This window comes from Patiria miniata, unplaced genomic scaffold, assembly GCF_015706575.1.
Source record: "Patiria miniata isolate m_02_andy unplaced genomic scaffold, ASM1570657v1 HiC_scaffold_6, whole genome shotgun sequence".
NCBI lineage: Eukaryota > Metazoa > Echinodermata > Asteroidea > Valvatida > Asterinidae > Patiria > Patiria miniata.
Window position 1 is genome coordinate 1587930 of NW_024037073.1, and position 112367 is coordinate 1700296.

A 112367-nucleotide genomic window follows, 5' to 3' on the forward strand; every position below is an offset into this window, starting at 1 on the left:
ATTCTTATCATTTTTATTCATTGTGCAACTACCAGCATTCAAATTTTAAGAATTGACCTTTAATTAGAATAAAATTTTAAAATGTTTAACCAGCTTTTTAAATCTTTCACTATAAAAATGGTTAACATGGGCATTTGTGAAAGAGTGCCAATCATTTCTGGTGACTGTGGGGAGCCTTATACTTTGTGTGGGTTAGGTCAATTTAGTCAATTCATTCTTATAATTCCCGAATCGATGGTTGAGTAATTCCTATCATAAGAGCTGGAATACAGGCGAGTGGCCTGTAAAGATGAGAGATCCACAAGGCGCCTGGGTAGGCGAATAAATAACCTTCCAAATCACAGATCTGGTGTCAGGTCCCCATCCTTCCCCAGTCCCCCTTTAGGGGGGTCAGTCCGCTTGGGAGGTGTGAGGGTGTTCTTTTGGTGGTGTGCAAGTTCAGGCCTGGTGGTAGACTTCCGCCAAAACAGAACTGCAATCCCGACCGTAGAGGCTAGGCCGTTGGCCAATATTTGCTTCAAAAGCAAATGTACAAATGACAAAATGTATTCTATGTTTAAGTGCATACACAAATCGGTTTTTGTTTTGCAAGTTTTGTTCATGCATAAATATCACTGATGTATTGTTGAAACGGCATCATTGTATGGAAATGCTGAGTTCCTACCGATTCTCATTGTACAAGGTAACGGATCTGTAACTCAAATGACCACTGACAAAAGAAATTGGAGAAAGACCATTGAGACTGAAAATTATTATTTTATCTTCAACTTTAGAGTTTTTATTGCCAGCATTATCTTTATACGTGTTATCATAGTTTCCTCCAAGCTAAACTGCTACTACAAATCCTTTCAATTCGAAATATTGCCATATTAACACTGTCAATCTACATCTTTCAATACATTATACTACATGTATTCAAACTAAGTTGGATGAACGTTTTACAGTGGAAAGTCGCTATACCAAACATTCATCTATACTGAACACCGAATAGAAGGGAAATGCCACCCGTTGCTGTAGGTAGTATTAAGCACAAAAACTGTGTAATTACACGACTCAATAGTCGGAACGTGTTCAAAGTCTATTCATAAGATGGAATTTTGCGTCGGGGTGATGTAAATCAAATTAGCTTTTGCCCTTCACCGACGTGTAAACACTGTATACTCGGTGCGTTACCTCACGAGTGAAAGTTGGGGGAAAAAAACGTCCTTCAGTAACTACCAGGGCATGCAGGGTGAAGTTCTGAAGGGCGCTATTTATGGAGAAGAGAGTACCGGAGCATCGGCAGCTTAAAATCGCTATACCGAATGATCGCTATTACAAACAATTTCTGTGGATCCCGCGATGTTCGTTACAGCGGCGTTCTACTGTACCACTTTTATCTGAGTTCATCAGGAAAGATTCTTGCTGCCAAGTTATAAATATAAATAAGAAAAACAAGTTTCACAAAATAAATACTTTTTGGTAAACAGCTTCCATATTTTTGGTATTTTGACTGAAAACATGCAATTGAAAATATAGATAAAGAAAGGAGAGCTTATGTTATAATGAATTTCAACATGCAATAAAAAGTTATAAATAAACAAAATAAAGAGTGGTTTGGACCCTTCAGAAAAAAAAATCTGTATACAGCATCAACCATTTTGGAAACTTTAGTATGCAAATTGGATTTGTTTAAACCATTATTTTCTAGATATTGTAGGCCTATACAACCTTTATAGCACAAGATCTATGAGTTTAGTCAAATTTGCAATAAATCTATGAATGTGAACTTATAAAGGCAGAATACTTAGGTCATCAAAATAGACCAGCACAATTGGCGTACACGTACCAAAGGACGGATCCGTTAAGCCTTGCCAAATGCACATGTGTGCAACATGTGGACCTGTTCAATGCAACACTGTATGTTCCAACCATGCTCTCATGTACATGTGCACACATGTAAGACTTTTGTTAAACATTTTTCTGCACATAATGGTTTTGAATGATTAAAACGTAATGGAGCAGGGCTGAACAGATCTCTCCACTGTACAGGGTAAGGTCAAAAGAAACGAAACCCAAATGTCAGGACCATTGTTTTAGTGAAGTTCTGCATGTAGCACTTTCAAAATCTAGAATATAAAACCCCAATTCATAAGCTTGCTTTTAGTACAAGAATCATTCACATCACTCATGTACTTTTCAAGTTACAGGATTTTAAACACAACCGCCGTTTTAAGGTTCTGTCCATGGATCCCAAAAAGTTCAGTGTTCTTTCAAGCAAAACGAAAACAAATCACATATGGATGTGTGTGAATTGTTTTCGTTTTACTGAAAGAACGCACACCTTTTTAGTGATCCGTGGACAGAACTTTAAAATGGCAGTTGTGTTTAAAACCCCGTAACTTGAAAAGTACATGAGTGATGTGAATGATTCTTGTAATAAAAGAAAGCTTATGAATTGGGCTTTCATATTCTAGATTTTGAAAGTGCTACATGCAGAACTTCACTTAAACAATGGTCCCCGCATTTGGGTTTCGTTTTTTTACTCACCCTGTATTGACCAACAACTGTGTCAAAGAGTCAGCATGTCTCTTTAGAATGCCCACAATTTTCTTTTAACAGGCACATATTTGAAACAGAAATACCAACTGAGACCGCAAGTACTCTGTGTATAGATCATTAGCATTGCAGCTATATGTATCTTTCAGGTGCGTAGTTTGTAAAACAGCAGAGAGACCTCTTACACATTCATTGTGAAGGAATGAAATAATAGTAACACCTCACAGGTGGAAGTTGAATGCAAACAGCCTTTTACAAAAATTAAACTGGTTCAAACTTGGCCCACCCAACAAGATGGATCTCTCAAGCAAATGCCACCTCAAAATACAACAATGACGAACTTGAGGGAATATCATTCATATTTATAGTCCACTGATCACAGCCAAGGTTTTGAATGATCCAAATCTGACCACAAGTCTGCGTTTTTCTTCTCCATGTTCAATCAGATCTGCTTGCATCCGCTTGCCCGTCTCACTTCTTGAACTTGCCCTGTTTGCCGCTGGAAAAGTAGAAGTCAATCCCTCTGGTTTGCTGTCTCTGTCCTGGTCCCTTGCCACTCTTTCCCCTTTCCTGAAAAATGAAAACAAGTATTTTACGTTAATGCATTTTAATACTTTCTGGGTAAAGAAATCAAAGGTTCCTCAAGTGCACAGGTCACTGTAGCTTTGAAGCCTGAAGAAATGTGTAGGGAGAAGACAGTGGGGAAATGTTTGGTGTTTTTGAGGTGAGAGAAAAAACCCAAAATGATGGAAGATGCATGAAATTAGGGAGGGACTGAAGGAGTAATCCACATGTGGACCTGGGTTGGGTTTGAATCCAGGTAACAGGTGCAAAGCAAATAAGTAGCACCAGTCTTACTAAGGGCGGCCTCTGGTCAACCTGCGATTTGCTTGCATTGTGACGGAATCATTGGTATCAAGCAAAAAAAGTCATCCTCAGGTCACAAAACTGAGCCATTGTGTGATTCTCGTGGAACAAGTGTGATCTTGACGCAATTTCCTGGCACTACCGACCCGTTTGGCGATAGTAGGTGCATCATACATGAAGGCTAGCTATTTTTATGATGAAGCAACAATTAGTAAAAAATGTTTACATGTTTGGCTCGTAACTATGTGAGAGGTGTAGTAACTCAACAAACCATACAACTCACCTGAGGTCGCATGTGCTTGTTCCACTCGGGTGCCTTGACGACAGGCAGTGGGTAGCTGTGGCCTAGTCTGACATTAGCCTGAATGAGCATGGAGCTGCTGAGAATCCAGGGGGTGTGTACAGCACCTCCCTTAATGCCTTGCAATTCAGGTACCCATAGCCTCACATAGTCACCCTGCAGAAAAAGAATGGCAAAGTGAGTAGCTTGAATGAGCATGCAGCTGCTAGTAGTCCAGGGGTGTGTAAAGCACCTCCCTTGATACCTTGTAGGTCAGGTACCCATAGTCACTCCATGGAAAGAGAATGGAAAAGTGAGTAGCTTAAATGAGATTGGAGCTGCTGAGAGTCCAGGGGGCGTGAACAACACCTCCCTTAATGCCTTGTAGTTCAGGTACCCATAGCCTCACATAGTCACCCTGCAGAAAAAGAATGGCAAAGTGAGAAGCTGAACATGAAGCTGCTAGTAGTCCAGGGGGTGTGTACAGCACCTCCCTTGATACCTTGTAGTTCAGGTACCAGTAGTCACCCCATGGAAAAAGAATGGAAAGGTGAGTAGCTTAAATGAGATTGGAGTTGCTGAGAGTCCAGGGGGTGTGTACAGCACCTCTCTTAATGCCTTGTTATTCGTGTACCCATAGCCTCGCATAGTCTCCCCCACCACCACCACGGAATCAGAAGGTGAAGTGAGTGGTGATAATCAATAAATGAAGAGTCGTTGGGATACCAACCTGTGCATCATAGTCCAGTCCTTGTTTGATCATGTTGAACTTCCGGTCCTGTCTTGGATCGTTGCCAACTCCAGCGCAGTATAGCCAGTTGCCATAGTTACTGCACACATCATGATCAATCTGCCAACACCAACAAAAAAATGTCCCATAACGCGGTGCAGGCCTACCCAGTATGTGTTCACACATACACACACTGAAGTGGAATGCGTGTTAATATAACACTTGTTGCACTCAGGGCATGACGTTGCATCATGGAATTCAGGGCTGGGTTATGGCAGTGTGTGTTGTGGATATCAACTTAAGTCCGACTTGAGTCAAGTCTATTCTGAATGTCTCGCTCCTAATTAATAAGCTGAATCGAAAAAAATTGATAACTTGGTTTGGCCTAATATTTTTATTCAGTGTCTCATTGGAAAGTTCATATCCTTTGTAATGCTAACAAATGATCAATTCAATTAAAAATGTATTTTAAGAAGCATGGGGACCCTCTTTTACAAGTTCAACGTCTACTTACCAGCAGATGCTCAAACCACTCAGCTCCCAGCCTCCAATCCAGCTTGAGATCTTTGGTCAGGAAGCTAGCTACGTTCTGTCGTCCTCGGTTGGACATGAACCCAGTAGCGGCTAACTCTCTCATATTAGCATCGACAAAGGGGACCCCGGTCCGCCCTTCCCTCCAGGCATCAAAGAGGGCTTTATTCTCACGCCACTCTCTGTGGTTACCAAGGAGACCTGAGCAGACAAATTAATGGCCATGTTGGGGTCAGTTGGTATCATCTTTCATACATATTTATTAGCCCACGAACCTCTCTCATTGGCCAACTTTCGAACACATAATGAAATTGAAAATATATCCTTTCTGGCACCTCTATCACAATCTTTCAAACTTACAGACTTTGACTCAATCACAAGTCAATCCAATGTAATCCATAACAAGACAATCGCAAAACAACCACACGTTTAGTAGTCACAAGTCAATCACAAGTGAACCTCAGGTCAATCATAAGTCAATCACAAGTCAATCACAAGTCAATCATAAGTCAATCACAAGTCCGTCACAAGCAAAATTGCAAGTCGAGTTACAAGTCAAGTTTCGTAGGTTCCTGGACTACCAGCAAAGCTAATGCTGTATCCAGCTAATCACTTAGTCATAGCGTGTCATCATACGATTTCAAAGTATCATGTGACCATCCAATTACCCTGTGATTGGCCACCATTGCAGTAGGCAAGCGTTTGGTGAGCAACCACATCGTGCATTGTAAACTAGACAGTAGGGCTTATTTTCACTTCATTTTGCCGACTAAATGTTGATTCCGCATATTTCTCAGTTTTTGCCATCATCACAGCTTTGAAGTCTTGCCTACTACCTACTGTGTGTGGCGCTATATGATCTTTGCCTACTACAATGGCGATGCTGACTTTCTGGTACCTGTATGTAGGCCGGGTCACGTCGGTTAGTGAGGGAGCCATATACAATTTGGAAATAAAACATTGGGCTCCTATCAGGTCTGGTTAATTTGGGATACTGGAAGAGGGGTGGGGTGGGTGGTCAGAAATTAAAATATTACATGTTCTCACCGCTAAGGTAGAATAATCTGTCTCCGAACTTGAGGGCAACAAACTTGAAGTAATCCCTCCACAAAAGCTCAAACACGACCCTAAAAAAATAAAATAAAAAGAACCTAACGTCAACTGTATATGAATCCATGCAACTATATTGCTCACAGACTTACATCAAAGGAAAAAAAATTATTGCTAATTGTAAGTATGTAAACAGGTGACAACTTCCTTTGATTTTTTTTATTATGAAATTGAACCAAGATTCAGGAATACAAAGGGGTTTGAGAAAAATGCAAAGTATGGAGCAAAACAGAAGAGAGGGGCAATATAAACTCTAATCCAGAATAAAATTTGATTTTGACTATCCAAAAAGTTGATAAAGATCAGTTAAGTGTCTATTAAAGCCTCTTTGTTTTGGAAAGAAAAGTCTAAAATGTGCATGTACGTGCCCATTTATATGTGGCCTGACATTCTACAAACCATTCACAAACCATCGTTAGAATTATTTCATCCTAAAATGAGTCACTCAACATGCTGATTTACATACCAGTAAGTTGACTGGTTGGCTCTTCTTTCTTTCTCGTATTTCCGGATTTCTTCGTAGATTTTCCGCGGTGACAAACATCCTAGAGCTAACCTGTAAATTACAAACGGCAGTTGAATATTTCACACAACCACAAGAGGTATGCCAAAACCAAAACAAACCACAGTCTAAAATGTTTTGCTTTGTTTGCTTTTTGGGGTTTTTTTTTTTGGGGGGGGGGGGGCAGGGGATATTGGGGTACTCTTTGGGGGGGGGGGTTGGGGGGGGGGGGGTTTGAGGGGTCTGGGGGCTATTATGTGCCGTATATTCCAAATATTTAAATATTCAATCATCAAGGGAACTGAAAAGCTATTACTTTTTGATTCAAATATTTGACAACTGTGAGAGAGGTCTTGGGAGACGATGAAAAATGTTTCACTTGTGTCCTTTATTGTATGTCAATTGCCAACTTTTGATGACCAATTTATCGCACGATTTAAGAGCTTCCATGCGGAACATGATCTCAACTTTCAACCATACTGCTATCAACCATCATATATCTATCATATATATCAACCATACTGCTATCTGTTCTTATATTATAATAAGCCCTTTGTCAATTTTCGACAAAGGCCCAAGCACATGCGCATGCAGATACCAATAATGGCCAGTTTAGGCTAGAGCATGTTTGCCTGATCAATTCATTTCCAAAGTAACAATAATCGAATACTAAAGTATTTGAAAATGCACCACCCTAGTACTCCACTTGCTGCCAAACGCAGATGTTGTTAAGAGTAATTTGTGGTTTTGGGCACAATGAGATCAAAATAAGTTATGAATCAGATCCCTACGTGAAAAAAAGTTTTGTTTGGCCAAAAAGACAAATCAAGGTACACGAGTCCCTGTATATTCAAGGTGGACAGACCCCAATTATGTCAGCAGAAAAGTGCAGATATTCTTGCCAAAAAAAATAATAAATAGATAAATTTACAAATCATAATTAGGAAAATCATTTCCATCCTCAGAGAGTTTAATGCCTTCATTTGGCTTTGTATAAAAAGACGCATAGCGCCCTCAACTGATGTTGCACAAAGCCAATAACATATCTTACCAGGAGGAAAACTTAGTGGAGTAATCTGCCCCGATGAGGCCATTGCGTGTCTCCTTATACGATGAAACATAGTCCTATTCAAATAAGAAAAATAAAGATTAACAAAAGTATTGAACTTACCTGTCAAGTATGATTTAAGTTTATTGGTAGATGCTCTGTTTTAATAGATCTTGACATTGTCTCGTAAGTTCAAATGAACCTAAATTTTCCACAATGTTTTTGCCGAGGACAAATAGTCTGAAATTTGTAGAATAGTTTCAAGAATTGTGACCTGCCAATGAATGGGCACTTAAGTACAAATGTCAAACTTTTCGTCCCGAACAAAGAGATGATTTCAGATATTTTTGGGAGTTCATGATTAAAGAAAATGAAGAAATCTGACTCTATAAAGTTGTTCTTAAACTGGATGCTGTTTTCAAATTGTGGCAAAATTACCGTGAAAGACAATTTTTTTTAATGAAGGTGACTTGTTCTCAATTTTAATCGAGTCCTTTTGAAAGTAATTCAACCCTGGCATTTGCCAATTTAAGTGACGAAATTCTTAAATCTTCTTTCACCAAATGATTTACATATTATAAAGCTCTGATTGGACTCACATAATCCCAGAAATAATGCTGTATTCTTGCTAAGGCTTGCTTCTCCCCTCCGCTGTAAGGAAACGCAGTCCGTTCATCCCTCGCAGGATCTGTTAGTCAGACAAAAAAAAGAGAAAAAAGCAATCTGATCTAAATATATACACATCTTAAACAAATTACCACTTTTAAGGTTGTCCAAATGCTTTATATTCTCACAACAGCTTACTTTTCACTTCATGCACATTTAGGTGCCTTATGCATGCGCATACTGGTTTGCGCACATATAGCGCCAAGTATGCACAACTTGTTTTATTCCGAATGTACACAAAGCCATAGTGTCTTCGTGTGAGCATCAGGCGTCATCAGCAACGCGTTCCAATGTCTCTCCCAGTGGTCTCCCCCAACTCTCCCCTTCTTACCGTTGAGGGGGTACTTCTCCACAGAGCCCATACTCAGGAATTCAAATTTTTTGGGTAAGAATAGGTATGTTTTGACAAAAAAAATGTATGCTGAAAATATCCAGGTATTTTAAAATAGCAATCAGACCTGACAGTAAGTCTCAAGCCCGGTTCACACTTCATGCGAAAGCAAATGCGAAACGAAGTTGACATCATGAAACATTCGCTGCGAAATTCATCCAAGTCGAAATGTGTTCAACTTTTACGAATTCGCAGCACAAATACTTGCCATGACGTCAAAAATTCACGTTCGCTTTCGCTTGTGCGCCGAGTATGAACAGTGTGAATACTCAACCATTTTTTTTTTTCAGCTGAATATGTACAAAACTTTATATGGTCTTTATATGTGACAGGGACAATAATTACCGCACAGTGGCATTAGTATATTTGTTTATTTTACATCCGTATTTGCTAAAAAATATTGTATCGAAAGCATTGATGTTTGTAACATTGGAAACTTTCTTATCTTTAGTTTGATGTTTTTTAATGATACTAGTGAAAGTCTTTACAAAGGACTTATCCTTTGTTGAGACAAACATCTTCTTGCACATACCTTTCATTCCCATCTCCTCCACACTAGGGGCGTGGCCAGGATCTATCCCTGGTGGGAGGGGCTTCAGCTTACTGGGCATGGGCAGAGTGGGGCGCACATCTGACCGGTTCTCCGTCTTCTTGCGGAACTCGGTGAACACATTCGGCAAACTACAACGAGAGAAAAGACATTTGACATGACTTGGTTTCAATTTCGAATTAGACCACAGGAAAATTGAATGATTTTGTAAAGTTTCAATCTTAATGCAGTAAATTCCCCTTAAAAAGTGTAGTACAGTAGAACATCGATGTAACGCACAACGGAATACTGAACATTCGGCTATACCGAACGTCACCCTGTAGCTTCTGAATTTTATGTACAATTATACCAAATTTTTTCTAAATTCTATTAGTATCCCACCTCCAGACTACATTTAATAATTATGATGAAAAGCCAACTTTCTATTTATTAACCCTTACTCTCTGAGGGTAGTTTACTGCATGTCAGTTGGTTATGCCAATGCCCTCCAGCTGCAGTTATTTGGCAGATAACAAGTCTTAGCAGTGAAGGCTCCAATTGGCAGGAGTTGGAGGCCCTGGAGGGTGCCTGATACTGACCAGCTGGGGGCACTCACTTTGTTATCAGAGGACTCTCATTGTTCTCTGTGGCATGTATTGGAGTGCCTGTCCAGTTACCCTTGAAATGACATGGCAGATATTGGAGGGCCATGCAAAAAACATAGGAGATTTTCTTGAGGCACATATTGGCATGCGTTGGAGGGTCAAGTAGGGTAAGGGTTAATGATCAAATGTGTGTAACAGAGCAATATGAACATGATGGCACTTCACGACATGTGAAGCTGAATCCATCCTTTAATGTTACTCACAGGAAGTTACAAAGAGCGCAACCACTAGAACAATGCAAAAATATCTTTAACGTGCGTCTGATTTTTTGTTTCCTTTTAGATGGCACACTGCGATATACATTGAAGGTTGAATGCTGTTACAAAAAAGAATCTGCTAACTGAGCCAGTTTTTCACACTGATACAGAAAACCAGTGACCTGAATAAAAATCTCTGCATTTTTGAAAAATAATTCCTGTTTTTATTTATAAACCCCTTGAACTAAATTGATTTGAAAGAACTCAAGTTCAGGTATCATGCTGCCAATTGTTACTTTTCAAGAAGTAGTGGCAATGAAATGACGACTAAACAGCAACTTACTCTCTTATTCTGAAGGGAATATCATCTTTGTGGTAGAGCGTTGAACCCCAGAATTTGTGGACGGGAACCTGACAGGACTTCTCGATGGCAGCCTCTACGTCCAATTCTTCCCTTGTGGCCTAGAAGAGTAAAGAAAATGTTTCAGAGAAACTGAATTAGCCCTGACCGTCCATGGTACTTTGTCTAGCAACCCTGCCAAATGCATCGACATGCAACACTTGTCAGAGTAAGAAGCCTGCCCAGTGTAACATTACTCAACAGGGCAATTAACCTATCGCTGTAGAATCGCGTCAACGCAGCTTGTGAAACATTGTCCAATTACATGATATGTAAATGGATGTGGAATGCGCAACATCTGTGACAAACAAAACTTAACGTACCAAATTCCGCTGTAGTCTTTTAACAGAAATTTCAAATAGCTGCCTTTTTTTAGTGTCCAAGGGACTATTGGAGAAAGGCACTATGAACTCAAAAAAGGCTGAAATCTTTGTTTGGGTTCAATAAAAAGTGCAAAAACAAGGTCTGAAAATCTCCGACAAAAAGATTTTAAGCATAGCTATTGAATCTACCTCTTGTTGTAATGCTACAGCTTTCACATTCTCCTGGCCAAGTTGACGTATCAAGTCTTGAATGACGGTCTCTGGTTTGCCTCTACTGATGACAAGATTGCTATTTGGGAAGACATACAATTCAAAAAAAGTTTGTAAGTTTTTTTCACCTGGATGTACTGAGCAATATTTTCAAGATTTGTATTTGCTTGGCAGTCTCATGACATTAATTCACTGTTAAAGTTCCCATGGCTAGTAATGCAAGATATTTGTTAAGTGTTTTTCCTTCACGTTGCCTCTCTCTGGATTTCTAGATCCCAAATCTCGCTTCCCTTTTACCTCAAATCCTTGGCAATTCATACCAAGTGTGAGCATTGTCTCTGTCACTATATCTTTTTAGTTTATAACCAAAACATTATGTGGTTCCTGGCCTTGTGTTCAGGAATACTTGTACAAAAAAATACTATTGGCAATTTCAGCATCACGAACATCACTAATCAGAGCTCAGTGAAGAAACCTAAAAACATATTTTTCATTAGTTAAGTTTTCAAATCTTACAATCCATCATCAAGGAGAAAACAAACTAGCAGTTTTGGATTTATTTCCATTACACCTACATTCCTTTTTCATTGGAACCCATCTTGGAGGCACAGGGATATGCATTTAGTTCAGTGTTACAAGAATTTAAAATAACAAAACAGCCCTCTCTAAGGCCAAAAAAAAAGTCTCCGGTTTCTGGTATGGAGCTTGCCCAAAAAGTGGTGCGGCGACGCAGCTTTTTTTTTTTTTTTACCTGTCTTTTTGCTTCAAATGTCGGCTGATTACTGCAAATTGTGCCCGACTAAACTTAGTGCAAATATATGGGAGTCCGGAGAGGCCACATAAAGCTTATTCTCGATCATAACCCCATCTAAAAACACGTTAAAATTGTGCAGCAGCAGGATTCCAGTCACACCATTGAGTTTGGCGGTTTTGAGACATCATCTTTTATTGAAAAAAAAACTTTTTCATTTTGCCAACGCACTTGGCTACGGCGACGCGCGCGCATACCAGAAACCGGAGACTTTTTTTTTTTGGCCTAAGATGCCTGCTATGCAAAGAATCTATAAGCTGGAACAGAGTTAGCCAAATCTCACCTGCCAACTTGACGAAGAGTTTCTTTCAGATCTCGAAGGCTTTCTAGCAAGAACTTGAGTCGATGGGGACCAGTCTTTGGGAAAGAGAAGTGCCACGTGCCATGGTAGTGACGGGGATCTAGACAATACAGTGGAAGGATGTAGTCTGCATTCTGATGGGCCCAGTGGAGAACCTAGGTTAGGAAAACAGATCATTAGGGGAGAAGAAGGGTCAGGGAGTTCAACTATTTCAGCAGAATGTTGGTCAACAACAAATCTACCATACGTTTTGAAGTACAAATCTATGTGACTCCCTTTTACCATTCGAAATGCACTTGTGTTTACAAACGTGATTCAGTCTACTCATTATCATAATCCATGCATTGCGCACACGCGCTCGGTAACGGAATCGCACTCGGGATACGGGGACTATCAAATTTACCAGGAATGTACACTGGGAATGAAGACCACATCGCGTCGTTCAAACATTAACACGAGTCGGAAATTTATCGTGTTCACGATCGCGAGGGGAGCTCGCGCTCTCGAAATTGAACGGGAAATTTCACTTTTCATCCGGATCGTAAGTAAACTTCAGTACAACCATCTTAATCATCGATGTCTACTTGTACCTCAGGTGGCGTATCTACATGATCTAGTAATTTGGAGGCCGTTTTGAGGGTGAAATCTGATGTTTTTGGGGGGCAATGTTGGGTTTTGGGTCAAGGACAAAATTGTGTTGCTCAGCATATACAGATTAGCTTGGACCCTACTATCGCCAGACCATGTCCGAATGTTATAAAAGGAGATCAGTTGGGTCCAAGTTACTCGGAGTAACATGTAGTAATGATGTACATACATGTAGGCCTATGCGGAAAATGTTGCAACCTGAACCTGACGCCGATTTGTTGGAGAGACAAGAAAACTTTAATCTTGGCACTTGGGTAGCTGGAGTTACCCAGCCCTGAGTTTTATCATTGGGTTGTCTATTAGGGCTGGAGCAAATTTTTCTCAAAACTTGTAGTATTTGCAAAAAAAATTTGAAAAATGTTCAATTTTGTCCCCATTACACACTAATTGCAACTGCAACTCACCCCAAACTTGCCTGGAATAACCATTACACAGGTCCTTGAAGTAAAAAACGATCCACGATGAAGATTCAGCCTCCAATTGCAGTGAAAACAGGAGGAATAACCGCTAACTTGACAACCTTGCTGGATTGGCCAGGACCGGTATTGGTTTGTGCACAAAAAAAATTGTGTACAATGAATGGCGGTCGATTACCATGCACGTACAGCTCGCTGGTACTAGGCGTTTTTGCGGTCGGTGCATGACGTGACGCGGAAGCGTAATACCCGATGACTGTTTCATGCATTAATAAGAGGTTCACTCGCATCACAGTGCGGTACTGGAACGGCAACCGTCGAGTTGGCCGGCTATCGTGCATTCATAGTGCAGTGTTACTGCCGTTCCAGTACCGCACTGTGATGCGAGTGAACCTCTTATTAATGCATGAAACAGTCATCGGGTATTACGCTTCGCGTCACGTCATGCACCGACCGCAAAAACGCCTAGTACCAGCGAGCTGTACGTGCATGGTAATCGACCGCCATTCATTGTACACAATTTTTTTTGTGCACAAACCAATAGCGGTCCTGGCCAATCCAGCAAGGTTGTCAAGTTAGCGGTTATTCCTCCTGTTTTCACTGCAATTGGAGGCTGAATCTTCATCGTGGATCGTTTTTTACTTCAAGGACCTGTGTAATGGTTATTCCAGGCAAGTTTGGGGTGAGTTGCAGTTGCAATTAGTGTGTAATGGGGACAAAATTGAACATTTTTCAAATTTTTTTTGCAAATACTACAAGTTTTGAGAAAAATTTGCTCCAGCCCTAATAGACAACCCAATGATAAAACTCAGGGCTGGGTAACTCCAGCTAGCACTTGGGCCTAATTTTTCTCAGACTCAGTCCCAGATTCTTGTCTTATCATCATTTTTCATTGAGATGATATATGAAGAAAAAGTGGTGTCAGGTTGAAACAATTTTTCAAAAAAAATCAGGCTAGTACATTCTGCCCCAAGCGCCCCAGCCATATCCCCGCGTCATGGAAATTTCCAGGGTAGCTGTGGAAAATGTTGGGAACTGCAGCCATCCCCAATTTCCGATCGCGCGCGCATAACTTAAGCCCAAGAATTGCTATTTCTTCAGAAACGTTGGAGTATAAATGTCACTTCTCACCTCATTGTCGTGATACCGCAGGTCGTTTCTCAGAAGACAAATTACAGTCCTGTATTTAGTCGCCATTTCTTCGAAAGAAATACCACACTAGTGCTCGACCCCTCGACTCACACAAGTTTGTTCAGCTGGAGTATGCAAAGTGATTACGTACGTGACATTCGCTCGATTCACCTTGCGCTCATCTCCATCGTACGATGTTTTGAGTTCAGAGGTTGGAAGTGCACCGCGCCGCTAGGTACTAGACCAATCCTCAAACAATATAATTGGAGAATTGGAACCAGTCTATAGCTCTTTTTTTTTACACTCACGTGTACGTGTTTTACCGTCCAGTGCATATGCAGTGGGGAAAGGGGGAGTTACGTAATGGTTGATGAAACTTAAGTTGATCTGCTTTTCTTAGTTTAGATCGTAACCCGGGGTCGGCTTCAACGTACTCTCCCAAAAAGTACATTTTCTTTAGTTTAGATTGCTTGTAGTATTAAAAGTAATGTTATCAGTTACCTCATTATTATTAATGAGAAATTATTGAACGATTGCTAATACTAGACACACGCACCCACGTCCACGTTCAAAAAATGATGTTGCCGAAGCTCAAAATAGAAGCAAAACTTTTGTTTGTTAAAAAATTTGAAATAGAATATACAATTTGAAGTTGATTTTTACGGGGGGGGGGGGAGTTCGTGAAAAGGGCACTTGCACGTCCGTGCTGAAATTAGAGGGGGATGGGGGGCGGGGCATGTACCGTCTTTTAATTGGGGTGCTGTTCAAAACTGCATGGCGATTATGCACACTATTATGATCGCTATCTGACACTAAACAGGGCGGCAAGATTTCCACGAAATTACACAAAGGGCACCGGCGTCCAAGCCCACTGGTGTTTTTACAAAAAAAGGGCAATTGTTCAAAAAAAAGGGCACTTGTTTATAAAAAAAAAGGCACTAAAATAAAAAGGGCACTCTGCACATATGGGGGGGGGACGCCGATGGAAAAAGGGTACTGTAATTGAATGGAAAAGGGCAGTCTGTACAGAATATTGAGGGAGGGAAATACCCCCTTACCCCCCCCCCCCCCCCCCCCCCACACACACACACACCCACCCCCACACCCACCAAATACCAACAGTTGTTTAACTTTGCTATTACCATTGCAACATAACGTTATTCACTTTTTGAATGCGACATCGAACACAAAACAATCAATTGGCCCACGTTTTGTTATGGAACGATTTCTTTACAATTTAGGAATTCTTTTCAGCCTGACAATAATTCAGTTAACTGGTTCCGGCCAGTCATGTCGGCCTATATATACATCATCATCGTAGGGCGGGACGCGTAATTTTTTTTCCTAGGAGGGTTAAAGGCAATGTCATGAATAATTCAGTTTTTCCTTTGATTCATTGCAAGACTTAGGTTCTCGTTCTATTTTCCCATTAATTTAAAATTATCTCAGTGATAAATTTGGAGAAGAAAAATAGCTGATGAAAATGAGCAGCGACGACGTGGATTCGAACCAGGGATCTTTGTATCCATAGCTCATCTCGCTATCCACTAGGCTACTGTGTGGTAGCTAGACGACAACCGTTCTTTAAAATGCTTTAATGTATTTTAACTAGTTGAGTAACTAACAACAATGCTGTTGATGTCATTGTCCGTTCTCATGGATAAACATGAATTATTCATGACATTGCCCCTAACCCTCCTAGGAATAAAAAATTACGCGGGCAGCGTTATAGGCGCGAATAAATAGTGGATTTTTTTGTGTGCACTTTGGAGAAACCGAATCCGGGAAGCCTATAAGCGTTGCAGACACCCAACATAAAATGTAAATAGAAATTAACTAATTAAAAATCGTTCTTGATAAATCGAGGCATAAGGTTGTAACGCCCTCTGATCTAGGCTATAATCCCCAAAATTTGACAGCATGGTTTTAATTTAAATTAAAAATGACCAAAAACTGTTTCCTTTAACCATACAATTTGAAGTATATTTTAATATTGTCGCACAAAACAAAATATTTTGATTGTATACATCCCTGTCCCATTCCTGGCCCGTTACCATATGGACAGGATTGCAATATTTTATGTTTAAAATCTGGATGGATGAGGGGTAATCTGGTACAATTTCTACAAGGTATGCAACAAATATTGTTTATTAAGCGCTTAAGCAAATGCCATACGCTATGTAAAACCAACTCATTTTTGGGCTGAGGGTGGGTCGGTAGCGACGTCCCTCGAGACCAAAATAATTAGGGGACATGTGGCATGCCTACCCCTCCTCCCAAACCCCAAACATGCCAACACCCCCCCCCCCCACCCCCCTTACCCTGCAAAAAAATATGAATAAAGGAATAGCCGTCACAATCGTTATACCACTGATTTCGAATTGCGCCCTCAAGAAGAGCATGGCCAGGCACCAAGTAAAACGCGTTTGTTTATGGTGTAAATCGAGGACACAAGTCATGTGCGACATCGGTGAATCGAGGACAGAAACCAAATCGAGGACGACCTCGATTAGAAAACGGGTACAGAACCAATGACAGGTGTTGCACAAAAGTTAGTGTACAAAAGGGAAAAGGGAAGAGGAACAAAAGAAAATCCTCGATTTACACCATAAACAAACGTGCTAGAATTAAGTGTGTCTGTGTATTTCTCCCGTCCCGTCAAAATAATGAAGTCTATAGACTTTTTTTGTTTTCAAAACGCGATATATCCATAATGAACAAAAGTGAAAAAAAGTCCACGTTTATAAAACTTTTCAGAGTAAGAACAGTACGACAGCTGTTTCTCAACTTCACTTTTCGCTTCATTTATTTATTAACTGGTGTTTAATAACATAAAAACTGTCGAAACATGACTTCAGGCAGAATTCAAAAAGGTTACAAAAGGGGTTTATAGTCAAGGGGTTTATAGTCAGCTTTAATGTGCAAAACATAAACGTGACCAACATACTAAAACTGTCTGTACTGTCTCTTTGTTCGTTTAGTCAATTATTGTTAATTTCGTGTGTTGATCCAGTGTTTCCTTTACATTCTAATGATTTTTTTTTCATATATGCCTATAATGCCTTCACGTTTTCGTATTTTGTGCAACCCACAATCATTCCCCGTGTCTGTCGTCTGTCTTACAACGGAGCTATGGAGGACGGTATCCACGATGTGGAGATATTGAAATATAAGTCATCACGGGATGACAACATCTAAAATGTAAGATGTCGACATATCCCGGGATAATATAACATGGGATGACGACATCCTGAAAGTAGGAGGCGACATATCCTGAGATAATTTTGCACGTGATGACGACATACAAAATATGATGATCGACATCATGAAAAGTGAATCATTGACATTGGGTCAACATCGTAAAAATTGGAAATCGACATCTCAGAATCTCAGAAGGGTGACCAGACATCGCGCTATATATGCATCATTGTTTAGACTTCCTACGTTTAGGATGCGTCATCAATAAAAGATTGTCCAAGACTGAATATAATGTATGCATGATAAATTATTATGATAGTGAAGTTGACGGAAAAAACTTTCATCGTCACAAGAGGGCGTCATAACAGTCTGACTTAAGCTTTCGCTACTCGAATTCGAAGATGGCCACCTTTGACGAAGACAGTGCAGCGTAGCATTCTTAAATACTTCCACTCCGAGCTGGATCTTGAGCCTCATCTGGACCAGAAAGCCGCTGAAAGGGAAAGACCCTGCCACAGTCTTGGATCAGGTACGTGAATAGCACTCGAAAAGCCCTTTTAACGACACAACAATAGGCTTGTTTCGGAGCCCATACTTTCCCTTTCTTTGGTGTTTAGTCGACCGTGTAAATCATAATCGACCCGTGTGTGTGCTGTGTACGGTGCTCAATGGCCACGCACGCGACCTTTCTAATTTGATTCACGTTCGCGAAGAATGGGCTACGCGTCTGTATGTACTGTATCTACTAGGCCCGTAATTTGCTCGCAGGAAGGAGCCATTAACGAAAGAATAATGAATTAAAGATAAAGAGTATGGTGTTGTCCCGCCAGTTATAAGCGTGATAATGAGGCATTCATAAAACAGAGTGCCACAAAAAAACCTACCAAACCAATTCAACCGACCTTGGCAACATCATTAATAATAATTCATTTGAAAATATTTTGAAGTGACTAGGGAGGCTTTATCATTATTTAAGGCATTTAATCCATCATCCATGCTATCCTTAAAAAAAATGCATTAAAGAAATTACTTACAACTAATAAAGAACACCATATTTTTACTACTAATAAGTAATTTAGGCCAAGTGAAATTTGTATATTTTTTGCTTCAGAAATTTGGGTAGGCCTATGGTATGGGGCTTTTTTCATTTGTTAAATTAGTAATTTTTTTTTAAAATTCTTTCTTCGACTGAGTTTTCAGAAGACTTTATATTACGTTTCAAGTTAAGATTGACGAATGGCTGTTTTGACATTGCATCATGATCTTGATAAATGTTGACATTTTACAAAGGTATGTTATCATTTTTGAAGTTGCTTTTGTGTAAAATAATTTTTTTTTTTTTATAAAATAATGAAATTTTAGGCTAATAATAGAATCATGGGGATGCAGATTTTGAATGCAAATTTATGAATTTCATTCTTATGGCATTAGGCTTGGACATTGCTCCACACTCGACGAACTCAATTTGGTCTTTTATTTGAGTCTGTGGACTAAAGGAGTTTTTAAAATTTAACTTAATTTATATCAATTTTTTTGGGGGGTGGGAGTGGTAAGTAATGTTAAATGATTAGCATTCTAGTAGTAGCAATGCAATTTGAAAGTGTCTATTCTAAACCAAGAACATAAGGGGTAGAATTAATTTGTGCTCTGTATTCATGGAAATGTAAGGGGAAAGATACATTGATTAATGTGAAGTAGTTCACATTTTCATCAATAAATGTCATTTCTCAAACTTTAGTAGTTCTACTGATTATTGTTTATATTTTTCCCCACAAACCATTTGTCACACCCTGATAATGGTAATTGGTTGCCTCACAGAAACACCATGGCAAAAACATCACTCACTGGTGAGGATGAATAATTTAACACCATATACAAAAATCAACACATTGGATCTGGATGTGCTCTGTGATCAGACATGGGTCATATGGCAGCTGCCTAAGGCACCTTTACATGCTTTCGGCTCCACCACGTTTTCGCTGTATTCTTCGCAATTCAGCTTCTCAGCTGCGAGTATGGCTAATTAGACCCCCAAATTATTATTATTATTACACCAAAATACAAAACAGTTTTGACCTTTACGTTTTTGGGTGCTATTTTTGTGCAAGCATATACTGTACTTGGTGCTATTTGTGGTTCCCTTTCCTGTTTTGTCATTCAATTCGGAGGCTTTTTTTTAATACTAATTACATACTTTTCCTCCGTTTACTTTAAATTTTCAAAAAAATATGCACAGATAATATTGCATTCTCCCACCAAACTTACGTTGTTGGTCTCTAATTTTGCCAAAATTTGTATTAATTTTTTTCCATTTCTTTACCAAGGGTATCCATGCCCAAACAGTTTAAACTGGTTTCCATTGGGGCCCTGTATACATTACAAATGAAATACAATACAATACAATATAAATAAACAAATACAATTCATTCCAAATATAATATAGCAAAATACAAGCACATAGAATTAATGTTTGAGAATTGAACAATTATAAATATAAAAAAAATATCGCTGAACAGGCTTTACTAGGAAAAGTGAACACAAAAATGTGTACATGCATTTGTGAAATCTATTCTATTTTGCATACAGTATGCTACATGTAGCTTCAAAAATTAAAAAAGGGAAAAATAAAGGAAGAAATGTCACTGTTTCAGTTACTTTCTTTTTTTCCTCAGAGACCGTAAGTTCCAGTAATTTGTCAGGGTTTCTGACATTTTTGCTGTGCAATTTGTTTGAAGGACCCGATTGATCAAATTAAAACTAACCAAATGTAAACATATTCAAAGCTTAACTATTGAAAGAGGAAAACACTAAGTACATTGGAAAACTGTTTGCAATCAGCCTCAGCATCTGTTTGACTATGGAGTTCCCCAAAGTCATTAAGAAAACCAGTTGGACATAGTTACAGCTTATCTGCAAATAACAAAACAAAGAGTGACTTACTAGACTCCAGTTGCTCATTTACAAAAAAAGTCCCGATGTGTATTTTATTTTGGGCTTAGCAAAAGAAAATCAAATTAGTGCTAAAGGGATTAACTTTCTCACATGGCTTATACTTGGTTTATGTCAATATGTAGTAGTGAGTAGAAAAATCAATGAGGTGAAAGCATTTTCGCTCACATTCTTTTTCAAGTTGGGGGTTGAATCTTCAAATGTCAAAACATTTCTGTTTGAGGTATAAGATGCTACCTTCCAGACGTGGACTAGCTCTGTCAAATATGTTGCGTAGTGTTATGCTCAACGGGTAAGTGTTTATAACTGTCATGGCAAAATCAAGGAATTATCCCAACGGCATTTTCTGTTGCATCTTGTTTATCTGAACAAAGAAAATGCAGGCTTAGGATTCAGCAGGTTTCATGCTTTTGCTGTTGTTGGATTCTGTAGGATGCACTAGGCATTGCCATTATTTGATTTTTTTGGATTAGGCAGGCTTCAGGCTTGGCTGTTGTGATTGTTTGATTTTGGCGACTTCACTCTTTCAGTTACTTGATTCTGTTGGACTTGGCGAGCTTCACTCTGCTTTTGTTGGAATCTTTTGGATTCAGCATTCCTCACACTCTGTTGGAAGATTCTTTTGAATTCAGCAGGCTCCACACTTAAAGATGATGGATTCTGTGGGATTCAGCAGGCTGCACATTTTGCTGTTATTGGATTCTGTTTGATTTAGCAGGCTTCAACCTTTACTTTTGTTGTTATTTGATTCTGTTGGATTCATCAGGGTACACAATGTGACAAAAGTAGAAAAGCAAAAACGTTTGGCCGTCTTTGTAAAATAATCCTCTCATATTACTTTTTACCCCCCCCCCCCCAAATGATACATGTACATTAAGTCAATAATAAACTCTCCAGTACTTAATCATGCCTTTAAGGAAGCAAGTTCATGCTTTGACAAAATTACATGTATTTGTTTCGGACATGATGACTTTAAGTTGATAACCCCCCCCCCCCAAAAAAAGCATCAAATTTCATTCCCAATGGGTATCAAATAACCTATGCTAACAAGCAGTGAAGCACATGGCCATTCATTCTTACGAACCCCCAATCCTTTCCCGCAAAATGAACGTACATGTATCTCGAAATGAAGTATTGACCCGCCAAATAGTAGCGCTAGATTGTGCCACCTGCTTCATTAATCACAAAGTATTGACCGGTTGTCTTTGCAGTTTCATTAACTCAGCTGTCGGCAAGACGATTGCTGGTCGTTGTCTAGACCCGTCTCATATAGCATTGATTTTTGCTGTGTCTACATTGCATTAGCTTCCTATACTCTTTATTCACCAGTCGATTTATCACAGGTTTGATTCTGATAAGCCGGTGTACAGGTTTTACTGTAAGCATGAGTTATTTTTCATTGGCGCATCTAATTTGTGTCAGTAATTAGATGGGAGATTCAGCAACCTTGGCCCTTGCATTTCTAATTAACTTTTTTTGCATCTACATGTACTTGTACAAGTAAAAAAAAAACTGTCGAATGCAAATATTTGGTAGACCTGTGAGGTACAGGTATCAACAATGATTTTAAAAAATATCGCTTGAACAACATGTAACACAAGGTTGATATAATCAGTGATTTTGCTGGTTGATGACATCTGCAGGTGAGAAGGTGGTGTGCTGCATCAAGTTATTGATGTAGGTTCATGGACAAATGGAGTACATTTGTAGTGTGAATAGTCCCCTAATGTGTAAAAGTGTGGCCCTCATTGCAAAAACAAAAATATTGTACAATAAGCTGTTCCTTTCTTTAAAGGGAAAATACAACATTTGCAAACATCAAAAAATAAAACTACCAAATCATTTTGAAATACCTTGCTGGACTGTTAGTGAATGACAGTGTAAAGCATCCTGTAAAATCATGGCACCTGGTATACTGTCATTTTCAAGAAAAGTGGTATTTTTGTATCAATTTCCAACGCTGGTCGGCCGACCAGCGTTGGAAAAAACTGGCTTTTTTCAAATACTGGCCCCAATTGACCATCGCACTTGTTTGCAATCGATTACACACCTATGAACGGATACAAGCCAGCTAGACTGGTTCCCTGACCTTACAATTCCCCAATGTATGTAAACTGCTCTGTTTCTTCTTATATGGAGTCAGGGAACCAGACTACAGGAAAATGATTGTTTTTCTTGGTTTTTATAGCATTTTCGAACCCAAAACCTCAAAAAAGTCAGTGTAATTGTATTTGCTACATATTTCCAACCCCCCAATTCCATCCATTTCTGAAAATTACAGCAAAAGCAAATGATGTATATTCCCTTTAAAGGCAGGATCATTTGCATATTTGTACTTTATTTCATGAAATGGACCGATTTAAGTCCTGTTACAGACATCGTTCCACTCAGTAACTGTTCAATGTTTTGTGTCCATTGGTGCTGGAAAAAATGCTGTGTATTTGCAACCGTCAAAGTGCAGCTCACGAAATCTGTCGCGCAAACTTCAAAGAACGACAGATTTGGGAGTGCCTAAGTGCCGGCTCGGTCATGGGAAAGTAATATGTGTACATAGCGGTACATATACCTAATGTACCCGAGTGACGAGACTGGATGAGCGTACCCATGAAGTCAGCAACTGGCTCACCGCAGTTTAACGGTTGTAGTATTTGAGAAACTGTTTTTCGCATTGATGGTTAGGTCCTTACCATCGTTAGTACTGACACAAAATTTCTCTTTGCTTGAGAATGACAGCATACCAGGCTCAAAGATTTCACAGGATGTTTTATACTGTTATTTACGTACAACCAAGTGGGCTATTTCATAATATTTTGGCAGTTTCATTTTTAATGTTTTAGTGTTTACAAATGATCCCATTTGCCTTTAACGTACATCAGTATGTTTTGGTATCATTTAGGGTCAGGAGTCAGGACACCGTTTGTATACTTATCAGAGTTGTGATGGGTTTAGCAGTTTTATCATACAGGTCTTACAGCATTTGAGACACATATTTTTGTAAACACAACGAATCCTGTTGTTATTTTAGAGTGTTTCACTCGTTTCATCTGTTGGTGAGAGATACAGTGAGATTGGGCAATTTCTATTGGTGCTAAGGATTGTATTGTATTGTTTTATTTTCCATTTGTCACAAATTAATATAATGCTAATGCAACAGTTCATTTACTACAACAATAACTAAACTTAATAGAATGCTAACTACATGTACAACACTTTGATCAATTAAACATAAATGGTGACTAAGGCCAAAAAAAAAGTCTCCGGTTTCTGGTATGGAGCTTGCCCAAAAAGGGGTGCGGCGACGCGGCTTTTTTTTTTTTTTTTACCTGATTTTTTTGCTTCAAATGTCGGCTGATGACTGCAAATGGTCCTCGACTAAACTTAGTGCAAATATATGGGAGTCCAGAGAGGCCACATAAAGCTTATTCTCGACCATAACCCAATCTAAAAACACGTTAAAATTGTGCAGCAGCAGGATTCCAGTCAAACCAGTGAGTTTGGCGGTTTTGAGACATCATCTTTCATTGAAAAAAAACTTTTTCATTTTGCCGACGCGCATGGCTACGGCGACGCGCGCGCATACCAGAAACCGGAGACTTTTTTTTTTTTGGCCTAAGGTGCTAAGGATGCATACATTTGTCAAACCATTGGTTTGGAAGTTCAACATGTCAAACAAACTTGATAGCACTTTTTTTAAATTTTCAATTTGTATGTTTTGTTCCGATCAAAACACTCCTTTTGTTCTTTTTGGGCGTCTTCAGCCCTCAAAAAAAAAAACCGGGATTTTATTTTGGTCACAAACAGAACCACCTTACCAGGAGACTGATATCCGGTCCATACATTATTAATACTGATTCAGGGGCAGGAACCAACCTCTACCCTGTAAGAATGGAATTATTGTCGGTCACGCAAGCAATTCAAAATTTGTAAAGTTAACTAAACATGGGCCAATATTTTTTGGCTGATGTCTCATTCAAAATCGAACAACGTTTGTATCGATTTCTTTTCAGGATGACACTCAAAAAGAGCATTGGGAATGCATCTTTAATACTGTTTTGCCAAACATTTTTCGTATATTGTTGATCGCCAGATGTACGTTGTAAGAATTAGTCCGCAAATTCAAAAACTGACTGAGTTCGCTTCTCTGTGTAAATAAATCTACGTCTGGTTCTGGCAAATGTTTATGAATGTCATGAACCCCTAATGGCTATTTTGTTATGAAATGTTTAAGAAAGTCCCTTTTTTGTAGGAAGTAGGAAGTAAGGATGTGAATTTTTTTTCATGTACAGAGAAAGTCTTTTGCAGAACAACAAGCTTTTGAGGAAGTAAAAATGTGTAATTGTTTTTACTGAATCAAAGATTTTCATGTTGCCATCACAGTGGAATAATCCATTTCATTACTAATATTTGTGAGCTTCAGTGAATGAACTGTCAGCCTTAAAGTCATCCATATCAATGTTTGAAATCTGATTTAACATCGTGCAGATTTCAAATGTTTTATGCTCAAGATACTCTCCTTGTTGTCCGGACTCGACTAGCCGGTTATAGGCCTAGAGACAGACCTTTTTCTAGCATTGCCCCTAACCTATGGACCTCACTTCCCGATTATCTCAGACAAGAACACTACATTACACACTTTAAGTGGCAACTCAAAACACATTTTACTTACTGGCCTTACCTCCCCAAAATTTATTTTCCTCTTCCATGTAGACCAGCGCCTTTGATAAAATGCGCCTTTTATTAGTTTTAACTGCTGTTTATTATTAATTTATTTATTAAGATATTTCATACATTTTTCGGTTCATATTGTCGCGTTCCAAATTTAGTCACGTGTTACAACCTTAGGTGTTCTAGAAGTGCTACTGGACAGTCTTTCACTCCGAAATTGTCTGCAACACTTCATACCTCGTTACTCAAGTGGCTTCATACTCATAATGCCGATCAAGGGTTACGGTTAATGGTGCCCAAGTGTCGTGCAAACATCCAAATGAGTGTGTGTGTAGAGTCGCCTGCACACGACAAATTATAACGGATCTTAGATACGCACACGTGCCACACTCATTAAGTCACACATTCACTCAGGTGGCTCGTTTCTTGTTCCTTTTTAGCCAATCTGCAAATTGGATACCAGCCCCTGACAGTTCAGGCACGCTTTGAGGAAACGTTTTGCAAACAGTGTCCAAGATTAACTCAAGCCAACTCAAAAATTTGATCTGACATTTATTCTAAGATGTGCTGATTATGTTGTACAATATATTACGCGCACCATTGCCATGAACCAAAGTATTAGGTACCTGTTCACCTTTTTGTCGGAAACGACACCATTTTGAACAACTTACAACGAGCAACATGGAATAATTCTTAGTAGTTTTGTGACAAACTGAAAGAATTTTTTTCTTAATTCTTAAATTTACAGTGAGCTAAAATATAAAAACAATTCATGTACCGGGTACAATTGCAAACTAATTTTAATTGTACATTTTTTTCAAGCTTATACGTTGTATAATGCATTCAGGAGACACCAAATAAATGGCATACCAGTATTAACCACAATTTTTTGCTTTGCACGCTTAGTGCAGTTTTTGACAGAGCCTTGTACCATACGTGTATCACGTGTATCACGGGTAAGAATAATAAACATCCAGCTCATCCAAACAGCCGAATCATATGAACCCGAAGCTGAACAAGTACTGCACAAAATTGCTGTGTAGAGCAGATGATAAGATACACTGACCCGTAGGCCATGATCTGCGCATATTCCTATCCAGTCATGTCACACAAGAATGCATGGATTTCTGAGTGACTTATAAATAAAACATGCTGATAAAATGTGAAATGTGTCCTGTCACAAGGAAATGAGCACTGAGAAGTTGGACATTGCCAATGTGCAGTACAGTGGGGCAAAGCCAAAATTTGAAGGGGTGGTCAATTTGTGTTGTTTTCAAGTCCTGTTCTACCTTTATAAGTCCTGTTCTACCTTTCCCCTTTTTTGGTTCTATCAAACATCTTTAAAACCTACTTTCATCCTGTTTAATTAGTTGACTGTTCAGTCACTGTCATACAACAGTGACATTTAAATGTCATTTTGGCAAAAGAAACAACAACATAGTTTTTTAACATCTTCAATTTTGTTGGTGGTCTATATTTCCGTAACTGAACTCAAAACCTCCAAATGTTATATATCATTAGACATGTTAGAAAGCTCTTGTTCTGCAGAATCTGGAAATAAAAACATCTCCATTCTTAAAATGTCTGACTTAATGCTCATTTTGTGGTGATGGATCACAAATCCTGTGAAATTGATTAATATTTTGTTTAAGAGATTAACAACAAAGTTATCTGCCAAAGATTCTTTTTAAGGTCAAAATTATATTTCCCGTCCAAATGATGCATCTTAAAGTAACCAGATTGAAACTCTGACAGGCAGTATGGTCCTGTTATTACATGTATCTTAAAATAATTGATAGCTTTTTGGCAGTTACTGAGTCAGTTACGTTAATTTCAGATAATGACCAACAGTATATCACAGGACTCGTTAGGCCCCAAAAAATAATACTTCTGCTTCCGGTTACCCAACCGACCCTATTTTTAGGCTGCGACCCTAAAAATGTTATCGGCAATTCCAGAAAAAAAAAATAATAATAATGATTGAATAAATAAAAATAAAAGCTTGTTGTCTTTTCTGTCTTCACAAAATACCTCTCAACGACCCATTTGCGTCAAAAAATGCTTGTATTTATTTGTTTTCTTACTTATATTCGCTACTTTTTTCAAAAGAAACCAAATTCGCTTTGCGATCTGTCATCATACCTCGCAATTCGATGTCACGGTGACTATAATCACGTGCGTAAACCTTGCTCAATGCAGTGATGACTGGTTCCCGCCCCGCCGCCAGGGGCCAATTTAGAAGACATGATGAAAGTGCGGTAACCAGTCTGTCATGGCTATGCGATTGCTAGCGCTAGCATGGCTATGCATGAGGCACGTGCACTGTCAGTGTCAACTGGTCGGATTCGACATCGTAAAAATGCCAAGAAAACACCGATGGAGAAAAAACATTTTTGCAAGTTAATTCACAGAATTGATCTATCTTGTCTGGGTATGTATTTGCCGTGTTCAAGAGTTCATTTTGAGATCGCACTACTCGTATTTGGAGTGATACATGCAGCGTGTTTCCCGAAATTTTCGACTGTAAAACGAGGTCTGTCGACCGCGGACCACACATGCACAGTGCATCACACACTTTGGAGTTGTGGCCAGCTTCCCGTCTTGACTAGCGTTGTGCATATGATGTGAACGGCCTCAATTTTCCATTATTTTTTTATGAATTATCGAACGTAAATATATGACAATAATTAAGGTAGGTTTTATTCACTTCATTTTGTGTATAGCTTTCGTAGTGCAATGGAAATAGTTCAGGCTAAAACCTCGCATATAATTGAATACCCCATTCAATCTGCATAAAAAAATTGGCAAAAAAATTTTGTTTTTTCGACCGACCGACCCTATTTTTGAAAGGCATGTAATCGGAAGCAGAACTATTTTTTTTTTGGCCTTAGCATCATCACCGCAGAGGTATTTTTGATGGTGATTTTCTTCAGTCTTAGTCATATCAGAAAAAAGTCACTTTTGTTCCTGCGTCAAAAAAACCCCAAGAAGTAGGGAAAAAAAGGAATTATTTATGAATCGCTTGAAAGCCCGCCGCAATTTTTCATTCCTAATTAACATTTTTTCCCCCAACACAATGATTCATCAATATTTCACATTTGTCCAATGAATGATTAAGATGTGTTCAAGGACCGTTATCATTAAATGCATTCAGTAAAAAATCTGACTACTTGTACATTGTTTAATGCTTGTTAACCTCAAACCAGAAAATTGATACAATTTTCAAAATTCACAGTTTCAAATGAATTCTTGCTTCTTGCTTCTTAAAGGGAAGATACAACATTTGCAAACATAAAAAAAGGAAATGATCAAATTCTCACGGAATACCTTACTGGATTGTCAGTGATGACAGTCTAAAGCATCCTGTATAATCATGGCTCCTGGTGTGCTGACATTTTCAAGAAAAATTATATTTTTCCAATGCTGGTTGGCCGACCAGCATTGGAAAAAAACTTCTTTTTTTTCAAAAACTGCTCCGTATTTTTCATATTTAGTTATTCCGCATTTCTTTGTAATTGATTACACACCTGTGAAGGGGTGCAAGCCTACTAGACTGATTCTCTGACCTTACAATTCCCAAAAGTCTATAAATTGCTCCGTTTCGTCTTAAGTGGGGTCAGGGAACCAGACTACAAGAACATGATTGGTTTTCTTGGTTTTTCCCAGCATCTACCGGTACCAGCCCAAAATGTGAAACAAGTCTTTGTACAATGTAACAATATTTGCTATGGTATAACATACCGGTACTAATCCTCCAAATCCATTTATTTCTGAAAATTGCAGCAAAAGCAAATGTTGTACATTCCCTTTAAGCAAACCCTACATGAAATGTATGTTACTTCTATCATGGAGGAAGGAATACAGAATTTTGGAATTGAAGCAAATTTTGTATGAAATTGCTTGCTTCTAACTTCAAACTCAAAGCATAACGTACTTGTATTTTAATTATTTTTTATACAAAATTCTGAGGCAAAATTTTAAAATTATTTGGTATTCCTGAGCCAATTTAGTTGAAATTCTTTGCATGACACAAATGGCACCATCTGGAATGGATACTTTCATATACATTGTACAATATCTACAGTATCAGTAAGTGATTTAGGGAATGGAATTTAATCAGCAGTACATCACCGATGCAGTCCCTTTGGACCGTTTGTCATCATTCAAGAAATTCCGTCGTCAATTCCTTTTTTTAAAGGTTTGCTTTTTACTGTTCAGTTAGTGTAATTCTACATGTGAAAAAAGTATGTGTTTTTAACCAGTTCGTGCCAGATGACGTGTGTACACGCAAAGGTTTTGCGGTATTCGGAATGGATGATGGATAAACATACAGGGAGCGAGGCCAGAAATATCTGTCAGCGACCCGCTCGCAGCGAGCGAGGCCGGAAATATGAGTGTGCTGCCCGAGGGTGATGGCTTCAACCCGCCTGGCTTGAGGTCGAGTGAAAATTAACCCCCCCGCCTCATTCCGTTCTTGTCAAAATATTCCCAGCGCGAACTGGTTAATTGAGTTACAAATGTTGCCTTAGATTTTACTATGGGAATTTTCCATTTTGCCTTTGAAGTTGACACTAAAATATTGAATGATCTTTTTTTTACTTGAATTTATTATCAAATTCCAATGTGTTCTGTTTAATATTTCTTTTCTGCACTTTATACTGGAAACTGATACAAAACTTAAACATGCAAATCGAAGTACACAAACGCAGAATGCTGGATACGTATAATAATAAATAATGGAATATGATAAAATATATTATTGCTTAATCGCATCAAAAAATGATGTGGCTATGTGGGTGAACTGAGTCTCGTAATTTTTACAGTGTACATGTACATTCAGCGGTATTCATTTCATTTTCACACTTGAAACCAGAAAGCATGCAGCACACCATGTTATTCTGAATTATTTTTTACTTTGTGTCCATTCGGTAAAAGGACATCTTGAGTATCATGTCAGTTTATTTTTGATTACAGGGAAAAAGTTATTGCAAGGTGCAAAGTTTGATTAATGAACATTAAAGGCGGGAATTTTTCAGAAGGCATTAGAACCTTTTTTTTAGTCAATCATCACAAATTCTAGTGAAATGTCATTTTAAGGGAGTAAAGTTCAAGGGAGATTTTTTTAATTTTTTTTTTAAATTGTCTGAAGACAATTATATTTTCCAATGACACAAATTATCATTTTCTACCTCATTTGGTACCCAATCATCCCTTAATTCAGAGAACTGTCCAAGGTCATTTCGTATTAATACATGTATGCAGTAAACAATACATGCAGTTTGTTTTCACTCAAAAACAGCTATCAAGCACATTCTAGAGTCGTTGACAATTCCAAATTGTGTTTATAAATTCTGTAGTAATTTTTTTTCACAAAAAAAACACGTTTCTTAGGACCATTTCCCTTACGACATTTGAAGCATTTTTTTTGGGGGGGGGCTGTTCTTATGGATGAAAAGGAATGTTGGATAATCTCAAATAGAAAGCTGAAATATTTTAACCATTTTCAATTTCGCTTTTAGAATGTGTAATTATGGCACTTAAGACATCAATCCTTTTCAAGACATTAAATCTCATTGGCCTGAGCGAGGAAAATTGTCCAAATTCTCTTTGTTTGGGACAAAATGTCTAAAGTTCATTCAGTACCGGTAGTTGGCGGAAATTCAGACCTGCTAATGAATCGTCACTATTGTGTAAATTTCAGACATCTCTAAAAAAGAAACAGAACCACCACAAAAATACAAAGAAACCATTTCAGACATTTTGAGGTTCGCCGCGAGTTTTCAGTCAACATTAATTCTGCCTGTGTGTTCTAGGTTAAAAAAAAATATGATTGTGGCATTTCATTATGTCCAAGTACTTTTTGTGTCAAATTTCACCTGGGTTTCAGAACCTGGGCTTCCATTTAAACAGTACAGTAGGAAAAACCATTAGTGTACTGAAAATGTATTTTGTTTTTGTTTTTTGGTAAACATGTTTTTTTTGTGCTGGCTTGCCTCCACTGGTGACTTCTACGTACACGTTCTCTGTATCGACTGTATAAGCATAATGTATGAGTGTTGTGTGCTTACCTGACGAGTAGCCGTAATGATTTAATGATGAGAAAGGGGGGATTGTGTAGGAGATGGCAACGTGTATCATATTGTTGGACTAATTTGATAATGTATCGGGTGGTGTTTTCTTGTATGTGAATAAGCAAGTTGGCAGTCACAAAATCTACCTTTGTGATGTAGTTATATTGACTTTAAAAGCAAATGAACTATGCCATTTACATGGAGTGGCTGTTTTTTTGGTGCGTGTTTTTTTTTATTTCCAAATTGCACATTAGTGGTGTGCACCATTTGTTATACATTGTTAAAACCATTACATGAAGTTTGCAGGCTGACGTTAATTACATTTTTGATTAATTTGCGTGTCCTGCTAATTATCGTTAAAATGTGACCTATTGTTTTGTTCTGGCTTTGTCTGTTTAGTCCGTTGTACATGTTTATGTAACCAAGGAGAGATGTGGTGCGTCAGAGCAGACCCATCTAACCCTGGCTTCTTCTGAAAAAGCTTACAAATATGAGAGAAAAAAATAAGTGAACTTTAGAAAGAAGTTCTTCCATTCATTGTTTTTTTTCCTCATGAATTATGCCAGCTGTTTTGTAATATTTTTTTTACAATTGTAAAATGTCCAGTGGCTTTCTGTTCAAATGTTCATGTATGTGTTTGAAGATATCCTCAATTCTGTTTCAACCATTCATTGTGGACATCTATTATGATTGATGTTCAATATGGGCAAGCTTTTTCAGGGTGTGTCCCATATGTTCTTACTAAGAACATACATACACGTAAAAAAAACAGCCAAACCCCATATTGCATGTATTGCATTATTATTAAGCATCTGTAGACATGCACGTGAATAGCAGATGCAATTCAGTTTCTCTGGAGAACGAATAAAATCCAGGATTCCTAGTGGAGAAAAGGATGGAGTAAAGAAGGGCAGTACTATCATGTTCCCTTGTGAATAGCAGAGCAGGTGTATGCATAATGCATGGTTACATGTATATACTGCAATATGGTGGGCGGTTGCCTGCTGTATTAAAGTCTGGCTTCGAAGCAGTAACGCTGTACAGTTCCGTATGTTGGGAAGTCGTTTTCAAAATGCGGTCAAAGCTCAACAAAATGAGTCGCAAGTTTGCTGAACTACATTTCGTGAAAATGAGTGAAACTGCTGCAAACTGCTTTCTGACTGGATTGACCTGATAAAATACAAATCAAAAAAATTTGATGGCTGGTACATGTACCGATAGTTTAGATGATCCCAACAGAGCTACATGTCAAGAATTGAATGAAATAACATTAGTGAAGGGGGCGAAAAAAATGCCAATTTCTACCCCTCAGCCAAGAGGCTTATTGTTTGTTTTTTTACTATCATTAGTTTGTAACAAGTGTTGCATTTGAACAGTCAACATTTTCTCCAAGATGAAACATCCAGATGCAGATGCAGCAGATGTCAAGAGTGATTTAAAATATCAAAATGGAGGATGCTGCCCTTGCTGGCAGTTTATGGTCTTTCAAATGCACATATGTAAAACCATGAAAAGTAATGTCCTTCAAACTCATTTTAGACACTTACAGGGGATGAGAAACAAACATTAAAAGAACTTGATTACCGGTACAATAGACTATGAAGAAACTAATATGGCTATGGTCCCAAATTACCATGCCAGCATGTTACCATGGTAACATATCAATGACTTGCTGGCAAAATTAGTGAGTTAATTACCCCAAAGTAACACGTAGTAGACTTTCATTGCCGTTCTGTAGCCGTGAGCAGTGAACTGTGTAAAAGAAGAAAGCATTTCCAAATTTTCCATATTTGGATGATTATACCGCTGTATTATCATGACAAAATGTTTAGTATAGGCCTAACTAGTAAGAAGCCAGTATTGTGTCTGGCGAATGGATGGCTATGATTGGCTGTGTATACTTGGGTTTCCACCAATCCTAGCCTGGCACGGTTGGTTAATGATTGGCCAAGGTATGCTGCTATTGGCTGGTCCCCAGTGACATCATGTCGGTGATATCTTCTTTGCCTAGGCTTATTACACAAACTGCAACATCTTGCTTGTGGGCAGCAGATGTTCAGTAGAATTTCAACTTCGTAGAAATACCGGTAGTGGCATAGTAGATTAAAACGTGACCGTTTTCTTTGCTTAATAGCAGGTTAAAACATTAGAACTTTGGAAGATAGTATTTGACTTCCTTTTTCCCCCCAATCCAACGAGTTGTCAGCAATTGACTGAACATTGCATGTGTAGTGACCATCTGTGAACTTCCAGAATATTGATCAAGATCATTTTAATTTGGCATCTCAAATTGACTCGCGCTCCGCCACCATTTCTCCCAGGAACCAGCCCAGTGGGAGGCAGGACGTTTGATTGGATATCTGCGGACAAGGCCTTCAGAATTGTATTGAGTGATATGCAGCCCATCACACTCGTCATTAAACCAACGAGCGTGTAAAACGTGCCATCACTCATCAGGGGTTGATGCGATCACTGTATCTGCGGAGGGGAATATAAAACATCACCGGCGACGGTGAAAGAGACGTACACTTGAATGGGTTTCAAGTCGGTGTATGGACATCGATCGACTGATGCTATTGGAACACAGCAAAAGGAAATCTCTCACCGAAATCTCTCAAGTTGCGAATTGGACACCAGAAGATGCGTTGTAGAACCCACAAGCTGATTTTAAAGTTGGAATTGGAAGCTCTGGAATAATTAGGATTATATTAAAAATGGACTTTACAAATTTGGGATCCAATTTTGGATGGAACTCTCAAATTTTGATGTAAACTGATGCATAGTGTATACATTTACAATCTGAACATCTGTGAAGACAGAAATAGCAAGCAATGACTTGATTTCGCTATGAGCCTGATCACACAACAAAATGTTGCTTAGGTAAGTAAGACTTCAGTATTCTAACAGATAATTTGCAGGATATTATGTCTTTGGTCAGGTCAATCCAGGCAGTAAGCAGTTTGCAGCAGTTGTATTCATTTTTCTTGGAGGCATTTTGCAAGCAAAATGGCTCTGCAATCATTTTTTAGTATACATGTACAGGAACAACTGCATGCAGCACCTACATGTAACATTGTCTATCCCACTGTACATGGCCTATCCCAATGTCTGTCCCGTATGCATAAAGTGAGTTATATAACCGACATACAGATCCTTGTCATTTGATTGGTGGAACTCACATCACGTGGCATTCGTTATTGCTCCCATTCATGCTGCGGCTCAAAAAGTACTATCCGCCCATGGGGAATGGGAAATACTATTCAACAGTTAGGATCATGACGCGGTATTTGTGTGCAAATGCATGCTGGTGTGCGCGTTCAGCGTTGTGCGTATTGTTCCAAAGAGCCAGCGCTACAGCGTTGGGTTCAAACATTTTCGTGAAAGGGTGGTTTGGAAGAGAGAAATACATTTCCCTCCAGTTTTGTATTGAAAAAAAAGTTCAAATATATCAAATGACAAGGATCTATATATGTAAGTTATATAAAACAAATATTGAGTGGCTTTAAATTGTGAAATGGGAGGAATATTATCGCTCGGTAAAATCTGGACTTTTCCAGTTCACTCGGCTACGCCTCGTGCAATGGAAAAGTCCAGATTTTACCTTGCGATAATATTCCTCCCATTCCACGCTGAGCCACTCAATATTTGTATACTTAAAGGTATAGTCCATCATTTGTAATTTGTGCATTTTGTTCGTTTGAAGCAACGAAAGTGCTCAATATCTGAAGAAGGATGCTGAACAACCAATCTGATGAAGTTTCAGTTTAGCTTCAGCTGCATTTTTCGAGAAAAACCACATTCTAGGATCTGGATTTCAAATCAAAAGTGGCTGAATCATGTTTTGAATCGGGCCTGAATCCAGCATCTGAGACACGTTCTCACTAGCCGATTGCAGGATACGCGATGTTGCGTACTGATCCGACGAATTATAGCAACTGCGCGCGCGTGTGCGTCGTGCCAATGCTTGCGCGCGCTTCGCGCGCGCCAACAAAACAACTACTGATTTGAATTTCCTACGGTGCTTGAACAGAAGCACTGGTGCTTGAACAGAAGCACTGTTAGAAAGGCCTTCTTTCGTTGATTTCTTCAAAATGACAGCTTGCCAGAACGAACAATTTCACAGGGAGTTAAGATCCCTTACTATCTTTCAACCAAGTATGTTTTTCAACAATAATTACGCCAGTTACTTTTTGGATAGCTGCAAATGATGGACTCTGGCTTTAACTAAAAGCAACATAAAAATCCTCGATGTGAATAAAGATAAAGTAAAATAAACGTGTACTCACATTATGAAAGACAAATTGCCATTATGGAAAAATGCAGGTCTGTCAAATGAATTATTGGCTTTCAGATTTTACGACCATATTGACGGTCAATTTGGTAGTCAAGTAGGCAAGGTTTGTAAAAGATAACGAAATGAGAATGTCGAAGAAAATACAATGATTATCTTTTTTAATGTAAAAATACAATGATTTTATCTTTTTAATGTAAATTTTGGGTATTTCGTAAATTTAGATCTTTGTACTTGACCTCTTGAGAACCTTTCAAATTGTTTGTATCATCTTAACCTAAAACAGCTGTTGTTAGGTAACAGAATGGACTGGGGACTTGTAAATAAAAATGTTGCCAAATCAAGAGTATAGTTTTTACGCAGCTGTTGTCAAAATAACTCTGTGAAGAAAGAAGATTTCATAAATTTATTTTCACAGAGATGACATGTCTGAAATGCACACTAGTGGTTGTCCAATTCGGACATCATACCGGTACATGTATACCAATGAATTGGCACTTCTGTACCAAGTTTAGATATATTTTTGTGAAGGGATTTTAGACAATTTGAGGTTCATTGTGTGAAAGCCATACATATGCCAATTATCCTATTGACACACTTCTTAGTCACATTTTCTGCATTGGAACCCGATCTCCAGTGTAGCATGAAATACTAGTCATTTGATGATTAGAGTATGTAAATTTGTAATTTTTTATTCCACAATAATAGCAAACCATAAGTTGTTTGCATGCATACATAGCTTGAACGTAGTACACTTGAAGTACATGCACTGAACCTGTGTACGTGTTCTACATAACCTCCAAGGACCGACACATAAAGGGAGAACAACAGATCCTTTCAGTCCTCTGGTGTTGGGTCTTTTGATGAAAATGGTCCTCTATCATACGGTTATAAATGTGCTTAGTCTATGGGAGATTGTCATATTACAGGGACAAAGGGAAACACAAAGCATTGTCCTCAAGAGTATAGTAAAACATGAGTGTGTTAAGCCCGCAGGAACGGGGGGTGCTGTGGGCGCTGCAGCACCCCCAACTTTTTGGATTGGGATGCTGGAATATGCTTCAGCACCCCCTACTCCCGGGCAAAAATGTGTTCCAGCCAGCAGTGTTCTACGACGATGAAATTGCGCCACTACGCTAAACATTATGCTTGTTCTACAACTATCTCCTTCGTTTTGTTCGTTTCTAGTTTTGCCGAGGCCAAGCGCGGCGCTTCGAAAGTCTAGCACAAACACTGTAACTGAATATCAAGAGGAGGTATTTTCTAAATCTTCAGACAGTGCAGAATCGATATTTCTCTCAAGGTATCTAAAATCATGACATGTCTGTGATATTTCCGCCATGAAAGCCCAAACTTTGACAGGAAAGCAATAACCTCGGCCATGACAATGGTGGCAAAGTTGTTTATGCTTGCCAGGATTGTTTTCATTCGATCTTTCAATAGGGGCAAATGCTCATACCTTTCCCTGAAGGTTTTTCTTTCCATTTAAAAGTTTCATTGACGTTGCTAGCATTCTGTGCTCAAACATTAACAAATAGCAAGGTTCACACACATCCCCAACCTAATAGGAGTGGGAGGGCCGGCTTTCATTGAAACTAGTCATGCTTTATGCCAATTCCAGTGTAATTTCGTTTTAATAAAAAAGCTATTCATGTTTTTCCCTCTGCAAGGTTTTCCTCATAAAAACTCAGTAGACCAATAAATCCTTGCCTAGCCCCAAACTTGCCATCTACCGATCATAAACATAAAGATGCATTTGGTCTTTTAGTCTTTTATATTTGCCATTCCCTGTAACAAACAAATAACACTGCAAATATATCGAGAGCTACATCATTTGATGAGTTAGAACTATGTGAATATTTTTATGAAAAGAAATTCATCCGCTTCCAGTGGAACCATTTGTTTTAACTTGAACCAAAAAACATCCTTTCAGGTTTTATACGTTTCAGTATACTTCAGTATATTTCATCACAGTGCATCCAGAATCCAACATTTTCCGGGGCCTTAAAGCGGCCCCTGGCCCACGCCGTAAGGACTCGGAAAATAAAACAAAACATTCACGAAGGAATTTACTAAATGTAAGAAAGCAGCCTTGCAACAATAATATTTACATGCGATGTACTGATACAATTCTTTTTCCAGAATTAAATGGAACCAAAAATGGAGATAAAACTACAGGGTTCTCCACTTTTTAGTACAGTAAACGTTTTAAGAGCAACAGTATATTCTAAACAAAATAATGAAATAAATTGTCTTTATAATCTCAAAAAACTTTTGCTAAAAAGTCCAATGAAGTGGCCAGGAATCGCCTCAGATTGCACCACAGAGCATCCATATTCCAAATTAAGCCACGACGTATAAGGGCTTTGCGCTCCGCTTTGGCATTGATTTTGTCCGTCCTTTAGAAATTCCAGCACCCCCTGGCAAAAGTTTGTTCCAGCGGCAGTGCTGTGTGTTCAATCTCAGAATTTGTCAGATCCCAGTGTCAAGATTCCCAGACTGGATTGGATTCATGTTGTTGCTAGCATCCTCTACCGCTGCAATGCTTGACTGCACTTTAGCATTGACCAGCTGCATGCATTTAATCCCAAATCCTAGTAACTGTGTGCTCTCTCTCTCTCTCATTTCCATTCACAGCATTAAATTGAGACGATGATGTTCCATGTAGCGTCAGTCACCCCCGCCCCTTCACCAACACCCATCTCGGCACACCATCGGTGACACCGAATCCCACTCTCATCTCCTTTGCCCCTACTCCTTCTCCCTATCATGAAGACCACCGTCAAGCTAGGCCTGACCATCTCCGCCCTCTGGCTGGCTAGTCTCGTCTTCCTGAGCGGCACGCTGTTCCCCCAGGGGGAGCAGGGGGCGGGGACGGGGGCAGAGTCCAAGGGCGGGGCCGCCTTGGAGCTGAGTCACTTGTCCAAGGAGTTGCATCGTATGAGGAGGCAGAATGATGAGCTACGCAAACAGGCGCAACAACTCAGGTACGTGCGTGGAGTTGGTAGTTGATAGTTGGTAACTTCCAGCCGAATGCAGAAGTTCATCTTATTGGCAAAATCATGTAGATTGTTTCAAACGAACAAAGTACAGTATGTGCGTCATTCTATGAATTTGGGGTCCACTTTTTGTCCTGTACCTGTTACATCTGACATATATGATTTTATAATTCTGATGCACTCCTTAATGCAGTCGTCCTCCAAGAGTGATCATGATTAGCAAATTACTTACCCAACAAATAAGAACAAGGATTTGAAGTCATTCTTACTGATACTTGCATGGCAAATTACAAAGTACCACGGTAACAGGGACAGGCAAAATGTCACACTTTGGAATATTATAGAATGAGCAATGTGTGGAATTTCACTTTCTTTCTCCAAAAAGTAACCACTGAATAGAACTCCAACAGGTTGAATGTATTATTTTAAATAATAAGTGGTGTTTGAGGAATAGGTTAAAAACACATGAAATACCGATGATCCTGTTGACGTAACAAACAAATGCACTTTTTCTTACTTTCTTCAAGTTTAAATGAAAAGAAATAACTCATTTGAACAAAATTGAGCCTGATGTTATGACTCTGCTAACCACAGACTGTTGGGTTGTTGATCTTCTGTGCTGACAGTGCTAGCACAGAAATGCTTAACCAGAGAATCCTGAGAGAATGAATGTATACATGTGCACAAACTAAATTTCCTTGCCAACCCCTGTAATATGCTAATTGTTGCAGACTTTTCTGAGAGCAAAGCAATGAAATCGGGTACTTCTGATAAATTAGAGAACACTATTCAAGACAACATTGCCAGCAGCTAAGCAAGTCGTAATATATGACCCATCATCACAGAACGAGCATAGAGTCTGACTTTTTAAGAATTGAGACCTTTTTTTTCTGGATTCTGCATATCAAGAGCTTCCTAATGGTATATATTTGGGGGTTCTGAGTTCAATAATGGAAATATTATAAATTGCAGGGCTGCCAACTGTCACGCATTGAGCGTGAGACTCACGCATTTTAGGTTGTCCTCACACTCACACGCACTGGGGATTTCTCGCGCTTAAAAAAATAAATAAATAAATAAATAAAACTCGAAAATGATGTTTAAATGATGATCTTTTGCTAAAAAAATTGGTTAAAGCTATAGTCCATCATTTGTAATTAGTGCCTTTTGTTCGTTTGAAGCAACAAAAGTGTTCAAAATCTAATGACGGATACTGAACAACTTACTTGATGAAGTTTCAGCTCAGCTTCAGCTTTATATTCCGAGAAAAACAGCATTCTAGGATCTCAATTTCAAATCAAAAGTTGCTAAATCATGTTTCGAATTGTTTTGAATTGCAGCTTTACGCGATGTCGCGCACTGATCCGACGAATTATAGCAACCGCGCGCGCCTGTGCGTCGTTCCAATGCTTGTGCGCGCTGCGCCGAATAACAAAATGAACTACTAATTTAAATTTTCCTACGGTGCTTCTTAAGACGCACCGTTGGAAATGCCTTCTTTCGTTGATTTCTTCAAAATGAGAGCTTGCCAGAAAGGATAATTTCACAGGGAGTTTAGTCCCCTTACTATCTTTCAACCAGTATGCTTTTCAACAATAATTACGCCAGTTACTTTTTTGGATAGCTGCAAATGATGGACTTGGGCTTTAAAGTGGTCAGAAATTGTCTCAGATCGCACCACAGAGCGTCTAGAATGCAAATTTGGCTTTGTGCTCGCATTAGCATGAATTCTTCTGATCAAGCTCCATCGCCAAATTCTCACTCTCGGCTCTTACTCAAAGTTGGCAGCCCTGAAATTGAAGTTGTGAAAGTAAGTTTTGAGAAAATGGCATTTAAAAATCCTGCCGTTTTATTGCAGTAAAAGAACAGTCAACTAATAAATGGATGAAAATAAGAAAATAAGATGTTTGATAGAGAGTTCAATAGGGAATGTACATGTAGAACAGGACTTACAGGGCCAGGTTTATCTGAAAACTAAAAATATACCACCCTTCAAATTTTGGCTTTGCCTATTGTACTGTAAAATGGCAATTTCTGACTTAATGCTCATTTCTTGATGACAGGTCACATATTAGCATTTGATTTGTAGTAATTCTCTTCTTTTTGTTTTTGGCCGTAGGGACCTGGTTGACTTCAGAGCCACAGAGGTTGAAGACAACCCAGCAATTATCTTACAAGACAAACTTGCCAAAGCTAATAACCTACTCCACGGGCTGAATAAAGAAGGCATACAACAAGACAACTATCCAGGGGGTAAGCCATTATTAATCTTACAAGGAGGGGGGGGGGCTGTAAATTCTTCTGATATCATTGCCTTGAAAATCGGCTTCATGGCTAAGCCGTGATACGCAAATAGATGGACTTCTTGTTAGCATATTTTCACACCAGTTTCACGAAAAATGTTAAGTTTTCAACATGAGGTATTGACAAATATTTTGTTTACTATTGACTGTGTGAATAATAACATGCACACAGGTCACTCACAGACAGAAGTGCAGAATATTTATATGATCATAATTTTGAAAAATTAAGTCCGATTGAGCTAAAACTTTCTATTATAATTGGCATGAATGCCTATGTGGCATACCACATTTTATAAAAATCGGTCAGTTTCCAAGATTGGAACTCCCCAAACTCCCCCCTCCGCTGTAAAATGCCCTCCCCCAACCCCCCCCCCCCCACAAAAAACATATTTAAAGTAGATTCGGTTTTAATATCTGTTTATTCCGTTGGCATGAATCACCCATCGTATTCCATTACCTGTCAGTATATGCGATTTCTACATGTAGATCAAAATTGTTCAGCCAACGCTTACAAGCGCAGTGGTTTAATGGCACTTGTTAGCAGGTGGTGTGGCATTAGGGATCAGCTCATGAAACAGGGCTGTGCATTGCTGAACTTTCTCAGTTATAACTTGATCAATTTTTCAATATTAAAATGTTTATCAGGTTTGGCGTGCTCCGGGGTAAAGTGGTCACCGATCGAGATTTGCAAACTCCTGCAGTTGTCAAAAAGTGACAGAGATCTTATTTAAGTTATATAAAGAAGAGTTATGGGAATGGCTGATATTTGACAGATTTTAAAGATGAAATTTGAGCTAATATTCCCCATGGAAGCTCTCCAATCATGCACAAAAGTGCTTTCAACAAAAATGTGGCATTTGACAAACAATAAAACTGCGCAGCTTATATGATCCAAATATATCCTCGACTGAGACCTCCTAGTTTCTCACAGATCTTGGAAAACACTTCGCATACAGTGGGTGTAATACTATAAGGGTGAAAGGCACATCCTTTATTATTGGGGGAACAAATGTGAATAAATTGAATTTTGTTTGTTGTAAATAATTTGATAGAAATACAATGTAGCTAATTGGTTGGTTATTGTGAATTGCATTTGATGTCAGATTTGTTTAGGTTGTCTTCCTTAATCAGAGTCCCATATATACTTCTGCATTGTAATGAAAGTTGACAGGAAACATTCTGTTTTGATTGAGTTGTCTATAAATAGACATCGGGATCACTACAAATGACCTACACGTACATATACATTACAATGGTTACAAATCATACAAGAACTTGTGAAAAAAAAGTCTTTCTCCAACTTCCATGTGTATGCTTAAATAGGTTTCAATTTCCCAGAGAAAAAAGTGAATATTAATTTTTCGTACCCCTTTTTACACTAAATGTTTTTCATTTCTGGGAAAAAAGTGAATCTTATTAATACGTGTACCTCTTTTTCATTCATATAGGCCTGTTTATTTATGTAAAGATACATACATGTACATGTATATCATAAATGCTTGTGCGTAAATGAAACTTTTTTGATTGAATTTGAAATACATGTACATGTAGTTTTAAAACTAATGTCGAAAATACAAATGATCGGCACCTGTAAGTCTGACCCATGTTTCCACATTAAGGTTATTCACAATTTCAGCCTTCCCCAGAGAAGATGTGATTAACAGTTTGCCCAGACTAAATTGACAGCCGTGAGTGTTGTTTGAATAGCCCCCAGTTCTCCCTATTTGTTCCTCAATCCAATCATGATACATCATTATAACCGAGCCGTCCAAACTAGACTGAATTATGGGGGATAGCTCAATCATTCTGACAAATTTACTCGCTCTGTCCGCCTCTATCGGTATTCATCAGTCCCACGAACCAGAAGACGGCCTCATTTCAAGCCTGAAAATTACTAATTATCTCTAGTCATCAAGGCTTTGAATATAAATTGGACCGCTGGACTGAGTCTACTTATTTTATCTTCGGTCTATTGCTTTCTATGGCCGAACTAGCTCAGGTGATATTTAATAGAGATGTTTCGCTATCAAGTGCTTAATTTGTTAAGAAGACAATGACTGTATTCCTGTGTAAACGTGTTTACTTTGAGTCATCTAAATGCTGACTTGCTGACTCCAAAGGAAGCATGTTGCGATCATATGAAAAGAGTGCAACATTCAAGTTTGAGCAAGTTTGCTGTCGGTTACTTGCAGTAATGTTCAGTTAAATAGGCCTATATATTTGTAAGTAATTGTATGTTAAGGGATATGAGACATCATGAAACATTGCCCAACATTGAAACTTTCCTTCCAAACATTTTGCTGTGTTAGTTGCATAACATAGTTATGACAATCGCGAAAAAATAACCATATTATGTCCAAATATTTCTGAAATCTCTCTCTCTCTAGGACAGGTGAATCTGAAATGCCATAATAATTAGTGTACATTCCCTCCTGTTGTTTGATCACTCACAGACAGTCAAGCTTTCTTCCACTTCCCCCGCCAAACATTTGTCTACAGACAAGTAAAAATCAGTCAGACCACATTCTTATAATTACTCGTTACTGTGACTAGTCAAATTCCATCAACAGACAAAAGAGGTAACTGGTAGGTACAGCCTTCCTCCATGGTACAGCTGACATATTTGACGATGTTTTCACGAAGTGACAAACCCTGCAAAATCGATTATTTTTCGATTTTGAGTTTTGTTGGCCAATTGATTGCACTTGACAAAAAGAAGAATTTGACCAAGTTTCAAAGCGAAATATTGATTACTTTTGTAATTATCCTAAACAAACATTTGACAGAAAGCCTGAAATCCATGTTTTTCTGTTTTCACGAAGTGACAAAAACTTACCTCATTAGCAGGGCCAGAGGAATAATACATTTCTCTACACACACATTAGGATGGGAGTGGACGCGCGCGCCGCGAACAATGTCGATAAAAAACAGACACACGCGCGCTGCAGTGACGTAAGACGCGCAAATGTAACAATATCTTAGAACGTTTGATTATTTTACGAAGTGACGAAGAGTGAGTACAACTTAATGGGACAAAATAATAGAAGCCTCTGCGTTTTGCTGTTTTCACGAAGTGAAGAATATCTTTATTAATGAATTACAGTTTAATTAAGAGAGACTTCGAATAAACAACTTTGAATTAGCAAAGAACAAAGCATACGTTACTTGACAATGTAAAAAATTCCCAAATCTATAACTACAAACTAGTCGAAAATGTGTTCTGAATAAAGGATTAACTCCAAATGCGATTATCTCGGAATGACCTTTTTGCATGATATTGGGGTTTTTGTCACTTCGTGAAAACACTGTCGTCTATCACCTCCAGTCAAAACATGGCTATATCACAGTTAAAACAGTCACTTGATTGATTTTTACTGCTGTGATGGCGAAGCTGAATTTGTCAGCCCTCTAAGAGAGGGAGGCTTTAATGAATTTCAGACCTTTCCCCCTAAAAGAGATTTCAGACAATTTAGGTTTCATGTACATGATGTGGAAGTCTTTTTTTTTTTTTTTTTTTTTTTTTACTACATATTCAGAGGCAGAATTTAACTGTGCACAATGAAGCACTAGCATCTCTCTCCTCTCTTCAAATTATGCCGACCTCTTCAAGTTGCCACTGTCTTACAGTCATGGAGAGCAAACATTGGTTTTTGATGGAGATCAATGCAAACATTAGGGTCTGAGGGTGCAAGAACAAACAATGAATAAATGCATCCCAATTTTCCTGAAGCAGTCATAAAGACCATGTCTATCATGTGGTTTAACGTAAGAGCTAGTTTTTTCTTCAAAATTACGGCCAACTTGTCTTTCTGACAAAATAATTTACCCACTTTGACTTCACATCATGGCTCTCATAATAAGCCTAAATCAAATGAGGCAAGCGGGGCCCAAATATTGATCTTCCGATAACTGAGAAATCGACAATATTGAATGAGGGTCAAGTTGGCAGAGTGGCACCTACGGTACGTGTATGCATCACCTTCTGACCAGGTTTGAAGCTCATGCTGACTAATGTGGCTTTATTTTAGGGATGTGCCGAATATACCCAATATTCAATATCGACCAAATATCCGAATATCCTGTGTGTTTTAAATTCAAATATTTGAAGAAGAAAAAAATTAAAGCAGTCTTGATGTTATTTTCAAAGGTAGAGTAATCATTTGTTACCGGTATTATACAAATAATGAATGTTTGTGAGTGCAATGGTAAGAATAATTTCATGAGGTGACAGATGAAGCCGAGTGGAATGGAACATTTCATCTGTCGCCGAATGAAATTATTCTTTCCATTGCACGAACGTGAAACATTCATTATTTGTTTTATATAACACCCGAATAAATCCTTGTCATCTTATTGGTTGACTTTTAATAGCCAATTTATTCCGGTTAAAAACTGTTTAAAAGTTGGACAATAAGTTTATCATATTTTATCAATGCAAACTGTTCAATAGGTTGAGAACAATCATATTCAATTTATCTCGATTTAAAACAGCGCCACTACCAGCAGCAGCATTGCAGCAGTGACACCGTGCAATGGAAGTTCTATTCACCGTGCAATAGAACTTCCATTGCATTGTGCGCTGCGCGCCACGCGCGTGCCGTGCGTTGGTACGAATAATTCAATGGCATGTGATCAACAATCCACCAATCAGATGACGGGGATTTATTCAGGTGTTGTATAATTGTGTATACATGTATTTGTTTCATTTGAAGCAACAGAAGTGTTCAAAATCTAAAGACGGGTGCTTAACAGCTAACCTGATGAAGTTTAAGCTCTGCCAATGCTGAATGTTCCGAGAAAACAGTATTCTAGGATCTTGATTTCAGCTCAAAAGACATATTTTGAATTGTGCCTGAAATCAGCATCCGGAACATGTTCTCATTTAGCCGAATGCAGCTATCACGCACTGAACAATCGAATAACAGTGACCGTGGGCACATGGTCCACCTCCACAGACTTCACGGACTTTGTGTGTGTGTGTACAAAAGGCACGAGGGATTAGCGTGTTTAGACGTCACCTGGTGGCGAGTCGAGGCAATCTTGACGTTTTAACCCGTCAGCCGTGTCTGTGTATAAAAACAGCCAGTGTGTGTAATCACGTCCTCTGAACTGGTTAACAGACTAATTAAAGCCAGAGTCCATCATTTGCAGCTATCCAAAAAGTAACTGGCATAATTACTGTTGAAAAACATACTTGGTTGAAAGATAGTAAGGGGACTAAACTCCCTGTGAAATTACTCTTTCTGGCAAGCTTTCATTTTGAAGAAATCAACAAAAGTCAAAAGAAGGCCTGTTCAACAATGCTTCTTAAGAAGCACTGTAGGAAATTCAAATTAGTTGTTCGTTTTGTTATTCAGCGAAGCGTGCGCAAGCATTGAATTCAGATCCAATTCAAAACATGATTCAGCAAATTTTGATTTGAAATCGAGATCCTATAATGTTGTTTTTCTCGAAATATACAGCTAAAGCTGAGCTGAAACTTCACAAGGTTAGTTGTTCAGCACCCTTCTTTAGATCTTGAGCACTGACGAACAAAATGAACAAAATGCACAAATTACAAATGATGGACTATACCTTTAACAATCAACTACATGTAAGTGAAAACTGAATAATCAGTGGTAGTCTGTCTCCTACAGATGCAGCAGCAGCAGCGCAGGTCTCCTGCAGCGTCAGTGGCAGCAGCAATGGCCTGAGCTCCCAAGAGGAGAAGCTCCGTCGTCGCATTCACAACGGCGTGGTGGAGATCTGGTACTACCTCAAGGCTGAACTCAAGAAGATTAAAATGATGAGTACCAGTGAGAAAGTCAAAGAGAAGGTGGATCAGGTGCTAGAGGATGCTGGTCACCAACAAAGGTGAGCAGATTTTTTTGTAAAAGGAATTTTGACAAACGCACGGCCAAAACCACTCAAGGCGGTGACAATGACATACTGTCTACTGCATATTGGTCAATCCATAAAGTTGGGGTCCATTTTTTCCCCCTGTCCCTGTGACCCTGTTACATCTGATTTTGTAAATTCTTTAAAGGTATAGTCCATCATTTGTAATTTGTACATTTTGTTTGTTTGAAGCAACAAAAGTGCTCAATATCTGAAGAAGGATGCTGAACAACCAATCTGATAAAGTTTCAGCTCAGCTTCAGCTGCATTTTTCGAGAAAAACAACATTCTAGGATCTCAATTTCAAATCGAAAGTTGCTAAATCATGTTTTGAATTGGGCCTGAATCCAGCGTCCGAGACACGTTCTCACTGAGCCGATTGCAGCTACGCGATGTCGTGCACTGATCCGACGAATTATAGCAATTGCGTGTGCGTCGTGCCAATGCTTGCGTGCGCTTTGCCGAATAACAAAACGAACTATTAATTTGAATTTCCTACGGTGCTTCTTAAGACGCATTGTTGGAAAGGCCTTCTTTCGTTGATTTCTTCAACATTCATGACAGCTTACCAAAAAGAATGATTTCACAGGGGGTTTAGTCCCCTTACAATCTTTCCACCAAGTATGTTTTTCAACAATAATTACGTCAGTTACTTTTTGGATAGCTGCAAATGATGGACTCTGGCTTTAATGCCTTCTATCTTCAAGAGTGATGTTGTTAAGCAAAGTTCTGGCAAACAAATTAAAAAAAATACTTTGAAGTCAGTTTTAATGATTCTTGTATGGTAAATTATACAGGTCAGATGTAATAGGGACACAAAAATGTGACAATTTTGGACCCCATGTGCTATTCACGTCTATGAAAAACAAACAACACGCAGTCAGTTTAAAGTGTAACTTTTATCACGAACAGATATTTTTCTGTAAGGTAGTAGTCAGTGGATTAACCCTAACTCCCTAGCGTGATTTACTAGGAACCATACCCATCCTGGAAATTCCAATGGGAAACTGCACACACATATTTCTGACTTTGATTTTGGAGGTGTGCCAACCCATTGTAAAAGTCTGTCAGTAATAGGGGTACTTGTACCCATCCTGACAGATTCCAACAAAATTGGCAAATTCCAATGGGAAACTGAACATATTGCTGATTTTGATTCTGGAGGTGTGCCAACCCAATGTAAAAGACTGTCAGTTTAGGGGTACTGTACCCATCCTGATGGATCCCAACAAAACATGACTTTGGGGTTTGATGGGTTGAGTTCTGTTAAGTACATCAAAAGATTGCAATAAATATTTTGCATCTAATTGATACGGATTAACAGAATTTTGCAAAAATTCACATTTTTGTTTGTTAAAAATGTATCCACTGGCTGTATTTCACAAAAACTTCAAATATCATTATTTGGGACAAATGTCTAAAACTTACACAATGATTTTCAAATTTCAGACCCACAATTAAAAGAGCTCTCATGATCATTTCAGAATTGTCTTTCTAAACAATAGATTATATATATTTGCGAAATCTTTAATCAAGCCCCAAATTTCATGCATGTTTTCAAAAATGGAATAATTCAAAGCAATAACAGTCGATTTGAAAAAAAAATGACTAGAAATAAAAAAATTAAATTGCATTTGTTTACATCACAGACAATATTCAAAGATTACAATTATTTAAATAATCTGAGCTAAAATTATACTGAGACACCCCTTCATCTTAAAAAGCTGAACAACTAAAAAGTTAAAACAAAATTTACGTGCCAGCGGCCCGACCACGTTGTAGCCGCGTCCTTCGCAATTCAGCATACCAGCTGCGAGTAAGGATGATTAGCCTCCCAAATTATTATTATTATTATTATTATTATTAAAATTTCAGCATTTTCAAATCATATTCCTAAAAAAATATTACAATTTTGTGACATTTCATATTATTATAAATGCAGATGTAGAAATTGTGTTTTATATGTGTCACTTTTTTGGGCCTTCTTGTTGTGAAAACAGTATGTGCTCTCCCAGAACGCTTCCTGTCACAAGAGATGCTAATTTGCTAGAAAAACCTCATTAGCGCACCGAGCAACACATGAACACTGGCTTTCTCTAACAAAAGACGTCAGGAAATTACGATCAGCCGCCAAAAAAAACCCCTATATGCTCCAGATAATAGACTCTTAATTAATATTTAAAACAGGAAAAAAAAAGCTATAGCTCAAGCAGATGGCGATGTAAGCCTGTGCATGTTTGCCTCGTGGGGATCGTGGATATCGCCGGTGGTTTAATTGGATCACAGCTCATCTCGCTGTATACCTACTGAGCTCTTCCAGCTCAATTATGTCCATGTCACTAAGCCCGAACCGCTCCGGGCCAAAGAATATTGATTTTTTTTTTTACCCGCCCGTGTTTTATATTTATGACTGGCTTGCCTTGTTGGAGAGGAAGTGGTATTCTCGTTGCCTGAAATGGAAGGACGGAAATAAATAGCGAAGACATTCTTGCGCGAATAATGCACTCCAAGGCCATTTCTAAAAAATTATTACAATACAGCCACCACCTCTGAATTAAGGTATAGACATTTTTTATTGACTTTCAATTTTTTTTTTTTTAACTCCCTTCTCTCAAACATGATAAAATGTGGTCACGGTCTTTAGTGTAACGTTCTAATTTGCATCGCACATGGACTGTGCGTGGCAATTTGATCTTTCCTTTGATGATCCTCTATGTATGAATTGTGTTTTTGCTATGCAAAATTTAAAATGCAAAGTCGTTTTTACAAAATGTTGACAAAGTTTAAAGTCACTTGTAACCCTGGCCTTTCCAAAAGACTAGTAATTATCTAATTATAGACAAATTATCTGGTGGTTGTTATTTTCCTGGCATATTATTAAACAAGACATGACATATTGATGTTCCTCAAAATATAATTCTTTGTGATATCAAATGCTAAAAAAGTCACTCCTATATGCACATAGCATTAACAATTCATTTTAGGAAATTAATGCTTAACATGGCATGTTTGTCTCGAAATATGAATGACATTTTAAACTAATGGATTTATAATGCTTGATGTTGTTCAACTGTCTCCCCATCTCCCTTCATTTCATGATATTATGCTGCGAACCGCGGCATGGATGCTACGTTAATTAAGTCTGCTCTGGTTCATGCACGCTTCGCTGAACATTGCCCATTTAATTTCCAAGGATTTCTGACAAAGCAACCAAGAAAAAAATATAGAGAGAGAGAATTTAGTAATATTCCATGGTCATGGGTAATTTAATATATGGACATAATAATACAGAAACCAACAATTTTTCTGTGAAGCAAATGTGAGATCACAAGAATTTTGAAGCAATAATGGAAGGTATTTTGAAAACATTGCTGGCCATTTTATTCATCTCAAATTTTGAAGAACACTTTTCAAATTTTATTGAATGAACCATTATGGATGTCATCTCAATTATAATTTTCCACAGTAAATATATATTTCCTCCTTTTTGGTAGAGGGGCTTATTAATTTACATAATTTACATTTAATTAATTAATTAATTAATTAATTAGTTCGTTGAGTGCCCAGCAGAAGGGCATAATGAGCATTCTGACGCAAAAATCCAATGTTCTCCCACCCGTACACATTTTGAATTTGTCACAGGTATGAAACATAATTTTTGGAACGACTTGTGTTAGTTTCCAATGGAAATGCTTTCATTAAAATAGAGGCAGTTTTCTGCATATGGCCTTTTGCTGGGAATCTTTTGGCGATTATGCAGTCGCGCGTAAGTGCGTACGGGCATACACCCTTCTGTCAGGCACACGACGAGTTACTTTTTCAGTAGATTATTTATGGAATTTTGTTTAAAGTGGAATTTCGTGGGGCGTTAAAGAGACTGAAAGTACATGTAGCTCCCTGATGTTTAGATATTTAGATATTTTTAATTTTGCTGGTACATGCATACATGTAGATGACAACATGATCCTGCAAATTGATAAAGATGTAATATTAATGGTCAATTAACGTTAGGCATTGAAAAATCCATTTCAACTGGTAGTTTGCGAGCTTCCAGTGTGACAATGCAAAGCAAATGGGTCGTAAAAAATAATTCATGGCAAACGTTTTGTCTGAAGCGCTAGTTTAAAGATGGAGTCGTGCGAGGCATTGGATTTCATTACAGGATGCTTGGTGTCATATGTAGAACTGAAACTAGGCCAGTTTACAATCTTACTGTGTTAGATTGAGCAGTGCTCCTTTTGGGAAAATGAAATAATAATTTGAAATGCAAGTTATTGGGTATTTTTTGGGGGGGGGGGGGGCCCTGAAGGGTAAAAACAAACATACATGTACATATGTAAGTCTGAGATCTAAGGTGTATGTGGCATTAAGTACAATGTAATTTCCCTTCATTTGCATCACAATGCAGAGAAGTGAAATGTGGTTTGCCATTCCTTGTTTTACAGATATCTAGGCGAAAATTGTGGTTTTTTTTATTTTTTATTTTTTTGATTACAAAATTAAAAAAGAATGCAAATATTTCACATATTTGCTGTACACAATTTTTTAAAACAAAATTGATCACCTTACTTGTATGGTGATCTTAATGCATCTCATTGCGTAAAATACTTGAGTAGATGGTCCCTAGATTTGTGCCTGAAACATCGATGACAGAACAAATAGAAATTGACTTCAGCCAAATTAAACCTGGAAACCGTTTCAGGATCGCTTCCGAGGGGCATTTGGAGAGCGCTCAGAAATGCATAATGCAGAAAAGAAGAGGATCAATGAAAGCTTTAAGCTGAGGGGGAAAAAGACCCTTTGATGCCAAAATGAAATAAACAACGTCTGTTTTATTTGGAAGAGACCCTGTGGAATTGACGGTACAGTAGAAAGATGATCGTACATCTGCAGAGACAAGCTCTGTGCCTCAATATGTGTGTGCATATTGAAGTGGATGAGATGACATTGTGAAGTGCACTGGAAATGCTATTATGGGGTACGGTACTTGAACGTCACATAAAGTGTGGCTTTTTCACAGTTCGCATTTCATTAGGGGACTAGGTTAGCTTAGCCGTACTTTCCCTACCTTCCACTGCTGTGACCTGGGTTCGAATCCTGCCTGGATTAATATGTAGATTTGGTTTTCAGTCCATGCCTGATTCTGTGGGTTTTTCCTTGAATATCATTCTCGGTTTCCTCCCACCACTTAAGCTGTAATTTCCTTCCACATCCAGGGGTGTGAAATCTCAGCTTTAAAGCTGATTTTAGCTTTTTCTTGTTTTGGATTTCAGCTTTCTTCCCTCACTTGCTGTGTACAAAAGTATAGGAGATTTCCAAAGTTCAGCTTTTTTACACCTTTTCAGCTGTTTTCAGCTATTTTTATCAGTGGTCACTCACACCCCTGCAACATCTTCTACCAAGCCTTCCATCCTGTTCTGGCGCTTGCACTGTTGGATGTTGTGGAAATAAATTAAAAAGAAGTATTGCATTTCAAAGAAGATACGAAATACGCCCCCCCCCCCCACAAACACACATATAGCGGTACAAGTGTGTATTTGCTTGCAATCGGGGACCCCCTATTGTCCCTCTTTTGTTTATACTTTATTTTTTAAGGAAGACCTCACATAGGTGTTGTACACATTGCCAAATTGGGGACCCTTCATGAATTGGGGACCCTATTGTCCTCGATTGTTCACGTCCCCTATTGAATGCAGAAACAAACTCTTCCCCACCCCCCACCCCCTACAAAAATAGCAATTAGGGGACCCCCTATTGTCCCTCTTTTGTTTGTATTTAAACTTTTAAGGAAGACCTCCCATATGCTTTGTACATATTGCCAAATTGGGGGTCCTTTGGGAATTGAGGACCCTATTGTCCTCTATTGTTCAACGTCCCATATTGAATGCAGAAACAAACTCTCCCCCCCCCCCCCCCCCCCCCCCCCCCCCCCCCCCCCCCCCCGTAAAAACAAACTAGCAATTGCAGTGAAAATTATTTTTACATGAGAGTTTGACAGAGTCAGGAACTTTGAAACAACATGCGTGTTAAAATTTTTACCCAGAATATCAGTACTTACAATGTAAAGGGGCCATGAGATGAATTTTACTTAGGAACACATTTTGTGCAGTTTTCTACTCCTGTCTTAAATGTATGAAAACTATTTGACATTCCTTTTTGGTTCAGATTATTGAAAAGTGCACTTCTTTAAACATTTAAAACTGTCCATGCTTTTCCAGACAACTGAGGGCGCTGTTGCTGTGATATCATTTCAGGTAGACACTGCTCAGATTGTGTACCCAAACTTTGGTTCATTGAAAACATTTGTGAGAAAAATTTGCTCATTGAGCCATCACCAAAGAAAAGAAAATTTACAACGCAAATCATCCCAAATTTTGGCAACTTTTGGTGCTGAAATTTCTGTAACATTGAGGTTTCTGCCTGAAATGACATCACACATTTGCTCATGAATATGGAAATTTCGTTAACATAAAAACCAAAAAGGCACCAAAATATCCTTGAAAATGGCAAAACGAAAATTGAAATGAAGGTTAGGTGGGACACAAAGGTGCATTTTCAAGGATTGCATTAAAAAAATAATATTGCATGAGCCCGTTACACAAGAAATGATTAAGACATGATGGTACTCATCCATGTTGCTCTTCATTGACATGACCTTTGAAGACCTCTAGGCTGATATTTTTCCCAGGTGTTTTCGACTTGCTTTTCATGGCAAGTCAATTTGATTTTGCACTGATTAAACATGGTTGCCATGTTTGAAACAGCTGGAAATTCACAGATTTGTAAATAGAAAGAGGAAGAGAGCATGTCAGTTTCTGACGACACTTAAAGAAGTAGACAGATTGGGAGATTGATTGTAGGACTCGAGTAGCAATTTTAGAGACCTGAACTTGAGTACACGACTTGAGTCACATTGGCAGAAGAAACGGACTCGGACTCGGAACTTGACCATCATGACTCCAACTTGATGCTAATGGTTTGTAACTCGCGAGTCACTATTTTTGTTACAAAAAAAAAATAAATACATTCTAAAACATAATTCCAATGTTAATTTTAAAAAAGTAATGTTAAAGTAAAGTTAAAGTAAAACTAAAGATCATTAAACGCATGAACCGTAACGCACCACTCTCCAGGTGGTGTTTCAAATAATAATTGTTGTTATTAAAATGCGTCCCTCCTTTTTTCCTGCGACAGGGCACCGTTTACATCGCTAACATGTATGTGTGTCCTTGCCATGCACATTCATTTCGTACAAATGTGACTTGTGACTCGGACTTGAACTCGGACCTGACTCATCTAAAAAACTAACATAGGGCTGGATAGCTCAGTTGGTAGAGAAACTGATCAGCAATCCAGAAGTCACAGGTTCAAACCCCACTCCAGTCAATTTCTTTGTTCAACAGCATTGGTACCGGTAGTTTTCTTGACAGTGTAAAAATCAATAACCATTCATCATCAGACCAGTGAGAACATAACGATGAAGGAATGTGAACAATTGCTAATTATATATTTTCAAGTGCATGTGTAAACATCTTCAAGACCAGCACAAATCTTGACCCCGATCTAATTTTCAGTCTTGTGATTCAATTTTTTTTTATTAACAGATCCATCATTGTAGATATTTACAACTTAAGCAGGGTAGACAACAAGACGGTATGGAGGGCAAATGAGGCAAAATCATTGAGTGATTTGGTACAAAGAAGGTTTCATTATTTACAGGTATGTATGGTTTAGAAGAAAGCCAACAGTAATTTGATTTATTGTTTGACCAAATAATTGATGGATTTGAAGATAAATTCGTTATCACGCTCACGCTCGTGAAACACGGAAAATGTAGTGGGTCTGGGTCCCACATACCACTCGGCCTTCGGCCTCGTGGTATGTGGGACACAGATGCTTTACATTATTCCGTGTGCCACTCGTGCTCGCGGGATAAGTTATATAATCTGCCTAGAGAGCCCGTAATCCCTTTCATATACTGGTACGGTACCTCTCCCATTCTGCAGAATCCCAAAGAGTGTAGCACAGCCCAGAAAGTGGTCTGCAACCTGAAGAAAGGCTGTGGCTCTGGCTACATTTCCTACAATCTGCCTAGAGAGCCCATAATCCCTTTCATATACCTGTACCTCTCCCATTCTGCAGAATCCCAAAGAGTGTAGCACAGCCCAGAAAGTGGTGTGCAACCTTAAGAAAGGCTGTGGCTTAACACACGCCAGAAAGTGGTCTGCAACCTGAAGAAAGGCTGTGGCTTAACACACGCCAGAAAGTGGTCTGCAACCTTAAGAAAGGCTGTGGCTCTGGCTACATTTCCTACAGTCTGCCTAGAGAGCCCATAATTCTTTCATATACCTTTCCCATTCTATGGGCTCCGTGTGCCAACGAAAGAGGGCGCCCTTTTACCTAGCAACAACGTCCCATGGGCAGGACATTTAGCTGGTTGACGCGCACCGTTCCTTGTGTGTGACGCACATACACCAGGGGATTTGTACTATGTACACGCAGTGGTATGGCCGCGCGTCGTGGCAAAATTGCAGTCAGGCAAGATAGCGTCAGACTGTCACCCTCAACTGTACTTTCTTTGCCGGTGAGGGGGTACTTGTGAACGGAGTGGATAGAATCCCAGTGAGTGTAGCACAGCCCAGAAAGTGGTCTGCAATCTGAACAAAGGCTGTGGCTCTGGCTACATTTCCTACAGTCTGCCTTGAGCCCATAACCTCTTTCATGTGCCTTTCCCATTCTACAGAATCCCAAAGAGTGTAGCACAGCCCAGAAAGTGGTCTGCAATCTAAACAAAGGCTGTGGCTCTGGCTTCATTTACTACAGTCTGCCTTGAGCCCATAACCTCTTTCATGTGCCTTTCCCATTCTACAGAATCCCAAAGAGTGTAGCACAGCCCAGAAAGTGGTCTGCAATCTGAACAAAGGCTGTGGCTACGGCTGCCAGGTCCATCATGTAGCCTACTGCATGATTGTTGCCTATGCCACCCAACGCACCCTCGTCTTACAGTCGCGGGGTTGGCGTTATGCTCCTGAAGGATGGGAGAAGTTCTTCCTACCTCTGAGTGAGACTTGCCTGGATCGTCGGGGTGCCACTACTGGCAGATGGGGTCGTAAGTATATAGTGTCAAGACACATTTTCGTAGAACGTATGCATGATGGTTTGTCTTCTCATACGTGTACATTTCTAGTGGAGCAAAAACAATTTTGCGTAAAACAAAGGGGGAGAATGACATACAATCCACATTGGATTGGATTGGATTTTGTAAGAAACCTTTTTCGTTGTTTTTTTTTCAGGATTTTTTCATTATGCTGTCTAACTTGGACGTTTCATTATCAGAGCTGAGTCACATGAGGACCACTTCCCAAAGTTTTCTAAGACTTCTAACATTGAAATTGATGAAGTTGGTTTCTTTATTACTATAAATGTTGGCAGTACGGTAGCATCAGTTTTGGGTCTTATCTAATGAAGATTTTACTTTTACAAAAAAGTAATAGCAAATTTGATGCTCATTGATACTTATTTGTTTATTCGCAGAATTATTTCTTAGATAAGAAATTATTTCTTAGAATATAGAAACCTGCATTTCTGTGATCTACAGTCAGTTTTTTTTGGTGGGGGGAGACAGGGGTGGGCAGTTTAAGAGTTGTTACAGTTGTGTTTAATTTATGTAAATGTGCATTTCATTTGCATGTCTTGTTCATTTTGCATGTTCATTTTCAGTGCATGAAGTGTTGTAGTTGATTTCTTGTCTTCTGTTAGCGTTAGCGTCATCATCTTCATCTCCCACATCACCCAGTCCCACCCGGTCCTGTGTCATCGTAAAGAGACAGAGAGGTTACTGGGTCAATCGACCAATCAGATTTCCAGAATAAATGCATGAGGTATTTACTGTCGGCAACAAAAATCTACTCTGACACTGATGCATGTTAACCATTTCACATCAGGCCCGCCGTGTAGAAAACTAATCCTTTTTTGGGGACTGTTGAAAGTAAACTGTAATATGTTGTAGTTAAAATTCAGTCTGAAAAACCAGAATCTTTGGTCTGAGTATTTTTGGTTACGGAATCAGAGTATTCGGACAAATATTTTCAAAAGGACTTTGAGTGGAGAATGAGTCTTGAGTCTCTTGGCAAACCTTGTTGGCTCCTTTGAAACTGTTTTCAGCTGTATTCAAACATCCTTTCCTACTCATAAAAAACCCTGATCAACATAGTTTTAATACCAGGGATGTGATTTCTCCGTTTTTTTCCGGAAATCGTGTGAATCCGTTGAGAAAAAGGGGGGGTAGAATGTGCTAATTAATTATTCATAATGAGTTTTGCTTGCCGAATTCGCGAAATATCCGACGGACATTACTTCGTTGATCGATATATCTTACGCATGCACATATTCAATACCCAATGTGAGAACGAAGTTGAAGACCATGCGTTGCCGTTAGCGCGATCATGTGATTTTTCGCTCGGGTCCGAGGTTGTGATTATTTAATAGGTCTAGTTCCTGTGTCGGTATTCGAGATGCACGTGTTGCGCTGGTCAGGTGTGCCGACATTACTCAGCGTGCACAATGGCATAAAATACAGTACAATCATGTGGATTATGCACGTTGTTGTTTTACGTGCGTCTGCTCGGAGTGTTTGTACTTGTGTACGTATGCTTCCGACATGGCTGCGCTTAACAAGTCAATCCTGTCGCAAGGAGATTTATCAGTGCGAGAGCTTGATAAAGAAGTGAAAAATAAGTTCGGGTGGAAATGGTTTCAGGACTCCGTTATTATTGACGGGCATCAGCATAATTTCAAGAGTGTTTCGATAAAATAGCAACCGCTGGCAAGGTTTTTTGCAGTGTTTGCTATGACATTATCCAGCGTCAAGTGGAAAGAAATCGCTCGTATCCCATGTGAAACACCCAAAGCACACCAAAGCATGGCAAATACGGCGAGGTAACATGACAATGCATGGTTCTCAACTTTGAGTACAGAAGAAACTTTATAAGAACAAGAGTACATTTTAACAAATGAAGAAAAAGTGTTCTTAAAATTAAAACAAATGCTGCTCCAAAGTTTCAGAGGAAACTGCCCAGTAATCGCCTCAGATTGCACCACAGAGCATCTAAACTCAAACATTTTCAGGGGCCCTTAAGCGGGCCCCGGACCCCACGCCGTAATGGCTTCGGGCTCGCCGGAGTTTGCACTTCATGCATAAAATTTTCAGTTTTTTTTGTCACAGACCAATCACATCCCTGTGATACTTAGGTTATAATCCAACTGTAATAAACCGTATTTTTCGGAGTGTTATTGGTCGCATTTGTGCAACAAGGTCATAACTCGGATTTGAGTCATTTTGAGAAAAACGTGCAGTTCTAAGTTCTAGAAAGTAATGATAAGACAACTAATTCTAGGTCGGTAATGTATTTGGAGATAATTTGCATTAACTTGGACATTTCATACCTCTAAAATTTTTAAATAGAACAGATTTTAAACAAATGAGATGAACTTACAACCTTTTAACAAAGAATTTTGTGTCACAACGTTGTACCGGTATCTGGTCGAGATATGACCTTGCATGAACACACCAACGCCCCATTTATTTAAGCACAAAATCTGTTCATTTCCTGATTTGGCTTAAATCAAGTAAAGTTTCAAAATAGGTTTACCGTAGTCCCAAAACACCTCGGAATTGAATGACATGATTGTTTTTACCTGTGTCCAGCTCAAGAATGTTGTTAATAATTCCAAATGGCATCTTTTTTTTCAGTGTAAATATGCTTTTCTGCTTTCTTATTCTGATCATTTGACTAGAATATGAATTCGGACAAATTTTATGACCCTTTTGCACAAACATGACAATAGGGTAGTTTGCAGTGATGCACACTGGCATATGATTTATAGCATGAGCCTAAGGCTTGCAATCTAGATATGACTGTATAACATTAATTAATTACGTCATAATGACGCTCTATTTTTCAGTGAAATTTTCGTGCAAGAATCTTTAGGTAAAACCTGACCAAAAACCCCAACGACCCACAAAAAGCTGAATTTTAAAACATTGGTACATGTAGTTACAACCTTGTTGCACTGAAACGATGAATTATAATTGAGTGTAATAACAATTCAGTGTTTGACAGTAGAGGACTTGTAATAATAAACGTAGCACAGTGATTATTTCTAGAAAGTGCAACATAAGAGTTACTAACAATTTCAATTAATCCATCAAGTAGAAAGTGATTTTTCATTCATTTATTTAGGCACTGTGATATATCAGTAATACTAGGTTGGGGGGGGGGAGTTGTAGGTAAGTACTAAACATATTTTAGATAGCGTCCAAGTCATTGCTAAACCATCTTGGGACATTAAATACCTGTTCTTTTTTTAATTCTCTGTGGAGAACACTGAGCCCGTTGGCTTGAATTCTAATCAGAAATTCCTCCACACACGCTGGTCCTCATGTCCTGCACATTTTTGCAATCTGTTGGAGACAGATGGCCAGTCTAATGAGAAAAGCCTTCACACCGCCTGGCTGTGCAGCCAAACCAATTAAGCTCAGTACCAACTCGCACGCCATCAATTATTCCGTTGACATACGCTAGATTAGAACTTAATGAGTTTACCAAACAGGGGAAAAAATAAGGTTACTCTAGCATTTAAAAGCCTCATAAGACATGTTTTCACTGACATCGCTCCCCGGTCGATAACTTGAGACCCAAATGTAACTGATTATTTTATTGATTAATTGATTATGCTGGCTAAGCTTATTATTTTTTAGAAATAGATAACAGAAATTTAAAGGAATATCGGCTGCGTACGGTGATACAAAAATATGATTGGTTCAATACAAGGGTGGATCCAGAATTTTCGGGGGGCCATGAGGACTCAATTTTTTTTTTTTTTCAAAAAGGGGAAGGGATTAATTATATACATGTAGTGTCGTGCGCTATTTCCACATTGTGATATTAAAACTAAAAGGATGTGTAGGTCATGGCTTGCGAGGGAGATACACAACATTTTAATTTATTTCCTGAAAATTTCAGACAAAAAGGGGCCTTGAACATTATAAGTCGCATGAAACTGTATCTGTTTGCATTCCATATGGTAGCATAACAGTACAAAGGAGACAATTTTGGTAAAGTGTATCCATCAAAATCTTATTTCTTAAATTCACATTTCAAAAAAAAAAAAAAAACACTATTAAAGAGGACACTATTACACTATTTAAGTAGATTGATTCTTGCCACTTAAGCATAGATTCAGTTCAATTCCATAATTTTTTTGGAGGTTTTGTAAACTGCTAATGTTGTGCATGACCAAATCCCAGGTCACTCACTGTCCCTTGGGGTGTATAGATGTTCATTAGTGACCTCATTGCCAATCAATATGTACATGTTCACCTATAATTTTCTACTTGTGTGACTAACAAAGCAGCTTTTACATAATATGTTGCAGTATTTTAATAGTGTTTGCAGTGCTAACACATAAGTATGCAATGTTTCTCTTTTAGTTACGTATTTATTTATTTATTTGCATGGATTGCATTTATTTGTTTTCAAAGTTCTGCAGTCTATTCATTCAAAGGGGTTGGAGTAGTTTGGCCATGCTGAACCCAAACATGTTTGAAATTGAGACGAACTGTCTGAAACTGTTTTTTGAATTTCGGTATAAATGCCAGTTGAGAGGCATTAATATGCAAATTTTACACATTCCGTCCCAAATTCAGAGATTTCAGAATTGTTTGCTTCAGTAAGTGAATATTTAAGTCATTTTTGTTCTATTGGTGTGAGTTGGAGATACTTGCACTTTCGCCAAGAGAATAATTTTAAATGCATAGAAATGTTGTCCCTGCAAATAGGATGACATTTTAGATAGCATGACATATTGATAACAGTGTTAGCTAAGATTTGAAGGTTTGCATGGTGAAGGTAGCAATAAGATTTGTGAGGTTCAGAAGAAGGGGGGGGGGACGTGGACTCAACGTTTTGGATAGTATGATGCAATGTCATATGGAAAGACCCCCCAGCAACCCCCCCCCCCCCATGCTGGATTTGCCATCTGACCACATTTCTATCATTTTAACCCATTCTGATTGGTTGGTTTGGTTGACAGCTACCACGGACAAGCTTGAGAAGACCCAGGTGATAGATCTGCCGATCATCGACGGCATCAACCCCAGGCCGGACTTCCTACCCCTAGCCATCCCCGAGGACCTCTCGGAGAGGTTGATGAGACTCCATGGTCATCCCACGGTCTGGTGGATGGGCCAGGTACTCAAGTATATCCTCCGTCCTCAGCCTAGGCTAGCCAAGGACTTGGAGATGGCCGGACAGCGTCTCGGATTCAAACATCCTATCGTTGGGTAAGATAGTGATCGTATTTGTCTTGCCATTAAGCGATCAAGTTTCATGGTGCTGCTAAGTACCGTGCATGATGAAAAAACAGAGGACATTACTGTACATCAAGGTCAATCACAAGTCCTCCAGTCACAGTTGTTATCGAGTCAGTCATAAGTCATCACAAGTTAATCACAAGTCTCCACATTTCAATCACAAGCCATCACAAGTCTTCACAAGTCGTCACAAGTCAGTCACAAGTCAATCACAAGTCAATCACGTCAATCACAAGTCAATCACAAGTCCTCCTGTCAGAGTTGTTGTCGAGTCAGTTTCAAGTCATCACAAGTCAATCACAAGTCAGTCACAAGTCAATCACAAGCCAATCACAAGTCAGTCATAAATCAATCACAAGTCAATCACATGTCAATCACAAGTCAATCACAAGTCCTCCAGTCAGAGTTGTTATCGAGTCAGTTTCAAGTCAATCACAAGTCAGTCACAAGTCAATCACAAGTCAATCACAAGTCAGTCATAAGTCAATCACAAGTCAATCACAAGTCAATCACATGTCAATCACAAGTCAATCACGAGTCCTCCAGTCAGAATTGTTATCGAGTCAGTTTCAAGTCATCACAAGTAAATCACAAGTCATCACAAGTCAGTCACAAGTCAATCACAAGTCACCACAAGTCAGTCACAAGTCAATCATCACAAGTCATCTAGTCCTTAGTCAACTGACAAGCTATTTAAGTGTGACGAAGGCATTCATTTGTCATTGTTAATCTCTTGTAACTTGATCAGAAATATTTTGAATATTTGAATATTCTATTAATTCCAAATTAGAATAATCAAATACTAAATTATTCCAAAATGCACAGCCCTATTGATCAGTAGAACAGGTCACAGATTTTCCAAAGATAAGTGCGACGGTTGATGGAAATGCATAGGCTACCCACATGACAGAGTATTGAGGTTTTAAGTGGCAGTGCATCCATTTGTCCAAGGTAAATTGACAGGTATCATGTTGGCTTGTCAAGTGCTGGTGTCCTTCTTTGCAAATATCTGATTTCGTTGATTCTGAAAGGTTTCAGATATCCGACAGGAATCCAATCACAAGCCTTCTTTAATAAAGGACTGTGTAGCATGCACTCATCAGCGTGTCCTTAGGGCCAAGACACTGAAAGGCAATATTCTCTGGTAACTTGGAGGCAATTGCAAAAAGCTCTCCCTGGGATAATAGAGTACCTTGTTTGCCAACAGTTAATGGAAATTTCTCAGAAAATTAAGGCCGGAGTTGAAATGTGTTCAACTTGTGCAAAATTGCAGGGTAAACACTTGCTGTGACGTCACAATTCACATTCACTTTTGCGTGAAATCTGAACTTGCCTTGACACATAATATTGTCAGCCTTTTTTTTTTGAGATTGCCTGGAGCTAATCTTAACATGTTACTAGGATTTATTTCATGAAGTTACCTTGCATTGAAAAAATGTAGTGGACCAAACGAAAATCTGCTGATAACCAGTTCCCTTTTTTTTTGGGGGGGGGGGGGGGGGGGGGGGGAGGGGGAGGGGGGCAGTGGCCGTGCATGATTTAAGTGAAAATGTTTTGTTAAGCAAGGTGATTATGAAGTTTAAACCCATTAGTACTTCTATTACATTGTATTACATTGTATTACATTGTATTACATTGTAGTACATTGTAGTACATTGTAGTACATTGTATTTATTCCCTGATGAATCCATAAAACCACACAGTGCTGGGGGGGGGGTTGGGTTGGGTGGTACAGGAACAGACAGGACAAACTGAGGCGGTACAGGAATGGTTGGGTTTAACAGTAGCAAATGTGAGGTGGCACACCATATCATGATGTGACAGTAATAGCCTTCACATCAAGCAAAAGTTCATGTACTATAATATTGCATTCAATTATTTCCTCACCCTGTGAGGTATGTCAGGCTTGAAAAGAGACTTGTGGTTTAATGTGTACATTGTAGCAGCTGTGTTATTGTCCAAGAAAGTGCACAACCTCAAAAAAGGCTTAATAGTGCTCACTGATTGTTGTCAAATTAAAAAAAGCTGCTGACATTTTGAGGTAATCCAAGTTGTTTAAATTATTCATAACATCAATTGATGGACACTCTTTATGGGTAATGATCCATGCATATGGAAGAGAAAGTACTAGTGAACCTTATTCTTACTGACTGTGGCAACAACACGTACATTGACAGAGGTTTAGACATTTATATCATGACTGTGCAACACCCAGTAATCCGTTAATATTTGAAGGTTCTTTGTTACCGCAAGTATTTGATGGAATATTGTTCTGAATCTGTAACAATTCATGTCTGCAAAAAGCACCACTTTTTAAATCTGTTCATTTTTGTGAAGAAATGATTACTTTACATGTATAACAGATCATTCATTTTGCTTATTTAATAAATGTTATCGTAGTCTTTGGTTCGGGATAAAAATCCAAGTTTCTATAAAATAACATCTGGTCCACATTTCTTTCTTCGTTAATTTGTGATAACTACCCAACATTTGTTGGTTGGAAAAAGGTTGTTTATTCTTGATGATTGAGTATGTTTAATCACAGTTATCTGACTGGTACTGACTGTAGACCATAGAAAGCTGACTATATGCTTCCACACATGAGCCGCGGTAGTTGTCAAGTTTAGCCAAGTCATTAAAAATATTCATAAATATCAAAAACAAAGACAGTTTACCAAACCCTATTTGTCGAGAGCCCGTCACATGGGTGGCTTAAACGGTTGATAAAGCACCAGCTGGCTGGTTTTAAACACTTTGCCGGTGTTACATGAAATTTGGACTCCTGTGAAATCTGGTTCCTTTTATTTTTTTATTGGTCAAACATTCACAGTCTTTACTTAGGCATGCTCAATTCTACCAATGAGTCCACATTTCATTGAGTCCTCAATTCATACTTCACCGGCACCGCTGCGTTCTGTGCCTCAACGTGCAGTACGTGCCATGCACCCTCCAATCTCATTTTTAAAGGGACACTAGGTCCTGGAACAGCCCAATTGGGCTACAAAACGGGCTTTGAACGAGATGATGATAATCGGAAATAACATTTAAAAGTAGGATCTAAACATCCACACAACTATCCCTTAAAAACTGGGCGTTTTTGTGTTATTCCTGTATTATGCATGCGAGAACGAATTTCGGGGTCCACTTTTGCGACCCCATAACTTCGAGCTGTTTGGATGCTAGTTGTGATTTCATTCGTACGCGTAAAGTGTTCGCCTTTTGCGGACGTTGAAGGAACCACAATTTTTTGCATTGGTGATTGGTCACCGCGCGCTGTTCCCGAGACACACAACGTGTATAGCATACACTGAGAATGACACGAAAAACGTATTCGTACTCCGTCATGTCCGATGTAAACAAGCGGGTTTTTTTCCGTCTTTTCTCGGGAACGGTAAGACATTAGGTTGGTTGCCTTTCAACCAGATGTTTGAAATAGCCTAAGTAAACAATCCAAAACATAACATTTTTCGGGGATTTCAGGACCTAGTGCCCCTTTAATACTACTCGCGAGAGGCACATACCATAACATAGCTAGAGGGAAGTTAAAAACTATATGAAATAAATTTGTTGAGCAAAAACATTGGTAATTTTTTATATTTTTTATTTGTTTTGACTTGGAAGCTGATAATGGCCTGAACCCCTTCCCATTACCAGCGTCCTAGACCCAAGCCGGTTTTAAACATACAAAAGCAGGCCAAGTACACATTTATTCCCTTAATAATAACATGAATTCACAAACATCTTTTTGGAATTTTATACCCACCCATCGTACTCAGACCAGCGGTATTCCTGCGTAATGCTGAATTCTTCCCTTTTAATCAGGGTGCACGTGAGACGCACTGACAAAGTTGGGACAGAAGCCTCATTTCACGGTATTCAGGAATACATGGTACACGTGGAGGAGTATTACCTGACGCTAGAGAGGACCCAACCGATAACAGAGAGACGAGTTTATCTTGCCACGGATGACGCTACGCTATTAGCAGAGGCAAAAAAAGTGTAAGTGGTGTTTCTAAAGAAACTAATAGGTCTCATTCAAATGACGTCGTTTCCTACAGACCATCCACGTGCATTGGCATTTTGACCGTCAACTTGTGCAACGCGCATCGGCTGCGTCGTATTTCGAACAGATTTCGAGCAGCAAGCGCGTGTGTTTGAAACATTTTCAACACTGTGCAATGCGTGTTTGATTGCGTAAAATATGCAGTTGCAGTTCTCCTACAGAGATGGCCGTCATTGAGCGAGCCCTATGGACTGTTTGGATGGCTGCCATATTTGGAATGCAGTGTTTTTATTACCAATGGATACGCATGACCACACAGTTGTACATAAAAAGAAATTCAATATTTAGTTTTGCTTTAAAGATTTTTTAATGCTCAATTTGGATGGTGTGCATTGGGTTCAATGTCTTAAAGACGGCTAGAAACATCAATTACCCGGAAGTATGCCTACTGATTTAACGAGAAAATCCTTAGTCGAAGAGAATTTTAGGAGTGGTGCCAAATACCGGTACCCTGTGAAATTATTGTGCCTGAAATGGTATCATAAAAAAAAAAATTATTAAAGAAAATGTGCCCACAGGCACAGATTTTTAAATGCGTTAGAAACGGAATCCAGTTACGTGACTAAAAAGATTGTGCATACGTTTCTCTATTTTTTTCTCAAAATTTGTGGTAACCACCAACCTATAACTTCAACAAGTTAGTTGTTATGCACTCTTCTTAAGATTTTGAGCAATTTTGTTGCTTCAAACGAAAAACATGCACAAAAAGCAGGTGATCCCATGTACCGTTCAGTAAAAATCTTTTTCCCGTTCACTTTCTGTTGACGTACTGAGCTCTGATTCAGACTTGAAGTATTTGATGAAAAGGTGGAAATTCAGGTCCTCAAATTTTTTATATCATTTGTTTGGTTTTGTTTGATGTTGCAGGTATCCGCAGTATATTTTTATAAGTGACAATGCGATATCTCAGTCAGCTGGTCTGGCTAGCAGGTATACAGAGAATGCCCTACTAGGAGTCATCACCGACATCCACTTCCTTGCGCTGTCCGACTACTTAGTCTGTACATTCTCCTCACAGGTAAGAGCCTACAAGATGTTTGCATCATTTCAAGTTGAACATCCCCCCTCCTACATGGATCGTGAATGTAAAAGTGTCAAGGAGTCATTCTTTGGAATAGAATCTTGTACAAAATGTCTGATACAGTTCGGGACCTACAAAATGTCTGATACAGTTTGGGACATTGCTGATTGTAAAATTTTAGACATGACAAGTCCTTATAAGCACGTACCGGTAGGAACTTTAGCAATTGCGAGTAACCTTATACCCTTTGGGATTCTGGTACATCTGGTACACTGACTTGCTCAGAATGCTTGGCACATTTTAACTGTGAATTCTCCAGACCAATGACACTGTTGCTAATCACATGATTCGGGGCAAGCTCTTGCATAGTTACGCAAGAGACGCTCAGCACCAATACTTTCACCATGGGTGAGAATGGCACAAAGACACCAGATCATGCCGGAGCTGGGGGTTGCTAGTGTAAGGCTTGCCCCGAATCACGTGATATAGTAACAGTCTCTTTGGTCGGGAGAATGCAAAGTTTAAACTTGCAAAGCATTGGATTAAGTCAGCATTCCAGATTTTATTCAAATTTAACTCGCAAATGGCTTATTATCCAGATACGTGCCTACCGTTTTAGTTTAACGAAAAAATCCTTGCTCAAACTAACGATTCTACTGGTACCAAATACCCTGTGAAACTATTTGTCCTGAAATAGTATCATTTGGATAAAAATAATCATTGAAGGAGGTTTAAGAAAGTGTTACCACAGACAGATTTTTTTTTACATGCGTTAATAACAGAAAAATGTATAGTATCCACTGAGCTGGAACTGCTACAAGTTAGTTGCTATGCACACGCTTTTGTTGCTCAAACGGAAAAATAATGCACAGAAAGCAAATGATTCTACATTTGTGTATGTTAGTATAACCTGTCCAGTGTGCATGGAAGTATTGAACCAAGTCACTGGTCGAACAAAATCTGTCCAATGAGAGAGCTCAAATAAATTACAGGTCCTTATATGTAGGACTGCGGGTATGAGCGAAAAATGCTGACAACTTTCTCCTTTGGTTTTCCCCCCTCCACAACCCCCCCTAAAATGGTATCATTCGGATAAAAAAAGATATCATTGAAAAAAATATGCCCACAGGCACATTTTTTTTGTACTTGCCAGGGGTGTGAAATCTCAGCTTTAAAGCTGATTTCAGATTTTTTGTTTTGGATTTCAGCTTTTTTTCCTCACTTACTGTATACAAAAGTCCAAAGTTCAGCTTTTTTACACCTTTTCCTGCTGTTTTCAGCTATTTTTATCAGTGGTCACTCACATTCCTGTACATGCGTTAGAAACAGAATCAAGCTACGTGACCCAAAAAATTGTGCATACGTTTCTCTTTTTTTTTCTCAAAATGTATAGTATCCACTGAGCTGAAACTTCAACAAGTTAGGTGTATGCATGCGCTTTGTTGCTCAAACGGAAAAATAATGCACAAAAAGCAAATGATCCTACATTTGTGTATGTTAGTATAACGTGTCCAGTATGCATGGAAGTATTGAACCTGGTCACTGGTCGAACAAAATCCGTCCAATGAGAGAGCTTATATAAATCAAAGGTCCTTAGCACCCTTAGATGTCGGACGGCGCGTATGAGCGAAAAATAATAAAAACGTTCTCGTTTGTTTTTTCCCCATCCACAACCCCCTAGGTATGTCGAGTTGCCTATGAGATAATGCAGACCTATCACCCAGACGCCTCCGCTTTCTTCCATTCACTCGACGATGTCTACTACTTCGGTGGTCAAAACGAGCACCGGCAGGCCGCCCTCTATGAACACAAGCCCCGCGGCCGGGATGAGATTGCCCTAGGGCCGGGGGACACGGTGGGCGTGGCCGGCAACCACTGGGACGGTTACTCCAAGGGGCGGAACCACCGGTTACGCGGACGCAGCAGTGGGCTCTACCCATCCTACAAAGTCGAGGAAATAGTGGAGGTGGTTCGAATGCCTACTTATCCCCAAGTCCCATTGCATGTCACACATGAAAAGACTGACGAAAATAAGGACAAAGCAAAAGCCTTTTTATAAAAAAATAAATAAATAAATAAAAAATTGTAAATATGTGTAAAAAAGTATGCATGTAAAGTTTAGCGATATTAATAAAATATTTGAAAAGTTCAAATCTGAATTGCATAAATTTTGATACAACTCAGAAAGGCGCTGACAATTTTTTTATCCATCTGCCATGTTTTTAACCCAAAATTTGTATTGTCTGAAATAACTTGTTTACATGCAGGACTTATTGGCTTTAAATATTCTGTCTCTTACCATGACTAAAATGTAGTGATTAGGTCTTCCCAGGTTTGTTAATCTTGACTTTATGGGGGAAAATAATTAAGATCAAGACGATTTTCTGTAGGACTAAATACCATGTACGCAACTGTATGCACAGGACTGCGATTAAATGCTGGAATAATGTTGTGATTTCTTTGAAAATTAACTGCCACAATGACGAAACCATAGCTGTGGTGTCACGTGAATGTGTTTGACCGTGTGCTCCGATTTGGGTTATGGGTTACTTTCGTTCTCACAACCAAAACCCACCAGCTGAACATTACAAGATAATATTCAGTCCTAAATTAAGAAATTTCCTTGGGAAAAGCAATCATTTTATACTTGTTGAACTGAACTGAAATGCCCACATTTTAAACAGTTTTTTTATCCCTCTGTAGCTCAAAGCCTAGGGTGCAGTGATGGGCAAGTTTGCACAAGAAGTATTGTTAACCATGATTCGACTAAGTTAGCCCGAACTCTGTCTAGTCGATGATGGTTGGAGAATGCTAGTCAACTATTTGGAACCAGCCTACTGGGCCTGGTCGCATTGCTGGTTATCAATAGCCTTGTCTCATTAACTAAGTTCAGAGAGAACCATTGACAATAGATGAAACATAGCGAGTTGTTCTACCTGCTGGTGGGCCATGGAGATATCTTCCGGTTCATTCAACAGGTCAAAGAACGTCGAAACATACTCGTGACCACCATATGTTGACAATGGTTCAACTAGAGTCGTTCGTACTTCAACGTCACAGTGCATGCGCACTTTTTGACACCAACCAACCATTGTTGACTAATGGTTGTTGCCCGAAATTGCTCCATGTTTGTAATTGAAGTCACATTAGCAACCCCCCCCCCCCCTGTCATTTGAACATTTTACACTGTATTCCATTTATCGTAATTTCTTAATGTAACAGTAAATATCAATTGATGAGATCTCATAAGCATCATGATGCATAATAGGACTGAAATACTGCATTAGTCTTAGGCTGTGTGTGGAACCCATAAACCCCACAATTCCTCCAAGCGTCTCTCACCCCTCCAACAAAATAATAATTATAAAAAAAAATGAATGAATATACATTTATTACAAATTTCCTTTAATACAAAATTTGTGCCAATTTTATGATCATATGACAATTTTTTGGGTCAATTTTCAGAAAAATGGGACCTTGATCATTTCTTTACTTTGAAAAGAAGGAGGGGGAAAGTCACACAAAAAAGCAGTAGGTCAAGAGTTGGGCTTGATTGTTTCTAGTGTGTCATTACTTAAAAGTATAAAAGGTCTGACAAGATTCGTTAAGACAAAAATAAGAAACAAGGTGAACAATTAAATTGATGGAGATTTTGAGTTATCCAGGTGATATAAATTTCGAGAAAACAATTGAAACATGACAACTGGACTTGAACTTATTAGATGGAGAACAGTTTCAGGACATGTCTAGGTCACTTCCTCCGCTCAAAATAGGTCTTAAATCGAGGCGGGGTATTACGACAACACCTTTCAACAATCTACACCCCAGCCATCAGGAAATCCTTCAACGTTGCAACAATAATAGGGGCTATCAAAACGCCCCCACACTACACTCCGGTGATCAACAGAACAATGTAAAAGGGATGATTGCAACGCCTCTTGGAGTACCGGTCTGTTTCCACCACCCATTCGGAGCTGAGCAAGCAACCAAGATAGGTCATGAACCGCTCTCTATCTGATAAGTTTGAGTCCAGTTGTCTTTTGTCAAACTTATTTGAAGGTGAACAACTCTTACATTGTTTTTGTTGATTGTTAGTACAGGTATATTTAGGTAGTATCGAAAACGAAGACCCCTGAAACGAAGACCCCTGAAACGAAGACTGAAGACCAAAAACCCATGTTTTAACGTAGACCCACTCGAAAATGAAGACTCACTCGAAAATGAAGACCCATGAAAACGAAGACCCATTGGAAAACATGGGTCTTCGGTCTTCGGTCTTCGTTTTAGGGGTCATCGTTTTCGATACTACCGGCATTTTTATGTACATATTTTCATATATTTTATTTTGTTGTTAATATATAGCATGTTTTATATCAAAGAGGCTTGTTATTGTTTAAACCAGATGCAAACCTAGTGAAGTGTGCTACCTTAAGATATAAAGAGTTTATTTTTCTTTCATTTGTATTTGTGTTTAGAAACGAAACATGTATATCCGTGTGCTGTTAACATGTCTGTATCATTATTTAATTTTGTTATTAATTTACACAAAGCTATCAGTAATATGTGTTGAATATGTTTGATATTTGTGTTCTGAATTTTTGTGTTCGTAGGTGCTTATTATTATAAATTCTGAACACATTGCATGCTGCACATTGTGAAGGTCTAGCAAAGGCCAGGAAGGCGATGAAAGGTAAGGAAAGTACCGCTTTGCCAATCTGATTCTTACTTAAACTGCTGATATCACTGCTTTACTAATCAAAAGTTTGAACAGTAACACATTTTTGGAAATACGAATAATTTTTTTGGGTGTAGTGCTTTTAAAAATTTTACCAAATGTAAATGTAATGCTCCACCTACATGAAACCTATGAGTTGTTGTCATTCATTTGACCATCAATGGTTGGTTATAGGAAATAGTAAAACAGGACATATGGATCTAGAGATAATCTAGATGTGTATGGCAAAAAAATAATGTTATTTATCAATTTTTAATTTAAAAAAATGCCAACTTTGTGAGAAAAGGAAGTTACAAACAAAAATATGGTTGTCTGGTTTTCTGTCTTGTTCCCCCTGTTTTTAATGATAGCTCAATTGGCTGAATGACTTTTTATATTGTCCTTGTCTTTGAGTATTTGTCATTTCCACGATAGTGTTCTGCCACAGAACGTTCTATTCATTAAATGTTATTATTTGCACTGTTGCTGGAAATATATTCCAGACATGAAGGATAAAAGGGTAGAGATATTTTGTTAAGTGTAAAAATGGTTTCATGAACGTTTCCTGGAGAGTTATATTTGTGGCGCATTTCCTGACAAATGGGCCATTCTATGAATTTTGGGTCTACTTTTTTGCTGTCCCTGTTACAGCATGACATCTGTGATTTTATAATTCTGATGCACTCCTAAATGCAGTCGTTCTCCAAGAGTGATTATGTATAGCAAACTACCTACCCTATACAATACGTTGAAGTCATTTTTAATCATATTTGAAAGGCAAATTACAAGGTTCACACATACTCAAATCTGTGTCCTTGTGGAGACATTTCTTGGTTCTCATGTAGTAAAGTTTTTGAGTTTGAAAATGTAGTTTCAAAATGCTCTTATTTTAACCAGAATTAATTTCCTTGGCTGAAATTCGGACTTAATATCCCGTTTCTAAAACTCTTCCATTTTGTGACAGATCAATCCACCTTGGAAATTCCTAGTTTTTGAGTAAAATCCATATATCTATTTCGTGAAAACCTTGTGGAGACGTATTCATCTATAGAAATTGCCTTGTGGAGACGTATACAATATTTTGTTTCCTATTGTGTGCATGTCTCCAGAGGGCACAGTGTATCAGATCACAGGTAACAGGGACAGGAAATATGTCACACATTGGACCCTACATTTACAGAATGACCTGTGTGCATCGATAACTTCTCAAGTGATGTTGTTGTTAAAGAATTTTTGGCGTTTTGATTTAATTCACTTATTTGTGTACACCTAGAAAAGAAATGCAGTTTGATAGATTGGTCTGGTTCCGATATCATGTCGATGCCTTTGTTGGAATGCAGTGCAAATTATCAGAATTATGGTCACAATTTGTGCTTACAGCAGTAACACAGATACTGTAGGCACAATGGTATGTAATTTACAAATTTCAGACATTTTGAGATTCACTGTACACTATTTGTCAGTGCACAGGCAAGCATTAATGCAGTGATGCATTTATCTGGGCCAAATTTCATTTCTGTGCTAACCAGAGAATTTCGTGCTTACAATACATTACCATCACCATTTTGTGCTAACAGTGAAAGAGACATGTTCTGTGCTTAATTAGTAAACACGGAATGGTAGTTATTGGATGCATGCAGGGCCCAATTTCATAGCTCTGCTAACCACAGAATTCTGCGCTAAGGATCGCCATTTTGTGCTTACCATGCTAGCAGAAAATTCTGTGCTAACTCTGTAAGCACAGAACCTTAGTTACAGGCGCAGAAGCCAAAATTCCTCGCTTAACACGTGAAATCCGCTTACCATATATGCTGTAAGCACGGAATTTTCTGCTATAGTAAGCAGGGATTTCTCGCTAACTGTAAGCAGAGCCAAGAAATTGGGCCCAGGTGTGCAAGCCAAAATTCCTCGCTAATGCGTGTAAACTCTTAACGCCTAGCGCCGAGAGTTCTGCTTTAATGACCACATCTGAATTATTTGGCTACAGCCGGCAGTGAGATGTGTCTATGGACGTGGCTTCCATAGGCATGTGTGTAGCGCCAAGCCGCAGCCAAGTAATTTGCACACAGCCATAGTCGGCAGGGGATATTTTTTTTTGGATAAAAAAGCCATGAAATTGTGCCCAGAAAATGTACCCTTTAGCAGTGCGGTGAAATTAGTTGCAAAAAAGTATCTTTACCCATTGTTTACAGTATTGGCCCATATGTATATTATAGGCACACAGGGTGCTAACCAGTTATTACAACTCGTGTTTTTAGAGGGTATGGTGCTTAATAATGTACATGTAGGAATGACAGTTTTATTTTTGCAGTTCTGTTCCGATAAATTCATAAACCGTTTAGATTTTGTTAATTTTGAAAGCTCATTTTCTAAATACCATGACAGTATTTTAAAGTCATCAGGAAAACGATAGAGTAACTGTTTCTATATTGCATGATAAAGCTGTTTGCATTGCATAGAATCGTGTCTCTGTTGTAAAGGTTTTTTTTCTAACAATTTCGGAAGCCACTTATGAGAAATTGTTGTTACAGTCAAAGTTATATTTATTTGAGCCAAAAACTTCAAAAGTATGCTCGACTGTTTCATTGTGGGGCTGTATACACCATGCCGGTGTTTGGGAAAAAAGTACAAGTTAGCTGATTATGTGGACAGTAAAAGCTGGTACATTGTGGAGCAATATTTCATTTTTTACTTTAACCCACAAGATGCATTTTTTAAAAGAGGCTTACCCACTGACTGAAAGAAAGTATTAAAAAGTTACAATACAAAATAATAACTCATTTGGAATCCTTTTCTCTTAAATAATGTTTATTTCATGATCAATAAATTGTACATTGAATTGATAAAACAAAGGTAATGTTACATAGAATTGTATAAGTTAAAATATCAGTTGCAAAAGGATATTTTTACTTGACCAGGATTTGCAGATGATATTAAACCTCATGAGAAAAACAAACATTTGCTGAGTTCCTTTTAATTAAAATGTTTACTTTCCTCCAAATTATCGGAAGTAAATGTCACAAGCGTCCATAGTAGAGTCCAATGAAGTTTGCAAGTGAATTTTTCAAATGCTTAACAATTTACAACTAAACAATTGCAATTTCTCAGCACTTTTTTTGCGTGAAAAAAGTGTCAGCAAAAGAAAACTGTTACTGTGTACAAAATGAAGCAGGGACAAACAGGTCAAGTTTGCCTGACTTTCTCTAACTCGGTCTTCACCATTTTGTATCAAAGGATACATACACAATACATTCTCTTATATTAACCCCCCCCCCCAAAAAAAAAAATCAATGGAAGAACAAAAAAGAAAAAGAAAAAAGAAGAATACCTTTTCAAAAATAATTTAGAAACAAAGAAACATTTTTGAGAGGAAAAGACAATGCAAGAAAAATTACTGTTTAATACTTAATGATTACTTTGGGTCATTGGGTGAACATTGTGTCATTGAATTTGACAAAATACACCCCTCAAGCTTCTGAAATAGATTATTGAGTCAGAATCTAAACATTCTTCAAGTAATGGCAGATATCAATAAAATTTTGATCAGCAAACCTGCCCCTCTCCCAAGCTTTTGCGTGTCAAGTTCATGGGGGAAAACTTTCATGAAAAAAAAATAATAATAATATTGACTGGTCCATTTGCTAAAACATTTGCATAAAATGATCTGTACAAGCCCAACTTCCTAAAGGATGTTTGACCAAACTAGACACTTTTCAAGCTGAACTTGTATTCAAAATGTGGACAACAGCTTTACAAATGTGCCAAATTTGACCTGCCGTTCCATTCTGTGAGATCATTTATTTATCCCCCTGCTCATGTTCCCCAGCCCACCTAAGCCACCCCCACCTCCTGCCCCCCTCCATACAGATGGATCATTTACTTGTCCCCCTGCTCCACCCATCATGTTCCCCAGCCCACCTAAGCCACCCCACCTCCTGCCCCCTCCATACCCATGGATCATTTATTTTGCCCCCCTGCTCCACCCATCATTCCCAGCCCACCTAAGCCACCCCAACTCCTGCCCCCCTCCATACCGATGGATCATTTGTTTTGCCCTCCTGCTCCACCCATCATGTTCCCCAGCCCACCTAAGCCACCCGCACCTCCTGCCCCCTGCTGGAATTGCCGCAACATGTTCTGTAGTCCGCCCATACCACCTAGAAGAAAGAAAAGGTAAATTTGTTATTAGACAAAAGAAAAACCAATTTCTCTTTAATACTTCCAGTAGTTTAAAGGGAATATACATCATTTGCTTTTGCTGTAATTTTCAGAAATGGATGGAATTGGGGGGTTGAAAATATATGGCAAATATAGTTACACTCACTTTTTGAGGTTTTGGGTTTGAAAATGCTATAAAAACCAAGAAAAACAATCATTTTCCTGTAGTCTGGTTCCCTTACTCCATATAAAAAGAAACAGAGCAGTTTACATACATTGGGGAATTGTAGGGTCAGGGAACCAGTCTAGCTGGCTTGTACCTGTTCATAGGTGTGTAATCGATTGTAAACAAGTGCGATGGTCAATTTGGGCCAGTATTTGAAAAAAAGCCAGTTTTTTCTAACGCTGGTCGGCCGACCAGCGTTGGAAATTGATACAAAAATAGGCCTATACCAGGTGCCATGATTTTACAGGATGCTTTACACTGTCATTCACTAACAGTCCAGCAAGGTATTTCAAAATGATTTGGTAGTTTTATTTTTTGATGTTTGCAAATGTTGTATTTTCCCTTTAATACTGTTGGAAGTATTAAACTTTTAGATATTAAGGGTTTATTTCAAAATGGGCTCCGTGCACAAGTAACCCCTTAACAGAAGAAAGGGAGAGTTAGGGGAGACCACTGGGAGAGACATTGGAATGCATTGCTGATGACGCCTAACGCTCATGTGAAGATGTTGTGGCTTTTTGCACATTCAGAATGAAATTGGTCGTGCGTACATTGCGCCATACGAATCAGTACGCGCATGCATTATTTCCTGTCCTCTCGGCTCTCAAAACTGGTAAAAAATGCCATCTACCAGAGCCCACTGAGTGTACCACCCTGAAATTAACTGAACTGCCTCTCCATTTCTTAAATTCTGGGGTGGGGTAGGTTACATTAAAAAAACACAGTAAATGGGCAGTACAGCTAATAAGACCAAACGTGCAACTGGGAAGTCACTGGGTGCGTTCGTTTAGCTCACCCATGTCTGCACGGGTCAGCCCCGTGCTGTCCGATTAGCTCTGACGTCATTCTCGGGGCTCACCCAGGCCACCACAGACCCTGCTCGGGGAGCAGAGTCTATTGGTGGTAATACGTCACACGCATGCGTTGTTCATTCCAAGAAATGGACAAATATGGCGGCCGGACAGCGGAAATCTCAACAGTGGAACTTCAACTTTCATTTCCGACTTAAGAGGCTATAATTCCAGCCCAACCTTTTTGAGTTTTGCAATTGAACTAAAAGAAGTAAATCTCAAACTAAGATAAATCCGAAATGAGCGTTTTGTCAGTGGCTATGGCCACGACTATGGGAGTCACGTGAGGATTGTGATGGCCCGCAGTTTAGCGTTCGATTAGCCCGGCTGTCGTGGCTAAACCGTCTGCCTTTACCCGAGTCGATCTGGGTGAGCTACTCAAACGCACCCACTATAATGCAAGGAATTCCAAGCTTTAAATGACTTTCTTCAGTTTTAATTTCCACTTTTTAGATGCAAACATCATGGGAAGTTAAAACGGGGAAATCAGCCGATTGAAGAAAAAGGTCATGTCAATTTGAAGTTCTTACCTATTTGATGTAGCACTCTCGGATCCATAGCTTTGGCAATAGACTGGTTCAACTTTTGCATCTGTGCTGGATTCACGTTCTTGGCCATGTCACCACCTTGGGAAAGAAAACAAAGTGTTTCACATTAACCCATGACTTAAGAAAAGGATTTAGAATACACTGTACACCAAAAATAAATCCCTCTTGGTCTGCCCCCTATTTAATCTATCCTTTGTTCATTCTTCTTTGCCATTCCCTTTGCTCTTCACTTACACTGGTCTGTCCCCTATTTCATCCCTCTTTTGTGTTTCTCCTCCCAACCATGCATGCTTGTCTGCCCCCTACATGTTTGTTTTTTGTAACACTGTCATTTGCCTCTGAACCTCTGAAGAAGGTCTTGTTAAGATCAAAATATCAGGGCCGCTTAATTTTTTTGATTTGTATATTGCAGGTCAATCCAGTCCGAAAGCAATTTGCAGCAGTTTCAAATATATTCTTATTTACTGTCTGCAGCCATCCTATAAAGACATCATGTTCCCAGACTCGTTGGAAAAGCAAGTCTGAGAAATAGTCTGGGAGGATTCAAATCGCTGAGCTCAAACAACACAAACTGGTGTGGCTGACATGCCCACAAAGTGAAGCAACTTTCCGCCATCTTGGTACCCCCATGCCACATACCCACATAATTTGTGACTGGACCAGGAGAATTGAGTCTTAAGGTTGGGTTGTATTTTGGATAATTGGTTTTTCACATTTATTAAAAAAGTGCATAATCAGCTTTTCTATATTGATATATTAAAGAGGTTGACATCATGATGCAAAAGAACTTTGTGTGGGTGAAAAATTGACAATTCTATTGCACAAGATCGTTTTAAGGGCTTGTAACTAAAAAAAGTAGCTTGGGCAACTTATTAAGACTCACTTAGTTGAGTCACATTTTTCTTCTTCAAATGTTAAGCGTGCTGTTGACCATGGAACACACTTGTGCTTGCAATTTCTGAAGTCAAAAGCATGCACTTGGGGGGAATAAAGATGGCGGAAATGCTGCTTCGGTCCGGCAGCCAGTCTAGTTAGTGTAGTAACTAGGATAAATGTCAAGCCTCGGCCTCTACCTACCTTTACCCTTGAAGAGTCCCTTGATGCCACCCATCTTTTTCACCATCTGGGCAAACTTCTGGTACTGCTGCAGCAACTCTTGTACCTCCTTGGACGAGACCCCCGCCCCCCTGGCTACTCGATGGACACGCCCCTGGGTTCGCATGAAGAGCTTAGCGCCCTCACGGCTGTCCAACTCTGCGAAGAACAAATACCAATTCATTTTCTTTTCATTTCTACTTTTTAACTTGTTCACCATGGCCCAATTTCTCAATATGTGGAGTTATGTGGTTTGCATATCGGGAGAGTGTGGCCTAGTGGTTAGGGTTTGTGACTCATGATCAGAGGGTCAGGGGTTCGAATCCAGCTGCTGGCTATATGTTGTGTCCTTGGGCAAGCCACTTCACCTCCACTTGCCTCTCTCCACCCAGGAGTATAAATGGGTACCGGCATTAGCTGGGGAGTAACCTGCGATGGACTACCATCCCATCCAGGGGGAGTAGAAATATTCTCAGCCGTTTCATGCTACTGAAACCGGAGATAAACGCCGGCCTGATGGGCCACATTGGCTTGTGACAGAGTTTACTTACTTTACTTATATCTTTGCTTAAAAGACTGCAGTGCTATTAAAGTGTCGGTGTCAAATACAGATCATGCAGTATCTACATGCAATAATTAATATCGTTAGTCCGATTCCATGAGTTTATTTGTGCTGGTCTCAGAGGGTCAGCCTAGTGTCCTCTATGTACCTGACTGACTGACTGTCTGTCACTTGTGTGCCGGGCAGTGCTATCATATAGGATTATCCTGTAACGCCAATGATAGGGCTAAATCCGGCCCATTGTGTAGACCAGATGCATGAACAGACTTCCAGTGAATAGCCATTCGGAATCAATTGAACAGAATGTTGTGCACTCTGGGACCAGCTTTACTAGACTTGCTCAGTCTTTTTTTTAGAGAGATCTGTTTTTGTTGTTACCTTCGTCGTTCATGCTGTCCATGATCGTCATTAGCTTCTTTAATCTGGCCATGGATTCTTGCTCGTTGCCCTTGGAGATGAAATCACTGCTGAATCCTGGGATCATACCCTGACAACCGAGTAAAAAAAAACCCAGAACAAATCAATTGACCTATCACGGTAGAATTGCGTCGACGCAGCTTGTGAAATATTGTCCAATTACATAATATACAAATGGATGCAGAACACGCAAAAACTGAGACAAAATTTAATATACAAAATTCCATAGGGTTGTCTAAGGGGCGTGGCTAACTCGCAAACAGCGATAGGTCAATTCACATTTGAACCATTGTTACAAATTTAAATTCTTTTATTACACTAGTTTAAACTAATTATAATCAGCATGTTTCAAATTCCGAGCAAACAGGTATCAACGTATGAACTCTAACTTCCTAGGTATTTTTCTTGAGGAAGCTTTTACATCTGCCAAAATCCTTCAAGGCTTATCCTTTGCACCTCATTTAAATGGGGTCATCAAATCCCATGTAGAGTAATAGTGACTGTCTACTATACTCCTCATCATGTTGTCCATGTATGATTCGTTTGGAGAATCTGACTGGTGATTTTCAGCAGGAACATGACAGCGTGTATCAAAGCCATGGTCTGCTAAGTCTTTCTTACAGAGCTATCATTCACACTAACTTCACCAAGGAAAACAAACTTGTTTCTAATACTTCAAATACCCTCTATTTACAAAATGGTACGGAAAATAGTCACATAAGAGAATCTTTGACTTTGCCTTAGGTACAGTAAATCCCACCAAATGTACAAAAAGTAACCACATGCAAGAAGCATGGATTTGTAATAAATGTACAATCTTACCATAATTTGGCCAAATGGTCCCATCTTCATGATGTTTTGGAATTGCTCGTACATGTCTCGCAACGTGAATTCACCTGAAAAATAATACCATTTTATAAAGCAAAAGTTAACTGGGCTTTAAGTAAGAAGGTGGTTTCTTCCATGTCAACAATAATCTTCAATTATGGTGCACACTGCACTGGTTATAAATCTTCATTGTAGTTCAGCGGTCAAGTTGTAACAAATTTTTGACAGACTTTCCAATTTCTACAACATTACGGATACTGCATTTTTTTCATTTAATGGCAAATACAAGCCCTTTAACCCCAACCACCCTGAATCCATCAAAATCTATACCCCTGTTTTGGAGTATTTCGGCGGATTAAGGATACCTCCATACTGAAAACAGGGGATTTTGATGGATTGAGGATTGTAAGTCTAGCGGTACTGCAGGATTTTGATGGATTCAGGATACCTCCATACTGAGCAGTCACCAACACCAACATTTGTGTGCATGACACAATAGGTGGATTTTGGCGGATTCAGGATACTTTCTAGTAAAGATACCCAAGGTGTTGCGGTTAATAATCAGCATGTAATGCGAAAAACAGGGAAGTCACAAAAAAAGGAAATCCCAAGTTGCATAAGCTTTTCAATTCTATTATTCCATATCTAATGGTATAAACAAAAAGTAAAAAAAAAATCAATTGATATAAAGGACAGTTTCCATATCTAAAATACTGAGTTGAGAACAACCAAATTTGACGTTGCAAGGAACTTGACGTACCGTGTTTGAGTTTGTTGATGAGTTCTTCATTGTCGTCTAGTTTCAGCTCACTCACTTTGTCAATCAGGCCTTCTATATCTCCCATACCTGGTGGACAAAATGTAGAATACTCAATAGATTGTTTCCGCGAGTCGGCCATATTAAATTGAGAGCGAGGTAAACTCTTCATTTTTGGAACTTGTGAATAGAAATGAAAGCAATGAAATAAATTGTCATTACAAAATGATACCAGTCTGCTCTGATGAATAATATATAAATTGTGATTAAACATACCCAATGTTTTAAGCCACATTTAAAGAACAAATGATAGTGAGGCTATTTTGATCATGAAACAATGTCGTCTTTATAACTCTTTACTTCCAAAAATCAGTCAACTGACTGATCGTTGGAAATCACCTATATTTCTTGATATTTTTCTAAATGACAGCAAGCCAGACGGAATAATTTCATGGGGTATTCAGTACCATTACGATCTTTTATTCAAGTACGCTTTTTGATAATAATTCCTTCGGCTACTTTTGGGATATATGCAAATAATCCTATGTGCCTTTAACTGAAACAATTCATATCTTTATCATAGGGGGTACTTTGTGCTAAAAGTCAAAACACAGTATACTTTAAATGCTTAATTTTAGTACAGCTATGCAATCTACAATTATGTGCAATGGAACCCCACAACATGAAAACTAATGGACACTATTTTTGGACAGTGTTTGCACAGATTACCAGTGACTTACCTAACAGTTTACTGACGAACGGTTTCGTTTTGAATTGCTCAAAGTCATCAATGTGTTCACCCGTTCCTATGAAGATGACAGGACTTTTTGTGGCCGCAACACTGTCAAACAGAAACATGCAGAAAGTTTTAAAGCAGGGCCGGGAACAATTAAGTGGGGATGGAATAGCTTAAGTTGCGATATCGCTTCAGATTTTACACCAACAGAACATGAAATGATCAAAGGGAACCAGTCTACGCAGCCTCTTGGAAGGCAATGAGGTGATGTCTGGAAAGATAACCAACTTCAAAGTTGGTTTGTGAATCTTCACGTGCTCTCAATTATCGAAAGTGGTAATTTAATGAGTTTTTTTTTCCAAGTCAAATGATCTTGAAAAGCATTTTCAGAAAGACAAACATGGGCAAAATAAATGCATTTTCCATGTACACTAGTCAAATTTCAATTCCAATATTTTTCTCTATATTTTAGTGTATCAACTTATGGGCGCAACTTGCCCCCAAAAACCAGCACTACAGGGAGTAAGTACTTGCTTCTGTGGGGTTGAACCCAATTTCAAGCCCTGAGCACGCTACTGGGCCTTAGTGAGTGTGTATGGGGGGGGGGAGAGTGGGGGGATGGGGGGGGGGAGTGTGAAGGGGAGGGGGGGGGGAAGATCACTTACGCACTGAGAGCTCCACCACCCTTCGCATGACCATCCAGCTTAGTAATGATGACTGAAGCTACGTCCACTTTCTCCTTGAAGGCTCTGGACTGGGCCTCGCAAGCTTGACCGATGGATGCGTCCATCACAAAGACCACATTGTCAGGGTTCTGGAAATAAGAACAAAGAGTACATACTCAATTTGCACATTGTTACACAGGGTAATGCACAACATTTCTTATTTCCGAGAGTGTAGCTAAACAGAAAGAAAAGCTGTTATGAAAAGAATGCGGTGACGGCCCGCCCAGGCATGCAGTGTGCCCCACACAATGGAGCTCTTGTGCTTGGTCAGAAAAGCACTATCTACAGTTCAAAGTCCATAACTATTTTCATTTTAGCCCCCAAACAGTTTGCTGCACACACCAAGCCACACACTCCTACACTGGGAAACCCTCCATACATACCACTGCATTGGACACTTGCAACATCTCCTCAAACAGTGAATCTTCTTGCTTATGTCTCCCGCTCGTGTCAACGATGATGATCTCAAATCCTTCATTCTTGAACTTCTCTACGCCGTCAGCGGCCAGTAGCACTGGGTCTACTTCTGTGTAACTGTGGAAAAACAAGGAGATGATAGGAAATAATTGGCAATAAGTTCAAATGGCAACCGACCAATGTTGCAAATATAGATGCAACAGCTAGACAGGTATATCGGTTAAAAAAAACCACCAAAACAACAAAAGGCCTAAATAATAATAATAAAGACAACTTCTCTTCCTGTAATTACTTTCTAAGACTAGAGGTAATTGAAGGAAGAAAATGTTCTCAGGTTCAAGTTGTGTGAATTAATTTTTTCGCGGTCAATCCTATATGTGTTGTGAACTTTGTCCTAAGTAATTCGATGAAGAATTGTGTCTTCCCACCCAAGGGTGACTGCATGTAAGTTTCATCAAAATCCATGAAAACATGTAGAAGTTCTACAGTTTTTTTTCATAAACTTAACCTAACCTTTAACATACAGGGATATGGGGATATCGGGATACGGTCATACGGAATTTAGGACAGGTAAGTGTCCCCAAAACTTTGTTTAGGCGACACAAACAAGATTTAACTGTCCATCTGTTTTTTGTTTTAACTACTTACCTTCCATAGAAAGGTATTCTTGCTTTTGTTGCATTCTGTTTGAGTTGGTCAAAAGCACCTAATAATAAAAAAAAAATAGATCAGTCGGGATTCATTCAATTAGTAAACAATTAGTAAACAATAGTCTCTGAATTATAACTACACCTCCTACTGTGCTGGAGTTTTTATATACACTTTGTGCAGCACACTCAGGATAATCAAGTGAGAACAATTGTAGGCACATAAATCGCTTGTGTGTGCCGCATTCAGGCCTTGTGTGTGAACATTTAACAAATAAGATAATAGCTACATCCAAATTATTTGGCCGTCATTAACACGTGTATCTATAGAAGTGGTGATCCATGTAAGGATCAGACACATCATTTTGTTATTAAATACAATATTAAGTTACTGCTTACCTGCACGAAATGTGTCTGCACAAATTAAACACGACTTCCATCCCTTCTTCTGAAAATGGTAGGCTAGCTGCCAAGAAAATAGACAGAGGAGACTTACATGAATAACCAGAATCAAACTGCACAAACCGTACAAAAGTCTTAGCCTTGAATCTCTTCACTATATTCATGTTCTGAAAACAGCAGGAATGAGGGGTCTCACCATGATACAGTACCTGATCTAAGTGCTTACCCAACGTTGGAAAATTAAAAATCCTTCCACCTCCCTCCCCCCTTCCCCCCTCCACCCACCCACCTACACCGACAAATAATGTAGGAAAACTGTGTGCCACCCTACAAATTCCATGCTGACAAAAATCAATTTTCATTAACTAAGACGGAAAGTGTTGGAATTGGCTTTGCACTAATTTGAGGTACAAAGACGCATAATCGTTTGAACTTGCCTCACCCTGTACCATCCTTAATCTTGTCTTAACCAGCAATTTTGTGAGACAATGAAACAGAAATGATCTGATTTTTAAATATTTTGCAAGAGTCGCTTACCTTTGTACATGTCGTTGTCTTGCCGCTACCCTGCAGCCCAACAAACATTATAATGTTGGGTTTGCCTTTGAGTGGTGTCCAGGCTTTCACACCGGGGTCGATCAGCTAGAAAAAGAACAAGCAAATAGTTTGTTGTGAGTTTTGAAAATGTAATGCATCTATGTCCGAGTGACATACAGGACACAAACACTCAATATTTCGCTTGTTCAATGAGCGTGAACTAGATAGCACATATAGACCTAATTTTCATGACACCACAATGACTATGTCTAAGTTGTTCTGCTGAATTGAGTGGCAATGCAGCAACCAAAAAGATGTATACATGTAAGCGTTCAGTGTGCACAGATGGGCTAAATTCCACCAAAAATGTGAGATCACAACACTATTTCTATATCTTCAAGCTAAGCCAATCTCATATGACAAAGTTTTCTGGCTACAAGTCTGTATAATTTTTCTCCAACTTTTTTGTGACCCTGGATCAGTTTTACACATATGTACAACACCCGTTTCTAATCAAGCACATGAGCAAGAATTATGATGCCCTGACTACATTCTTGCAATCAGTCTTTATATATCTCTCGTTTCTCTACTTTGGAGTTCTGGTTGGCACAATTCTCCTTCCGTTGCCTTCCAACATTGTGACCCAGGTTTCGAATCCCACTGAGGCTGACATATGGATTTGAGTTTTCATTCCCATCGGATTAGGATGGAAAACCTAATCCACATGTTTAATTTCGTCAGATTCCCGTGTTCCCTTTAGGATATTCATCTCAGGTTTTCACTCCATCTCTAAAAATTTGACTTTTTTTCCCCACTGACTTGTTAGCTCTATTGCCACTGTGATTCCTCTAAAAAGTTCACTGTGATAGCGCCCTCGTTGGTCATGCATAAGAGCACTCCTACCTTGACCAGTTCCTTGAAGACAGCGGTCTGGATCATCTTCCTCTTATTCAGACCGCCGGCCATCTCTTCAAAGTCTATCACCGACTTGACATTTTCTCTCAGCTGTTTGACTAATCGGATGTTGACGTCAGCTTCGAGTAAAGCACGGCATACTTCACTCAGCATAGAATTCAGCACCTGTACACAAACAGAATCAAGAATGTTGTACAATTCCAAACTTTAACCCTATAACCCCCCAGGAGTTTTGCCAGGAATCTTACTCACGGTTCCCTGCATTTTTAGGAAAACAAACTTCCCTGAGATTTCCCTGAAATTTCCAAAAGTTCATGAGAAATATTTTCACTTTTAACCCTAATTCCCTAGGCATTTTTGCTAGGATGTAACCTCTATCATGCAAAACCCTCCAACTGCCTCCATGTAAAAATAGAAAACACCTGGCATCCTGCAAAATCCTCCGTTATTTCTTGAATATGGTCCTTGGAGGGGTAACTACTGCCTCATTCCTTCAAAATTCTCCAGCAATCACTGTCAGAATATTGAGGCAGGGCCCGTGACATCCTGTAGAAGTGTGGAGGACTTCAAGTATAATCTAGGCCTAAATTTATGCACAGCTGAGCATAAACAACACATGGTCAGGCCCAAGACCTTGACACAGTGCGTCCTCCAAAATCTGCAACACACTTTTGCCATGCAGCCACTTTTGCCATGTTTGCCATTTTGCAAAAATGATTTTGGAAGATTTGGAAAGGTAAGGGTAAATGAGGTTGCTGGGAAATCAAAAGATGGTGTAGCATAGCCAATTGTTAATGTCTGGGGAGTAGGGATGTGACTTTGCGTTTAATTTTGTAAACTTTTAGAAAATGTTTAAAGAAATGTTTCAACATTTAGCCATCTCACAAAGGCTGACGCCTGCCCATTTTGTCTGTAGACCCGTGAGATTGACATGATAAATCAACAATGATTGACATAACAAATAGCGGGCAGTCATTGAAAAAGTAAAAACTTTATTACGTGTACCCCAAATGTAATTAAGTACTGCAGTGCTTCTAAGGTTTTGTAAGTTAAATAGGTTTGAAAACAGCGTTAATTATTTGTGCTATGTTATGTTAAACTTAAAGGAAGATCTAGTGAAAATCTGGCAAAGACACTGTCATTTCTTGGTTCTATGTACTGGAACAAAATATGTTGATTTGGTTATAGCAAATATTATCAGCGGGGTGGTTTTTGGTCATTAATTCCACACTTTTTCAACTTAAACTGTTAAAACCTAGCAAACTGGAATTAACATCAAAAATGGGGGAAAGCAGTACTGAAGTGTGATTTTAATAAAAACAAAAAGAATTTGAAATGTTACTGTTTTAAAAATGACTTTTTTACTTACATCTTCGTCAATGATGGTGGCATTACTCAAAGACTTCAGTGCCGAGGTGATCTTACGGCCAAGATCCGCTAACACCATCTTGAATTATCACTGATGTTACTTTCTGGAATAAATTACTCTTGTACTTATGACTGCAATTAGTTGGTACTTCCTGTTGTTCCTAAAAGAGGAAAGAAATATGAAGTGAAAAACAAAAACACAAAGAATGCATGTGTACAACGTTCATCGGGTCGAAAATCTGATGTCTGCGAGTAAAATCTCTGACTTCTCAACAAATTGTTGGTCTGAGGTCCTGAAAACCATTGTTCCGAAATTTTAACGTGACATGGATAAGTCAAGGCTACTTTTTGGAGAGATTTTTAGGATGAGAAAATAAAATTCTGGGTGCAAGTTATCATCACAGGATTTGAAATTGCATAGTGGTACTGCCCCCCCCCCAAATGAAAGTGCTGTTCCAGAACTAAGAAGTAGGCCTAATATCTAGTTATCCTGTATAAATTCTGCAGTCAGTTTGGAAAATTTTCAAATCTAGTATGCGTCGCTTTGTGGTTTACAATACAAAAGAAGTCCATTATTTGAGTCTAGACAGATTTTATGGGGCTATTTCGGCTAATGCCTACAAGGTTCTAGTACTATTCACTGGAAAACATTGGAAAACAACTGAAAACAGCTGAAAACAACAAAAATCAAACAGAGAACACAAAAATCGACCAGAAAACACCGGAAAGCAACTGAAAAATACCACAAAACATCAGAAAACAGCCCCACCCCCTCAAAAAGAAGAGCCGTTCTCGGACGAGGTGCCCTGCCTTAGGCTTGGAATATTCCACAGCTGATGTTTTTTTCGCAGTGGCTATTGTCACAGCAGTGGACGTTCTGGTTCCCTGACCTGACAATATTCAACAATAGGATTTGGCTCTTGGAACCAGACTATCAACCGAATGGTTCTCGGACTTTATTTCCCTTTAAAGGCATAGACTACAAAGGAAAAAATGAAACCTACTTCAATAAAATGTGGATTTAATTAAAAACACAAAAGTAAATGAAACTATTAGGCCTATTAAAGGAAATAAAAAGAAAAAAAAACAAGGTTTGGCATAGTGCAGATTCAATTCCGGAACCTACGGCATGGTGGTTGTCAAGGTTGAGCATTTAACAAATCAAGCTACCAAAGCGTTGGTTGGAAGGGAGATTCGCAATGGTGTTTTTGCAATGCCGTAACGCTAGCAGCAGTCATGACAGTTTCAAAATGGCCTTACGGCTGCCGCAACAAAACCCATAACATTTTTTTTTTATAATCCAAGCCAAACACTTTTGAGTTATTTTCCAGATGTTTTCTGATTGACTATTTTTCGGTTGATTTCTGCTGATTTCCGCTGATTTCCAGTTGATTTTCCGGTGTTTTCCCGTCATGCCTGTTTTCCGTAAGTAATGCTTACATGATATACTGTCCTTTTGTATGGAAGTATGTGAAATACTTGAACTAAATGTAAGATACTCGAAAGGAAAGAAACTTAAGTCACAGTTAACTAAAATTTCTACAGGCAAATTCTCACGAAATAGATTCAGTGTAAAACCACATAACAAATCGACTTAGCGACGTAATCCAGGATTTCAAGTGTTTCCTTGCTCTATGATACTCACCTTAATTACATTAGTGGCATGCTTGAATATAATCACTTTTTCACGTATGCCTTCAAATTAAGAGTCATAATAAGTGGGGAATACGGAAACTGTGGCAAAAATATGTTTCTCACAGCTTTTTCATTTCATCACGTTCGATTACACAGTACAGGTACACGTAAGTGGTGTATTTTCGGATATGATTTAATGCATCGTAGATTGACATATTTTTTTGGTAGGTGTGCGTGTTATATTTTTTCAGTTGTTATGGTATTAAATGTACATCGTTTTCACACAAAAAATATATAATATTTTCCAATATATGTGATTATATTTAATAGGATCAATTTTAATTGCTATCAAATTCTTTCAGAAGGGAAAGAAAATAAATCTTAATATTGTTTACCCCCGTTTGTATTGTGAACTCGCCCAAATTTACCAGTAGGCAAACGTCTCCGATCGGCGCAACCAGCAGCGTGCACCTCGTTCTCGGATGCCGGGTAGTATGCTCCCACTAAGTACTACTACTACAAACTAGCACACAGCATGCACAAGCCAGGGCGCCTGCATGCTGCAGCTGCTGTGCTGCGCAACCTCAACTTGCTCCGAGCATGGAGGAATTCTAAAAAGATCAAGAAATTTCCTTTTTTATAGCTCCATGAAAGTTGTAAGCGTCAGCGATGGCAAGTCGAGTTGTTATTGTTCCTGGAAATGGATGCGGAGAAGTTGAAAAGTGCAACTGGTATGCGTGGGCTCGTGATGAAATAAATAAGGTTTGTTGTGCCATATGATTATGACACTGAGACTGAGAGGAGGGAATGGGCTAGCTGGAGTTACCCAGCCCTGAGTTTTATCATTGGGTTGTCTATAAGGGCTGGAGCGAATTTTTCTCGTAACTTGTAGTATTTGCAAAAAATTTTGGAAAATGTTCAATTTTGTCCCCGTTACACACTAATTGCAACTGCAACTCACCCCAAACTTGCCTGGAATAACCATTACACAGGTCCTTGAAGTAAAAAACGATCCACGATGAAGATTCAGCCTACAATTGCAGTGAAAACAGGAGGAATAACCGCTAACTTGACAACCTTGCTGGATTGGCCAGGACCGCCATTGGTTTGTGCACCAAAAAAAATGTGGATGTTGTGCCCATTCTTGAAAATCACGCATTCTCGAGAATGGGCATACACATTCTTGAGAATGTGCAACTGGATCCTTGCTCAATCTTGGCAAAAAATAACTCTTCCAGATTGAGCGCACATTCTTGAGAATGCGCGACAAGATAACGGTCTTGTCGATGCCGAGCACCGGCTGCGCTTGGCAAGTCTAGCTGAATCCTCGTTCACTGATTCTCAATAATTATACTGTTGCAACGCAAGGCGCTGAAAAGTAGAGTGGATATGATAAGTAAAGGCGTATTGATAGGGGGGGGGGACCGGGAAAAAATAAGAGACATAATAATACTAGTGCAAAGAATTCTGATTTTTGGGATAATAAAAGCGGGGGGGGGGAGGGGGGAGGGGGGGACGTAAGAATGAAGAATGTGAAGAATGTGAAGAATGAGAATGAATACTGTGACATCCCATAGTGCTAATGCTATTTCCCATTTAAATTGCCACCAATTTATTGTTCACATCCCACCATAACGTCGCAGAGCTGGATTCTATCTAGTCAAAAAGAGCAATTTTGGCAGCTTCTGGACATCGTTTTTTTTTCGTGGCACGCATATGATACATGCAGGGACTTGTAACTTGTCTAGCCTAAACAAAGCACTTCCCAGACTAGTTCCCAGTCCTCCGTTATTACAAAACTTCCCATAGTGGGCAGAAAAAAGCAATAATAACAGGTTTAATTTGATTCAAATTATCGTAGTTATACGAGTACAGAAGCATAGAACATTTTCTTTCCTCTTTATATGAATTGTTTCCCTTTTAACCGCTATACAATTCATTTAACATAATTATGTCGTGCAATGTTTAATAAGATTGGGCAAAATTCATAAATTGTGCACGTGATATTCCCACCCAATCTTAAGAATGAGCGCTCATTCTTAAGAACGCGTGCTCGTTCTTAAGAATGGGCGCTCATTCTTAAGAATGCGCGCCCATTCTCGAGAATGTGCATGCCCATTCTCGAGAATGCGTGATTTTCAAGAATGGGCACAACATGTACAATGAATGGCGGTCGATTAACAGGCACAGAGAGAGCGATCGCTGTCAACTACTCGTTTTTGCCGGCTGCGCTGGCTGATGGCGCGTGACGTCACGCGGAAGCGTAGAACCCGATGACTGTTTCATGCACTATTGGTTACGGTTCCAGTACCAAAGCTGTGATGCGAGTGGTAAACCTCATATTAGTGCATGAAACAGTCATCGGGTGTTACGCTTCCGCGTGACGTCACGCGCCATCAGCCAGCGCAGCCGGCAAAAACGAGTAGTTGACAGCGATCGCTCTCTCTAGCTCTGTGCCTGTTAATCGACCGCCATTCATTGTACACATTTTTTTTTGTGCACAAACCAATGGCGGTCCTGGCCAATCCAGCAAGGTTGTCAAGTTAGCGGTTATTCCTCCTGTTTTCACTGCAATTGTAGGCTGAATCTTCATCGTGGATCGTTTTTTACTTCAAGGACCTGTGTAATGGTTATTCCAGGCAAGTTTGGGGTGAGTTGCAGTTGCAATTAGTGTGTAACGGGGACAAAATTGAACATTTTCCAATTTTTTTTTGCAAATACTACAAGTTTTGAGAAAAATGCGCTCCAGCCCTAGATGACAACCCAATGATAAAACTCAGGGCTGGGTAACTCCAGCTAGGAATGGGCGGGGTTGCTGGTAAGCTGGCGGGGAGAGATGAGAGAGCAGAGGGCGGGGATCCTGACAAGAAAAGAATGTTGCAACTTGACGCCACTTCAGCGGTTGTGTACAAAGTCTGTGGAGAGTCAAACAAATTCTATGTATTTCCTAAAATCCTAACAATATTGGAAATGTTTCTCACTCTCAGTCCAAGATTCGTGTCTTATCATTTTTGCAATGACTGACCATCATTGATTGAGATGATATGCAGAAAAAAGCAGTGTCAGGTTGCAACATTCTTTCCCACAATTTTACACACCTTAATATGAAAGCCCATTAGCGCCACTGCAAGTATATATGTTACAGGTGATTTAATTCGTTATTACGGATTATTAATTTGTTATTACGGATGATTTAATTCGTTATTACGGATTATTAATTCGTTATTACGGATTACTAATTCCTTATTATACGGATTATTAATTCGTTATTACGGATTACTAATTCGTTATTACCGATTATTAATTCGTTATTACGGATTATTTAATTCGTTATTACGGATTATTAATTCGTTATTACGGATTACTAATTCGTTATTACGGATTATTAATTCGTTATTACGTATTATTAATTCGTTATTACGGATTATTTAATTCGTTATAAATAATTCGCCCATGTCCAAAGAATTAGTAATCCATAATAACGAATTAAATAATCCGTTATAACGAATTAATAATCCGTAATAATGAATTAATTAATCCGTAATAACGAATTAAATAATCCGTAATAACGAATTAATAATCCGTAATAACGAATTAAATAATCCGTTATAACGAATTAGTAATCCGTAATAACGAATTAAATTATCCGTAATAACGAATTAATAATCCGTTATAACGAATTAGTAATCTGTAATAACGAATTAATAATCCGTAATAACGAATTAAATTATCTGCAACATATATACTTGCAGTGGCGCTAATGGGCTTTCGTACCTTAAGGCACCGAAGGAGAGAATGTAGTAGACCTATCCTGATGCCACTTCTTTGGTTGTGTGCAAATTCTATGGAAAGTGGAGTGCACTTTCAAAGTATTTTCTAACAAAATTGGAAATGTTTCTCAAACTCAGACATTGAGACAGTCTCCCAGATTCATGTCTTTTTCAACACTTTTGCGATGACTGACCTTCATTGAGATACAAAAGTGGCGTCAGGAAGCAACATTCTTTCCGCACCGAAATTGTCATCTAGTGTTACACCATTTTGAAAGAAGCCCGCTAGTGAGAGGAAAGTTTGTGCTGTCACTAGAGGGCTTTTCTTGTTAGTTTTATGTTACTGGTGTAAACAAGCCAAACTTTGCTATTGTTCAGCGCCAATTTGGACCTTGGGCAAATTTATTGTCTTATAATCTTCCTGATAAGATTCGAAGGCTTGCATGGTGAAGATAGCTATGAGGTAAAGATTAACGGTAGCACCATCAAGGGATTACAGAGAAGTCAGGGTGTTATGAAGTGAGACTGGAAGCAGTGTCCAGTGAAGAGCGAGAAGGATGCAACCGTGGAGTTCTAGCTGACTAGCTAGGGGGGGGGGGATGCTGGCTGATCAGTGAGGCATGTCAGTGTGTAGTCCATGCAGGGGAGCTGGGGGATGCTTGAAGATCAGTGAAGTGTATCAGTTGTGGAGGAAGGGAGTTGATGGGAAGGTTGCCAAGGGTATAGGGGACCCATAGGCTGACTAGGGGGAGGGTGGGGGAACTAAGTTGTCTTTGGTCTAGAACAGAAGACCCATTGGACTATGTGGTGAGGATGGAGCGCCAGATGCCACTGATGGAGAAACCGATATCTTGGGGTACTGTGTTTTAATGGCCTTTCTGATGCGGTGGCAGGGAACCAGTGCATGATGCTGGTGATGAGTTCAGCTCGATGCCTATTGATCTGATGATCTTCGGTGTGCAAATACTTGACTATGGACGACTTGTCAAAATCTCGGCCTCAGCCGTGGGCTTTGTGTTCATTGATGAGTCTGGTAGGGAGTTCCCTTCCCTGCCAGTCTTGCGATTGGTATCTTGCCGGTCCTTACGTGATTGCAGCAGGTTCTGGAACTTCAGGGGTGCTGTGTGGAAAACTTGGGTGCCGTGCTTGTGGAGAATATGCTGAATGTGGTGGGAAGTAATGCCTAAAAGGAGAGGATAATGGAACTAGTGGCCCTAGCTAGTTGACCTTGGGTATAGGGCCCTCTGGTGGGGGGTGGTTCTGGCCTTATCTGGGATCTTGAGTCTTGACTTGGCTACTTCAGTCACACTACATAACACCCCTCCTCCATTGGAATCTACTCAGTCTCCTGACCATGGGCAGAACCTCACAAACTCACAAAAGAGATTTGTCACATGGTGCTACCGCTAAACCATTATCTTAACATTTTTGAGTTGATTTTCTTATGAATTAGTAGGTCATTTGAACTGCGCATGCTTTATAAATTTTGGCTGATGAGCATCTTCATAAATTTTGGCTGTGGAATTGTTACTGGTGGTGTCGACAGTGATCAACTGAACGGATGGTCATACTAGTTTACATTCAGTCCCATTTATATTCCAGGTGGAAGGCATGGAGTGTGTTTTAAAAAATATGCCAGACCCAGGTATTTGAATTATTTTCATATAATTAACTTCTGCACTTTGTTAAGATATCTGATTAATAATAATTTTGTGAGAAACTAAGTTGGAACAGTACATTTCTGGAATCTTTGAAGTCTGTGAATTAATATGTACTAACATTGTGTATTATTTTTTGGTAATTTCTTTCTGGGAAATGTTTTTGCTTCTGGCACTCTTATACTTGATTATTATTCTAGCTTTTGCCATTGATTGTTTTCTCCTGGGAGGGTGGGGGGAGGGAACTCAAAACATCGACATTTGTTGATTTTGTGATTTTGGAAATTAATATGAACAAAGTAAACCAGCCTTTAACTTTTTTGACACGTCACTTGCATCTGTTGCACCACGAAGTGACGTATAGTGTGAACAAAGTCCATAGACGATATGTCACTTCGTGGTGCACCCGATGAATTCATTATACCGTTTTTTTTCTTCGGTAGTGATGGCCAGAGAAAGTATATGGATTCCCTTCATGCATGATGAGCTGTGTTGTGATGAGAAGACCATAATTGTCGGCCACAGCAGTGGGGCAGTTGCAGCCATGAGGTATGTCAAATACCAAAAATCCAGTCTTATCTTAAAAGTAGAGTATATCATTTGCAGCTATCCAAAAAAAGTAACTGACCTAATTATTGTTGAAAAGCATACTAGGTTTAAAGCTAGTAATGGCGCTAAACTCCCTGTGAACTTATTCTTTCTGGCATGCTGTCCCAGACACTGATTTTGGGCGCAATTCAAAACATGACTCGGCAACTTTCGAATTGAAATCAAGATCCTAGAATATTGTTTTCACGGAATATACAACATTTACTGAGCTAAAAGTTCATTAGGTTAGTTGTTAAGCGTCTGTCTCTAGATTTTGAGCACTTTTGTTGCTTCAAACGAAAAAAATACACGCAGTACTGCTGGGGTTAAGTAAGACCATCACGAGTCCTCCAGTCCCAATTCAACTCACAAGCTATTCAAATGACTAATGACAAAGGCATTCCTTTGTTATTGTTCATCTCCTGTAACTTGTGACTGGACTTATGATGTTCCTATGATCCGTCATAAACACCTGCTACAACACTGCGTCATGCAAGTACTGACTTTGCAAATTCACAAAAGTTGCACACAATTCCAACTCATTAGTGAATTTTGCTGAGAATGTTTCATGACATCAAATTGTGTTTTCATTTGTGCTAACCATGATTTCCTAGGGCCATTTCGTGGAGCTGGTTAGCACAGAAACTGCCTTATTGCAAAATAATTAGCATAGCAAAAACAGATTACCAACCAAAAACCCATGCAACGTATATTAATTGTGACTGGTTCTCATCAGCTTTAGGAAAGTGGACCCAACGATAAGCATATTTGTTGTAACAAAGAGTATTATCGATGATCATTTTTGGTTGTTTTTTTTCCCCCCTAGATATGCCGAGAAATACAAAGTTCATGGTATAATTTTGGTGTCCCCTTGCGTTACTGACCTGGGCATGGAGAGTGAAAGAGTGAGTGGTAAGTTGGCTTTTTTTCCCCTTAGAAAATAGAATTTGCGTCGGGGAGATGTAAATATTATATTGAGTTTTGCCATTCGCCAACATTTTTTTTAAACACAGTGGTGTCTGATAAGTTCACAAGCTTACTCGGGTCGGCCTCGAACTTACAAAGGGAAAATACCAAATGCCAAAACACAAATTTCATCTTAGAAAAAGTTTTTTGGTTGCAGTTCCTGCTGCTACATCAGACTCGAGCCGGCAAGCCAACCCTGGCAGGCTCGGTGGTCAAGTGGTAAGACGTCTGCACTAGCAATATGGAGGGCGTGGTTCAAGTCCCACCCGAATAAGCTTCTTTTTCTCGCAATCCCTTGGACAACACTGAGTGCACAGTGTTTATGAAAATATCGGCAAAATACGAAAACCAGTATGAAAAGTTCCCATTTGCTTAAAAGAAATCTGGTTTTTGAAAAAAAGTTTCATTGATAAATGAAAACTCTATTTGATTTGGCTTTGGGATTTTGACCTGTTGCATCTGTTGACAGGCTTCTCATTTTGACAAGTTGTTGTCGTGTTGGGCAGTGTTTCTAGACAAAAACTCAGGAGGGTATGACACCCGGTTCCGAGAGGCATTCCAGGGTCGCGCCTATCCATATTAAAGACAAGATATGAATGAAGTACATGAAAAGTCCAACGTCTGAAACACTTAAGAGCGACTAGACGCAAAAGATGAACTGTCTTGAGTCATTCAGAATGACTCAAGAGCAACTTGATTTCAACTCTAGTCATGAGCCGAACTCAATGCAAATGTATGTAAATATATGTAATTTAGTACTGACAATGCACTATATCTCACAATCCACCCATACAAACAAAATATTTGTGTGTGCTTTAGCGTGCGCTATTTGTAATATGGTGCTAAAAGCAGCAGGAGAGCAGCCAAGAAGCAGAACTTTAGTATTCTTTCTCTCCTCGCTACAACATAGTTGACAATGTTGACAATGTTCTGTACTGTCCTTTTCTTCCATTTGGCCATAATTCGGAATAGGACTTATCTAGCCTTTACGGATCACAAATTGCACAGGTTAAAACAATCAAACACAAATAAACCACAAAAAGTGTTGCGCAATGGCAGTTTGTTGCTAAGGTCGTGTTTTCCTTTGTTAGTACACGATTCTCGTGTATTAAGTTCATCTGTCTGAAACCAAAAATTTAATCGGGTTGACTCAAGTCGGATGAGTTAACAAAAACGTCAAATGACTAAATCGCTAATTGGGGTGATTTGACATGTGACCTCGAAATATCCTCATTCCCAATCATTTTTGCCCCATCCACATTGTACAGGGTACTACAGTCGGCCCTGGGAATGGGAACTGATGAAGATGAACTCCCAGTTTGTCGCCCTCTATGGTTCCACGGATGACCCGTTCATCTCCTGGACAGAGATGCAGGTCGTCATTGACAACCTCAACCCTGATTGCCACAAGTTTGACGACAGAGGGCACTTCATGACAAGCGTGTTTCCTGATCTCATAGCCACTATCCAAAAACTTCTGAAACATTGATGAACATTGCAACATTGACTCATTAATGTGAAACTGCCATTGAAGGAACAGTACGTTTATTTGAAGTGAGAGTTCCTTGTATTCATTATATTTATGTTTATCTGGATATATGTGACAAGTTGTAGGCATTTGACAAACCCAGGGATAACAGTTTTTTAGCTATAGCCAGAATTGAGGCTTTTCCATGTTTTGGAAAGAAAACAAATCTGGCATTCCATCGCTTCGTAGGCTTAAAAATAAACTTGCCTATTGCTGCACAGAGAAATTGTTTTTAAATATAGAAATCTGGCTACATGTTGTCATTCAGCAAATCAGAAAGTTTGTAGTGCATTGTTTGATGGTCGCTCCTGAGCCAATAAGAGAATTGGTTACACGCTACATGTCAGCATGCTAGACTCATAACGAGCACACTCGATCAAGTGTAGGTTTTCTGCATAGAGTACATTAGATTTTACTAACATTTTGTATAAATTTACAAAAGGATCCTCCACCACAGCATTGTGATAGGCATTTGTAATTATAGGCCATTTTGTTATTCATTACAAATAGTTTGTTGCATTTTGTATTTACAACTTCTGTTTTATAATTAACTACAAGGGTTTGAGTTTTGTAAATTTGCTTGAACCATTTTGGAGCTTAAAGATGCATTTCCTGTGCTATTTTCCTAGCAATATAAAAGTTCTACAACTTAATAATAATAATAATAATGTTGCACCCCCGGTTGGCTCGATAGAGTTACCACGGAGTGTTCATTAAATGTTCCTGCAAATAGATGACACAGAACGTCCAGTGAGTATACGGTTGGCTAACAAAACTTTAATGCAGTGCTCACTCACAGTCATCCAGTATGAGAATGGCCTATATGATTTATAAAACTGAAATAAATCTAAGCATGGTATTGAAACAATTCTAAACTTGCAATCAATAACTAAGAAATATTTAGACTCACAGACTTGGCTAGTCTAGGAATTAAGTCTCTACTGCTTAAGTCCCTAATAAAAATGAAACTGAAAACTTGGAAAATAACAGTGTTCTCCCTGTCCACTTTCTCACAGGAAACAAGATAAAGAAAAACATTAACCTACTAGAATAAAGAAAAACATTAACTTCCTGGCCCGAATATTAGCAAGGCTCTGGACCCAATAAACAAAGTGAGCTCAGTCAGCCATTCACTAATCCTGCCTAGCCTGGCACTTGCCTCTCAGATTTTAAACCAAGGGAGCATCCTACACCTTCTAGATAAACCAGAGACATTATTCCAGGCTAGCCTGATAACAGGCAAGCCCCAGGGCCTAGTGCTAATTATGCTTCTAGGATGGTCACACAGGCTCCTTTGTTCTGAGTGAGACCACATGGTCTGAGGTGCTATACCTACAGTGCATAGCTATACAGTACATACAAATACACGAACATTGCAAATGCTACAAAGTTACAAGAGTGAAAACCTATAATGACTTTTCCCACAGAGAAAACATAAAGGTGGAAAAGTAATCAAACATAAATCTCTGCCTAAATCACATCTATAAAGTCTGAACAATCAGAGACCCAAACAATAAATCACAATATCATCAGGAAAAAGGAAAACATCCTTGAATAAAACTCTGAACCGGGATCCACCGTCAGTAAAATAAGTGTGCTCGATGCTAAGAAATACACAATCAAAATCCTCATCTCAAAAGGGATTAAATAAACTAAAATGACATCAAGAGGATTTATACATAAAAAGTTGCTGACAACTCAAATAAAATGATACTCCACATACCTGCAAATAGATGACACAGAACGTCCAGTGAGTATACGGTTGGCTAACAAACTTTAATGCAGTGCTCACTCACAGTCATCCAGTATGAGAATGGCTAAGAATAACCACTGACCAACTCACTGGGGCTCTGTGTCAAGGCTGTTCCTTGAACAGGCTGTTGAAAAATTAGGGGGGGGGAACTTCCAGAGGGGGCATCTAAATGATAGGGGTAGCATAAGACACCATAATTATCTGGGTGCTACACTCTCCCCTGCAAACTTAAATGTTGTCCCTAACATTTCCAGAAGGTAAAAAAAAAAAAACCAAAAGATGTACAAACAGTAACAGTTATGCAAACCAAAACAAAAACTAATGTTCATGTCCTCTGTGTGTCCATGGCTGGCTGCTTAGGACTGCTGACAAGTTGGTTGTTGGTACCACTGTTGCCACGGTAGCATCGGCACCTGCTGGTTGGGCCACGACATCATCGGTGTGGACCACTGCATGGGTTGGGGAGCCCACGGCAAGGGGAACGGTTGTGGCATCATGGGTACTTGGGGCCAGAGCACTGAGGGATGAGGGCCAGTGAAGAGACCTGCTGCCATCACACCGTTGACACCGCCTGGTGTCTGTAGTGGCTGACCCAGTTGCTCATAGGTCAGGCGCTGAGGGGGCTGCCTCTGTCTTGCAGGATAGGGTCCTGCATCTCCATGCAATCCGGGGTCCACCTCTGCTTCTGGGGCGGGAACCGCTGGCTCTTGTCCTGGCACTTCTTCACTGGAGACCCCATGTTCCAGTACGGTTGCAGGATCTGGTACAACTGGATCAGGAACGGCTATTGGTTCAGCTACAGGTTCAGCTACAGGCTCAGGTACAGGTGTTGGGCCGACTACCGCAGGGGCTGGAATAGGCTCGGGCTCAAGTACTGGTGCCGGGCCAACAGCTGCAGGAACTGGAACGGGGTCAGGTTTAGGTACTGGAGCTGGGTTAGCGGCTGCAGGGACTGGAACTGGAACGGGTTCAGGTGCTGGTGCCGGGATAACAGCTGCAGGGACTAGAACTGGAACAGGCTCGTCATGTGCAACTGCTGCCGGTTCTGGGGCAGCCGCAACTGGATCATCTGCCACTTCCTCGTTCCCTATGTCACCCATTGGGAGGAAAACCTCAGCGTCGTGGTTCAGACCTGAAGTGTTCACTGCAGGGCAATTGGTGTTTGAGGAAGGAGTGGGCATCTGGAGGACGTATTCAGCTTCACTGTCTGTGTCGCTAGGATCTTGCTGAACACTTACTTCTGGTGCAGGTCGGGCAAAGGTTGCAGTTGTAGGTCGCGTTTTGATGGAGACAGTTGGAGCTTCTAGTAAGAGGTCATTGCAGGGTAGCAAAAGGTTCCGATGGAGAGTCCTGTTCCTTCCCTGGCCTCTTTCTGGCCGTAGTTCGTACACAGGAGAGTCATCACTAAGCCGTTTCACTACCGTGTGAACTTCACTTTCCCAGTGCGCTCGTAGTTTACCTGGTCCACCAGTCTCCCTGAGGTTTCTCACCAGGACCCTATCACCGGGCTGCAGGACAGTGCTCTGCATTTTCCTGTCATACTGGCGTTTTCCTCGTGCTGCTGACTTGTCTGCATTCCTCCTGGCGGCTTCATATGCTTCTTCCATTTGTCTCCTCCAGCGTTGGCTGTACTCTTGATGATTCTTTGGGGGCTCCTTTGCTTGTGACAAGCCAAATGTCAGATCAATGGGGAGTCGAGGGGGACGTCCGTACAGAAGATAGAACGGAGAGAATCCGGTGGCATCAGAACGAGTGCAATTGTACGCATGCACCACCTTGTTCAGGGACTCCTTCCAGCGGGACTTCTCTCTTTCAGGTAGGGTGCGAAGCATCCCAAGAAGCGTCCTGTTAAAGCGCTCCACCTGACCGTTCCCCTGTGGGTGATAAGGAGTGGTACGAGAGGGGGTGATGCCAGATAGTTGTTGGAGTCGCCGAAACAGTTGGTTCTCAAACTCCCTCCCTTGGTCGTGGTGGAGTTTGTGCGGAAATCCAAATCTCAAGACAAAATCATTGAATATCTTTTCTGCCACCGTCCTACCAGATTTATTGGTCGTTGGATATGCTTGCGCAAACCGCGTAAAATGGTCCATAACAACCAATATATATTCATATCCGCCAACACTCCGCTCCAGATGGAGGAAATCGATGGAGACCATCTCAAATGGGGATGTGGTGGCTATGCTGCAGAGAGGGTCTCGGGTTGGCCGGTTTGGTTTCCTCTGTTGCAAACATCTACAAACATTAGACACATAGTGCTCGATGTCCCGTTGCATGTGGGGCCAGAAGAATCTATCACGTGCAAGGTGAATAACACGCTCTGCGCCGAGATGACCCATCTCTTCATGTAACTCTTTGTAGACAGAGCGATGGTACTTCAGGGGGAGGACTAATTGTTTCTTGCCACCCGATCTGCGATGGAGTATCCCTTCAACATCCAACTCTAGCTTGTCCCACTCCCGAAGAAGAGCAACAGTATTGGGCAGTTCTGTCATCCGGTCCTGTCTAGTTGGGCGATGACCGCTTTCAAGAAACTGGATGGCGCGCCCGATGGTATTGTCATCGCGTTGCGCTGCCTTCAGTTCTCTTGTTGAAACGTGGTGGGAGCTCATCACACTGTCGTCTGGGTTTGACGTGGAGGCAGACAGGGCATCAATCCAGGGGAAACACCCGGAACTATCAGCTCTGACTGCAGCAATGGTGGCACCCAGATGAGTGGTGCTGACCTCGCTTGTGCACTGGGCTCTGTAGGTCTCAAAGTCAAGGGGCATACGAGAGAGTACATCTGCGTCTGTGTTGGACTTCCCTGGGCGGTATTTAATCTTGAAATTGAAGTCGGCCAGTTCAGCGACCCAGCGATGACCAGTCGCATTGAGTTTGGCTGAAGACAAGATGTAAGTCAGGGGGTTATTGTCGGTGTACACTGTGAAGGATGGAGCATAATACAAATAATCCCTGAACTTCTCCGTGATGGCCCATTTCAAAGCAAGGAATTCAAGTTTTCCCGAGTGCAGATTATAGTTCTTTTCAGCTGGGCTCAGTGTACGAGATCCATAACCTATCACCCTCATTTTGCCCTCTTGCTCCTGGTACAGCACCGCTCCCAGACCATCGTTGGAGGCATCAGTGTGCAGGATGAAAGGTTTCTCGTGGTCTGGAAAGCCCATCACAGGGGGATGAGTAAGACAGTCTAACAAGTCTTCCAGCACGTGCTGATGCTCACTCTCCCATGATATTGGTTGCTTAGATGGCACCTGGTTCTTGCACTTGCTTGACTTGGAGTTGGGTGGGGGCTTCTTAGGAGGAGCACGGTTGCTGTTTGATGTTGTGTCACCGGCACTTGGACTTCGAAGGAGTTCATATAGACCTTTGGCTCTCTTTGAAAAGTTCTGAATATATTGGCGGTAGTAGCCCAGTAGACCAAGAAGTTTTCTGAGCTCGCCAACAGTGCTGGGCTTCTTGTCTCGCAGTGTTTCAACCGCCGCAATGTCCGCTGGGTCCATCTTATGTCCCTCGCTTGAAATAATTCGTCCCAGGTATCGAACCTCGTTTTTCATCAGACTGCACTTGCTGGGTTTTAACTTCACACCCCGATCTTGGAACCGTCTAAGTACCTGGCGCAGATTTTCAAGATGACCCTCGAATGTATTGCTGTAGACCAGAACATCATCAAGGTATACTACGGCCACCTCACCGACCAGCCCGTCAAGGCACGTCTCCATTGCCCGCTGGAACACTGCAGGGGCATTCATCAATCCGAAGGGAATGCGGTTCCACTGGTATAAGCCCCATGGGGTGATGAAGGCTGTAGCTTGTCGGCTTTTCTCTGCCATGAAGCCCTGGTGGTAGGCCTTGCCTTGGTCTAGAGTTGAAAACCAGCAGTTACCACCAAGACTGTCAAGTACATCCTGAATGCGGGGGATGGGTTGCCTGTCCGGGATCGTCTTCTGATTTAGCTGCCTGTAATCGATGCAGAGACGGAGGGATCCGTCCTTCTTTCTCACACATACAACGGGGGAGGAGAAGGATGATTCGGACTTCTCTACCCAACCCCGGTCAAGCAAATCTTTCAGGTAAGACTTCACTTCTCTGTAAAGTGGCGGGGGCACGGACATGTATGTTTTCTGCACCGGCTCATCGTCCTTCAACCGAATATGCATTTGAAGATCTTCGATGCAGCCGAGATCATTGTCGTCCTTAGCAAAAGCGGCAGCTTCCTCTTTTAACATTTGGATGGCTGCTTGACGTTGTGGTTCGGTCAAATGGCTGACATCAACGGGAGGGACCCACGTAGCGTCATCACACTTTGCTGTTGAAATAGAGTTGACACCCTTGACATGTGGGTTCCTTGCCTCGTGAGCCTGGCTGGGTAGGGTGTGAAGAGTGTCAATCAGCTCCAGGGAACCCAAGGGGGTTCTTCTTCTGAGGACCACGTCCCGGCTTGCCAAGTTTGAGACCAAGATAAACACCTTGCAGGATGTTCCTCTTCCTTTCTTAAGCTGAACGATGGCAGGGTCAACATGGAGGTCCTCAGGGAGTATCATGGTAACTGAAGGTTCAAATAAGGCGAAATTACCTTGAGTCAACTGTTCTGCTTTAACCTGGCATGGTACTATGGCGGCACCCTGCTTGGGAATCGTGATGCTCTGTCTCCCCACAACAACATCGCCAATATCACCTGAGGTTTCCTGCTGTATGAGGCTCGTCAGAGCCATCACCTCACTCTTTCTCATCGACGGAAAAGCTGCTCGAACTGCTTCTGATGGAAGCGATCTCTCATCTCCGCCTTGGACAACTTCCTCTATGACATTGTACCCTATTATAGGTACTCCAGTGATCCCGTTGGCAACCAAAACTGGAACGCTGATGACACGACTGTGTCCCACGGTCAACTGGAAAGCCAGGTCAAGCCAGCCCTCGAAAGGAATACCTGTGCCATTTGCTGCAGTGAGACTGAGATCGTCTCCACCAAGAAGTTCTGATAGGGGGCGTAACTTCAAACCTGGCAAATGGGTTTCCTTCCAATGTGATGGTATGATGGAGACTTGGGCTCCGGTGTCCCACAAAGCCTGGGTCTTCACGCCTTCTATCATGCAGCTGACCAGACATCTCTTGCCGATAAGGCGTGTTACGGCGGTTTGCTTTGAGGGAGAAACACAACACATTTGGGACTGAAGGAATTTGACATCACTGGTTACTGCCCGTCCCGTGGCAGCAACCCTTGCTCGTTTCCCGACTGAGAACTCCTAGTGCGGCAACCTCGGGCGTAGTGTTCACTTGAGCCACATTTGAAACAATGGTCGCAAGTATCGCCATTGCCATTCTGCTGGCAGTGTCGACATCCCCTCTTCAGCGGGCGGCCGGATGACGGTCGTCGTAGCTGGTGGTTTTGGTTGGCTGGTGTAGTCAGTGACTCCTGAAGGCTGTCCAGCTGCTTTCTCATGGTCGCAATTTCCATGATTCCAGCTTTGAGCTCCGCAATATCGGTCATGAGGGTGCCCTCCTTCGGTTTCCTTTTCACTGCTTCCTGGCTTGACTCATACTGCTGCACTTCATGGACAGAAACTGACTTGGAGTGCAACTTCTCTTGTCGCTCCATCTCATGGCTTGCTGCCGTGTTAACTTTCTCGAAAAGTAGCTCATCTGTGGTACTGGGATCTTGTAGGAGGGAGCGAAGCTCATTCTTCACAGATTCACTTCTAAAACCAGTGAGGAGTGCGTGCAGAAACATGTTCTGGACTAGGGTAGGATCGTACTTTAGGCCAGAGCCGCTCTCCTGAGAAGCAAAAATAACCTTTTGCTTCAGATCCAGGGCTCGCACCAGAAAACTTTGGGCAGACTCCTTGCTGTCTTGAGCCAGTCTCGACAATCGATGGTATAACTCTGTCGCGTCTTTCTCTTGGTAGTGTGCTCTTAGGATGTGACGAAGTACGGGCAACGTCAGTCCCGCTCTGCCCTCTAGATAGCTGCGTAGTGCTGAACCTGGGACCACTGCACGGATCACGGCTTCCACAATCTCCCGTTCCTTGTGACCTTTGGCACGGCCACTCTCTATTTGATGGGCGAGGCTGGAGAAGGACAGGCGGTCTCGCTGTCCCGGCTCGCCAATCTGTCCCGATATTTTGAATTCCCTGCGGGTCAAGGTCATCAAGCTGGCTGGAGTGGTATCCAGCTTTGGGGTTGTCGATGGCTTCTGCTCAGGTTTCGGGTCCGCAGCTGGTAGATTCTCTGCAACTACGATCTGTTTGAGGAAGTCTCGCAGGTCTGTGTAGAGGGAAAGCCCCTCATCTTCTTTCTCTTCAAGCTCCTCACGCAGTAGGTTGCGGCTCACCTTCCTTCTAAGGGCTTTGGGGCATTCCACCTCCTGGTATCCTGGTAGGTCGAGGTGTTTGCATACCTCCTGTAGCTGTAGTAGTGAGAGTCGACTGACCTGCTCTATTAGGCGCTGGCACACATCCTGAGCTGACTCGGCCATCTTGTAGGGCGAATATGGACGCTACGACGCTCCTCTTGTCCCTCTAATGGTGTTTGTCTGCACCCGTGCTCCAGCTAACCTCGTTTAGTACTGGGTTGTTCTCGTCTCAACTACTGACTACAGCTGCATGGTACGGCTCTGGTTCATGGTCACTGGACAGGCGCTGTCATTCATCTCCACATTGAAGTGGACACAAAAACACCTGTCCCTTCGTGGTCGCCAAATGTTGCACCCCCGGTTGGCTCGATAGAGTTACCACGGAGTGTTCATTAAATGTTCCTGCAAATAGATGACACAGAACGTCCAGTGAGTATACGGTTGGCTAACAAAACTTTAATGCAGTGCTCACTCACAGTCATCCAGTATGAGAATGGCCTATATGATTTATAAAACTGAAATAAATCTAAGCATGGTATTGAAACAATTCTAAACTTGCAATCAATAACTAAGAAATATTTAGACTCACAGACTTGGCTAGTCTAGGAATTAAGTCTCTACTGCTTAAGTCCCTAATAAAAATGAAACTGAAAACTTGGAAAATAACAGTGTTCTCCCTGTCCACTTTCTCACAGGAAACAAGATAAAGAAAAACATTAACCTACTAGAATAAAGAAAAACATTAACTTCCTGGCCCGAATATTAGCAAGGCTCTGGACCCAATAAACAAAGTGAGCTCAGTCAGCCATTCACTAATCCTGCCTAGCCTGGCACTTGCCTCTCAGATTTTAAACCAAGGGAGCATCCTACACCTTCTAGATAAACCAGAGACATTATTCCAGGCTAGCCTGATAACAGGCAAGCCCCAGGGCCTAGTGCTAATTATGCTTCTAGGATGGTCACACAGGCTCCTTTGTTCTGAGTGAGACCACATGGTCTGAGGTGCTATACCTACAGTGCATAGCTATACAGTACATACAAATACACGAACATTGCAAATGCTACAAAGTTACAAGAGTGAAAACCTATAATGACTTTTCCCACAGAGAAAACATAAAGGTGGAAAAGTAATCAAACATAAATCTCTGCCTAAATCACATCTATAAAGTCTGAACAATCAGAGACCCAAACAATAAATCACAATATCATCAGGAAAAAGGAAAACATCCTTGAATAAAACTCTGAACCGGGATCCACCGTCAGTAAAATAAGTGTGCTCGATGCTAAGAAATACACAATCAAAATCCTCATCTCAAAAGGGATTAAATAAACTAAAATGACATCAAGAGGATTTATACATAAAAAGTTGCTGACAACTCAAATAAAATGATACTCCACATACCTGCAAATAGATGACACAGAACGTCCAGTGAGTATACGGTTGGCTAACAAACTTTAATGCAGTGCTCACTCACAGTCATCCAGTATGAGAATGGCTAAGAATAACCACTGACCAACTCACTGGGGCTCTGTGTCAAGGCTGTTCCTTGAACAGGCTGTTGAAAAATTAGGGGGGGGGGAACTTCCAGAGGGGGCATCTAAATGATAGGGGTAGCATAAGACACCATAATTATCTGGGTGCTACAATAATAATAATAACGGAGTCTTATATAGCGCACGTATCTACCAACAATTTGGTACTCAATGCGCTGGAAATTATGTCAATTATTAAAGAAAGGTAAATACAGTTTATGAGAAATATGAGACCCATTATTAATTTTTGAGTTAAAGGGAATGTACAACATATGCTTTTGCTGTAATTTTCAGAATTAAATGGACTTGGAGGAATAGTATGTTATAGCAAATATTGATAAACTGACTTGTTTCACATTTCAGGTTCGTAGATGCTGGAAAAACCAAGAAAGCCAATCATGTTCTTGTAGTCTGGTTCCCCGACCCGACTTAAGATGAAACGAAGCAATTTATAGACCTTGGGAAATTATGAGGTCAGAGAATCAGTCTAGCTGGTGTGTAATTAATTGCAAAGAAAATGCGGAATAACTAATAGAAAAATAAGGAAGACAGTTTTGAAAAAAGCCAGTTTTCTCCAACGCTGGTCGGCCGACCAGCGTTGGAAATTGACACAAAAATACCACTTTACTTAAAAATGTCAGCACACCAGGAGCCAGGATTGTACGGGATGCTTTAGACTGTCATTCCCTAACAGCCCAGTGAAGAATTTCGTGATAATTTGATCATTTAATTTGTTTGTTGATGTTTGCAATTGTTGTATCTTCCCTTTAAGGTCAAATGAAAAGATCTACTGACGTTTTGTTATTAAATTATTTCTTCACAAAGATTGAATTATTGGCTGCCAGACAATAACTCGGCGCTCCCAGGGAGGGTTCGTTTGGCGCAAAATAAAAGCCCTTTTTCAGAGGGTTGCAGATGCCCAAAATTGGGAGGGGGGGGGGGACAACAATTTTTTCGTGAAAACAAATCATACAAGTTTGTTAGGATTGTTCGAAGAGCACAGAGTTTCCTCCTTTAAATGAGTCGAGGCCTAAGGTGTTGTAAACATGGATGTTGGTAACAGGCGTTTCCGAACCCAACTGTTCTCAGTCTTCCAAAATCAACCGGGTGGTTTTGGAGGATTTTGGAGGATTGACTGATTGAGGCTGAATGTTTGGCCGGTGTAGACAAGTTTGGGCCTATTTACTGGTTTGCACCCTTAGTTGTGTTCCTGTAAAGACGCTACACAAAGTACAGGCTGGTTTGTATGAAGAATTTTTTAAAAATGTGTGTACTTGTTTAGTATAGAAATGTATCGATGCACAAGCGATGTACTGTAATAAATCTCAGGAGAAGAGTATTTATCTGTTTCTGTGTGTAGTTTTATTCTGCAGTCAAAGAAGTTGAAAAATCTAGTACCGGTGTAGCGTGAATATCCGACTCCATGAAATGTGAACTCATTGGTAGTACTGCGCACGCGTGAGTACGATACTATGCTATTTTTAGGATCGTTTCGGGAGAGTGACCTGTCAGGTGCGAGGGATTAACCAATAATAGGGAAAAAGGGGTCCGATTTTCATAGGAGTCGGATTTTCATGTGACACCGGTACCTGTTTTATTTCTGGTATGATTTTTTTTTTTTTTGAGATGTATATTTGTTTTATTTCTACTCCGCACACGTGCTTGTTTTGTTTTGTTTTGTTTTTACTTAAGTATGTTTTTTTGTTTTTTCATTTTCTAGTTTGAGGGAGTGGAGTGTATATTAAGAAATATGCCTGATCCAGGTATGTTAAAAAACTACCAAAGAATCAAACATTTTTCAAGTTAGAGAACCTCGCATTATGTTGCCGATAGTTTGCTTTTATGACTTTTGCAAACCACAGGACCAATACACTGTACGATGCAAATTACTTTTAAAGGTAGAGTAGAGTAGTATAAAAAAAAAGTATTGACCAAATTATTGTTAAAACGCTTACTTGGTAAGTAATGGCACTAACTCCCTGTGAAATTATTCCTTCTGGCATGCTGTCATTTTGAAGAAAACAATAAAAGGAGGTCATTTCCAAAGATGAGTCAAGTGACGCATTTTTGGAAATTTCCATTAGTAGTTGGTTTGTAATTGGGTGTTTGTAAATGGGTGCACGCGGTTGCTATTATTCTTCGGCTCAGTGCGTAACATCGCGTAGCTGCAATCGGCTGAATGAGAACGCATTCCGGCTGATTTCGGGCGTAATTCAAAATATGATACGGATACTTTTGAATTCTGAAATCGAGATCCTAGAATATTGTTTTCTTAGGATATACAGCACTCACAGAGCTAAAACTTCATCAGGTTGGTTGTTAAGCTCCCACCTTTAGATTCTGAGCACTTTTATTGCTTCAAACGAAAAAATGCACAAATGACAAATGATGGACTACCTTTAAGAAATCAATTTGCCTACAACATTTTGAATTGAAATGATGTGTGAACTTCAATAACTTGCCCTTCTTGCAATCTGTAGTTTTTCTTATGTTTTTGCTAAACTTTATAGATATCGCTAGAGAGAGCATATGGATCCCTTTCATGCGAGATGAGATGCGATGTAATGAACACACTCTCGTCATTGGAGACTGCTCCGGAGCAGAGGCTACAATGAGGTATGGCGATAGAATGGAGGGATTCCTGAATTTAGCATCTTCAATGCTGGGCAGGACTGTAGACAAATTGTGCTGGCAGAAAGTTGAAGTGAAAACTCCATTTCATATGAGTTGATGAGTACAGACATAGGTGTCGTGAGGGGGGGGGGCGCACCCTGGAAAAGGGGGGGGGAAGGGAAAAAAGAGGTGCGAAGCCATATATTGCTGTCAATATGATGGGGGGGGGTAAGGGTAGGGGAACATTTGTTGAAAAAGTTAAGAAATTTGGGGGGAAATGTGCTTTGCCCCCCCCCCCCCTTCCTGGAAAAAAATCCTGGCAACGCCCATGAGTACAGATCATTATACACTCGTAAAGCCCATGGCACTGTTAAAAGCATTTTGTCACAAAAGCAGATGGTACATGATTTTGTTATTCTAATCAAAATGTAATGCTGGCACAATACCACACTGGGACTTTGCGTTCTGAAAATATGCACAACGAAATCAGGCCAACTTTTTAAAGCCAGCAAAATTCTCCAGAATTTTCATTGGGCAAAGAAAAGGTCCTCAGTATATCACCAACCAAGTCTGGAGCCTCATTTTAATATTTGAAGGAGACTTTTCTTCAGTATTTTAGACATGAGAGGGAAATCAAGTGATATCAAAATGAGGCTAAAGACGGGTACAAAATAATATTGTTTCACATGGACCTGTTTAAAATTCTGTGTTCATAAATGCTGGAAAAACCAAGAAAAAAATCACATCAGAGTGTAAGGATCTTCAGTGTGTGTCTCAATGTTGAAAAAACTCTAACTTTTTCATCGTAAAACAATTATATTGAAACTAAAGATTGATTGAAAAATGTTCCTGAAAGGAACGCGGATAATATTTTGTTCTTTACTTAGAACAATCTGTGTTTTACAAGATTTCCACTTTTTTCCCCAATGTATCGTAGGTATGTTGAATCCCACAATGTGCATAGCATCATCCTAGTATCGCCCTGTGTTACCGACCTGGGAGAAGAAAACGAAAAACTGAGTGGTGAGGATTGCTCACATCTTATTGGATTTGTGCATGGACAATAGAGGGCACTGTTTATCTTAATAGGAAGAAAGACTGTTACTTAATTACCTGGCTATGGCTGGCAGTAACAGTAACATACATGTCTGTGGGTAGTGGCTTCGGCGACTTCCATGGACACATCGTGGACAAAAAATCCCAGGCTACCTTCCAGCATGGATGACCTGTCAGTAAATTATTGTCACACACCCTCTATTTAAATTGGTCTGGCAATGCCCCTGGGCCCCAAAGAGTCAAAATAGAGCTTTGAAGCCTTCGTCATATAGACTCTCTGAAGCTTTTATTTGTAAACAGGCATGGATGAATTAAGGATTCAATCATTTAGTTCTTGTTTGTTTCCTTATAGTGTGTGACCTTCAGCGTTTTTGGTTGGCAAAGTCCATTAAAAAAAAGAAATGTTTGTTTACTTGCAGGTTACTATGACCGGCCGTGGGAGTGGAACAAGATGAAAGCCAATGCCCAATTCATCACTGTCTTTGGCTCAACGGACGACCCTTACATCAAATGGGCCGAGATGCAAGAAGTCATAGACAATCTGAGGCCTGAACTACACAAGTTCCATGACCGGGGACACTTTGAGGTCCCAACCTTCCCTGAACTTATACCAGTGGTCAAACGGTATTTGGGTATTTCGTGAGAGTTCCGTTCCAGTGGTGTTGTGAAAACAGGACAGAAATTATATATGCACGACATGGAACAGAAGGGTACCCCCCAATCTCCCTACACCCTATACACACCCTAGACTATTTGTTACCTAACACATCCCCCTAGATATCTCAAAAGAATTCCTGAGATTCTGGTATCACAATGACCAACACAACAGAGGGGGGGGGGGGGGGGTTTCCCTCTGTCCCATATCGTGCTACACATGGGAAATTACAACCTGAATGGTCAGTGTGTCGACCATACTCCCCCCCCCCCTCCAAATTCATCATTTTTGTCGGTCAAATCATCGTTCTTCTTGGCAGCACGGACCCTTCCAATCCTGCCTTGCAATTAGTCGAGCTCAGTGACCAATTGGATCATGACTTTTGGTTAGGTGACCATGGTAACTTGTTCAAACTTGGTCACGAGCACTGTGAGAAATGTTAACAAACAAAATGTGGGCGGGGCTTGTGATCAAATCTGGAACAATTCCTTGTCTGCAAAAGATACTTCTCAGTCTCCACCACAGTGTAAAACAAACCCCTGAGGTCTGACAGAAATTTGGTATTCAGTAGACTTCAGTTATTCATTGGTATTGATAATTGCACAGGTATGTGGAGTAATAAATAATTTACCCATTGTATTTGTTCATAGCTGAACCCATAAATTAAACCATACGGTGCCTGGGTGGTTTGGGTGCTACAGAGAGTAGGTTGGGTAGTTTTTGTCAGTACAGGGGTGCAACCAAGTAAATAGGCCAAAACTCTGTCCGCCGAGCTCATGAATAATTGTTACACATTCAAATTGTTCTATATTGGGGAGTTCTGAGAGCCATGGAATTGGGGGATTGAAGACAAATGGCACTGCACCTCTGGCCTGGTCTCGGGCTTCCAATCCTGAGCATTTCGGATGCAATTTGGTCCGAAAGTGGCGCTATTAAGCCATGTTGTGGAGGGATCCTTTTCAAAATGGCTACTTAAGTTTTCCAGTTTGGGAAATATTCATGTTAGGGGTGATCTTCTTTGGGTGAGAATATCTCAAAAAGTCATTGGTCAACCTACCCAAAATTGAAAGGAAAATGAAAGATGACATGTCGATTATCATTTTTCTGTGCAGCCTGAACACCTGTGAGATTTTTGAGTATTTTTAAATGAATTTTGAAGTATGGGGATTTATCACTGGCGTCTATGGGAATGTATTTACTTGGTTGCACCCACAGAGACTAATGTGTTTAGCACCATTGTGTATGGATGTGCTATGTGGATCCAGATGTAAACTGAAGCTTCTGAGCGGTTTGGAGTAGAACAAGGCACAAATGCAAGATTTAGAGAAACAAAACAAATGTTTTCAACTTGCTTTGACAACTTTAATATTATATATCCTGGTAGTGTTCAAAAATCAGTCTTATCAACCTATAACAATCCATTCAAGTACAAATAATACGGCAATAATAATACGATCATTCCAAATATCACGTTCAATTAATCGTTAATAACAAACCTCATCAGGGTCTTTCTTTGACTAAGATTTCAAATCACATTCAAACACAATATTCTGAAAACTTTTTTTTCAAATCTATGGTTTTAGCAAAATTTGGGTTAAACAAAACAAGCAATCCACCCAAATAATTATAACAGATATTAGAATTAAAATTCCAAATTAATCATGTGAACATAACTTATTTAGAGACAAAAATTAGAACTACCGGCTGTGATGCAGTAGTTTCCCTATGAATTTTTTTTTTTTTTTGGCGATAAGCACTTTACTGACTTCAATTTCTCTGCACAATACAAAATAAATGTGTTGGTTATAGTTTTCAATATTTATTAATTAGTATCAGTAAACCATGTTTGTATTAGGTCATAACATTGACGTTTAAATAAATATTTCTTTTAACAGGAGACTTTGGTCAGATTTTTGCTTTTTTGTGGTTAGGAGTTGGGGACCGGAGAAGCTACATGGTTATAATTCTCTAATTTAATTTAAGACACCTTTGTATGCAAACATTTTTTTTGGGGGGGGGGCAGGGGTAACTTTTCATTCGCTGCCTAGGCATTGAATTTAATTCAAGAAATCTAGCATGATACAGTTTGAAATCACTTATTGAGAGTTAAGTTATCAATTCCTACCCCACAAGACATGCTGCTAAAATTGCTGGTGCATAATTTTTAAGCTACCCTTGGTAAAACAAGGCATCGTCAGTGCACAGTATGATAGAAAAAAGGTGACTTATTTTTTTTTTTAAATTGAGGTACTCTT

General features: G+C 39.7%; 5 protein-coding genes across 11 annotated transcripts; 2 read left to right on the forward strand and 3 right to left on the reverse strand.

Moving 5' to 3' along the window:
* Window positions 1-2984: 2984 nt before the first annotated feature.
* Window positions 2985-14439, reverse strand: LOC119742895 (cryptochrome DASH-like). Of its 2 annotated transcripts, XM_038219145.1 has the most exons (13): window positions 14295-14439; window positions 12082-12254; window positions 10967-11066; window positions 10398-10516; window positions 9196-9344; window positions 8206-8294; window positions 7610-7683; window positions 6523-6612; window positions 5994-6073; window positions 4930-5147; window positions 4416-4535; window positions 3689-3862; window positions 2985-3108 (listed from the first exon to the last, which is right to left on the reverse strand). In XM_038219145.1, exons 1-13 carry the CDS (start codon window positions 14358-14360, stop codon window positions 3010-3012), a joined length of 1551 nt encoding a protein of 516 aa, XP_038075073.1. In that variant the 5' UTR covers window positions 14361-14439; the 3' UTR covers window positions 2985-3009. The 2 variants fall into 2 exon arrangements, with proteins under 2 accessions (XP_038075073.1, XP_038075074.1); XM_038219146.1 differs by lacking the exons at window positions 2985-3108; window positions 3689-3862 and adding an exon at window positions 4002-4103.
* Window positions 14440-17846: 3407 nt separating this feature from the next.
* LOC119743059 (alpha-(1,6)-fucosyltransferase-like) lies at window positions 17847-69902 on the forward strand. 3 transcript variants are annotated; one of them, XM_038219397.1, is made up of 10 exons: window positions 17847-18021; window positions 38106-38455; window positions 40587-40720; window positions 46407-46623; window positions 54252-54366; window positions 55519-55756; window positions 60742-60991; window positions 64844-65020; window positions 65952-66102; window positions 67787-69902. In XM_038219397.1, the coding sequence occupies exons 2-10, from the start codon at window positions 38238-38240 to the stop codon at window positions 68162-68164; spliced, it is 1878 nt and encodes a 625-aa protein (XP_038075325.1). In that variant the 5' UTR covers window positions 17847-18021; window positions 38106-38237; the 3' UTR covers window positions 68165-69902. The 3 variants fall into 3 exon arrangements, with proteins under 3 accessions (XP_038075325.1, XP_038075327.1, XP_038075328.1); XM_038219399.1 differs by lacking the exon at window positions 17847-18021 and adding an exon at window positions 33211-34057; XM_038219400.1 differs by lacking the exon at window positions 17847-18021 and adding an exon at window positions 36728-36771.
* Window positions 69903-74699: 4797 nt separating this feature from the next.
* On the reverse strand, window positions 74700-87826 carry LOC119742677 (signal recognition particle 54 kDa protein-like). Its single transcript, XM_038218831.1, has 15 exons — window positions 87654-87826; window positions 86010-86169; window positions 84629-84805; window positions 83726-83830; window positions 83186-83252; window positions 82788-82845; window positions 82106-82256; window positions 81663-81811; window positions 81002-81102; window positions 80265-80351; window positions 79499-79572; window positions 78638-78746; window positions 77680-77856; window positions 76585-76680; window positions 74700-74976 (listed from the first exon to the last, which is right to left on the reverse strand). The coding sequence occupies exons 2-15, from the start codon at window positions 86085-86087 to the stop codon at window positions 74861-74863; spliced, it is 1545 nt and encodes a 514-aa protein (XP_038074759.1). The 5' UTR covers window positions 86088-86169; window positions 87654-87826; the 3' UTR covers window positions 74700-74860.
* A 250-nt stretch (window positions 87827-88076) lies between these two features.
* On the forward strand, window positions 88077-110269 carry LOC119742680 (serine hydrolase RBBP9-like). Of its 4 annotated transcripts, none has more exons than XM_038218833.1 (5): window positions 88077-88405; window positions 107509-107551; window positions 108299-108404; window positions 109339-109424; window positions 109877-110269. In XM_038218833.1, exons 1-5 carry the CDS (start codon window positions 88313-88315, stop codon window positions 110098-110100), a joined length of 552 nt encoding a protein of 183 aa, XP_038074761.1. In that variant the 5' UTR covers window positions 88077-88312; the 3' UTR covers window positions 110101-110269. The 4 variants fall into 4 exon arrangements, with proteins under 4 accessions (XP_038074761.1, XP_038074762.1, XP_038074764.1 ...); XM_038218834.1 differs by lacking the exons at window positions 107509-107551; window positions 108299-108404; window positions 109339-109424; window positions 109877-110269 and adding exons at window positions 93016-93058; window positions 93515-93620; window positions 94486-94571; window positions 95894-96589 and having other exon boundaries at window positions 88104-88405; XM_038218836.1 differs by lacking the exons at window positions 88077-88405; window positions 107509-107551; window positions 108299-108404; window positions 109339-109424; window positions 109877-110269 and adding exons at window positions 90449-90461; window positions 93016-93058; window positions 93515-93620; window positions 94486-94571; window positions 95894-96589.
* On the reverse strand, window positions 103081-105894 carry LOC119742678. Its single transcript, XM_038218832.1, has 2 exons — window positions 105658-105894; window positions 103081-104657 (listed from the first exon to the last, which is right to left on the reverse strand). Exon 2 carries the CDS (start codon window positions 104376-104378, stop codon window positions 103098-103100), a length of 1281 nt encoding a protein of 426 aa, XP_038074760.1. The 5' UTR covers window positions 104379-104657; window positions 105658-105894; the 3' UTR covers window positions 103081-103097.
* Window positions 110270-112367: the final 2098 nt, after the last annotated feature.

Bases quoted from the DNA above. Each gene is read 5' to 3' on its own strand.
- LOC119742680 (XM_038218833.1), top strand. From the start codon at position 88,313: ATGGCAAGTCGAGTTGTTATTGTTCCTGGAAATGGATGCGGAGAAGTT. The intron at 107,552-108,298 runs GTATGTTAAAAA...TAAACTTTATAG, and splicing joins AAGAAATATGCCTGATCCAG to ATATCGCTAGAGAGAGCATA. The intron at 109,425-109,876 runs GTGAGGATTGCT...GTTTACTTGCAG, and splicing joins AGAAAACGAAAAACTGAGTG to GTTACTATGACCGGCCGTGG.
- LOC119742677 (XM_038218831.1), bottom strand. From the start codon at position 86,087: ATGGTGTTAGCGGATCTTGGCCGTAAGATCACCTCGGCACTGAAGTCT. The intron at 83,253-83,725 runs GTAAGCGACTCT...TTTTCTTGGCAG, and splicing joins AGACAACGACATGTACAAAG to CTAGCCTACCATTTTCAGAA. The intron at 79,573-80,264 runs GTACGTCAAGTT...ATTATTTTTCAG, and splicing joins CATCAACAAACTCAAACACG to GTGAATTCACGTTGCGAGAC.
- LOC119742895 (XM_038219145.1), bottom strand. From the start codon at position 14,360: ATGGCGACTAAATACAGGACTGTAATTTGTCTTCTGAGAAACGACCTG. The intron at 5,148-5,993 runs GTGAGAACATGT...TTGTCTGCTCAG, and splicing joins CAGATTATTCTACCTTAGCG to GTCTCCTTGGTAACCACAGA. The intron at 4,536-4,929 runs GTAAGTAGACGT...TGGTGTTGGCAG, and splicing joins AGTGGTTTGAGCATCTGCTG to ATTGATCATGATGTGTGCAG.
- LOC119743059 (XM_038219397.1), top strand. From the start codon at position 38,238: ATGAAGACCACCGTCAAGCTAGGCCTGACCATCTCCGCCCTCTGGCTG. The intron at 40,721-46,406 runs GTAAGCCATTAT...TGTCTCCTACAG, and splicing joins ACAAGACAACTATCCAGGGG to ATGCAGCAGCAGCAGCGCAG. The intron at 55,757-60,741 runs GTAAGTATATAG...TTTGGTTGACAG, and splicing joins CACTACTGGCAGATGGGGTC to CTACCACGGACAAGCTTGAG.
- LOC119742678 (XM_038218832.1), bottom strand. From the start codon at position 104,378: ATGGCCGAGTCAGCTCAGGATGTGTGCCAGCGCCTAATAGAGCAGGTC.